The following is a 126183-nucleotide window of genomic DNA, read 5'->3' as shown; positions in this document are numbered from 1 at the left end:
ATATCTTTTGCTTCTCCTACTAACTAAATTTCTTAATTGCTGGTATATTGTCCATAGGATTTGGGTGATATTGAACACTGTTTTGTTCTAAAATAAGGAACTTGGTCAGCAGAGTAGACTTATCATCTATGCTTTTCCTTAGTGAAAGAGATGAAATAAAGGTCAAATTGTTCAGAGTCTCACTTCAGGCATCATTACTTTCAATAAGTGTTCCTGTGTTAATCTGATAAATCATTGGTTTGCCTCTTCTGGAGCTCCCTTCCAAAAGCTATTTTCCCGCCCTATTATATTTCAATAGCAGGGGAACTACTGCAGTGCAGACTAAGATTGTGTTTTAGTGTTACTGTTCATCCTGAATATCAGCTTTCAAAGCCATCCAGAGAGCTCTGTCTACCGTTACATGCTGTGCTACCTAAATCTTGTGACCTGAAGAACACGGAAAGAAAAGACAGTTCAAATACCCAATCCTAAATTTGCTGTTTACCTCCGTGTAAGGCACTTTAACCCCCAATACCTGTGTGTCAATCTCTATAATCATAACAAAGAGACTTATGTTATGATGATTGTGAGGTTCTGTATGGTCTGTATGAGTGACAAATAATTCCCTCTTAATTTTCTACTATGAGTTTACCTATCATAATTAAGGCACAAGTTTTTTGAGAGGGAGCCACTTATAAAATAAAGGGGAGCCGTTTATAGAATAAAGTTGAGCCACACTCCCCTTGAACTTTTAAGAGATCCAAAGATTGACAGACCCCTTAATTTTTGTTCCACAGAATCATCCTGATGTCGCAAACAAATTGGCTACTTGTCCCTTCAATGCTCGCCACCAGGTTCCTCGGGCCGAAATCAGTCATCATATCTCAAGTTGTGATGACAAAAGTTGTATAGAGCAAGACGTTGGTAAGACTGACTAGCTGAAATATTTCAGTGCTAGAAGTTAGGCCCTTTAAATTCGTATTATGTTACATTGTCACCTTGATTTTTGTCTTTCATCATTTAAGAAGAGCAGCACTTTTCAGCAGCGAAAGGTTGTCAGGTTGTGTTTGTCAGACTGCTTTCTCTTCTGAATAACCTGATTCATTTTACTAATAATTCATCGAAATATAAAAATCCTTTTATTACTATAAATATGGGAAACATCTTTGTTTCTGCTTCTCTTTCTTGTCCTCTGTCAGCAAGGGGATAAGACCATTCTGTTTATCTTTCATACCATCCATTGTTCAGAAATAAAGACCCCGTTAGGCTACCCTGCAACCTCTTTAGCCACTAACCCCTTTAAATATTCTAACTTGGCAATGTCCCGTTTTGATGTTGGAATCTCTGTTGTCTTGCAGTCAACCAAACCAAGAACCTTGGACAAGAGACTCTGGCTGAGAGCACGTGGCAGTGCCCTCCTTGCGATGAAGACTGGGATAAAGGTGAAGTGCCTCTACATCTTTTTCTTCACAATGTCAAAATCTCAAGTCGTTTGCTTTAGATAGAAGGAAGATTTTCCTTTTTTATGAACATACCATGTTGTTTGGAATGCTTTATTATTTTTATTGGGCCCCAAAACGAGCACATTTGTATCACTGTGCAGACACGTGGAACAGCCTATCCCTCTTGATTGGAAAAAGCACTTCTTTACATCTGTTTTTTTCCATAAATTGTGTTGCACCATCTGTGTTTGGCTGTTACTAGGCACGTTTATTATTATTTATGTCGCTCGTGTTTATATTCTTCAATTAAATTCCTGCTACTGTGTCACTTAGGCAAGGTACTTGCTCAATTTTCACTCGCTTCTCTAAACTTAGGTGTATTATTTCCCATCTTACAAATTCAACTAGCATGAACTTGTACCACAAAACTGTATTTTGCTTCCTTTGGCAGATTTGTGGGAACAGACCAGCACCCCATTTGTCTGGGGCACAGCCAACTACTGTGGCAAAAACAGGTAAGTGCAATGGTCTCATTCCCAGCACTGCCTACCAAAATCAATATGGTTTGTTACCAAAAGAAGCCACCAAAGCATTTTTCTTTGATGATATAACTTGCTGGTAACTTGTCTAGATATTGTTTTGGTCGATCTTATTTCTCATTTTTCCCTTGATTCATATATGAGGTCGCATGCTTTGTGTTAATCACTGTAAGAACACAAAAATACTAGCTTCTAAAAGTACAGAATAGGGTATGTGGTCAATGGCATTGTAATGGCTATGTATGATGTCAGAGGGGTAGTAGACTTGGGGGTGGTTATCACCTTGTGAGGGGTGTAATTGTCTAATCATGTTGTTTTGTACACCTGAAACTAATTTTTAAAAACCTACTAGCTTATAGTTTAGCAAGGGAGACAGTGGTGCCAGACATTCTTGTGTCTTAGTTGGGTTTTTTACTAGGTTCACATTATTTTGATGCTTTGAAAAAAATTCTCCTGCTATACTACGTGGATCATTTTCACTCTCAGTAAATAGTGTCTAAGGAAAAAGTAACCTTAGAAGTTTTTGATTTGAGGTTGGGGAATCCAGAATACCTATCTGGTAGGGAAGAAAATGTATCTCTTCTCCCCACTGATTTTGTATCTAATTTTTAAATCTATAAGATTTCTCATTGTTAATTGATCTTCAGACCTTATAAGATCAAGTTTCAAACCTAAATTAGAAAATGAAAGACTGAGATGCTGGACTTCATTTTTTTCCCCCAAATAGAATGCTTATCAATTTTTGTTTCTTAGCTCCTGAGGTCCGTTAGTAATTGGGAATGTACCTTATTGTGTGTGTGCACTAGGATAGAAAAACTTAAAGATGAATTCCATTTGGTACAATTTAAATTTTGCCTCAACTCTGTGCAATTTGTTGCCTTTGGTTTGATTGTCTTGGCATTTTATTTTATCTCTCATGTTCATTGCGTGAGTTGATGAGCCTGTCATACAACTGAACAGTAGATGGCATTGGTGTTTATCTCAATTTCTGGAAAATGAAAATGCTTAGACCCATCTTAATGCCTGCACAGAACAGTGAGCTTTCCAGAGAAATGGTAATCATTCTAATTGCAAGAATGTTTTGATGGAAATGTGTTTACATTTCAGAATGTAGGTTTTTGTTTTCCTCCAAATTACAAAAACAATACATTTGATTGTCTTGTGTGCGCCTGCCTGAAGAATACAGATATGCTGGCATAGTCAAATTCGTCTTCCTTTTTGCAGCCCTGCAAGCAATATAGTCATGGAACATAAGAGTAACCTGGCTTCAGGCATGCGCGTTCCCAAGTCTCTGCCGTATGTTCTGCCGTGGAAAAACAGTAAGTGAAATGAAGCAAAATGTTTTTATTCTTTTCTTTGTGCTAATAAACAGTCTTCATTATTCAAAGACGTGTAGTCTAATACCTTGCACTCCCATAACCCTGAGAGAGTACCTCAATTTTTATACTCTAAGAACCTCACTCACTTTACTCTAGTCCTGGCCTTGGTTAGTAACAGGGACGTACAAGATCATAGAAACCAAAAGAACATTTTCAAGATGGTGTGACCACTGACATCAAATACGATGAGTAAATTTGAGGACCAATAAAAAGGCTATTGGTTTTGGCTAGGAGGAAGTCATCCCTGACTTCCAAGGCATGATGTCAATAGGGGATTGGGATTAGAAATTGGATTGCAGTGGACTAAAAGGAAATGTGTAGAGAGAAAATGAAAGTTATAAGTCATAAGAACCACCATAAAAAAAAGTATTTAGATGTCTTCCATAGATGTCAGAGACCATGCTGAGCAAACAGATACTAAATTTGTATCATACCACCCTAGTAAAGAAATTCCAACATATGGCGTACCCAAGATATTGTCATTTTTATTTCATATAAACTTTATTTTGCTAATATTGCCTCAAATTCAAATTCCCTTGGTTTCAGCCTTTGCTACTGTTTGAGTTAATTTTCAGGTGGCTAGAGGATTCCCTTTAAAAATATTCCCTTTGGATATTTGCATTTCCCAAAAAATTAGATCACCAAGTCATAGCCAAAAGGTTTTGATAGATAAAGAACTATTTTCTTTTGCCATGCTCTTGAGTAGAATCCAATCACTAATTTTTAATTCTTATACTTTTATATTGCAATTCATTTTGCCCCAGAATAAGTCGTTTGTGTTTAGTAAAAGTAGGGGATGCAGTGAATTTCAATTGACATGATATATTTATTTTGAAATATTTCTTCTCTGTAGATGGAAATGCACAGTAACTGAATATCTGTCTCACCAAGTAAGTGTTTCAGTTTTATTTTACTGTCTCTTCAGATGGTAGCAAGATTTAACTGGACATGAAGCAATTTGGGTCCAATTTTCTTTCAGATTATGGTAACAAATTAAAGCTTCGTGTGTGCCTATGTTTTTTAAGTATATAGCTTCTATTATGGCTTTACACGCTAATGAATAGGCATTTACTGGTTAAATTAGAATTCAGTTAACATGCCAAGTTGCTTTCCCTAATGTTAGTACACATTGCCTTTTTACTTTTTCTTTCTTTTTTATCAAAGTTGCATTCTAGGTCTATCATGCCTCTTTAATGGACTGAGATTAATCAGACCGCTGTGCTTAACTGCTCTGCGATTCTTTCCCTGTGCAGTATAGTTTAACACTCATCAGAAAATTCATACTCTTTTTAATGAGCACTTAAAAGCTTGAGGTCTCTAAGAGTCATGCACTGTTGATCTCATCTGAACAGAACCTCACAAAAATCTATATGAAGAGACCAAAATCTTTTACTTTTCACAGACAAAACCTTTCCTTGAGGTTACTCTATGCACCCATAGCAGAGACAAGTCTGATGCTTCAAATGCTATCTTGGCTGAGGTTGCCCAGCCGCCTTGCTCCTGGCAAAAGGAATATTATAAAAGGCCAAGAATAGGATTATGGCCCCACTGCCTTGAAGATAGTAGGCCTTCAGTGAATAGTTATTGACTGAATGCATAATTGGCCTGTTGCCTTCCATTTCACTCACTTACTCCGGACAGTGAAGCAGATGGATCTTCTGTGAGTTAAGGTTCATTTTGTACCAAAACTAATGTTTCTTCTGGTGAGAAGTAGAAATATCTGTCTCACTTTAGAAATATCTTCTAAAAGCAGATTCCCCTTAGCTATGGACAGTAATATCTATCAGCTGCCAGCCATGGCTAGGTACGAGAAATGGCTGGGTACCAGCCTTTTTTTTTTTTTGGTAGGTTCTGACGTCAAATTGTTAAATAGATCTGGAAGCCAGAAAATTGCATTTGACCCCAAAAGGGAAAGAGACACGATAGCCCTGGGGTGTGTCAGGAAACCACACACAGATTTGGACAAATGGTGAACTTTGAATCCTTCTCTGACACACTGTACAAAATACTTGGTGCTCATAGTGTGGATAGCTACCTAGAGTAAAAATGGCTACTCTAAGGTGAAAGCCTAGGAGAACTTCTATCTCTATCACTTAAAACAAGATACTCCTCTCCTTTGAAACTTAACTCTTTGCTGTTAAACTCCTTATATGCTGAAAATTTGTTTTTCTGTGTAACCCCTAAGGAATCAGGAAAAAAAGAATTATCCTAGGTTAGGTAAGAATCTTTAAATAGCCACAGACCTTCTTTTCCTCTGAATAAAAATAAACATCATTTTTTGAACGCCTATTGTTGCAGAATTCTCTATCTTCTTTGGAAGGATACAAAAGAAGTAGAAGACATGATTTATTCCCTTAAGGAACTTAAGTGTGGTTGGAGAGTTTTGAATGCACATACGTGAAAAGGGTTTGTTCACTTTGCACTCAATGCTTTGTCCCTTTTGTGTTTTTATCAACAATTCCACTTTTTACTAGATTAACGGTCTCAAAAGCAGGTAATATCATATTAATTTTTGTTCTCCTAATACACATTGTAACAGTTAAAAAAATATTGTTGAATTAATGAGTAGTAGAGTAAATGAGAAGAGAAAAAGATCAATATAAGTTCATTGGAATTAATCCAGAATTGTCTGCAGGAGTCAATTGCTTGGATAGTCCGTTCTAATTTTCTCCTCACTCATGAAACTGTTGACACAAGGAGTGTACATTGATCTCTATACAGAAAGCTTTTAATTCAGTTAACAAATGTCTGTGTGCTTAGTGGTACCTAAGAGCTAAGGGTCAGAAAGTACTTGGTGTTTTGCCATTAACTAACTACAGCAGCTTCCTCCAGCAGGCCAAGAGATTTTAATTGGGTTGTTGTTGTGTGGCCCATTGTCATATGTAGTTGGTGCTTTCGTCATTGAAAGGAACTAAAAACTCTTTTTTTTTTTTCTCATTTCCTTACAGATGCCTGACCCTAGAAGACTCTTGTTTCTTCCTGCTACCAGTGGGTTCTTCATTTTTCTTCTAATTATAGAAAGATAAACTGTCTGTGACTTTCAAACTGACAAGTACTTTCTTTTTCTCCCCCATTTTGAGTCTTCACTTATTTGATGCAAGAACGAACCCTTGTATTTAGAAGAACTGTTTCAAATAAACCATTGATGTACATAGCTTGATAGTTTGGTTAAGTACCTGCCTCCCCAAGATAAGAAATCACATGCCATTCCACAATAATGGCACATAATTATTTAAAGTAATCTTAAAGAGTCCAGCTAAAGCAAGCAAGAAATTTGGGTTGGAAAAAGTAACTGTGTATTTGTGACCTCTGACACACATGGACCAAATTATTTTAAGCATTAGTAGGAATGGGCCTTTTCTGATCAGTGCATCTGTTTATCCAGGGTCTCCAAGGTATTGATAGCATTTATATAGCAAAATACCCCATTCTTGTTTAGAATCTTAAGGATATCTTGCTCCCTGAATATTTCCAACCTACAGTAGATTTCTTTTATTTATTTTATCTTTTCCACACTCCAGCTAGAAATTGTACTAGCTGTCAAACTAGGTGTGGATTATGTATGAGTGAAGATTGGCAAGGAGGTGAGGAACCAGTGTACATGTGGAAAAGAGACAGGCTTTCCACCTGTGTGTGCAATTTGATTAAGCTTCAACGCTTGAGGGCCCTGCTGACTACCCTGGGATATGTGTATAATAAGTTACATTTTTAAACATCTAAAGCTCGGGCTATCCTAGCATCTTGTTGGCCCTTACAAGGAGACTTCATGATCTCCCCAGACCAGTTTTTTGTTTGTTTGGATTGTTTTTTGTGTGTGGTTGTTTTCAAGTGTGGTTTAGTTTGATTTTAAAACTGTCTGACGTGAGGAACGGTTTGGAATCTGGTGTAGATAGAAACTTGGATGAAGCATGCTGACAAATAATTCCAAAAATGATCTCTCTAACATTGTTTGTGGGTAACAGATAAGGAGGAGTGGGCTTTTGTGAAATACCTCCTTCCATGAGTTTTACACAAAACAGGACTCCCCCAGCCCCCCATGAAGCAGAGCTATGTGTTTATTTAGTTCCACTCTCTTAAATAGGTTCAAGATAAGCCCCAGTACAATAGTATTTCTGCTTCGTAGCTGTGTGATCTTAAGTGAATAACTAGACCATTTCTTCTGGAGAGGGTGGTCATTATTGAGGAGGGGGGAAAATACCCTTTATGCCCCTAATTCTGGTCACTTATGTTTGTGTATCAATCAACACCTCACAAAAACTTTATTTATATAGTCTTATTACTGGAAAATACAAAACCCTTTTGATTTCATTTGTTTGGGTGATGACAGAACAAAACTATCATCTGGTACGTAAGCCAGAACTCCTACCTAGTTTAGGAAAAACAAGCAGGGCCATGAGTCTTGTTGCAAAGAATACAACTTACCAAAGGAATTAAATAATTTTTTTTTAATGTGTTGTTTAAATATCTAAAGAGGTGAGATAGGCTAACATCTATCGTTTATCAAAAACAAAGGAAGACTCTTATGTTGTCACCTTAGGAAGACACCTCTTTGCTCATGACTACTAGAACTTAATCACAAAACATCTGACTTTTCGGAGTATGAGTAGCACTCACATACGGAGAATGCCTGCCTGTGTTAACTCACAAAATGGACAGTCCTGTTGTTTTGTTAGTAAATAAATGATTAAAGCAGACAATTTGTCTGATCCAAGAGCTTTCAGAGATTACTTGGGATTTTTATTGGGCCTAGGATTCACTACTCTGGACTTTGTTTACTAAAGATTTTTAGAGATTCCCAAAAACTAGAACAAAGAACTGACTATTTAACTCTACTGCTTCTATCAGAAGTTGGAAGGAGAAGCTTATTACCTTTGAGACCCTCTTTTTCAGAGGATGCCCTCCCTTTGGAATGTGGACAATGGAAGGTAAACAGTTGAATATTCGACCTTAATTTCAGTTCAAGTCAAATGTTAAAGGTTAAATGCAGAGATGTTTTTCGGAAAGCTTAGCCCAGAGAGCCTTTGAGTCCTGCACTTTGATCTTCTGCAGGACTTCCAGATTCTACCCAAAGGAGAGGATTTGCTTTTTGGACGATTGCCTTTCTCCTTAGGGGTTCTAGAAGTGCGGTTGTGATTTGCAAATGTTCCTACCAGGAATAAACAAATGGGGGTAATAAATGATGTGTAGCTGTCCTGGTAGCTAGCTGTACCTGAGCTAAACAAGGAGCGTATTTAGATTTAATTTCAGATAACACGCTGCAGTACCCGTTCATTGGTGACAGAACAGTGGCTGCTTGTGTTAGTCTCTTAGACAAAATCCTGGCGTTGGTGGAGTCCTCTGGTTCTGTTTTTCACAATTCACATTAAGCTCTAAAGTAGGGAGAAACCAAAGAGATAATATTATACTTGTTACCATTTTTAAAAGAGGCAGGTTATAAAAATCAAGGTGATAGGTATCCTCTATTTTAAATGATCAGTGCAAATCTGGCCTTAGGAAGAAGAGACCTTTAAGAAAATACCCCCTTTTTTTGTGCCTGTCAAATGAGTAGAATAAGGAAAACTATCTAAATTCCATGAGAAAAATGCTGTAGTGACTGCTCATTCTTTTGATCACTGTCTTCCTGGTACTGTTAAGCTTCAGAACATGCTCAGGTCATACTCTACAGTCCTGGCCTCTTCAGAAACCACTGAAAACACATGAACCTGTGACCTCAGACCAGCAGTCTCAGCTAACTCCGTTCCAACCACGCTGAGGTCTGAAAACTGCAGACCTGTGTGTGAATAGGGCATCGCTCTTTACTCAGCTATTCCACGGCCTGGTCCAACTCACTTGACTCATGGTCAGCAGATTTGCATTTGTGTTTACTTTGTTTGAAGACTTTTATATGAAATTAAAATAGTATAAGAGCCTTTGAGGAAATATGAAGATAAGTTTAGTTGTTTTATATTATTTAGACACACACACACACACACAGAGAAAATAAGTCCAAGTTGTACGAAAAACTGCATATGAACTCAACCATGCCTCTTAATTTTTATTAAAACATTTGTTACTAAAATAAAGTATGCTTTCCCAGTTCATCTGTTTCAGTTCTATTTCCTCAGGCTTTGGTTTCTGGTTTTCGTTGGACGGGGTCAGGATTATTTAGCTCCTTGTGTTGGTTTTCTCCAGGGTAGAACTTTATAGCAGAGGTGCAAATTGAAAGTGATGGGAAGTCTTGGTCTTGAGATTAGAAGCTTCGTTGGGATATCCTTTTGTTGAATTGGAAATGTTGACAAAAGAGTCAGTGTTTTAGCTTTACAAAACCCTTGAAAAATAAGCATTGATATGGCTCCACTAGGTATGTAACTTTGATACCCACCTATCATATCTCATATACTCTTAGAGCTGGAACGGAGCTTAGAGAGCACCTAATCCAAACCTTCATTTTACATGTGAAGAAACAGGCCCTGCACAAGTGTGCAACAAAACTTTTTTTAGAAAAGGAAACAGAATGGTAAACACAAAATTCAATTCAAGATAGTGGTTATCTCTAGGGGATCGGATCAGGAAAAAATACAGTGTATTAGTAGTACTCTGTATAATAAGTCTGGTGGTGGGTTTCCCAGTGTTTATCTTGTAATATGTGTATTAAGTACTGTATAATTTTAAAACATTAAAGAATAATTGCTAAAATTGTTGCACAATATTTACTGTAGGCAAGCCACTTTTCTTGTTTCTTTTTTTTTTTTTTTTAACTTTTTATTTATTTAAGTCTGTTTTTCTAGGACCCATTAGCTCCAAGTCGAGTAGTTGTTTCAGTCTAGTTCTGGAGGGCGCAGCTCACAGTGGCCCATGTGGGGATCAAACCGGCAGCCTTGTTAAGAGCACCACGCTCTAACCAGCTGAGCTAACCGGCTGCCCCTACTTATTTCTTCTTTTACATATTTCAAACCACAGTGGGGGGAAAACGGGTCCTGAAAATTTTATCTTTGCCGAGGATACACAGCTTCTGAGTGAGCTGTGACCACAACCTGGGACTTCTGATTTCTAATTTACTGCTTTTGGCTTCTGTAACCATGCTACTTCCCTGAATGTTGATTTTGCACTCAACCTCATGCTTTCAGGCTATGAGTTTCCTTCTGAACTCATTTCCATGTCTACCAGCTTGGACTCCAAGGTCAGTCCCTTCAGTGGCCTAAATTACCACCCTGAGTTCCCTTGACCCCACTGTTGTTCTGTCTCCGCTTCATCAAACCCAAGTCAAGTGAAACCCACCCTCTCTTACTCTGTTTCTTCAAGGCTGTCGAGCATAGTGATAGAAAATCACATAAATACTCCAACTGACTCCACTGCAAATGTATGATTTCTTAACTCAGGCACTCATTCCTGTTTGGCTTTTTCAGATTTACCTGGTTACCATTGCACGCCTCAATTCAATTCAAATTCAATTCAAGATAGTGGTTATCTTTTTTGATTTTTCTCCTCAACTTTATAATCCCTACTTCCCACCCCTACTTTCAGCCAATCGCTTTGCCTATTACTCTTTAGAGAAAAAAACTGATCATCAAACTTAACGTCCTCTTTTTCCAATTTCTAGACTTAGCTCTTACAGCAGCCACCTTGTCCTTTATCTCGGAGGTATACTTCCTCTCCGAGACTAACTCATCCTTGTGTATTCGTTACCTATCGATGCATAACAAATTTCCCCCAAAGCACAGTGGACTAAAACAATAAGCATTTATTACCCGCACAGTTTCTATGAGTAAGGAATTCAGGAGTGGCTTAGCTGTGTAATCCTGGCTTGGGGCCTTTCATGTGGTTACAGTCAAGATGTCAGACAGGGCTGCCGTGTTCTGAAGACTGAGACTAGAGGATTTGCTTCTAAAGTGGCTCACAGGTTTGCCAAGTAGCGTGGGTTGTTGGCAGAAGACCTCAGTTCCCCACCAGGTGGGATTCTGCATGGCCTATTTGAGTGTCCTCACAACATGTCAACTGCCTTCCCCCAGAGTGAGTAAGTTAAGAGCAAGGTGGGAGCTGTAAATTCTTTTATGACCTAACTTCAGAAGTCGCACTCCGTCATTTCCACAAAATGCTTTTGGTTACACCGGTGAGCCTTTTCCACGTGGGAAGGGACTTCACAGGAGCATGAATATCAGGAGGCAAGGGCCATGGTGCAGGCGGGTTATCACTCCCAACTTCTACCCAGTATCGTCCATAAGTTATTCCCTCTTCTCTTTAATTACATTTCTCTTTAATTCTTTTTTCTTTATATGTGTTATATTTTTCATTTATAAATAGGTTGTCTTTAATGTTTAACTCTTTAAGCTATAAAAATTCTAAGGTTACATTGATTCTTTGAAAAGACACATACCCTGTCCCATGTATCAGTGAGGATTCAGTTGGAGAAAACAAGATCCATTTGAGCTTATCTAAGCAGGAAGGGATGTGTTCGAGGGAATTAAATGGATCACAGAATTGTTGGGAAGGCTGAAGAAACAAATTCTGACTGAACTTCCAAAAATAACTAACAAATACTGCTCAGGGAGCTGTTACTTCTAGTTAGGGAGCTGCCACTGCAGTTGCCAGTTCTAGAAGCACACCGCTCACTACCTCTGCTGCTGTCAGCCGCCGCACGTGCGTGCCCTGCACCCTGTCTTAACCCTTGCTGGCTTCAGAATCCAAGCGATGCACTGGTGCATCTGATTGGCAAAATTTAAATCACATCTGAAGCCTAGCTCTAAGGGAATGTGGGAAATGTAGTCTTTAGCTTTCCACCTTCTGTACACACTAGAAGAGGGTACATGTTCAGTAAACCAGTATATAGAACCCTCCACACTCGCTCTTGACCTGTTGCTTGCCTCTTCCCTTCAGTGCCAGATTTCTTGAAAGAATTGTCTATAATTGGTCTCCAGTTCCTGCTTACTCCTTAATCCATTGCAATCTGCCTACTCTGTTCTCACAGTCTCCGTTAAACCTCCTAATTTGCAAGACCAGAGGTCTATTTTAGTCCCACTCCCTCGGGCATTCAAAAAGCAGCAGGTTTCTTGTGATGTTTAGGGAAGGAGCCATGTCAATGTTATGCGCAAAAGAATTAAGACCAGCTCCTCCTCGAACAGGCCTTGGACTTGGAGGCGCTTAGAGCCTTTTGAGCTTCAGGTACCACCTAGAATTGTTTTTCATACATGAAATTAATGATGTCACTATTGTCCCAATCTTTTCAGAATTCCCTCACATTTATTTAGTCACCATATCCTGGCACTTCAATGCCAGAGGTGACTTCTCAAACCAAGCATTTCTTTTTATCTTCACTGCCGTTGCCTTATTTTAGATCATCATTCCTGCCAGACTGGTGAGCAATCTCCTCAATTGTCTTTTAGCCACTAGGTTTTCCACATTTCAGTTTATCTTCCACCTGCCTTAGCATAGCATTCAAGATAGTTAGTAATCTGTTCTCAGTTTACCTAATAATAATAGCAAAGGCTTTTTGAGCACTTGGTATATGCCAAACCCTATACAAAGTATATGCATTGGCAGTTGAATTCCACATAACCCTGGGAAGTAGACTTGATTAGGTCTCCATTTGGTAGATAAGGAAACAGGATCATAGATTACACAAGGTTTGACCACAGTTACTTAGTTCCTACGTATATGTAGGAACCAGAATTGCAGTCAGGTCTGCTACCCCTCCAGGCAGTAGCCGGAATCCCCTGCATTTCATAATTGCTCCAACCTCCTCTCTCCCTGCCCTGTTCATAGTCTAGCCATGAACTCACCGTCTCTAACACACTGCTCTTTAATGACCATACTTTGGCACATCTTGTTTCCTAAAATGTACAAGTTGCCTCCCCTTCCCAACACTTTTCTGCTTAGCATATTCCACCTTCAGGCTCCAACTCAAATGTTACCTCCATGGGTAACTTTTCCAAGCTTTCCAGTCTAGGCTCCTGCTATCCTCTGTTCGTACTATTTTTACTAGCACTTATTAGTTGTGTTGTAATTATCTTAGAACAGGAAAACAGAAACCACTCTCAATATCAATACTTTTTAAGCAGAAAGGAAATTTAAGACAGATTTATTAAGTGCTTACGAAATCATATGAAGAACTGGAGGAGCGGGCTATATTGGGCCCCCTAGCAGTTTACTCCTAGAACACTACAGAACTAAGCCATCAAGGGAGCGCTAGCGTCTGGAATACTGAGTTTGAGAACATAGCAGTGTAGCTGCAATCCAGGGATCAGGCAGCTGCCACAAACAATCCCACAACATACATAGGATCAGACTTTTTGCAGAGCTGCTGACCAATGTAAACAGCCAAATGCATGGTCAGCAGAGGAAGGAAAAAGGAAACTGGGATAATCAGTACCTGGAGCATTGAGAGTTTGCTGTATAGGGTATGTTGGGGTTTTTTAATGTCTGTTTTTGTAATAAGATTGAGGTCAATTTTTTTTTTTTAAGGAAATCAGTTACTTTCAAAATTCCCAGAAAAAAAGTACCATATGCCAACCTCCCCATCCTCCCCCAAAAAAAGTCAAAAATGTGTTGCTACAGGACTTGAGTACTAGGTGGTCAGTGGCAGGCAAAAACTACTTGAGAAATGGGGTAATGAAAGCAGTTAAGGGGTAACATTGAGCTAGGAGTCAGTATAGACTTGAGTCTAAGAACAGCCCTTTGACCTTGGAAACGTCAGTTAAATTTTCGGTGTCTCATTCCTCTATTCTATAAAGGAAGGAGATTAAACTAGATGACCTCCAAGGTTCAGTCCAATCCTAAAATTTTGTTTTTCTAGTTATTCAGTTGAAAAAAGCATTTTTCAAGTAAAGAGGAGGAAGATTATGCAACCATTTCTAGAGCTTGTTTGCTTTTGATCATTCTGTAAAATTTTCTGTCAACCTGAAAATACTCTGAGGCCATCCAGATGAGGTGAGAGAAGCGGTGGGGGGAGAAAGTAACCTAGAAAAGTGAAGTGTTTTTTTACCTTCATCATGTTGAATTAAATATAGTCTTTTAAAACACACAGAGCAACTTCGGAGTTCCCTAATTTCCCAATTTGGGGTTTTGGTTAATCTGTCCCCAGGAGTTAAGGGAGAAAGAAATTCTTCAAAGAACCGTCACTGATTCTAGGAGCTAGAGGGCTCATCACAACCTCAAAAGCCAAGCTTGTTATAGAAAGTGCATTAAAAGCATCCTCTAGGCTATGTTAGGTAGGCCAGAGATTAAATAGACTTTTCCACCAGGTCCCTGCAGCCTCCTTGGGGCTATTTGAGGTGCTTGCTGTATTTTTTGGCCTGATTTTTTTTTTCCTTCAACACTTGTTCTTCATTTTCTTGCTTCTCTGATGTAAACTGCTTTTCAGAACACCATTTCCAGACAACCCTTCAGATGTTAGCCAAGGGTCAGTTTGCCAAACTGTTTTTTGTTGTTATTTCCTTCAAAATAAGAGACTGGTGCTGTCTTCAGAGAATGCGCTGTTACAGGAGCCGCGCTGCCCTTCATTTCTCGCCCGCTAATACGCTTTCCTAGTTTGCTTCAAAGCTTGTTTACCACCTCTAGCTTAGCCCCTGACTCTCCTCCCGTTACCCCGCCCCCTGCATTGTGCATTTCAAAAGGTAGAGAAAAATAACAAATTCTTCTCAGCCCTCTACAGTGAAGACTGCAGAATCACCAGGGCAGATATGTCAAAACTGTACAGCCTTTGTCAAACCTTTGCACAGAGGTATTTCAGGTTAGCAAACGAAAAGGCCACTTAACATGTAACACAACCTCTTTTCTAAGAGCCTCTAACAGATAGGCAGGCTGCAGGGCTGCCCCTCCTTGGTACAGAAAAATATGAGATCAGAGTGAATGAGCAGGGTTTAGTTCTTAGCCAAGGATGATACAAACTCCAGTGTTCCATCTATTGCTACATGCAGCCAAATTAAATGGGATGTACACAGGAAGATTTGTTATAGTTACAGCCCGACCCTCAGGCCATTTATAGTCAAAGGCAGTGTTTCTCAAAGCATAATCCAAATATCACCTACATCATAATTACTTGGGTGCTTATTTTAAAATGCAGATTCCTAGGCTTTGGTTCAGATTTCCTGAATCAGAATATCTAGAATTAGCACACAGGAATCTATTTTTCACAATACACCGTATACTTGTATAATTATGATGCACAAAGTTTCTGAAACTACATATCACTTTGAATAAATAAAGGCTTTTTAGGAATTTACAAGGAAGATAATTATATTATTTGAGCTTTTAAGGACTCAAGCAGGTCCTTAAAAAGTTGACACACTGATCACAAAGAGTATAGCATAGTGGTGGTTATGAACATGAGGATAATAAAGGTTCAGTGCCTAAATCATAAGACGATTTAAAGGGATAAATGGGGGGAATGCATTCAAGGTTTTGAGAGTGTTAACAATAAGCACCCTTACGTTTTAGCTGTAATGAATAAACTGAAGCCACCTAACACCGGTGCCGTGGAGTGCATGCAGCATGGAGCATCCCCATGCACTGTTTTCGCTCTTGACTTCTTCCTTTTAAAACAAAAATTTGAAAGACACTTAAAGGGTATCCTTTCAGTCAAGTCAGGCATCCAAACATTTTTTTTTTAAATGACTGCTTTTTACTCAACCTGGGTAGATCACAGTGTCACCTGGGAAAGAAGCGTAAACTTCTGGATCGGATTTGTTTTCCTAGCCCTGTAACCTCCATGGATTGATATTGTCATATGTTCTGATCAATTTTGAGGGTATGTATTGACATTGTCCCACTTCACCAATAAAGGATTCATTTGAGAGCTGTTACTACTTATAAAGGACCTTCAGTTCTGAAGCTGTAGCCCAGGGACTCTCCGAATTCCCTAGCCCTTGGTTTCAAAATGGACTGAAGGATTGCTCAGGGGTTCTAATGGACTTGTCTTTGCTAACGGGATGGGAAGAGGAGAATGAAGAGAATGAAGAGAATGATGAATACCATGAGAACAGTAGAGGACACCCGCAGGCTCTCCCATATCTGAATCACATAGGGGACAGCGAAACAAATAAGGGCAATTCTTTCTCTAAGATTTCCTTCCTCCTTCCCTAAGGCTAGCAAGGACCCTGTGATCTATGTCCAACTATAACCCCACCTACCTGCCACTTCTGTCCGTGGACACAGTTAACCAGTGTGAGGAGGGGCATAGATTTCAACCACCCTATACCCAAGGCAACTGACGCAAGGCGGTGAGCCTCTGAGAGAGGTTTTGATAGGGAAAGGACTGCACATGGAGGACATTGTACCCAGGTCTCCCTACCATCCAGTCTCCTGAAAAGGCAGTCTCCCAAAAGAGAAAACTGTAACCTCAACAGATTCTGAGAAGGAAAAATTTAACCTTGAAAGAAAGGTGGAATATTGGTGAAGTTTTAGTCTATATTCTAAAGAAAGAGCTGAGAGAGGGTTGTTGATCTCCGTGGTGACCAGCAGATGGAGATAGAGTCTAAGTCTGCCTGGGACTGCAGGGGAATTTATTGGGCAGCTTCCATGGTCTTCTGCAGCCTGTGAGGAACAGTAAGCAGGGTGCCTTTCCTGCTGCCTAGTCCCCACTTATTCTAACCCATATAAAAACCAATTCTCCTCCTACCCACTCTTAAACCTTTGGCCTGAGACCGTGGCCTGCCAGCTTGTGGTATCAGACTAGGAAGGGGTAATACAAAGGACTGTACGGTGGGGGAAAGATGAGAAGGGGGATCACAGAGACATTTGAAGCACTTACCTGAAGTCTGGGTCCTGTGCTGTTTAGCACAGATTCTAGGCTGGCAGTGAACTGTTCTTCCTGCCAATCTGGAAATGCCAGTGTCTGAAATCATGGAGGGACCACCCTCCTAAAACTCCCATACATACACGAATCTAAAAGTAACACAGACCAGGACCAGCAGACCAGGCAAGATGCAGGATAGGTAACCAGCCAGCAAGCCATCTGGCATCCATGGATGCCAGGCATCAAGTTAATGCATGGATAGGCACCCGCCCTGCCAATGGGCACTAGGCCATGACTACCAGTTGGGTACAATCAGTCTGCCAACATGAAGGGCATCCCAAGGCAATGTGCCCATCAGCTTCCACTGAATGAAGGAAGCTGAATGAAGCTGGATGAAACTGAATGAAGCCCAGAGCTTCTGAGAACCCTCCTGCGCATGGAGAAATAGACTCCGTTCCTCATTGACAGCAACAAGAGAAAGGGAGGAAGGAAAAGGGAATAATGCTCTCTACCTAAAAACAAAAGCAGAGGCTCTCCACCCTTCCAATGGAAAAGTCTGCAAATGGACCTTTCTGAATATGACCCAGAATGACCCTGGGAGTTAGTGGGATAAAAACTGGAATATATGACAAAGTAGAGTGAAGGCAAATGTGGCATGGTAGAAGGAGCTAATTTGGAATAAAGACACTACATTCTATCCCACATCAGCTGTATGACCTTGGGCAAGTCATTTCTTTTCTCTGGGACTCAGGTTCCTTGTCTATAAAACCAAGACATTGGGCTAGATGGTATCTAGAATATCTTCCTCTTCCAACATCTGCTATCAATTTTGAAAAGTGATTGATTTTCCCTTGTTGAGGGTGACCAGTCTAGCACATGCAAAACCTTATGTGACCCCAGGCATAAACTATGTCTAAGCTAAAGGGGGTAACCATGTACTGGAAGAGTGGGAGAAGTGACAGTACTGAGTTGCCAATGTCCCCACTCCCACTATCTCTGTTCCCACACTAGGCAGCCACCACCACAGGGATTTGAAAGTCAGAGGCCCACGCCTCCCAGTCCTCTATACACTGAAAGGCTGGAGGCTCTAGTCAACTTTGTAACTAAGAGAATCTAGAGCTACGATGTCAAAAAGAAAATGACACTCATCTGGAAAACATCCATATGTTGAGTTTGGGTTTAATGCGGTTCTGTCTCTGGTCTCTGCTCTATTCCCCCAAAACTGCCCTTCATCACTCAGGTCCCTTCCGACACACTCACATTCACAGTGGGCTGACTCTTGGTTCTGGCTGCTTGTGCAGTGTTCACCTGGCCCCTGGGAAAGGCCTTGTGCCTGAATTTATTCTGTGAAGAGAGTCATCTCTTTACTTCCCCCCCAGGCATTGTCTCACTTCCTTTGCCCAGGTGAGTTTCCATAGGATATTGGAAACTCCTCATTTACCAAAGCTTCCCTATACACTCAGGCTTAAGAAAATATACCACTTAAGAATTGAGAACAGAGAGTTTGGGAACATTCCAGAATGACAGATAACAATACTCACCTGAGACCTGAGTTCTACTTCCTTGTTCTCACTTCTACCCTAGGGAATCTTAAATACTCTCAGGGAAGAAAAAATGGTCAGAATAGACTGATTACATCTTGTTTTTCTCATTTAGTTGCATTATGCTGAATTTCAAGGGCAATGTCATTTCACCTTTCACATTCCACCAGATGTTTTAGTATGTTCTAATCTCCAAGTCAGGGGGCAGGGAGGCGGTTGATGCAATAACTTGAAGTAAAATGAGTATAAGATGAATCCTACTTTCAAGGAATTTATATTGGGTATCTATTGATGCATAACAAATTACCCCTAAGATGTAGTGACTTCAAGCGACAATAAACACTTATTCTCGCACATAGTTGCTGTGGGTAGAAACTCAGAAGCAGTTAACTGGGTGGCTCTGGCTTGATATGTCTCAGGAGGTTGCAATCAAAATGTCACCTAGGGCTGCAGTTATCTGAAAATGTCATCTGGGTCTGCAGTTAGCTGAACACTTGGCCGCCTTGTGCAGCAAGATGACTCACATAAGTGACCTCAAATTCTGACAAGTTGTTTCTGGCTTTTGGTGGAAGGCCTCAGTTCCTCTCCACATGGGCCTCTCCAGAGGGCTGCTTGAGGGTCCCCATGACCTGGCAGCTACCTTCCTGCAGAGCAAAAGATCCAAGAGAAAGACCAAGGTGGAAACTGCAATATCTTTTATGCCTTAGCCTGGCAAGTTACACATGTCACTTCCATGGTGTTGTGTTGAGCACACAGGCCAGCCATGATTCAGTGTAGGAAGAGACCACAGAAAGGGCACGACTATCAGATGGGACTCCTTGGGCCACCTTGGAGACTGGCTACCACATAATCCATCTGGAATTTCAAAGTGATCATACATAATATATTATGCTAAATAGAAGATGTGTGATGTTTATAAACCTGCAAGAAATTTGAATATGCACATGGTAGAACAAATCTCATAGTTTTTCACAAAATGCCCTTAAATAAACCAGACTTCAGCAGATTCTATTCTCATTGAAACTTGGTTCAATTTTATTTTTGAGCTCCTTGAAAACATTCTTCAGAGGAGGCTAAGAGATTTCATGAATTGCATGGTGATTTTCTTTTTTTTTAAAGTGTGGTTTTCCAGGACCTATCAGCTCCAAGTCAAGTAGTTATTTCAGTCTAGTTGTGGAACGTGCACCTCACAGTGGCCCATGTGGGGATCGAACCCGCGACCTTGGTGTTATGAGCACTGTGCTCTAACCAACTGAGCTAACCGGCCTCCTCTGCATGGTGATCTTTATTCAAAGAATGTCGTCTATGCTGCTATAACAAAGAGACCCACAAATAAAGTGGTTCAAATAAAGTAACAGTGCAGAAGTAGATGGGGTAGACAGTCGGCAACTGATAGAGAGGACTTGCTTAGTTTGTCCCCATGTCCCAGCAAGCAGAAGGAAGAAAGAGGAAGTAGTGGGGGTCAATCAGCTTTCCTTTTTAGTAACATGACCCAGAAGTTACACACACTGCTTCACTCACATCCCGAAAACCGGAACTTAGTTATGTGGCCACCCACTACTGCAAGAGAGGCTAGGCAGAGTAGTAGTCAGCTGGCAGCCATGGACCCTGCTGCAACTCAGTGAGTGGGTGGCAGGGTGGAGGGGGTCATATTATTAAATGGAAGAAGAGGAGACTGGATGCTGGGAGACAGTGATCTCTGCCACACCTACAAAATATAGTTCTGTGGGGACAGGTTAGGTGACAAAGGTTAACAAGTAATTGGATCACATTTCCAGATACATTTCAAGAATTGAAAGAAGTGCTATCTTGCTAGAGGACTATCCTATTTTTAAAAAAAAACACCATTATTTGTTACCCAGTTCAGAAATCACTATGTTATGTTTACCATTGCTTTTTTTAAAAAGGCTCCATTTATTCAAATAATATTTACTGATCTAGGCAATGCGCTAGTCAATGGAAAAACAGAAGCAAACGAAATCCTTACCTCACAGAACTGAATCTGGTGGGGAAGGCCATTAAACAAGGAGATGCAATGCAGCGGGGTCAATGCTATGAGTAGTGAGATCTGGGGTACTGGGTGGGGATCCAAGGAAGGCTTCTTGGGTCAAATATATGGTGATGGAAGGAGAACTGACTCTGGATGGTAAACACATAATGCAATATATAGATGATATATTACAGAATTGTACACCTGAAACTTACGTAGTTTTGTTGGCCATTGTCACCCCAGTACATTTTAATTAAAAAAAAGGAAGGCTTCTTGGAGGAAGTAATGTCTGTGCTGAAAATTGACCTATAAAATACATTCCATTCCATTCAGAGAACACATCAGACTTCGAATACATTTCAGATTCATCAGACTGAATGAGGCTTTAATATTCGCAGTCAAGCACTGTGGTAGGTAACTGTACATATGTTAGTTTAATTCTCCCAACAAATCTACGAGGAGGGTATTATCTCCATTTTACAGATGAAAATACAGGAAGGTTAAGTAACTTGCCAAGGTCACGTATCTATTAAGTGAAGGAGGCAGCATTCAAACAAAGCCATGTCTTCTTTCCAGTATAACATACACCTTTCCTCTGCAAATTAAAAGCACATTAACAAAAAGCAAACGTTCGCATTAAAAATTCTATGGAATATGCTTTCATACAATATTTATAGTTGCTTCTATCATGTGTACATCCAAATGTATTCAATCTCTAAGTTGCACAAGGACTTTATAAATACCCTGTATAATTAAGTGTTAGACTGTAGAGTCCAGACTGTGAGGGCAGGAATTTAGAAGAGTGGGACATTACTGAGAGTTAGAATGAACTGGGGAACCTTCTGCAGGGCTTGGGTGGGCCTTGATGAATGATACAGAGGACAGTGCATTCCGCCAGATGCTGGAATCACAGGAGCCAAGCTACACTGAGCACGTCAGGGAGACAACACTGAAACATTGAGACTCGACTGCAATAGAGGGTGTGTTAAAAAGACGCTTTTTCTGGTTTTCAGAGGTGGGAGAGCAGGGAAGACCTGATGCCAGTTTACCCTCAGTTAAGTGGCCCTACCTCCTCCCATTTTCTTGGGGGAAAAAAGATATTTCAGCTTTCTCAAGCTCTCCCCTCCTTCAGTATTATTATACTGTCACTTTGTATATCAAAAAACATATATTATTTTCCTAATGCTGGCCTGGGGGCTGGATGTATCAACTGACACACAATTCTTGTTCCATTAAAGCTTCCAGATTAATGGGGATGCAAATAGACAATTCAGAGAACAGAATGAGACAAATTTAGCCCCAAATAGAAGCATCATGGTTCCTGTTAGATGTCTAAGTGCTTATAGTTATACCATGATGGGACCATGACAAACTCCTTTACATAGAAGAGAACACTAGGCCTGGGTGGGATGTGCCAGTCTGGATGAGGTTATTTATGCCCCCAGGTCCCTGCAATAAACCCAGAACAGTTACCTGGAAAAGGGCTGATGGAAGGAGTACCTTTCCTCCAGAGGAACCCTGCCTCTCCTGTCTTTCCCCTCAAATGAGCATTGAGTGGAAAACTGACCAAAGGAGGATGTAGGAGGTGCTCTTAGGGTCAGACAGGACCCAGCAGCCTGGACCCACGCCAGCGGAAAACACCATTGTCTGAGTTGATTTCTCAGCTTCCTGCCCTCAAACACCTACCCCACCCATCATGCACAATCCATCTCATGCCTCCTGCTTCACCTCCTCCATCACTGTGGTACTGCACACCAGAAAGACAACAGACCCCAAGCTTCTCGTAAAGTGACAGGGAAGATCATCCAGACCTCTCCCCAGTGGGGAAGGGCAAGAGATGACAGAGTGCAGGCCTATGAGATCACTAGCGGAGGGTGTTTCTTAATGAAGATCCAGGATACTCTTACCTCTCTCAACCCCCCACCCCACCCCCTTCTTCTACTTAGCGCTGCTTGCTTGCTGCCCTGGAATATCTGGGATTAGATGAGGGAAGAGTGGGGAGTGTGTCTCTGTAGGTGTCTGTGCCTCTAGGCAAGTCCCAGCTATTTTATTTGTGGGAGAAGAGAATTCAGCAGACTGGGTGTGGCTGTGGGTGTGTCCGAGTGGGATGAGGAGTCTACAACACAGTTCTGTTAAGATCTCCGGGCTCCCTGCCCTACCAGCCCTGACCCTGAGCCCATTTCATGACGCTAATGAGACCAGATTTGTATTCCCAACTAATTCCTATTAATTCCAGTTCCCAACCACCCAGTTCCAACTCCTTGGTCTCTCCCCCATCCCCACACGCACTCCTCTGGCAGAATCACTGGGCTTTTGGCAGGGAACTGAGCTCAAAACGGAAATGGGCAGTTAGGAGGTGTGATTTATGTCTCTGACTTCACCCCAGGCTGGAGCCCAAACTCATGGACCCTCCCCCGAAGTGCCCATGTGGCAAATTTCCTCCTCAAAAATCTCAGGCTCTTCTAGCTGGTCAGAGGTCAAGCAGGTGAACCACCCTACCTCCACTACCATCCCCTCCTCCACCATCGCTACCACTCACCTCCACCTCCTGTGAACTGGTGATGGAAGAATGCATTAACTTTACAGTTACCGACAGGAGGCAGGCGTCCTATCAGTACCAAACAATAGGGAAGTCCCACTACATATCTAATTTCCTTATCGCCGCTGTTGGGCCAGTAGTTAGTGGAAACAAATGGCAGCTTGTTCACTCAGAATTCTGCCTCTGGCCTCTCAAGATCCTTTTGCAGATTTAAAGTAACCCCCAACCCTATGATTGTTTCTATCTCAAAGACTTCTCAGAAACATTCTCAAAGATAACAGAGTGCCATTTTCTCCTGATTTTGTAACATGTCTGGTGATGTTTGTATATATCTTCATCTCCCATCTGTCAAGGGCTGGAACACGCACCTACCCTCCCTTCAGCTAAGCCAATCCTGAACCCAGAGCCAGAAAAGATTTTCCTGGGAAGTGAGAATCCCCTAACTCCTTCCAGGGCCTCCCACCTTTAGCAATCAAAAAGTCCTATTAAAAATCTAATTTCCCCTTTTCCTCCTTTTTCAGGTTCCTCATCAATCAAATGGCCTTATTAATTGTAGAGGGTTGTTGGGAAGATTAAATAGGGAAATTGACATAAAAGATATACAAAATGCTGCCTCAGAATTATTTTGACGTTAAATGAGGTAAAATTTGTAAAATGCTCAGATCTGTACCTGGTACTTGTCAGGTACCTTGGCACATATCTTTAAATGTTAATTTTTCCCATAATACCTCAAAAATTAAGGAGGGACCTGAGAGTTTGCCCTTCCTAGACATCTAGAACTCACACTCTCATTAGAGCCTTTTCCTGAATGAGAAGCTCAGATTCCTAAGATTTAATTTCTTCCCCCCCCCCAGGATTTAGTTTCTAAAGATACACAGTTGAATGAATGAATGAATGAATGAATGAATGGGTCCATCCATTCATTTTTTTGGGTCAGGCCTTGCCTGACCTGGCTTCCTTCCCATCACCCCCTGCAAAGCCTTTCCCCCAGAGTCCTGAGCTCATCCTAGTTACCAAGTGTTTGTTTAGTCCTGGCCCCACACATGGGCTCCAACCCCCACGGTGCTTTTCCCCACTGAGTTCCTATATAGGAATCTGAATGTGTTGGAGATGGAATCTCAGGGATTTTCTAGTTCAATTCCTTTGGTTTAGGAAAGACAAAATTGAAAGCCAGAAAGGAGCAGTCTTGCTCAAGCCGGAACTTCCAAGTCAAGTACCTGGATTCAGCCCCGGGGATCCCTGTCTGTCGTCAGGGATAGAAGAATTCTCAACCCCTTCTTCCTTTCTCTCCCTCACTGGGTAGAATAAATCACTATTTTTAACTCCCTAGGACATAAGAAAAGGCTGGAAAGGGGCTCAAGGAAGTCCTTCCACACACTCCCTGTGGTTTCTTCTTCATTCTCCCAGTTCTTCCCTAACTTATTTTGGCCTCTTCTTGCACCAGCCCACCCTTTTCCCCCGCCAGTCACACTTCTTTGGCTTCTGTGATAACCTGCATATCATTTGCATGTCACTCAACAATAGATTTGTGATAACCTGCATATCATTTGCATGTCACTCAACAATAGATTTGTTTTCATTTTTTTTGTTTTTAATTGGGTCAGTGGCTGTCTAGGAGTGTTTAGTCTGAATCCATGCAAACACCCAAGGGTCACATTTGATTGGCAGCTTCTGTGAGCATCACCATCCCATAAGCCACTTGGGCATTCCTTAGGCCTCTGACAATGAGGCTCAAGTATTCCATAGATAAAGTGAGGGAGTTGGTTTTTCCTAGAGCAAAGCCACATAGCCTGGGTTTGAACCCCAGCTCTTCCATTTACCCTGGGCAAGTTACTTAACCTCTCAGTTTCCTCCTCTTACCAGATAGGTGAACAGTACCTCCCTCGTAGAGTGGCAGTTCCGGTTAAATGAGTTAGTACATGTAAAGCTCTTAGAAGTCACAGTATGTATTGTAATATGTATAATAGTATATTTATATTACATAGTGTGTATAACAGCATAAGCTATTATTATTATTAGAAAGACAATAGCTCCAGGAAGCTGTGCCTCCATTCCCCCCCCCCACCCCAATATATACCTGGGTCATGTGGCCGTATTCCCCTCTCCTCCTGAGATCCCATTACCCTTCTCCAAACCAGCCCATCTGGCCCATGTGCAGTCTTACCCTTACCCAGCCCCCTTGTCTCTCCTGGGGCCCAAACCTAGGTGTGGGGGAGGGAAGGAGGAAGGGAAGGAAAATGTGGCCATTTTAGGGCAGAAGAGCTGTTAGAGGGGAGAGGGAGTGGGGGCAGCAGGGGACCGGACCCAGAGTTGGGAGGCTCCTTATTGGGAAAGGCCCCTGTCTGATTCTGTAGACAGAGGCCAGACCTGGGCACTCAGCCAAGTCCAAAGAGCGGGCCCCAGGCCCTCATCCTGGCCCCAGAGCCAGCACCGGTGAAGGGACTAGATGCTCAGTTGTTTCGGGCCCTTCTCTCTACAGTCACAGCACACAGTCCTCTACCCCAGCCCCACCCCTTCTGCCTAAACTTCTGCGGCCATTAAAGTGGCTACAACCAGGCATATAACCTCCTCGCGTATGTGTGTGTTGAAGAGAAGAAGGGGTTCCAGCTTTGGCTGTCTGTCTCTAAGATACTGCCTGCCATCTACAATCCCCACACCCTCCCCACCCATGTCCAACACTGTGATCTCCTCCTACAGGAATTCAGCCAGTTCTGGGGAGACGACTGTCCCGGGGGGAGGGGAGCATGGGTGAGTAACGGTTCCCTGGGGATTGGGGTGCCCATGACTAATCAATGAGCGAGTGAGAGAGGAAACTTACATTCCTTGACTTGTAGGGCAGTGGATAGAGGTGGGAGGTGGGGCAGGGGCAGAACTGAGGCAAGGACAGCCAAGTAGGGACAGCCAAGAAGTGAGGCCTGGGGGGGGGGGGGGGTGTCTGCAGCCCTGCTCTCCCTACATCCAGGCTGAAGGAGAAGCAGGCCCCAGGTAACCAAACACCTGGGTCCCTGCTTTGTTCTGTGCTTCCCATCCTCTGAGCCCCTCCCATAGCTTATTCAAGCCTGGGCTACTGCCATTGAATGGGTTGAGGAGGGGCACACTGGCATCTCATTGGTTTCCTCAGCCCCTATTCCCACTCATCTAGGGGTCCCCATTCCCCCAAAACCAGCTTGGAAAATATTCCTCTGTGCCAGACTAGGAGCTGTGCTAAGGGCATTAGAGCGGAAATGAGCTGGGAGCCAAGGTGCTGTAGGGAGGAAGGAAGCCAGTCTGCTGCCACAAAGGAGTCAGGAAAGAGAAGGAATAAACAGCCAAGTGCTTCCTGCCCACCCCCACCCTGCCTCCCCACCTAATACTCCCCACCAGCCTCCTCTAGTCTGTCCCAACATCGCAGGGCCTGGGGGAGAGAGAGGAAAGGAGTGCAGGCATCCACTCAAAAGCTCAGCAGCCTTTGTGACAGGGGGCCACGGGCTACTCTCACAGCAACCCCTGCATCCACTGCTGGGGGCGGGGGTCACTCCTATCTCAGCGAGTCTCGGAAGCCCCTTGCCCCAGTTTCTTCTGCTGGGGAGGATAGTGACCTGTTTCTCTCTCTGTTCCGTGACTTGCTTTCTCTGGCCCTCCAGTTATCTGTGGTTTAAAGAAGCCATGGGTTAAAGAAGGGATAGAGTGGTGGGGAGAGTGGGAAGCCCTCATCCCCCAGGCAGCTGTCTCACCTTCCTCTGCACTGGGAAGAGAGGAAGGCAATCACACTCTCACACACACACCCAAATTTGGCCTATTGACCACTCTAGGCACAGTAGACACAGATGCCTCCACCCATACATACATTCACACTCACACAAGTATGTTCAGGTGTTCAGACCACACACACACACACACACACACACACACACACACACACACAGAGGTTTCCGCCTCACGTAAATATTCACGTCACACAGGATCTTTTCCCAGCCTGGCCAGCACAAATGGTGAACATTCATGTGCAGGGATAGAGAAACCCAGGCCAACTTGGGCCCAAAATCTGTTCCAACTTTGGCTCTTCTCCAGGCCTGTGTCTCTTCTGCCCTTGCTTCTATCCCAGGGCTTTCCTGACAGAGCACAGCAGAGGTAGGATGGCGGCACCTAAGGGTGCTCCATCCCCAAGCCTGCTTGTTGTGAAACTCAGCTCTGTCTGGGTTTCTGGAACCCAGACCCCACCCCACACACACACCCCCATCCCTCCCATCCCCCGCCCGAGGTGATCACATGGAAAATGTCCAGCTGTGGTTGCTTGGAGAGATGAGCTCAGCCAGTCTGAGTGGGGCTGGGGGGCCTGGACTCAGCGTCAGACTTTCCACCTCGGACCTTACCCCTCCTCCTACCCCCAAATACCACCCCAGGGATTCAGGAGCAGGAAAGAGGCCAAAGAGACTTCTGACGCAAATATCTCAGCCCTGGACCAGTTTGGTGGAGGAGGGGGGACACTGAGTGGAGTGCAAACCAGAGTTGGAAACTCCTCTGGTCTGTTTCATCCCTGTCCCCCCACTACAGGAAAAGAAACCTAGAAAAGAGCAACAAGGAAGACGGGCCTGCAGTGTGATGAGTGAGGAGGACGTTGACTTCAGAAATCCGTACCCAGAGGTGAGCATAGGGAGGGCAGAGAACCAGAGAAGGAAGAGAGTCGATTCAAGGACCCAAAAATGGCAAAAGACATAGAAAGCTGGGTCCTAAATGGGAAGGGGGTGGGGAGCAGACCAGATGGCCTACAGGCTTCCTGGCCACTCCAAACAGCCTCTCATTGGCCAGCAGCGAGTTCCTGACCCAGCAGGAAGAAAGGATTGTCCTCCCATTTCTGTCTCCCACTCTTCACACTCCACACCCCTGCCTCCCTCTCTCCACATTCCTCTCCCTCTATCCCTCCCCCTTTTATTTCCTTCTCCTTTCCTCTCCTACCATCTTTCCTGGGTCCTCCTTCCTGCTTCCTCCACCCCCTTCTCTTTCATTCTCCACTCATCACTCCTGGCTCTCCCAGCCTAGTCACTCTGCCTTTTCTCTCTTTCTGAGGCATCTCTCTGTCCACCTCTTTGATCTTACTCGTGTCTCCATGCCCAATTCCCTCTCCTTCTTCTCCCTTTTTATTCCCCCCAGCAGAGCCCACTGAGCTTTAAACATAGTTAGCACTCAAAAATGTATGCTGAATTGGGTCAATGGCCCTGACTATGTGCCTTTGCCATTCTTGGCACTTTAGCGTAGGCAGATCTCTATTGGTTAAAAGATTGGAGCCATGGAAGGTTTTGAGCTGAGAAGTAACATCATCTGAGACTTGGTTTAAGAAGATGAATTTGTCTGCAGTGAGTAGGATGAATTGCAGAGGGAGTGAGACCCTCTTTTTCATTTCCCTTCTCCCTTTCCAACTGTTTCCAATTCTTCCTCATCTTCACAGGCTTCCCCACCGGATCACAACTTCTCTCTCCCTTCCATGAATCTCCCCCTCCTTCCTTCAGTTTTCCTTCACTGCACCCCTTATCTTCCCTTTCTCCTTTCAACCTCCACCCCATTTCCTAGACCATCTGTAAGCAATCGGTTTGTGGATGGGGAGTAGGGATGAGATCTCTTCCCAGCCAGCTGTGGAGGTGTGGCCAGCCACTGAAAGCTGGGTGTGAGGGTGTGGCCTGAAGGAAGAGCTGAGCTCACGGAAGTGAAAGCTTAGCGCTCCATCCCACCTTTCCCTCCCCCAGCCTCTTAGCTTTCCACCCAAACCCCAAACTTCCCTTCTTCCCAGGTCAATCTCTATCACACATCCCTCCTCTATCTTAGAGACCTGAGAGCCCTAGCCCTACTACCCAGCCCCACAATTCTGTCATCTGGGGCCTCTAGCCAAGCCTATAGCAGAGACTGCCACAAGGTGGTCTCTGGCCTTTGAGCTATTGGACAGCTATTGAAAGGGCTCTAAGCCAAAAGGCCAGGAAGCTCCTCCCCTTGGCTTCTTCCCTCGGGCTTTGAAGTCCAAGTAAGTGTTGTGGCCAGAGGTGAAAAGATGTGGAGACTCACCTTTTGCTGCAGGTAAGGAGGGAAACCCAATATATTTTTGTAAATTAGACCCAGAAATAAACCACTTGTAAATTATATACAACACTACCTTCTATTATATTATTATCTCAACTCAGTAAGTCACAATGTTGGAGTCCAGGAGTTCTTTAAGAACCTTTTACGGCTCAATTCTCCACTCAAGCTATAGCTGTTGGAAGAAAGAGAGAGAGCTCTGCGTCCCAGAAGTTCTCCATATCACTGAGCCTGGTTCTCAGCCCCAAGGACTTTCCATTTTACCTTAGAGACTGGCTGCTGGGGACACCTGGATCCCTTGCGGGGATCACTGTATACCCATGTACCCCCCAACAGGTTAGATCTCCCTGAGGGATAAGGCAAGGGGATGGACCTATTCTTAGCCTTGTACGTGACCCCTGGAAAACAAATGTGCTCATTACAAGGTGATGATAGATAGGGAGGAATTTCCAGCCAAGGAAGGCGTGTGTGTGTGTGTGTGTGTGTGTGTGTGTGTGTGTGTGTAGGGGTGAGAAGTGCCAACTGTCCAGAGAACTCATGGGGAGGACTGATGCCTTTTCATGAAAAGCAAGGAAAAGGACATGCTGGCCCCTATTCCCAACATTATGCCACAGCAAATATATTATTGTGTTAAGGACAACTGGCATATCTATGCTGTGTACACACACACACACACACACACACACACACACACACTGATTCATACCTTATCAGAGATGCTGTCACCTCTATAGAGCCAAAAAGAGATGAAGCTAGGGAAAAAGTATGTCTGGGTTTGGGTGCAATCCCTGGCCCTCTTGCCCTCCTCCAAACCCCTTCAATGCCCTAACTTCCTGTCTGGGACTGGTAATCTTTCCCAGGAGAGGGCTAGAAATGGCAGACAAACTAGTGGGGGTGGGAGGGAACGTCTGGCTCATCCTTAGAGCTTCACAGCCCCAATCTGATGTGTATTGAGAATCCTGGTGCTCCAGGTCCCTCCCTGATGGGCTCCAGATGTGCTTACATCTGGGAAGGCCATCCCAGGAAACTGATGCTCCCGCCCTCAGCTCCCACCCCGGATGCATCTCTTCTCTAGCTTCCAGGTCCTTGATCCCAGAAGTTTCAGGCACTCCTTTCCTCAACAAGTGTAGGTGCATGGCAGCAAAGGGGAGAAAAAGAACAGAAAGTAATGGGGGTGGGATGGATGAGCAAATTAAATGAGGTCAATGTTTAGGACACCCCAGAGAATCTTATTTCCCTTTTAACTTCCTATATGGATTGTTACATTTTGCTATAGAATTCTGTTACAAAAAAAAAAAAAAAAAGAATAGAAAAATTGAAGAGGGTTTGGAAGAGAAGGCCCTACCTGGGGTAGGGGAAATTCTTTCTCATGGATCTGCTTGTTTTAGACCTTATATTTTGGGTCTTGTATTTTTTAGCCCCACCTCTCTCCCATTAGTGCCCTTCCCCTAATCTGTTCCTCTGTTCCTCCTGAGCCTAGCCTAGACTGAAAAAATTCCCTGTTTGGTCCCTACAGAAATATCTGGTCACAGTCTCAATCCCTAGGTTCAGAGTCCCAGAGCACCAAGGGAACCCAAGCATCTTATCTACCAGGCCTGGGCTTGTCATCCTAGCAAACATCCTTCATCCACCCCTCCTGGACTCTGAGCAAAGTGGGGGTGGAAAGGGGAGGAGAGCCTGGGTTTATTTTAGGTCTGGGACATGGGGGAGGGGTTTCTCCTGGGTCAGACAGGGAGTGGGGGTGGCGTGGTGGGTGCTGACTCACAGATGATGGAGCCATCAGTTCCCCTTGGCTGAGACCTTGAGTCAGGGCAGTGACAGAGCCTGAGGGTTCAGATGGTCTGCTCCTGTACTTTCCAATTTCTCTCTTGGACACACACACCCAGACCAATGCCCCAACTTTAGGAGGCTCTGGACCCAGACTCCTGGAATAACTGGGCCCCTATTCACCTTCCAGAGATCCACTTGCATCTCCATTGTCTTCATTAGTATCCCTCCTACCTTCCCCTTTCCATTCATCACCCACCACAGGGCAGGAGTGGGGTCTCAGGGCCAAAGCCAGGAGCCGCAAGCCAACAAGCTCCTCTGGCCCCATTGTCCAGCGAACTCTTCCCAATCTTTTTTACATCACATCACATTAACAGCGTTATATTTGAACAATCCCCCAGAGTGAGCAAGCAGGGTCGCTGTGGCCAAAAGCCACCTACTTGGGGTCTCTCGCAATCCCAGATTGCTCCAGGTTACGAGGGTTGAGGAGATTGATATGGTCTCAGCTGGGAAGTTTTTTATTTCATGAAGATTTCACTCAGCCCAAGCCACCCAACCAGGCTTTTTACGGGCCTCATATAGCTCAAGTCTATTCCTTGAAATCAAGACATCCAGCCTCAGTGCTCTCAGAATTTCCAGACATTTAAGAATCTAAAAGAATCAAGTCTCGCCTCAGAGAAATCACATATATACACAAAAAAACTTCCACCCAGTTTCAGAGGGTTAGTGGACTGTGCATCCACTCTTCCCTCCACCCCACCCTGGGGACAATGGACCTGGGTGAAAGATCCCTGTTCCAGAATCTCCCCCTGTAGAAAGCAAACCCAGTTTAGAGGGCTAAACTAACAGTGCAGTGGGAAAAGCAACAGGCTTTGGAATCCGTTGGGATTGAATTTGGATTCCACCTCTGCCCCTTTGTTTCTGTTGATCTTGGCTGAGTCACTTCACTCTCTGGGCCTCAGTTTCCTGACAGTAAAGTGAGGATTATAATACCTTCAGTTCTGGATAGTTGGGAAGATTAAATGGGATAAAGACAGGTTAAATGTCAAGCCTAGGGCCAAGAATATAGCATATGCTAAATAAGCCAGTATTAATTCTCCCCCAGCCCTCCCCCACCATGTTGAAACTCAGCATGGCTCCTGGCTTTAGAACTTGCACCTCTATCCTGTCCATCTCTATAGAAATTCACTCTTCTGGTTTTAAAGCGCCAGTCTTCTGGACAAGCAGGCTGGTACAGCAGGAGCCTGGTGAATGTCCTGCCCTTGCCCTTCACCCCTTCCTCCTCTCTGTCAAGCAGACCGTGATTAATAATAGTCCGTCATCAAAGCAAATCATTCCTACTGAGCGATGAAGGGACAGAAGGTACCAGTGAGGTCAGATCTGAGAGAGAAAACAGAGAGACACTTGGAAACACACAGGCTGAGCCAGAGACAAGCTGAGAGGTACACAAGACAGAGAAAAAGCTAAGAGGGAACAGCATTTCAAGCTCAATGGGCTGAGAGAAGGCATTGGGTTTAGTCAAAACTCTTACTAGGTTCTAGACTCACCACTAACTGGCTAGCTACATGACCTTGGACAAAACTCTCTACACCCATTTCCTCTTCTGAAGAAGACAGTTGGACTGATGACCTCTAGGGACTCCTACTGGCTGACCTTTCTAAGACAGCTTCCAGACCTGGAGGGCTATGCTGAAGCAGTTCCAAATAGGAGGGAACCCCAAGTTCAGGCCTGACCTGGAGCAGAGGAAGTGAGGGCCAGACACAGGCAGACATGGTGAGAGGAAGACGGGAGGTGTTGGGGCCAGTGGCAGAGGACTTATAAGGGCAGAGAAAACCAAGAGAGGAGGGATATTGGGGAGAGTAGAAAAGCCAGCCAGAGAATGACTAAGGGGCTCCCGGTATAAACAGGAGCAGGGAATGGACAGGGAGGGGGCCTGTTTGAGTTGGCCAAGGCTGGGGTGGGGGGGTAGAGTGAGGAGGAGGACTGGGACAGGACGTTTTGTCCCCTGTCCCCCACCAAGGCTCCTGGGAGGAGCTGAGTCACACACCTCCCTCTCTGTACCCCTCCCCACCCCACCCCAAACTCCCAAATCCTGGGAAAATCTGAAGAGCTTGTGCCTGGGCTGAAAAAGGAGAGAGCTGGGTTTATACACATGTGTTTTGCTGGGTTATACAGCAGGCAGGCCTCAGCCCCTCTCTTCCCAAAGAGGGTTCTCAGCCCTTGGCTTGAGTAATTTTCACCTAGAGGTCACCTCTGCAGCAGTGTTGTGCTTAGGATCCTGACCCAGAGAGTCCTCGGGGTCCTCACCTAGGAAAGGGTCAGGACCTACAGATGTGAGGACCTACAGATGCTGTGGATGGAGGCCAGCATCACCCCACAGTCTGACCAGCTGGCTTTTCCTTGGCCTGCAGCTGGCTCTGGAGAGGGGCTTTGAGAAAAACAGCTGGGTGATTTGGGACAGGAAGTAGAGTAACAGAATGAGTAGGAAACTCATGGTGAAGGAAAAAGCATTGTCTGGGCACTTTTATTCTAAGTCCCTGAGGCCAGAATGGGGCAGGGGACTGGGGAAGAGAGGGGGCAGGGTTTAATTTGGGGAATTATTATTCTGGAAGGAAAGGAGTCCTGGAGGGAAAAGGCAGAAAGAGGGCTGGAAAGGAGAGAAGGTTAGGAGAGAATCTAGGCCCCTAGTTCCCCCTCCCCCAGACTAAGATAAAGACTAGAATCCTGAAAGGTGATCTCATTACACAGAGCCAGGGCTGGAGGAAGGGGTGGGCAGGGGGTCACCGCCTTCCCTGGCTACAGAGCCCCTTCTTCTGCATCCACAGGGGATCTGATGAGAATGGGGTGGCCTCTATGCAAGACACCACCACCACCCCACCCCACACGACAATTCTCCAGGTTTGTAGGAATCACACCGGCTTAGTTTTGATCAAGAAGGCACTGAGGGGCCAAAGCACCCCTCTTCCAGGCTCTTGGTCAACTGCCAAATTCTAGGAAGGGGCTCAACAGAGGTTCCCATAACCCACAACCAAGAAGCGGGTGACTGGAACAGAATCCTCCTGGTGAATGACCCCAAACTCCTGGGTTTTCAATTCTAGTAGCTTGGGGTGGGGAGCAGCGGAGGGAACTCCGGGAGCCATGGAGGTCCCCCATCAGATCAGGCTGACTAGGAGCACTCTGTACGTCAAGTCCTGAGTCCCATATCCAGCTGGCAGGAACCCAGGCACCCAGTGGCACCGGAAGGCAAGGGGGAATCCCAGTTGGCCAGATGCCAGAGGTGTCTCCTGTCTCTTTCTACCCAAAAGTCTCCTCCCTGAAGAAGTGAGGGAGCCCCCACACACATATACTGACTCCCTCGCCTTCCAGAGGTGATTCCTTTCCTCATTAGGAAATTCTCCGCTCCCTTTTTCCTACTCCTTTTCCGAGCGTTTACGTTGTACATCTGGAAAGGAGGGGGGAGGAAGGTGGGGGAAGCAGAGAGAAGGAGGGGGAAGAGCTCAAACCCGCCCAGTCTTACCCAGTACAAACTACCGGTCTCCAGCTGGGGCTGGAGAGAGGGGAGTGGAGAGGTGCGGCCCCCCCATGCCCCTTCGGGGTGGGGGGCGCGGGCTCAGCGTTCCAAGGACCCAGGAATGCCCCCCCGCCCACCCCCCCGGCAGGCGGGGGGAGGGCTCAGCCGGGAGTTTGGCAAACTCCTCCCCGCGTTGAGTCATTCGCCTCTGGGAGGTTTAGGAAGCGGCTCCGGGTCGGTGGCCCCAGGACAGGGAGGAGCGGGCGCTATGGGGAGCCGGACTCCAGGGTCCCCTCTCCACGCCGTGCAGCCGCTCTGGGGCCTCCGGCCCCGACCCCCGCTGCTGCCGCTGCCGCTGCTGCTCGCGTTGCTGTTGCTGCTGCTACTGCTGCCGCCGCCACCCAGGGTCGGGGGCTTCAACTTAGACGCGGAGGCCCCAGCAGTGCTCTCTGGGCCCCCGGGCTCCTTCTTCGGCTTCTCGGTGGAGTTTTACCGGCCGAGGCCAGACCGGTGAGTGAGGAGAGTTAGCGGCGGGATGGAGGGGGGTGGGGACGCCTGGAAAGTGGGGGCGCGGCTGGAGTCTGGAGGGGACCAAGGCTTGAGTTTGAGAGGCGGAGTTTGGAAGGACTAAGGCTGGAGTTGGGGGCCCACGCTAGAGTTGGGGGCCCGCGCTGGAGTAAGGAGGAGGCTGGCCGGCGTGGAGGGGGGCCTTGAGTTTGAGAGAGATCAGTGGGGAGGCTTGTGTGGGGTGGAGAGAGGACACGACGCTGGAACCTGAAGTCTGGGCATGGGTCTTGGGGCCAAGGGAGAGGAGGGCGCGCGAATGGAGAGAGCAGAGGGTCTCCGGCTGAGATCTGTGAGCTGCCGGGACCCAGACGGATGGGGGCGGAGAGGGGGCGCGGAGGCCGGGAAGGGCTTTTTGGAGCACTGGGAGACCTCAGGACCCCGGAGGGCCATTGTGCAGACTAAGAACTGGTCGAAGCAGAATGAATTGTGTGTGTGTAGTAAGAGCGGAGTCGGAGACTGAGGGGGCCCAGAGGTTAAACGGGGGCCAGCTTCATTTTCCCCTCCCCCCTCAACTCTGGGAAAGACCCGGGAGGGGGACGGCGACTCCCTCCCCTTTCTCCTCGGTCTGGTTTTCCGCCCTACACCCCTAATCTCTGTTCAGACGAGGGGAACCGGGAACCTGGGGAGAGTCCCGGGACCCTGACACTGAGGGCGCCGGGGCTGGGGGTGGGCTTCGCCGAGGGCGGGTGCTCGGATGTGTCGGGAGGGGTGTGTGTGCGCGCGTGAAGGGGGGTGGGCGGTTTCCCTCTTCCTTTAGCTCTGGGGAGGAAGGGAAAAGCTGATTTCCTGTAGCTTGTGGGCTGGAGCTGAGCTGAGACCGGGACTTCTAGGGCTGGGGTCGGAAGCTGGGGAGACGTGCGTTCACTGGGCTCAAGAGCGTCAGAACACAGGACATCACAGATGGGGGAAGGCTCCAAGGAGGACCCTCATTCCCAGCTCAGCAGGGTGACAAGCAGACCGGACCCTGAGTACCTGGAAAATGGGGAGTCCATAGGCGTGGGGAAACCGGAGTTAGAGCTGAGGCAACATTAGAACTGGGGTATTTATTTAAATGTGGGGGTGGGGTTGGAAAGTAAAAGGGGAAGGTAGCGACTCTAGTCTGGTATGGGGATTCCCAAATGCCAGATTCCTGATCCTTCACAATCACTGGAGTTATCATTTCTCCTACATCTTTGGGCTCTGAGCTTCCCACTGCTCCCCATCACCACCAGCACCCCGACCCCTAGTATCTCAGGGTTTGATAGGACCTCTCAGAGGTGAGCTGCTTTTACACCTGATACAGTTAACTGATCTCTCCTCATGTCCTTTAATTTTTGGAGAAAAGGGGTTAATTTACCTAATTCACCCCTAATCTGGTGTGGGGGGGCAAATTTCTCCATTGTCTGGAGGACTAGGGAATGGGAAAAAGAAAGATGGTTAGGCTCCAGCTGTTGATTCTGGGCTATTCAAGGTCCCCACCCAACCCCCACCCCACCCCCCTGGCCTCTTGCCCAAACCCCATTGCATCACCCTGGCCTGGAGCCTCTGCCAGGTCTGGCCTCCCCAAGGCCCCCTCAAACTGCTTACCACAACCCTAATGGAGTAGAGAAGAGGGAGGGAGGGAGGTGATGGAATCCTCCCCCATATCTGGGTAACCTTCCTTGTACCCCACCCCCCACCTAACAAGGGTGTCATCTCCTTTTTAAAACACTCCCCTAAAACATCTGGCTTTCACACAATTCCGGTTCCCTAGGTGTCTGTCTGGCTCCTGGCCTGATCCTAAAGTCCTCTTCTAAAATAGGACCCTGCATTCTCATCCCTCCCCTCTCCCCTTCTGCTCATCTCTCCTCCCGAGAGAACCCAGGTGTCCAGCTTGCACTCCTCCCCCTCTCATTTTCTCTTTACAATACACTCTTAGAGTAGGACCGAACATTCCACCTCCTCAGTGACCTTCCTCCCATCACAGCTGGGCCTTCAACCACGTCCTGCCCTGAGGGGACAAACATAGCCCCTCACTTGGGCCATCGCTGAAGAGGGCCTCAGTGTTCTTGGTCCCTCTGCATCACCTCTCACTGTGGACAGCAAAACAGCATCAAAGGACAGGGTTAGCACAAGAGAGTGCATGGTAGGAAAGGGCCAAGCTCTTAAGTCAGGCAAAGCTGGGTGTGTGCCCTGTCCTCCCCACTTACTTGTTCTTTGTGTGACCTGAGGCCAGTCACTTAAGCTCATGGAGCTTGGTCTTCTCATGAAAATCAGACACCTAATTTATGAGGCTGTTTTGAGGGCTAAATGAGACAATACATATAAAAGGCATCTGGTCCGTAAAGGCGATCAGTACATGGTAGGCATGATTTTTATGAGGTAGCTGTTTTCTGTCTCTGCTTCTCTCCTCTCTAGATACCACCTAGTTCTTTGTCTGAGTTTTCCCCCATTTCTTATTTGCTTTTATCATTTGCTTATAGTAATGATAGTAGTAATAGTCCCTCACATTACTTAGCACTTTCATATCAATTTTTCCATTGAATCATTACCAAAGTCCTTGCGTTAGGCACAGGAAGCATTATTGCCTCATATGGGGCACACACACACACACACACACACACTCTGAAGCTTCAAGAATCATAGAAGTTTAGAACTAGAAGTTAGTTTAGTGACAATTCAAGGGCAACCCATCATTTTGTGGGTTGAGAGTCCAAGGCTTGGAGAGGGGAAGTGACTTGGCGTAGGACACCAGCTTCAAAGGTGCATCAGCCTTAGCCCAGCACCTTAGTTCCTTCTGGTACGGCCACAAGTGGAGGCAACTCTTCCTCCCCAGCCAGCCAGGCACTTCCTTTGGGAATAAAGTAGGGGAGCCAGAACCAAGTGTCTGCCTCTGGCCTGGTCAGGATCTGTAGGACCCGGAGGAACTGGGCCCTGGTCCACTTGCTACTCTCCACTCCCGACCTTATCAGGCCAACAGAGTCAAACAGTAACCATGTATTGAACAGGATCTTGGTTAATCAGAAGCCTAGCTGGGGAGATAGTGGACAGGAGAGGAGGGGATACATTGGCAACAGAGTAGACCAGAACACTGGCCTAGGAATCAGCATTCCCGGCTTCCGGTTCTTATATTAGGAAGGATTCTGAGTGACCTTGGACATGTTACTTAACTTCTCTGGGACTTAGTTTTCCCATCTGTAAAATATGGACATGGGACTCAGTCAGCAGGGTTTTTTTTAACTAAAGGTTTTTTCTTTATTTCCTTTTTCTAAAATTCAAATGGTATCTCATCAGGACATTGCATATAAAGCAGGAAAAAGAGGTTGCTCTAAAAGAAGATGAGGAGGAGTGTCAGGACCAAACTAGCCTCTCCTTACTCCACGTGGCAGCCCTGAGGCATCTACAAGAAAGTCTTCAAACCAGTGGGTGCTCTCTACGGTGCCTTCCTGATGTGGCATCTGGTGTCTCCGAAAACCAACTCTAGTAATTTCAAGGTTCTGAGGCTTCAGTATAAATTCTGGCAATTATTTCTTCCCCTGGACTGTATATTTTGGAAGAGTTTATCTGCCAAACCGCATTTAATAAGGAATAATTAATTCCTTTTTCCCATTTGTTATCAACTAGAAGTCAGAACAAGAAGACATCTATAGCTGCCAATCAGAGCTTTTGATGAATGTGAGATAGCCAGTTTCCCTACATGAGTTGATATAATTCCAACCAAAAGCAAATATACTTGAGGTTTTAATTAGCCCAGGCTGCCTTATCAGGTAAATGCATGTTTTCCGTTAGGTTTTCTGCAATATTGAAAATAGCCCAAGGACTATCCATTGTTACTTTCTTGGACCCCTAAGAGGACCAAACTGCTGCAGGATTTATGAAGCAGGAACTAAGAGTGGAAGAATAAGGACAAGCGATGTGACGTGCCATCCCTGACACCAGGGGCCTCACCTGGCACATGGGGGAGGGCACTATTTATTGGACTAACTTGAGCGCTGGGCTGGAAGGGCCACTGAACCCTCGGGTAGAAGCCACAAGTGATGGGTCTGTGTCCCTTGCCGGCATGTCAGATCTGCTGAAACTTCACACAGCCACAATGCATATGCCCCTGGCCGATGGGCTTGTGGGCTTTTATAAGCTTTGTAAGGCTTCTCTTTCACCTTCCAACCCCGTCAAACTCCAGGCTTCTTCTGGCCATCCCAGAAACACTCAGATTCAGCTTCTCCCCAAGAGAAGGCAGTGTTGGAAACATTGGGAGTATACCTTGGCCACAGCCCTGTGTTCTCCTGGAAATAGAATATCACAGCTCCCAGAGACTTTGAGATAACTTGTTCAACCTCTTCTTCCAAAGAAAGAGGGAAAGAGTATGGCCCAAGTCCACACTGAGCTAGTGCATAACTTGTCCAGTGCTGACTCCTGGTCCAGTGCTCTTTTCACTGCCTCCTGGACTACAGCTGTTTTCTGGGGCTGCCCCTGCTCAGGGAGGGTTGCACCACTGTCTCCTCACCCAGCCCTGGGTCAATGCAACCTCTCCCCACCACCAACCTCAACTACTGGGCCTGGCAACTGACCAGGTCACTATGTCGGCTCCTACCCCCAACTAGATGTATTGAGTGACGGGGTGGGGCCCTGTTTGGGGAGACAAACGGAGAAGTGAGAGGTTGGAAACAGACAGGAAGTCACAGGCAGTAAACATTTCCTTTCCCCGGGGTAACTGAGGCTGGCACCACACCCCCATCACTCTAGAAACTCTCACTCTCAGGCTGCCCCCTCCTATTCCTGGGGACCTTGCCTTCTCCCTCCTTCATTCTCATCCTCTGGCCCTCCTAGCCCACTTCTCACACCCCATTTCAGTCCCTGGAAGCTGCTAACTCGTGTTCCCATCCCCTGTTCCTCTGGGCCCCCCCCAGCTTTTGTGACCTCTGCCATAATCCCCAATTTAGGCACTCTTTCCTGGTAAGAAAGGCTGAAGAAGGTATCGTAATATCAGGGGAAGGGGTGGGTATTGGGAATGCTGAAAACTGAAAGGGGACAGAAATCAATAAAGATGTAGAAGCCCAAGATCTGAGAGAGAGAGAGAGAGTTCAAAAACTGAAACCAGGAGAGCAAGCAGTCATAGGGACAGAGGAACAGAGAGATTTGAGAAGCGGTACCATAGGCAGGTATGGAAGGAGCGCAAAGGCCACGGCTGGCAGGGACACTAGCCCAGGAGCCAGGTTGAGTCGCCCCAGCTGCCAGATGCTGTCTTCTTGGGCGATCTGGAGGAGAAGGCTAAAGGGCTAACAGCTGTGCAGAGGCCTCAGCGGCAAGGGATCCAGGAATGGCAGAGGCAGAGCCACAGACAGGAAGATGGTCCAGGATCTTAACTATGACCACCCTCATGACACAGAACCCCCAGCAAAGGCAACGCTCTCCTGGTCGTCTCAGGAGGAACTGTGGCACCGTGTCCAGAATTAAGACCCCAATAGAGCAGGATCTGAATTTAGACTCCTAGAGATGGTATGTGGAAAAGGGGTTCAGGGGCTGAGACAGAGACTCAGCCCCGATGGGGAAGGCCACACCAGAGCCCAGGGCGAATGATCTGTTTTCACCATCCTCCAGCTCCTCTCGCCACTTCTACTGCCTGATTTCCAAGACTCACATTTTCCTCCTACACGCCCCTGGGCTGGGCAGCTGGACTCCTGGGTCTTAGCCCAGAGAAGGCCTTTGGCTTGGGACGAGGGTACAGGCTAGGTGAGAGGACCCTGGGTTCCAGGGGCTGTACATCCGATTTTGGCAGGTCCATAGGGGAGATGGAGAAGCTGGGGCCAGAACCTCTGGCCTCTCTTCCCCTTCCCAGAACTGCCTCTGGCTCCTTCTCTCTTTAATAACAGGGGAAGGTAGGAGAGGAGAGAGAGTGGTGGGAGGAGGGGAGGGGTGGTGTTAGTGACAGCGGCACATGGGGACCGCCTGACTCCAGCCTGTGCCTCTGGCATCTGTGGCATCTTCTGAGATATAAATACAACCCAGGGGGCATCTACCCCACCCCCAGCCAGACCCTGGCCCAGAGGCCTGGGTCCTTCCTGCCTTGGAGGACTGGAGAAGAGCTAGAAGCCACCCTGAACTTCCTCTCCTTTCCCCTTCACAGGGTCAGCGTGCTGGTGGGAGCACCCAAGGCTAACACCAGCCAGCCAGGAGTGCTGCAGGGCGGTGCTGTTTACCTCTGTCCCTGGGGCACCAGCCTGGCACAGTGCAGCCCTATTGAGTTTGACAGCAAAGGTAACCAGCCCTCTTGGTAGGCCTGGGAAGTTCAGGGAGGGACTGGGGGGTGGGGCTGTGGCTTTGAGGCGGGCCCGGTGGGGCTTGGAGCGATGGGGAGAGCCTGCCCAGCTCCTTGGCCACGCGCCCTCCCAGCACTGATGCGCTGGTTGAGCTTCGGCTCCGTGCAGCCGTGCAGCGCTCCCCGTGGCACTCACACCACGTTACCAGTCCAGCCCAGCCCAAGGAGGGCGGGCATGATTCAGAAACATGTGGCTCTCATTTCCCCTGAATCACCCACAACTCAGGGAGGCCAGGGCAGTAACAGAGACAAAGACAGGGAGAGTCACACAGACTATTTGATTTATTTAACTAAGCACTGACTAAGTGATAGTACACGCCAGGCATGGTGATGGGACGGCAGGGGATGGAAACATGATTTAACCACTGCCCTCAAGGAGCTCCAAGTTCAGAATAGATGCAGAGATGAGAAGGAGACAAGAGATAAACAACAATAACAGTTAACACTTGAAGAGCACTTGCTCTGCGCCCAGCACTGTTGTAAGCCCTTTGTACGTATTAGCTCACTTAATCCTTTCAAAAACTGCATGAGGTATAATTATCCCCATTTTATAGGAGAGGAAATAGAGGTTTAAGTAACTTGTCCACGGCCACACAGCTAATAAATGGTGGAGCAAGGACATGAACTTGAGCAGTCTGCTCCAGAGGTAAAGACTAGGGTGAGGGAACAGAAAGAGGAGTGCGTAAAAAGATGGAGACAATGGGGGTGGCGGAGACGATCATGAAACAGATTGATTTTTTTTTTTTTTTTAACCTGAAAGAGGAGAATCAGAGGAATTAAAAAGGGTGTCATATAGAGGGCAGAGCTAAGACTTGGAAAAAGAGAGACAGACAGATACAGAGAGAGAGAGAGAGAGAGAGAGAGAGAAGGGGACCCCGATCGAGAAATGTGAGAAAGGTCAAGAAAGGACCTTGGAAAGGTGCTTAGAGACACAGGCCCAGGCTCAAACAGAGAAGTGCAGCCAAAGTGTTACCCACTCAGGAGATAGCCGTTCTTACCCTCCTGCCCCAACTCACCGCAAGCATCCTTGGCCCAGCTAGACCAGGGGAAGTCAACTCTAGGAGCGCCAGGTTCTGTGTGCGCATGTGTGCACGTGCTTGCGTGTGTGTGCATATGCGTGTGTGTGTGTGTGTGTACAGGAGGGGTGGGTCAGGCCACACAAAGCAGAATCTGAAGACCCCATTCCCACCAGTGAGTCATGGTGTTCAGGGCTTGCAAGTGCTTGGGTACCCCCAGACTGAAAATGGGGGCTGTGCTAGGTCTCAGTTGCCCACTGCCTGCATGACGCCCCTTTCTCACTTCCCAAGGCTCTCGGATCCTGGAGTCCTCACTCTCCATCCCTGAGGGAGAGGAGCCTGTGGAGTACAAGTCCTTGCAGTGGTTTGGAGCGACGGTTCGAGCCCATGGCTCCTCCATCTTGGTGAGGGGCCAGCAGGCTCAGGGGGCTGGGGGCTAGGAGATGAGCAGTGGAGCGTCGGCCTGGAGGGAGGGAGGAGGGTTCCTGTTAGACTAAACCTGAAGCCCCCTCCTCCCGGGCCTTCCCAGGCCTGTGCCCCGCTGTACAGCTGGCGCACAGAGAAGGAACCGCTGAACGATCCCGTGGGCACCTGCTACCTCTCCACAGACAACTTCACCCGAATTCTAGAATATGCACCTTGCCGCTCAGGTAGGGCAAGAGGGGGCATGTGCCTGTGTCTGCCTTCTCTGTGTGAGTCCCCACAGCCCCCACCCCCGTTAGTCTTAGGCTCACCGTGTGGTCCAGGGAGGTCCTCTGGTTCCCTCTCCCACCTCCTTTCCCAATCTCTCTCTCCTTTCCTACATGACCCATCTGTGCGGGCGTCCTGCCCACCACCTTCTCCCCTCACAGACTTCAGCTGGGCGGCAGGACAAGGTTACTGCCAAGGGGGCTTCAGTGCTGAGTTTACCAAGGTGAGAGGGTGATCTGGGAGGGAAGTGGCTGTGGGCGGTGGACACGGGCGTCAGGACCAGATGTAGACTCAGTGCCTTCCCCCCACAGACTGGGCGTGTGGTCCTGGGTGGACCAGGGAGCTATTTCTGGCAAGGTAAGTCTTTCCTCCGCTGCCCCTTCATCCCCTGGCACAAGGCCTCGTCCCCGTTCCCAGCCCGAGGTCATCATGCTTCCCTCCTCTGCCGCAGGCCCGTTTCTCCTCTCCCTTCTTGAGCCTTACATGTCCTCTTCTACCACCCTCCACAAGCTTCCCTGCCTTGAAACAGACTTCTGAAGTCCTACCCAGTCAGCCCCCAGTGTCCCCCTCCCTGCCACCTCCTCCTCCGTCCATCCTTTCCTCATCCCCTTCCCCAGGCCAGATCCTGTCGGCCACCCAGGAGCAGATTGCAGAATCCTATTACCCTGAGTACTTCATCAACCTGGTCCAGGGGCAGCTGCAGACCCGTCAGGCCAGTTCCATCTACGATGACAGCTACCTGGGTGAGTGCACAAGGGGGAGGACACTGCAGGGGCGACCCTCAGGTGCTCCTGTCCTCGCTCACCCCCTTGCCTCCCTTCTCTCACTCTGCCATACTTCTGTGCAAGCTGACTGTGAAGTGGTGGGGAAGGGACTGGAAGATGGGCCAGGGCAGATTGGTCCCCAAAGGAGGAATAATAACACCTACCCACCCTCTCCCCCAGGTTACTCTGTGGCTGTGGGTGAATTCAGTGGCGATGACACAGAAGGTAAGTGTGACCCCAGGCTGGGGCCAAGGGAGGGGGTGGGTGGAGACCCAGGGCCTGGGGTACGTACCATTCTTGTCTGACTCACCTTTCACCACTGTTAGCCCACAATTTTCTCTTTTCTTTGCAGATTTTGTTGCTGGTGTGCCCAAAGGGAACCTCACCTATGGTTATGTAAGACTCTGGCTGACCCTCCTCTCCTCCCTCCCCATCCCCTCCCCTGACTAATCACACAAAAAACGTGCAGGCAATTTGTGAGAATTCAAAAAGTGGATCAGAACATGGGCTCCGGAGTCAGACCTGGGTTCAAGTTCTAGCACTTACTCTGGATGAATCATTCTGTTATTTATTCGTATCCCACTTCATTCCATAAAAACCTTGAGCCTGCTTTACCTCTCTGAGCCTCATTCTTCTCTGTATAATGGGATAATAATAGTTCTGACCTCACAAGACTCTTGTAAGGATAAAACGAGATAATGCATGTGAAAGTACTTAGTGAACTGTTAGGCAGTGTACAGCTGGTAGCTGTTATTATTAGACCATGACAAGTGCTTTAAAAAGAATACAGATAAGAATGCCATAGGAGTTCATTCAATTAACATTTATTAAGGCAAGGTAAGAGATAAGATGAATAAGACATCATACCCATCTCATAAGGTGTTTCTAATCAAGTGTGTAAGATAAGACACATACAACCTCAGTGCATCGGGCACTGTCCTCTCATGGTTTCTGGTCTTCACAACGAGCTGACGGGGGTAGATATTACCATGCACGTTTGACACATGAGAAAGCTGAGGATCTAAGAGACCCAGTAAGTTGTTTAAGATCACCCCATTAGTAAGTGGCTGCATAGAGATTTAAAACCAGATCTGTCTTACTCCAAAGTCAGCGTTCTTTCTGTACTATAATAATTTCAGAAAAGTGATTAAGATGGTATAGCAGTTTAGGGGGAGGAATAACCTCCTTTCCAGGGCAGGGATGGATCAGAGAAGGTTCTATGAAGGATCAATGGAAATGAGCTAGAGGGCATCCTAGGCAGAAGCATGAAAAAAGGCATGGAAGGAAAGAAAAAAAAAATTCAGCCAGTTTAGCAGACTCATGGGCTGATTGAGGGCGAGGAGAATAAAGGACAGGTTGAGCAAAAGCAGATAGGTTGGGGCAAGTTATCCGGGGACTCAGAGGACCAGCCAAGAAAGGGAGACTTTGGCAGTGGCTCAGGGAACCACCATGGGTTTCCAAGCGAGGTGTCTCTCCTGCATCTGCTTGAGGGCTGCAGTGGAGGAAGGGACAGCCTGAGGCAGGGAGGTGGCCAGGGGGCTCTCCAGCAGTCGTGTGACAGGGATCCCACTAGAGTAACAGCAGTGAGAGTGGGGAAGAGAGCCAGGAGTCAAAAGACTTGGGGACTGACGGGGCCAGCCACTAATGGTGGACTTAGGGGAGACGTGAGTGTTTGTGGTCTGGGAGGGCTGGAGAATCAGGAATGACTGAGGCCTCAGTGGGCAGTCAGTCATTCAGCTAATAATTACTGAATGTCTACTGCTCACGAAGCACTACTTTAGGCTCTAGGGAGAAAGCAAAGAACAAAACCAAGTTCTGCCCCCATTGATTTTCCATTCTGTTGGGTAGAGATGGACAACAGACAGATAAATATGAAATCTGACAGTAATGGATAAGTGATACGGAAAACATAATGAAGTAGCTGTGGGACCAAGCTATTGGCATAGACACGGGAATGTAAGGGCAAAGCGTGGGAGGGAATTAGGGGACAAGTGATCTGTGTCTCTAAGGAATGCCTACCCCTGGGTAGTCTGTACCCATCTGCCCTCCATCCATGGGATGGTCTGGGAGTCCAAGGCCAATGGGCATATCTCCTCATCCCCAGGTCACCATCCTTAATGGCTCAGACATTCGATCCCTCTACAACTTCTCAGGGGAACAGGTGAGGACATCCATACCCCCAACCCAGCTTGGCCCTCTGCCAACCAAACCCCAGTCCTGACCCAATAAGCTCAGCCTGATTTCTCAGGCCCTCTGGAGTCTCTGACCTCTCCCCAGATCCCCTACTGATCCTGTTGTTTGACCCACCCATCTGACTCAGAGCTGCCCCTCTGTCCTTCGCAGATGGCCTCCTACTTTGGCTATGCAGTGGCTGTTTCAGACATCAATGGGGACGGGTGAGTAGTGAGAAAAGGCACACTGTGATACCCTTCCCGGGTGGGAAGAGTGGGGAGGGACAGAAAAACGCAAGGAGAGTTTTTCTTCAGGCTTTTCCCCAATGCTGTTCACTTGTGCCTGCATTCCCCTTGCTCAGGGGCAAAGAGAGAGCGGACAGCTGAGACCAGAAGACCTCAGGTCTTCTCACTTGGGTGGGAGGGAGGGAGCCCGAGATCCAGGACGCCTGAGATTTCCTGGACCAGGTTGGGGAGGGGAGGTAGCAAGGCAGAGTGTCAGGATGTTTGGTTTTTTGCCCTGCCCCCAGGCTGGATGACCTGCTGGTGGGGGCACCCCTGCTCATGGAGCGGACAGCCGATGGGCGGCCTCAGGAGGTCGGCAGGGTCTACATCTACCTGCAGCAGCCCGCGGGCATGGAGCCCACCCCCACCCTTACCCTCACTGGCCAGGATGAGTTTGGCCGATTTGGAAGCTCCTTGACCCCCCTGGGGGATCTGGACCAGGATGGCTACAATGGTAAGTACCATGGACTCAAGGAGCTGAAGAGGAGTCAGGGGCCTGAGTCAGAAGGGATTGGGGATTTGGTGACTAAGATACCCAGACCCCCAGTGACTTCCCAAGGAGGTGTATAGGCCTCAATTCCAATGTCTAGGTCTTGGGGCTTTGAAGAGATTAGAATAGAAGGGAATGACAGATGGGAAAAATAGGATCCTGTGTCCTGGGGTCTGGTGGTAAAGATTTGGAGTCCTGGATTCCTGACCCACTGACTGGTGTGTCTTGTGTATCTTGCAGATATGGCCATTGGGGCTCCCTTTGGTGGGGAGACCCAGCAGGGAGTGGTGTTTGTATTCCCTGGGGGCCCAAGGGGGCTGGGCTCTAAGCCTTCCCAGGTTCTGCTACCCCTGTGGGCAGCTGGTCACACACCAGACTTCTTTGGCTCTGCCCTTCGAGGAGGCCGAGACCTGGATGGCAACGGATACCCTGGTGAGTTGTGCCGGAGGCCCCTGTCACCTTAGAATTTCCTGGTCACAGACCCCCAATCCCTCTTCTGCACTTTCCTAAAGTTATGGTTGCAGTTCTAGATACTGCCACCAGACGGTGCTATCCCCCCACTTTCCGTCTCCTTGAGCAATGAAACTACAGGGAGGCTAGGAAGGAAGACTCCTAATTTGGGGTTTGCTGAAAGGGGTACTTCCTTGGCTTCTTGCAGATCTGATTGTGGGGTCCTTTGGTGTGGACAAGGCTGTGGTGTACAGGTATGAAGTCCAGGGCGGGCAGCCTGGGAGAAGTGGGATCTGCGGAATTCCTCAACAGGGCTGAGGTTGGGAAAGTGTACAATGCACACTGGGATCCTGGGGCTTGGACACCAGCTTCCTGTGCCCAGGTTCCCGAGGAGTCTTAGTTCTATTGACCCCCACATCCACTCTTGGCAGGGGTCGCCCCATCGTGTCTGCCAGTGCCTCCCTCACCATCTTCCCTGCCATGTTCAACCCAGAGGAACGCAGCTGCAGCTTGGAGGGGAACCCTGTGGCTTGGTGAGCTGGGGCCCAGGAGATTGCAGGACCAAGTCTGGGAGACCTCAGTCTGTGCCTGGGCGTGGGCAGGGAGACCAGGTCTGCAGAAGGGGACAAATGGGGGTGTCCTAGTGAGGGTCTGTCCGAGAGATAGGTGGAGGGTAGGATGCCTGTTCCAGTTGGATACACCAGCTTTCCTCTTGGTCTTCCTCCAGCATCAACCTTAGCTTCTGCCTCAATGCTTCTGGAAAACACGTTCCTGACTCCATCGGTAAAGGAGATTGCCTGAATCTATCAGGCACTGGGACGGGATGGAGGGGCTGGGGACCTGGGCACCGCCCTTCTCTTTGAGTAGATGAGGAGGGAGAGACAGATCCTCCTTAACCTACACCCCTGGCTGCAGGCTTCACGGTGGAGCTGCAGCTGGACTGGCAGAAACAGAAGGGAGGAGTACGGAGAGCACTGTTCCTCGCCTCCAGACAAGCGACCCTGACACAGACACTGCTCATCCTGAATGGGGCTCGGGAGGATTGCAGAGACATGAAGGTGTACCTCAGGGTATGGTCCCTCAGGCAGGGCGTGCAGTGGCCTGCAGAGGGTGGCAGCTGGGGTCCTCCTGGAAGGAAAGACATGGGCAGATTCCAGTGAAGGGCTTGGGACTTTGGGGGACTGAGGAAGGGGGCCCTTCTGTCAGAGGAGCTGGGAACCAGGCTCCCAGGGCCTCTCAAGTAGGGAGCATGGTCAAGTTTAGACACCTGGATTCTTGAAGGCCTTGAGTGACCAAAAGGAGATTTGAGAGGCTGAGGATCAGGACTACCAAATCTCCAGTGTCCCCTGAGTCTGTGAACCCTCTCTTTTGCCCCAGAATGAGTCAGAGTTCCGAGACAAACTCTCCCCAATTCACATCGCCCTCAACTTCTCCTTGGACCCCCAAGCCCCTGTGGACAGCCATGGCCTCCGGCCAGTCTTACATTACCAGAGCAAGAACCGCATAGAAGACAAGGTGAGGACAGGGGCGTTGAAGGGACCCAGGAGGAGAGGGGTCTGGGCACCTGGGGGCAGAGCCCTGGAGGAGGGAGCCTATAGACCAGGAGGGGGGCTAAACTCCCCTCTCAAGGCTGCCCTGCTCCTCAGGCTCAGATCTTGCTGGACTGTGGAGAAGACAACATCTGTGTGCCGGACCTACAGCTGGAAGTGTCTGGGTAAGTGAAGGCTAACATCAGGCTGGGGGGTTCCAGATGCCAAGGTCTGTATCAGGACACATGGAACTTGGAAGTACCTGGCACCTGAAAAAGTATGACAGGGACATTCTAGCTAGCTGTGTGACCTTAGGAAGTTACTCAGCTTCTCTGAGCTTCAGCTTTTCCACCTGGATAGTGGGAATAGCGGCATCTATTTCTCTGGCTTTTTTGAAGAATTGAATGAAATAATTTACATAAAGCATCAAGCCTAGTTGCTGCCATGGAGTTGGAATTCAGTAAATGGTATTTATTATTATTGTTGTTGTTGTTGTTGTTGTTATGACCCATTGTCCTGGTTTAGGGATTAATTCCAGTGTCCCTTACCTTGTGTGCCACCTCCAGGGAGCCAGACCACGTGTACCTGGGCGACAAGAACTCTCTGAACCTAACTTTCCATGCCCAGAATGTGGGTGAGGGTGGCGCCTATGAGGCTGAGCTTTGGGTCACGGCTCCTCCGGAAGCTGAGTACTCAGGACTCGTCAGACACCCAGGAGTAAGAGGGGACTCTCCGTTGGGGCTTGGGAGGAAGCTCTGCCAGAGGGGCACCAAAACCTTACCTGCACCACCCTCACTTCCAGAACTTCTCCAGCCTGAGCTGTGACTACTTTTCCGTGAACCAGAGCCGCCTACTGGTGTGTGACCTGGGCAACCCCATGAAGGCAGGAGCCAGTGTAAGTCTGGGACCGGAGAAAAGACCCGAGAGGACAGTGACCAGCCGGTCCAGAGCAGAGCTGTGGGAAAGGGAAGGAGGGCTGGAGATGGGGTAAAGCAAATATGCCAATATAACAGCCCCCTTGTCCTCCCTCCACGTCCCACAGATCAGGGGTGGCCTTCGGTTCACAGTCCCTCACCTCCGAGACGCGAAGAAAACGATCCAGTTTGACTTCCAGATTCTCAGGTAGGGAGTAGGAGGGGCCAGGCTGCTGCTGAGTTGGGGGCGGGGCAGAGGAGGGCCGGACAGGGGGCGGGGTCTGTGCCATCGGAATCCTCTGACTGGGCTCCGGCACCATCTCATTCTCTCCTCCATTCCACAGCAAGAATCTCAACAATTCTCAAAGCGAAGTGGTTTCCTTCCGTCTCTCAGTGGAGGCTCAGGCCCAGGTCTCCCTTAATGGGTTAGTGCCCAGGCGAAATGGGGCCTTGCTGGGAGGGGAGACAGACTTCTAAGAAAGGATGCATATGGGGTCCCTTCCACTGTCCTCTAAGCCACCCTCTTTCTTAGTGTCTCCAAGCCTGAAGCAGTGCTGTTCCCAGTGAGCGACTGGCATCCCCGAGACGAGCCTCAGAAGGAAGGAGATGTAGGCCCTTCTGTCCACCACGTCTATGAGGTGAGGAGGGCTAGGTCCAGGGCAGATGACTGGAAGTGGAGGGGCGGTGCCAGAATGAAAGACAGAGAGGGAGGAACTAGCATGAGCGACAGAGGGCTGGGACCAGAATGAGGAACTGGGAGGAAGAGAGGAGGGAGGGGCAGTGATATGTAAAGGATTGGTCAGGGTCAGTATGAGAGACAGCCAGAGGAGAGACAGGCCAGTTGAGTAACTTGGAAGGGAAGATGGAGTCCCCTCCAAGAGTGTTGGCTGGAGAGAATTGTGTCTCTGCCCATTGATTTCCTCTTTAACCCCTGAGATAGGAGACGCAGCAGGGTAGAGTGGGCCATGGTGACCCAGGGTCTCAAAAGGGCAGAATCATTCCCTTCCTTCTCCCGATGATGGTGCTCTTTTCTCCTCAGCTCATCAACCTGGGCCCCAGCTCCATTAGCCATGGCGTGCTGGAGCTCAGCTGCCCCCAGACTCTGGAAGGTCAGCAGCTCCTCTACATAACCAAGTTTACAGGACTCAGCAACTGTACCACCAGTCACCTCCCCAACTCAGAGCACCTGGAGGTGAGGGGCTTGGAGACTGGCATGCGGTGGGACCAAGGCTGAGGAGTTTGGGGCAGGATGCTGGCAGCCTGAAAGAGCCAATGAGGATGTGCCTGAAGCTAGTACTTAGGCCACTGGAAGGGGGTCAGAAGGCCTACAGACATCTCGAGGCCCTAAGAAGGAAAAAGAGTTTTATGCACTGTGCTTCTATCTTTCTGCCTAAAATATCCTTCCCTTACTTCTTGCCCTGGCATACTCCAAGAACCCAGCTTTGCACCACCTCCTCTTGGAAGCCTTCTTCAGCCCTGTTCCCCTGGACGCCAGTGCCTGTTTACTCATTAACAACATTTAATTAAGTGAATGTCTGCACTGAACGCTGTTAGAGGCTCAGGAAATATCTCACTGAACAAAGCTAACAAGGTCCCCACTCTCATTGAGCTTATACTTTAGTGGAGGGTAGTAGACAATAAAAGTTTAAAAAGAGAGATGAACAGGTACTTCAAAGTGATAAAAGTGCAGTGATAAGATGTTGGGGTGTGGGGGGGCTGGAGACTGTTTGGGTCATCAGGAAAAACCTCTTGAGGTCAACCGTTGAGCTGAGTCCTGAAAGAGCAGGATGAACTTGCCTGTGGAGACTTGGGCATTCCAAGAAGAGGGAACAGCCAATGCAAAGGCCCTAAGGCAGGGGCAGGGGCAGAGGCAGGGACCTAATTATTTATTTACACATCTCTTCCTTGTAAACTCCAAGGACCCCGTCTAATTTGTTTCTATATTTCAACACTGAGCTTGTTGCTTTGCCATTGGAGGTGGTCAGTTGCACGGATAAAAGAACAGGTTGAAGCTGCTCTGGACCCCAGGTGCAGGCTGGCTTCCACACTGTAATGAGTTGGAAGAGGCGGCTAACTGTCTTTTTCTACTTCCAGTTGGATCCCGAGAGTTCCCAGAACCACAGACTGCAAAGACGGCAAGCTCCAGGCCAGAGCCCAACCTCCTCATGGCCTCAGATTCTGGTAAGTCATCCTGGGAATGAGGTCTGGGCCCAAGCGTTGAGTACCTGTTTGGGTTCCAGAAACAACCACCAGAAGGGCAGATCTCTAGGTTCACGCTTCCTCTTTCTTCCCAGAAATGCCCGGAGGTGGAGTGTTTCAAGCTGCGCTGTGAGCTTGGGCCACTCCACCGGCAAGAGAGCCGGAGTCTGCAACTGCATTTCCGAGTTGGTGCCAAGACCTTCCTGCAGGTAAGGGAGCTTTACCTCAGTCCTGACCCCCGACCTTTGGGCGTCCATTTTCCCACCTCCTTTGGGGAGTGGGACCCAGGCACTCCAGCTCCCCTCCTGCCCTTGTTTAGACGGGGCTGTGTGTCCTTGACGCCACCTAGTGGGCACACTGAGAGTGACAGCTTCCCTTTCCTGGTCCATTCAGAGAAGGTAGGAGGGCTGGAGGGAGACAGGTGTGCAGACAATGATAGAAACACAGAGATGGAAGATGAATTCATAGTGGAGAGGCAAGCAGATGTAAGAACAGTGAAGAACAGTCATTTCTTAAGTGTACATTATGGGCCAGGCGTTGTCCTAGGTACTTAACCCACCTTAATGATTTTTTTAAAAAAATTTTTGAACATGCAGTCATCTAATTATGCATTGTTTAGTTATAACTACTCAATTACATTTATTATCTCATAGAAGGGGCATAGAGATTCAGGAACATAGGGAAAGATCACAACCTGAGCCATGTCCTCTAGATCCCAAGGGGGGCTGCCCTAAACACTTTTCCTCCACCCCCAGCGGGAGCACCAGCCGTTTAGCCTGCAGTGTGAAGCTGTGTACGAAGCCCTGAGGATGCCTTACCGAATCCTGCCTCGGCAACTTCCCCGGAAGGAACTTCAGGTACGGCCAGGGCCAGAGGTCTGGGCCAGGGAAGATAGGTCTCAGAATGCTGGGCCTGGCACGGCTGGGATGAGGTGGAGGCTGGCCTTGTTATGGTACCAAATATTTACTGAGCATCCACTGTGTACCAGGTGCTGTGCTAGGTCCTGGGGATATAATGGTAAGCAAGATAGACAGGGCATTTTCACTTCTAGAGTTCGTGGTCTACTGGGCAATGAGAACACAGTGTGACACATGCCAGGATATTTATGGGAACACATCATAGGGACACTTGAACATAGTCTTGCAGGGTGAGGGAAGGCTTCCTGGAAGAAGTGATGTTTAAGCTGAGACCTGAACTACCAGGCTAACCAGTCAGTAAAGAATATTCTCTGGGGAGAGGGAATTAGAAGATGTGAAGACCCAAAACTGAGAGACAATAATGCACCTTTTAAGAATTTAAATAATGAAGTCCAGATTTCTCTCAGCCCAAGATGGGAGGTGAGAAATGGGTCTAGGTCCAATGACAAGTGTAGATGGGAAGAACTAATGGTTTTTCAGTGACCTGTCCTGACTTGCTCCCTAGGTGGCCACAGCTGTGCAGTGGACCAAGGCAGAAGGCAGCCATGGTGTCCCACTGTGGATTATTATCCTGGCCATCCTGATCGGCCTCCTGCTCCTAGGGCTCCTCATCTACATCCTCTATAAGGTCAGCAACATCCTTCCCGTGACTCGGCCACCCTCTCAGCAGGTTCTGCCCTTTGACCCAGCACAATCCCAAGCATCTACCTCCAGACCAATTCTCCAGCCATGTGCCCCCACCTGTGCCCTGGCCACATGCGACTCATTACTCTGCCTATAGGATCCTTCCCTTCATTCCACAGCCCAGATCTTAGAGTCTCTTGACTCAAGCTCACAAGTTTGCCTGTACTTGCAAAATCAGTGTTACTCACAGGTGGCAAATATATGGCCAAAAACCCATGGCAGCCATCACTAATTGATCATACCCTAGAAGTGGCCTCAGAATCCTCCTTAAGAGGCAGCCAATTGGCTTGGAACTTGAGTTCAAACCTGTTTGCTATTCCTGGCTTAACTGGGGACATCTTTATGGCACTGATGAAAGACCCCCTTATACCAAAGTACCCCCAGCTTTAGCCCTCCTGGCCCATTAGACCTCTTGTAGAGGTGGACTTAACAGCCTGAATTTAGGCCACTTTTGCAAGATGGGAAGATAGGAAGCACTAGAGGCTTCTTCATTCCCTCTTGGGATAAGACTTGGGGAGAAATGGGAGCAAGAGTTTCTAAACTCTCCTTCCTTCCCTTCTCATTAGCTCGGATTCTTCAAACGCTCCCTCCCATATGGCACCGCCATGGAAAAAGCTCAGCTCAAGCCTCCAGCCACCTCTGATGCCTGACTCCTCCAGATCCCAGACTCCCAATCCTGAAGGCCCAGTTCCCCTACCCTCAGTCTACTGACAGGGAGGGGGCTGGGTGCTTCCTGAAGGTGCTGAGGGCCAGGGAGAAGTTTCTCTCCCCAGCCCAGAGACATACTTGAAGGGCCAGAGCCGGGAGGTGAGGGGCTGGGGACCCCCACCCCCCATGCACTGTGAAGGACCCTCGTTTACACATGCCCTCCTCATGGATGGGGGAACTCAGATCCAGGGACAGGAGCCCCAGCCTCCCTGCAGCCTTTGCATTTCCTGAAAACAACTTGGAACCAGACCTGAGGGATCCAATCCCAGTTCCCTGGGCCAGACTTGCCACCAGGACTTCCTGTCCAGTTCCAGCCTGCAAAGATGTGTCCTCAGCTTTGCCAGAGATCCACAGGAAGCCCCCAATTAAGAACCTGGAACCTGGAGAGCGAGGCCTGGCAGCTCTGGACAGCCCCCACCCTGGTGGGCCAACAAGGAACACTAACCGTGGATGGTGCCCCAGGACCAGCTCAGGACAGATCCCAAACAAGGATCCATGCTGGCCCAGAACCAGCTCCAAGGTTAAATCAGAACTCTAATGGGGCCAGATCGAACCTGGGGCCTGGGGTTGATCTGGGACCCAGACTCAGACGTTGGTAATGTAACCAGTCATATCCAGGACTACATTTGAGCCTGCTCCAGACCTGGGCCTGGAGGTCCAATCCACCTGACTTGGGAGAAGTCAGGAATTGCCCAGGACCCTGAAGGGGCCGTGATGGCAACAGATCTGGAACCTCAGCCTGGCCAAACGCAGGCCCTCCTAGTCCCCCAGAGAAAGGGGAGCCCACTGTCCTTGGCCTGCAGGATTTGGGTTCTGCCCACCAGCTGCACTGACGCTGCCCCTCCTCTCCCTGCCCAACCCTCCCTTCCCCTCGGCTCCGGACACCCGGGACTTATTTAAACTCTGTTGCAAGTGCAATAAACCCGGCCCGGTGCTCCCACTGACCAGAGCTGGAATCTGTGCTACCCCACTCTTTCCAAACCCATCCTGGAACCAGACGGCTTGGTGGATAGGAAAAGCCTGTGTTTCTTGTAGCTTCTTCCCACTGGGAGCCAGGATTATGAACCCCAGGAACTGGGGAACTCATTTTGGGTTCCCTTATCTTAGGTGAAAGAGATGATCAAAGGAGAGAAAACAGGGCTTGACTCCTTTGTCCGACACCCAGCCCCACCAGATCTGGTCCCCAACACCTCCAAGAGAGAAGGAAAAGAAATCCCTTCTCTTTGAGGATTAGGGAAGAATGCAAAGGGGGAAGACCAGGTTGAAAGTGGGGGAAGAAGACTCACCTGCGCTTCCCTAAATCAGAATAATGAAATGGGTTGAGACAAAAAGCCACAGAATGAAATCAGAAGAAATCAGGGTTTGGTTTGGTTTTTATTGCTTTTTGTGTGCTGGTGGGTAGAGGGGACGTTAAATAGTATGCATACATTATCTCATTTACTTTCTATCAATAATCCTATGAAGTAGGTACAATTAGCCCTATTTACACAAAGGGAAATTGAGGTCCAAGGGTTATGTAACTTGCCCAAGGTCACACAGTGAGTGCCCCAGCAGAGTCAGATTCAGCCTTGTCTGACTGAAAGCCCTCCTTAACCAACATGCCATGCCGTAAGATTCAGGTCTTTGAAGAGAAATCAAAGTGAGGGAGCCCCTCGGGGTCCTTTGTCTCCTCAAGGCCTGTCCTAGGGTACTGTGAGAGGAAGGAGAGAGGTGCTAAAATTCTAACGAGATTGTTGAAGGTAAAGATGTCCGTCTACGCTAGACCAGAATTCAGCCACCAGAGGGTAGCATAGCCACAAATTTATGGGAATTTGGGGAAAGGAGATGTGAGGTGCACTTCACCCTCTTCTCCCGTCACAAGGACTATTCTTACTAACTTAGGCTCCTGCCTGGCAGTGCCTGCATCCCCTCAAAATATCTCTGCTCCACACACCAATCTGATTCTTGACAATTCTGTACCTCAGGGACTTCTTCCCAGAATATATCAATGAAGACTGGACTGATGGGGAGGGAGGGAGACCTGATGGGCAAAGAACCACCTGGTATTTCCAAGGATGACAGCTGTAGCATAAGGAGGCACTGGGAATTCTTAAGGAAGGAAATCCTGTACTCCCCCTCTTAGGGGAGGGATGGGAATGACATCAGCCAAACTGCAGGGACCAGATCTGAGATTTCTTACAGTATAGTGAGGAGGAAATGAGGAGGGGAAGTGGGCTGAGTATCGGCCTGGTGTCATGGGTGTGTCTATGTAGTACCTGTACCTTTGAGTCTCAGCGTGGCAAGGTCTCCTGAGGATGCATAATATAAGAAAGGAATTCTTTGCTCTCAGAAATGCCAAAGATGTAATCTAGCACCAGCCTCTCTGTCCCTGAACTGTAATCCTCAGGCTCTGGTCTGTTTCCCCTTCCAAATCCCCCAGCCCCTCCAAAGCATGTCTGCCTCCCATCTTCGAGATTTGAGTGACCCAGAGGGACATGAGAGTGGGAGTCTAGGAGGCTTGAGCCCTATCCTTATCTGTGTTGCTGGAGATGGAAAAGAGGCCCTGGAAAGGGAACAGAGCAGCTGGGGGTGCAGGGCGGGGGAGGGGGCTCAGGAGAGGCAGCTGGCAGGCGGCAAGCTGATCTGGGGGTCTCAAGTTTCTTGACATCAATTAGAGCAGCCGGCCTGGGCTCATTAGTAGCCTGGGGTGCAGGGCTCATCAATAATGAATTCACCCCCCATACTAACCACCCCCCCAGCTGTCTGCAAGGTCACCCCGCCCTCCAGCCAGCTGCCTCCCCTTAGTAAGCTAAGCAACCCCTCTTCTGAGACCTCCCTAACTCAGAGTCCCTGGGGCAAGTGTGAGAGGGGAGATAAGGCTGAAGGCAAAGGCATCGCTAGCTATCACCGATCAGCCACGCCTGATGCGGACTCTTGTTTGTTTGGAGTCCACCCAGGAAGAGAAAGAATAGGAAGAGGCAAGGAGTATATGTGGGGGTGGGTAACAAGATTTGGGGAGAAGCAGGCTTTGTGATGCTAGGGTTGGATGGCACGGTGATAGATCAATTTGGGAGCAAGAGGTCCTCCTGTGATGGGCTCGGAGACCCCATAGTCTCCACCAAGGCCAGACTTGGGCAACAAGGCCACTGTCCCCTGAGATCACTGGTCTCTAGACCAGAACAAGACCAAGGCATTGGCACCTCAGCATTCTTTTGCCCTTGAGCTGGAGCATCTTTGCAGCTGCAGAAACAGATCTTTTCTTCAAACGATCAATGGGTGAAGTCAAGAGACTGCTAAGGCCCAGAAACAGGAACTTGAACTTCCTGTACCTTCATCAGCCAGCTTGTCCCAACTTCCACGCAGAACCCAGGAATCCCAGTCCCCAGTCCCTTCCGCTTCCTAGACTATTCCAAAATTCCACTCCTGCCACGCTTCCACTGACCTCTTCCTTCCCGCTGCCACCCTCCCTAAATCCTAAGTGTTCTAGTTCCCAGTCACACCTCCTTTCCCTCTGATTGGGGTTGGCCTGAAGCTGGCTGCTTGGCATTCTGGGAAGTCTTCCTGCCACCCTCCCTCTTGGGGCAGGTACAGACAGGTCCAGGCTATAGCAGCTGCATCTTCCCCAGATACCTCACAGACTCACAGACTCCAGCCTTGCGCTTGCGTCCCAGTTGCCTGTCTCCAGCCAAGTCCTTTTGTTGGTCCTTAGAATACATCCAGTGTCCTGTACTCTTCCTCCCCACCCCCCCCAACCCCCAACATTCTCCCCAGCTCATACATTCTGTCCTATCCTCCATCCTCCCCTCCATCTCACCAAATACCTCCCACCAGCCCTCTTCAATCCCATTTCACCTTAGTGGGGAGCGCACTGGGTTCAGGCCCTGGACAGATACTCCTGTCCCCACCCCAATCCTGCTTATCTCTACAAGGTTGGGCCTCAGTTCTGAATTTTCTGTTATCTTCTGGCTGCCCTAATGATCTCAGTTGCAAGGTTCCATTTCCACATCTTTGGGTCCATTGATTGCAATGTCTTCACTCAGATCTTCCCTACGGACCTAGGCATTCGGACCTCAGCCATAGATCAACCTGGCATCCATTTTCAACCCTACATTTCACCTGAGACCCAGCCCCGAGGCATCCCGCTTCAAAACGAGAGAAACAAACTAGAACCCAAACGTTCTCTGCGTGCACCACCCCCACCCTGGCTCTCACTCAGCCCATCACTTTGGAGAGCACCCAGGTGACCCACCCAACCCAGGCCCCGTTCCTCCCCAGAGTACTTAGGCGTCCCCCAGCCCACATCAGCCCGTGACCAGACTTCCCGCCCTCAGACTCAGCCCTTCCCAGGAACCCAAGCATCTCAGTTTCCAGCTTCCTCCATCACCTCGCACCGTTTTCTAGATGTCTTGTTTCCAGCCCTGGCAGGAAGGAGAGCGTAAATCCAGGAGATCCAGGGACATCAAGCAGAAGAGAAAGCTGGAGGTGACGAGGAGTCGCCAGGACGCCCCCTTATGGAACCTGCCCCGGGTTCCCGGGTCCCCCCTCCTCCCGCCTTCACCTGCTGCGGGCTCCGCCCCCGCTCCGCCTAGGCCGGCCTCTGCTCCTCCCCCGACTCCTCCCCCCGCACCCCCAGCCCGACCAGAACGGCCCCCGGGACAGAGCGACGCGGAACCCTGGGCTCCTGGGTCCCCAACATGATCCTCGGTGAGTGGGTTCTACGACTCCAGGCTCCAGGGTCCCTCAGTAGGTAACCACCCCCAACCTCCTGGCACCGCGGTGACTGCTGCCGCCCGTCAGCGACCGGTTTCCCCTCCCCCTTCATCTGGCTCCACATTTGGGGTCCCCTCTTCCCCAAGCTGCAGCTCCTCCCGATAATCTAGGGAGTGGTAAAGGGGCAGGCAGAGCCAAGTGAGACCCCCGCCCCATAATGAGAACATTGCGTATTCATGAGACTCATGAATATTATATGACAGTCTACGAGAGGCTGGGGGAGGGGTCTGGTCCTGGCCTGGTGGAGTTGAGGGAAAGGTTCTGACCCGTCTCCCCCTACCCCCAGCTCCTTCCCCCACCCTTAGCTCTGACTCTGACATCCTTCTGGGCCCAGGATAAGAGGGAAAGGAGGAAGTGGGGGGCGGGCCGGGGGAGAAGACGGTGGGTGTAGCTTCGAGGTGTGTGGTGGGAGGTGGGAACCTGAATGCTGGAGATAAGGGGGCTGGGGAGAAGAAAGGGTGGGAAACTGTCCATCCCAGGGCCCCTGCGGTTCGGATCCTGTCTCCGCAGCCATCCTGCCCAAACACGCCGGGACCTGCCCCTCTCTCTCCCTGCTCTGGCTGCCTGGGCCCTTCCCGGCTTCCTTCTTCTTCCTTCTTTCCCCACCCCCATCCCCACCCTCATCCCCACCCCTACCTTGGGTGGGGGGCACCAGAGGAGGAAGGGGGAAGGGAACGCCCGCAGGGCTCTGACAGCCCTTCAGTCACAGCCACCCCATCCTCATGACCTACATCGCATGGGAGCCCCAGGGTGGGGGAGGAGAGGGACAGATGAGCTGTGTGCTGGACTCCTCATCAGCTGGGCTCCAGGCTCCTACTTCCAAATAGTCCGCAGGCCTATTCTGTCCTCTGACCTCTGAACTCTGCCCTGGCTAGGTTGGTTCCTGGGCCCTGTTTATGTTGGGAGCCCCCCCTCAACCAGGCTCAGACACCTGTGGTCTCCGGCCCCCCACTGGGGACACCTGGCTCCATGCTGGTGCCCCAGGGCTTGCCTGGATCTTTCCTGCCTCAGCCCTCTGCTGTTTGCCTCTTTGGCTGTTTTGCTTTTCTTCTTTCATTTGACCCCTGCCGACTTCCCACTAACTGTCTTTCTCCCCATCTTCGGGCCTTCCTTCATCTCTTTCTCATCCCCCCCTGTATTTCCTCATTCTCATCACTTTACATCTGACCTGCCCCCCCCGCCCCCCCCCCCCGCCCCGGCACCCCATCATATCTACTAAATGAATGAGGGAAGGGAGGCATGACTGACTGGTTGCCTGCCTCCTTCTCAAGGGTTTCTCTAGCAGGGAAGAGACTCTCACCCATCTACAAAGTCTACCCTAGAGTGACCCTCACCAACACACCTTGGACTCAGGTCCCTGGAGCACAGGCTCCACATTCCTCCAACCTGTGCAATCCCTATTTGCTGGCCCCACCCTGGGCGCAGGCCCCATCCTGGCTCTGGGCCCCAGAGGCAGCCTCATGCTTGTCCAGAATAGGCCAGTGTGAGCCTCATGTCCCCTGCTCAGCAGGCCATAAAGAGGAGCCCAGGGACCTGCTCCAGCCCGACAAACATCCCACGGCAGGAAGAATGCCTGGATCCACCAACTGGACCCTCACCGTATCTCCCTGGAGGACACTGTAATTAACTCCCTCCTGTACCCAGCCCACAGAGGACAAAGACGGGAAGCCTGTTGACCCACCTACCTTAGCCCTCTTTGAGGAATGGAGAGACTGAGGAAACTGCCAGCCTGGGCTTAGACCCCACCCTCAGGGCCCATACTAAGGTTTTCAGATTATTAAAGCTGAGGTCTATTGAGTCCCTTGTGCATAATGGCCCTGCCCAGCAGGTGAAGCCCTGCCCAACCTGTCTGCTCAAGATCTAGACTGTGGGCCCAGGTTTAAGGGTGGTGGTTCTGGGCTCAGGTTCCCCGGTCCAGGTCTTTCTTACTGTCCTCGCCGACTGGGCCCCTAGTGTGGTAAAGGGGGAGAGCCCTTTCCTGTCAGGTTGTGAAAATGTCCCAGGCGTTTTTTCCTCCCTTCCCTTCCTGGCCACCTCCTCCCTTTGGCCCTGTCCCCACCCACATCTACCCCCAGGGGTTGTTAGGAATGATGTTTTGAGTAGTTGTTCATAATCACCCCCTGCTTGCTTTCATCTTTGACTTCAAAGCCTTTCCAGCTCTCAGCCTGTCTCTTGCCAAGATGGGGGAAATTGAGGCAGAAGGGGACATTTACATGGAATTTGGTCAAGAAGGCAAGACCCAAGGGTTGATTCAAGGCTCTCTCTCTCAACCCCCAATATCGGTCATTTCTCGAGAGGGAGAAGAGGCCAAAAGGCCTGAAGGTAAAAAGAGATGGATTAGAGATGAGATTCCAGTCCCGACTCCAATCCAATTTCTCCCTTGGCCCCAGAGTCTAATTCCCATTTTAACCCGGGTCTGACCTCCGTGCTTTTCACCACCTTGGGCTCTAACACAACTTGTAACCCTAATCCTGATGCCTCTCTCTCTAATCTGAATTTCATCCTGGCCCATTCTCCAGACCAACACTAACTCACAGCCCTACCCTAACACCTTTCGTGGCTCCTGTTCCTACCCAGACTGGGCCACTCCCTGAGCCAGCTCACAGCAGACACTCCCATTCTTTATCACAAGGGCTTGAAGCCCCAGACCCAACCTAAGATAGCCAAGAGGCTGGGACTCTGACCAGGCCAGAATTTCTGGGGAAGAGAGAGGAAGGAAAAGTGGGATGAAAGGAGTCAGCTGTGGCTTAGTGCTGGAGGGGAAACCTGAGCAGGATCAAAGTGCCTAGGGCTCGGTGAGGCACAGAAATGGACAGACGGACATCCATCCAAGGGTCTGAGTTCACCCCTCTAAAGTTCATTGGGAACTGTCTTTAATAAAAGATTTGGCAGTTCCCCACAGAGCTGGGTGGGGCTCTATCTGTTGAAGGTAATTACTCTAATGAGCTACCTACCCTCTGGAGTGGCCTGCCCCAGCCAGGCCTCAGCTCCTCCCTGCCCTGCCTGACATACATGTGACGCACTTGCACACACGCACTCCAGTTTGCTCTCCACCCCCTCCTCCAAACACACCTGAAACCCTCCCCTAGCCAAATGTCAGAAGCTCTGAATTTCCTACCTCATTTCCTGCTTTCCCAGACCTTACTACAGTCCTCCTTTTCCCCCTCTCGTTGTTAGTCTACCCAGAAACGTGTAGTGCTTGAAAGCCCTGTCTCTGGAGCCAGACAGGTTCAAATCCCTCACTAGCTGTGTGATCTTAGTCAAGTAACTCTCCCTCTCTGAGTTGATCGTCATCACCTATAAGATGAAGATTAATTTATTTAGCAAACATTTATTGAGCTCCCTTTGGCATGCCAGCACTGTACATGGATTCGTTCAATCCTCTCAACAACTCCATGAGGCAGGTACTGTTCTCATTTGACAAATGACAGATGAGACTGAGAGTCCGAGGAACTAAGTAGTAGTCACCCAGCTAGTGAGCAGTGGTGCCGTCCACACTGAGACGATGTAAAGTGCCTGGCATATAGTAAGTCCTCAAAAAGTGGCAACTGTTACTATTCTCAGAAAGGGGTAGGGAGGTAAGTGAGGCTTGGGCTACCTGAAACCAAGAGCTCTGCTTCTGCCCACTCGTCCTATAAGCTGCTATCTGCCCCTCTCCCCACCTTAGATCTCAAAGTGGAATGGACCCAAGAATCTGAGGAGACAAGTGAATCTCCAGTTGCCCACCTTGCTTGCTTCCCTTACTTCATCCTCATTTCACCCCTTCCTCCTACTTCCCCTTCCCTCCCTCTGCCCTCCCCCCATCCTTCCAGGGCTCACGTCAGTGGAAAAGATGAGTTGCTGCCAGTCGAAACTAAGTGACTGCTCCATGTTTTCCTCCAGTCCCAGGAAATGCATGGAACTTGCTCTTCTTTCTTATCCTTGAACAAGATGGAAGCCTGCGCTCAGATCTCTGCTTCACAGTTAGACTAGAGCCCTTTGGGTTTATGCAGCGGGGAAAGAATTTGCTACAGAGTGTAACAGATCTTGATTTAAATCCCAGCTCTGATACTTATAAGCTGTGTGACATCAGTCAAGTTATTCAACTTCTCTGAACCTCAGTCTCCTCTCATGTCAAATAGAAAAAATAGTGTTCGCTACCCCATAGAATCATCACTACCTCAGAGGTTAAATGTGATAATACTCAGAATTCATTACCTGGAACATAACAGCTCCTCAATACATTGCCTTTTCTGGAACTTAGTTCTCTCCTCTGAGGTGGGTGTTTGAGAAACGGGGGCCTAGATAATCTACAGCCCCAGAAAGGGTCAAGGAACTGAGTTCTCTGGCGCTCTGGGGCGGAGCAAGTGCCAGCCCCAAACCAGCTGCTAAAGGTGGCTGCTGGGTGCCGGGGACTCTGGGAGCGCTCAGGTTTCTCTCACCATTCCTGATGCCACCCGGGGCTCATTAAGGCTGCCCTGGTCTTGTGTGCCAGGCAGGAGGGGGGTGGGGCACAGACAGGAGAAGCCATGAGGGGGCAGACCAGGAAGGGGTGATGGTCGAACTGCCCCATCTGTCTGTCGGTCCCTCTCTGCTCTCTCACTGCCTTGCTCTCTCTCTTCTGTCATTTGGTCTTTCTACCCTAGTCTCCTGTTCTGTGTCCAGCTTTTCAGCAGTGTATGTTTTTTTCCTCTCATTTTCCTCTCTTCCATCTCTCCATTGTTCTCTATCCTTTTTTCTATGTGTCTATGTCCCCTTTTCAGTCACTTATTCCTGCTTCTGTCAGTCTTTCCCATTCTCTCTCATTCACACTTGTCTGTCTGTTTTTTTCTCTCTCTCTCTCTTTCTCTCTCTCTCTCTCTCTCTCTCCCTCCCTCCCTCCCTCCCTTTCTCCCAGCTCTCCCCCTACCCCATCCCAGCTCTGAGGGAATGGACACAGGGTATACAGACCCCCAGAGGCCCAAGGGCCAAGCCAAGCATCCTGCCTTTCCTTCAACCCTTAGATATCTGGAGCCCAATTTCCCCGCACCCTTGACCCTCCCTTCCCCCCCTCCGCCTCAGGCACGCTGACCACCCAGTCCTAGCAGTGAGTGGAAGAGAGATACCCCTCCAGACCTTTCTGGACCAGCTCCCCGCCCCCAGCTGTGCCTGAGCCCTCCCCACCCCCTCCCTCTAGCCTCTGATTCCCCTAATCCCTGTTCCCCCGCCCTCCCCTCTGCCCCACTTTTGAAGGATTCTGATTGGCTGATTCTACTGACTGGACTGGGGGGGTGCTAGCAAGGGAGGGGGCAGGGGGCAGAACCAAGGGAAGGGGACGCTGTCAGGCCCAGGCCCCTGGGGGGCCAGGGCCAGGCCACTGCCTGGGGGCAGCAGGCACCAGAAACTAAAGGTATGAAAAGGGGCAGTCTCTATGGAGGGAGCAGGAAAGGATCTGGGGGGCCCTCTGCCCCAGTAAGGTCAAAGGAGGACAGGGCCAAGCTTGCAGGCTCCTGGGTTTGCCTTTGTTCCTGGGAACCCCTGTTGCTGGCAGGAGCTTGGAGCAGTGGAGGGCAGCCAGAGTTCCCCCGAGTGGTGGACAGGGAGGTCACAGAAGGGACCTGGGCCAACCGAAGCCCAGAGGGGTCCTGAGAGCCTTTGGGCCACCTTTGGAGCCTGGTGGGGTTCCTCCTGTGACTTGCGGGGAGGAGAAGAAGGTTGGGAGGGGATAGTGGGGCGGCTGGCCTGGACTTTCATTTCCCCTTTGGGTCAGACCCAGGCATTCCCCTCCCAGAGGCTGGGTCCTGGTTCCTCCTGCTGAGCTGGAGCTGAACACTCCCTGTTATAGAGAGGAGCATGGGGGAGACAGGAAGGTTGGGAGAAGGGGCCTTGATAAAGGCTGCAGGCAGTCCACCTCCCAGAGCGAACACCGCTCACCCACTACGCACACCCAGAGATGTGGACAGTTGATTAAGAATTATGATTGGGACAAAATCAAAACTCTTTGGGGAGCCTGAAAGATTCAGTAGCCCTCCTCCAAATCTAGGCCTCAGTATTCCCCTCTGGGCAGTGGGATTAATCACCCACCTGACTCTGTTCTCCCTGGGGTGAAACCTAGCTATTGGGATTCCCTGGGGGAAAAGCAAAACCAAAAGAAGGGAGTGGCCAGGGACTCAGCGTTCCCAAGTCCTGCTGTTGGCCTGCAGAGGTCTGTGCTCTTCCTGGGTCTGTAAAATGCCTAAAGGTCTTACAGAAGGGAGGCTGGAGAAAGGGGAAGTGAAAACCACCCAGAAGGGAAGGACTGGCGTGCACCCTCCCCCAGACCCACAGGGCGCCTTGCTCCATTGCTCCGGAGCCGACAAGCAGGGGAAGTGTGTGTGCTTGGGGTGGTGGGGAGGGAAGGAGGTGTCACGCTGCTGAGTGTGGGGGCCCCAGCTGGGGAGTGGGACTGATGGGCTTGGGTGGTGCTCCTGAACTTCAATCTTCCTGCCCCACATCATGTTTTCTCTGCCTTTCAGGCAGCCTGAGCCGGGCAGGGCCCCTCCCTCTGCTACGGCAGCCCCCAATCATGCAGCCCCCACTGGACCTCAAGCAAATCCTGCCTTTCCCACTGGAGCCGGCCCCCACCCTGGGCCTCTTCAGCAACTACAGCACTGTGAGTAGCAGCCTGCGTCTTCCCCACCCTTCTGTGACCCCAGCTCTTTCTCGGGCCCATCCTTGCCCTCTTCTCCTTGTATCTAATTCCTTATCTCAACTTAGAAACCCACCTCCCTTACTTCTAGTCAATTACAAGTATTGTTGGCGATCTGGTGTACCATGGAGAACAATAACACTAATAGCTAATATTTGCTGAGGTCTTGCTGTGGGCTAGACACTGCTAGGTGTTTTCTATGAATCATCTCATCTAGTCTACCATCTAAAGAAGTAACCAGACCTAAATTGGTGATAGTGAGTACAGGGAGGGGGGAGGGATGATAGGATATCCAGAAATATAGTGATAGCAAGAAAGAGGGCATAAGCAGGGGCGTAAGCATGCCTGTTTGTAAGTTCCAGCTCTCTGCAGTTCACAGTTGGGTGAGTTAGATCAGTGGGGTAGGGCTTGGAGGGCTGGTAAAGTTGTCTAGACTTAATACAATATGAAATAGAGAGCCATTATCCATGCTTGAGCAGAGGAGCGACTTGGTAAAAGCAGTGTTCGATGAAGGTGAGTGGGGCAGCTGGATGGAAGGGAGCAGAGGCTGGAGGAGCGTAGCCAGTTAAGAGGCTATTCCAATCATGTGGGCCTACAGGGAAGCCTGGGTGCCAGACTGGGCCAGTGGTGGTGACAGTGGCAGTGTGAATGGAGAGGAAGGAAGATGGGTGAGGTGTTTCCAAGGAAATATTGACAGACCCTGGAGACCAGCTCATGTTTGGGGGTTGGGGAGAGGAGAGAGGATGAGTCAAGAACGACTTCAGGCTTCAGGCCTCTGTGATTGGGAGGAAGAAGTCACCTTGACAGGGGCAGAGGGCTGGGGAGGAAGCTGACCTGGGTTGAAGCTGCTGAACTCCCTGTAGGACGCGGTGAGTTGGTGTACCACTGGGATATTGAGCCAAGTATGTCTAACAGAAGTTGGAATTTGGGGCCTGGAGACTGGGCTAGAGCTAAAGGCTTGGAGGAAGTCAGTCTTATTCAACTCAAATAACCCACCATCAAACCATATTCAGCTACAAACATGTACTGAGCATCAACTATGCACCAGGCACTGCAGTAGATGTTTCTATGCGTGATCTCATGTAATCTTTACCACAACCCAAAAAGGTAGACATTACTGTTCCTGATTGATAAATGGGAAGACAGGAGCTAAGGCTCAGAAAGGTTTAGTAATTTATCTAAGTTGACACAGTATGTGCCTAAGCTATGATTTGAACCCATAGCCTCTGACTCCAAATAGGGTTCTCTTGATACTACAGCTGCTTCCTCCAAATCCCTCCCAAAGAATCCAAACCAACATTTGCATTTCACTTTGAAGTTTACAAATTGATTTTCATACTTCAATCTTTATAGCAACCCTATGAGGTAGCTGTGATTTTGTCCTTGTTTTACAGGTGAGAAAATTGAGTACTGACTATAAGCAAGGCACCGTTCTAGATCCGATGGAGACATGAGGGTGAATATGATATAGTCCAATCTTGAAGGAGCTTATATTCAAGGGAGAAATATAGATACGTATGCCGTGATCTGCAAAGCAAAATAGAGGAAGAGTTAATAAAATTGTGACAGAGACACTAACAATGATTCGAGCGAACGAAAAATATATATATTTTGAGCACCTACTGTGTGCCATGCATTGTACCTGGTGTCAAGGACACAAGACTCAGTCCATGCCTTTGGGGAATTCACGGTTTAGTAGGAAATATAACAAGTTCACAATTACCCTATAGTGTGAGCAGAGATGTGTCAGAGGCATTTAGCTTGTATGGGAGTCCAAGAGGGTGTCAAGAAAGGCATGCTGAATGTGGTGGTCCCTACAGCAAGAGAGAGAGGAGAGGAAAAAGGGGTTGAACCTGCAACAGATGACGTGATTTGGGCTTTGAAGAATTAGTGGCAGCATTCTAAAAGAAGCCTTAGAGAACATTCCAGACTGAAGCAAATAGTATGAACAAGAGGTAGGAAAGAGCACTTGAGAAAGTACAATTGATTGAGTGTGACTGGAACAGAGGGTGCTGGGACTACTTTGCTCCCATGTAAATAACTGATTTACACTTACCCTTTGGTCTCCCATCATTTCCCCCATTTTATAGATCAGGAAACCATGACCCAGAGAAGTTAACTGATTTGCCCAAGGTCGCAAAGCTACTTTGTCCTCACGGGGATAATCCAGGGTTCCTGACTCCCCCAAGGTTCTTGGTTCCACTGCTTCCAATGAAGAGGAGCTATCTAAAGCCATGAGTGTGGATAAGCTTGGAGAGTGCAGCAGCGTGTTGAGCAGCACCAACTTTGGCATCTGTCAGGATATGAACTGACGTCCTAAAAGTACTGGCTGTGTGACCTTAGGCGAATTACTTAATCACTCTGAACCTCAATTTTACCAGTTGTTAAATAAGATAGTAATAGTACCAACTCACAAAGTTGTGAGAATCATATTGCAAAATCATACTGCCTAGCACAAAGTAAAATGTTCAATCAGTATTAGCTGTTATGGTTATTATGTTATTGCTATTATGTTAACTTAAGGGTGGATCAGAGAGAGAAAGGTAGTATGGCCAAGGCCTCAGCCTTGGGGAATAAGCAGAATTAGATAGTGGGAACCGGGAGGAAGCTGCAGCAAAGGAGATGGAGGGGGAGGGGACAGAACCAGGTTCCTGTAGAGTTGGAGAAGCCAAGCGAGAGAGTGTGGCGGGCTGCATCAATAGTGTCAAATTCTGCAGGGGAATGAGGACTGCAGAAAAGCTGCAGACAGGCCTTTGGCAGTACTGTGCAGCAGTTAAGAACATGGCTTTGGAGTCAGGCTGCCCAGGTTTAAATTCAAATCCCAGTTCAGCCACTTCCTAGCTTATGACCTTGGGCAAATTATTTAACCTCAGTTCTCTCATCTATAAAATGAAGATAATAATAGTACTTCGAATAGTGGTTTGAAGATTAAATTAGATAATCCATGCAAAGAGTTCAGTACAGAGGCTGGCACATTCCAAGGGCTCAACCAACATTAGGTGGTGGTGGTGGTATTATTTATGGCACAGTCTCTCCCTCCCTGGACTAACGCCTCCAGATCTCTCTCCTAATTGGGCAGTTCCTACCCCTTACACCCCCTCCCTGCATTATGTGTCCCTCTGCCCTTGGACATCCCTCACTGTCTCCCGAAGACAGCCTCTGTCTATATCCAAGACCCTGCTTCACTTATCTCTCTGCCCTAGATGGAATGGGAGGGGATGAGATCCAGAGATGAGACAGGGAATCTTAGGACCTGTCTAGAGAGGATGAGAGGGCTCCTCTGCCCTCCTGCCTCTCGTGCCCCAGTGCGGCCCCCATTGGACCGCCAGAGGGCAGCAAGTGCACGAAGCATAAATTCTTAGGGAGCCTGGTTCTCCAGCAGGTGGCGGGCGAGAGGAGGAGGTGAGGGATGGTTGGGAATGATGCCCCCAGTCTGAGGTCGGTTCTACCCTAGGCTCCAAACGTTCAGAGGAGTCACTGAGAGAGCAGTGCCTGACTCCTGCGTACCTGGGCTCGGTTTCCCGTCCCTAGTAGAGGAAGTGACATGTCAAAGGGCCCGTGTCCAGAAGAAGCAGGGGAATGATGGTCTGGTGACTAGGAAGAGAGGCTGTCAGTAGAGCACAGAAGGTCGGGGAGGAAGGGATGAAAGAAAGGAGAAATGTCCAATGTAGAGAAACAGGGTCGTCCCTGAAATGTAGAGAAACAGGGTCGTCCATAGTATAGGTGGGGACACTAGACCCAGCAAGGGTCCCTAGTGAAGGAGAACTGAAGTCATCTGTTCAATGCCCCATCGCCAGGCCGAGGTGGCCCCTCGCCAGGACTAGGTCTTCCCTGGAATGAGTGTCTGGACATGGACATCCCCTCCTCTCCTCTTTTCTCCCTAGCCCCCTTCATCCCCTCTTAGACTCTCTATCCCCGCCCCCTCCCTCTGCCCGCCCTCGGCCCCGCCTCCGGGGCGGGTCCGGTCCCGGCCGGTGCCGCCTCCCCTTCTCCGGGCTGGCCCGGCCGCACAGCCCCAAGCCACCCGGGCAACAAGAGCCGCGTCCCTGGCCTGCCCGGCCCGGCCAGGCTCGGGTCCCCCGCCCGGGACCGCCACCCCGGGCCATGGAGCCGCGGCCCCCCGGGTCCCGCAGGGTAAGCCACCCGGCCCCTCCTCTCTCCCTGGCTCCCGCCGCTGCCGCAGCGCCCCCCACCCCCACTCCATCTCCGCCCGCCCCTGCTGGGCTAGCTACCTCTCCCTTCGTCTTGTCTTCGGGTTACCCGGCCCATCCCCCACAACCGGCACGGCCCCAACCAATCTCTGGATCCCAGCTGGCGCCCCCAGACTGCTGCCACTATACTGGGTACCCCGGTCTCTGCTTCTCAGAACCTTGGAGTCCCCCAAGTCTTCAGGCTACACCTACCCTCAAATTACCGAGCCGCTCAGATCCCTCTTAACCAGCCCTGACCCCCAGCCCAGCCTCTCTCCTTCCCAGCGTCCCTCCCCCACCAGCTTCCACCTGCTCTTTGGACACCCCTCGCTCCCTCTCTTTCCTATTTCTATCCATCCTGTCTCTCAGGTCTTCCCATCCCTAAGATTCCACCCCCTTCCCATTTCACCTTTATTTGGGGGGGATGGGGAAATGGGGTGGTCAAACAAGGGGCAGCAGGTGCCATCAGATAAAGGGCAATGGAAGGAAATATAATCATAGCCCCCCCTCCTGTTCCTGATCTGGTTTCCTCCCTCCCCTCCCCCTTGCCCTTCCTAATTCATTTTGCCCCAGCTTCAGGGAGCAATTCCCCTTCCTGTCTGCTGTTGGAGGGCAGGTGGGAGGGGATCGTTTTGTGGACTTTTCCAGGCAGTGTCTAGGCCAAACTCCTAGGGAAGGGGCTCTGGAGTGGAATGGGCTCTGGGAGATGCTGGCCTCCTCCCCTCCCCAGAGAGCCCTCATCTAGGTCACCAGGGCCTCTTGACCTTGGCCTGAAGCAGCACTTCAGTGGCTCACATTCCACCTGCGCAGGGATTGGGCCCAGGAACCCTCATCTTCGGCCTGGTGTTTCCTCAGTTCCTGGAGCAGAGGGTGGCAAGGACCAACCTGCCTGGGTTGCTTCCCTCTTCCCTGCCCACTCCCACCCCCGGTTGGTATTTATGGACTTAAACCTGAGGAGGGGGTTGGTTGTACAAGAGAAAAGGTTGTAACTCTGGAGAAAGGACTCAAGTGGAATAAGGACCATTCTCAGGGGTCAGATGTTGGGATGGTCAGCCCACAGGTCGTCCTCGGGGCACTGGGTCCTCAGCCACTCAGGGGAGCAGATGGGGTGATGGGGTGGGACACAGACAGAACCAAGGCCCTCTGTCTCCCCCCTTCATCCCACTCTTCTCTCCCTACTGTCTGAATCTACTTAGGTTTCCTGGCCCAGATTGGGTTTCTGTTTGGGCTGAATTCCATTCCCCACCCAGCATGTGAGGAAGCACAGGGGCTGAGGAGAACCCTGGGACAGAGTTGGGGGGTCTCTGGATAGGAAGGGCTGATACCTGGAGACTGGGAGCTGAGAACAGTCATCTACCTCCTTTTCCTGATTAAAGCCTGTCTCCAACTTGGTCTGTTTTTCTTTCTGCCAAACACATTCACACAGAAAAACACACAGCTGAAGATTACACAACCTGACCGTTCATTGCGTCGGCAGAACCCCCGACACAGAAATGTGGATACATAAGTGATAGACACACAGCCCATGACACTCCTTCCCACTCCACCCATGCACAGATTGATCACAGCCTGCCCAGACACACACACGGACACACCCATTTCTTCCCCTGTTTGGCTTTTCTTTGAATAGTCCTAGACTTCCAGAAGATGAAAAGTGAGCCCCTGCAAGGGGCTGCTTCCAGACAAGGACAGGCCAAGACATTGACACTTGTCAGTCAGACCAATTATCTGAGCCTGGTCATGGTTCCTGCCTCTGCCACTACCAAATGGGGCAGCCCATTTCACAGGGACGCTAAAGCTTCTTTCCTGACATTACCCGTGACCAGCCAGGGAGACTACTGGGGAGAGCAGAGGGGAACCAGGATGTGTGGGTTTTCCAGACTTGAGGAGGTCCCTCCTCCCCCTGCTTCATGTTCCTGTCTCTCACCAGTGTCTCATTGGGAACCATGAAGTCCTGGGCACAGGGGGGGGACTCAGCTAAGGAGCTAAGGACCCCCACGTTCCCGACAACTATGTTTTTACTTGATCCTTCTACTGGAAGATAAGATTTCAGCTCTAATTTGGTTCCATTTTTATGAGAGGTCCAAGAGGCGCACGCAACCCCACTCAGCCTTAGCTGCACTCCAGCCTTGCCTCTCCCTGACTGCCTTCCGGGCCAGAAGGGAGGAGGACCGCACAGTGAGCAGTGCTTGTGCTTCTAGGCCCCTGGCTTCAGCCCCTGATAGCAGAAGGCCTCCGACAAAAACTCCCATCCTCTCCCCTCCTTGTGTGAACTCTTGGCAGGAGAATGCAAAGCTATCTGCTGACCCAGGGTGGGGGCAGAGACTGTTCCTAATCCCACCAAGCCCCATAGCCCTGCCCCTGGGCGCTCTGGGTCAGAAGCCCTGTGATCTGGGAGATAGAGTTCAGAAGATCTCTAGGCTGCCTCGGGCCAGCCCAGCTTCTTAGGGTCCCCCACTTACGCCCCATCATTCGCTAGAGCCACCTACTCTCTCCTGAGTGCTTTTACTTCCTCTAGAAGCTGTTGCATTACAGAGGCCCAGGGAATGAGTATGTGAAGGTAACCTGGGGCCCAAAGATGGGAAAGTGGGAAACATGTCTCCTGGGACCAGAAGTTTGGCTTAGTGGACAGTCTTGCTCGAGAGGGGAGGATAAAAAAGGTCTTAGCTGAAGGCCCTAGGATGTGGGGTGCTTTGAGACTTCCTGTCAGTGGGCCTTGGGAAGATCAGCCTGGCTGTAGGAGACAGGTCAAGGTGACAGTTGGATCTTCGTGGTATGATAGACCGAGAGGAGTCTCGTGGTGTGACCTTAGGCAAACCACTTCTACTTCCTGTCACATGGGAGCACTGGGCCAGCCAATCCCTCAGGTCCATTGTCGTGCTATGAAGATTGGGCTGCGGGGGGATGAGGGATGACAGGCTCCAAGTTTGGGACAGGGAGGAGGCTCTGGGGACTTTCGTTCAACCCAGCTGCTGCCACTGGGGGGATGATGGACATGAGTTTATGCTGGGGCTCCTGGCTCACCCCAGCCTGCCTCCACAGATGGACCCTGTGCAGAAGGCTGTGCTCTCTCACACTTTTGGGGGACCCTTGCTCAAGACCAAGCGGCCCATCATTTCCTGTAATGTCTGTCAGATCCGCTTCAATTCTCAGGTAAGAAGCCCAGCCACTCTCCCACCCAGTGAGTGGAGCAGGGCCACCCAGGGGTGTCTTGGGAGAGGACAGAGGCTGGGAACTCTGGGGGAGAGGCGGGGATTCAGGGGATGCCAGGGGGAGAGCAGGGAATAGGGTACCACAGAGGGGCAGGGGATACTAGAAGGCACTTGAGAAGGATAAGAGATGGCTGTGTGTTTCCACATGAAGTGTCAAGTCCACTAAGGATGGTCCCTCCCTCCCTTGGGGGCTGAGCAGCCCTGGCTCAGAACTTCTTGGAACATAGGTGGCCGTAAGTGTCTGGGCGGGAGTGTGGCCTCTGGCCTACTGGTCCTTGGGTGCAGGGCTGAGTTAGGTCATGGGTCCCCTCCAGAGCCTGTGCCTTCCTTGGCCTCTGCTAAGCTCCTTCCCTGGCCCACCCACTTCCCTCTAACCCCCTGGCTTCCTCCTCTCTCCACCCTCCCTCCAAATCACACACAAGGCCTGGCCCCCACTTCCTCCTGTGGGACTTTCCCATGGGGAGAAGACACCCAAAACTCAGAACCTAGGTGTCTGGCCTCCCAGATTTCCTCCCTCCAAGGCTCCCTTGGGATTTCTGTTTGGGTCGAGAGGGGCCTTTGTGAGGTGCAGTTTCCAAGAGCGTCCGGAGAAAAACAGCAGAGCCTCATTCTGCTGAGTAGGGGAAAATAAAGAATGTTCTGTTTTTCTACCCAGTCCACGCATGTACACACCATGCTGCCAGGCTTTGCACACCACCGCGCCATCCTTGGACTGTCAGTCTTCTTTTTCTGCCTAGCCACACCTTTTATTTCTATTCTATTCCTGTCTTGGTGACTTTGTGGTTCTAGGATTGTATGGTCTTAGCAGGAGGTGCACATGGTGGAGGGTGGAGCTAGGAGCAACCCAGCTTTAGGCCTCCCCCTCACCTCAGCCATAGGCATCCCATTTGCCAACCCTGGCTCCACTCACTGGTGGAGGGTAGAAGAGGGAAGGGTGGGGCAGGGGGACCCAATAGCAGGCAGCCCTCCCCTCTTTTTTCCCTTCCCTTCCCTCCCCAACCAAGCAGTTCTGTTTTGACAGCTGTCTCTGCTGCTGTCTCTGTCTCCAGAGCTGGGCTTGAGGCCAGGGTCCTCCAGGGTGTCTGCAGAAGTTTCAGGAAAAATGAAACCCAGCGGGGAGTAGTCAGTGTAGATCCCAGGCCTCAGAGCTCCTGGGAGTCCCAGACTGAGGGTGCAAGCAGCAAAGCCTGGATCCCGGGGCCAGCGGACACAGGACCAGAGTCTAAGAGGATGCTAACGTGCTGGATTGCTAGGCCCCTCCCATTGCGGATTCTGTAGGTGTGGGATCCTTCTCCCTCACCTCAGGATTAGGTGGGAAGCCTGACACAGCAACCAGGCCCTCCCTGGGGGTGGTAGTGGGGTGGAGCCTGGGCTAGGTAGGGATCCAGGTTCCCAGTGACTCAAACTTGAGAGGCTATTCCGAGCCTCAGGAATAAGCAGTGCTCCTCGGAGTGGGGCTTTACATCTCACTGGTGTAGGGAGAGATTCACTGCGGCCTGCTGAGACCGCCTCAGGGCCTAAAGGAGTTCTGTGGGGAGAAGGGTCAGATGAAAAGTGATCTCAGTTTCCATTTTCTTCTCCATCCCTGAAGAGCCAGGCTGAGGCGCACTACAAGGGGAATCGCCATGCCCGAAGAGTCAAAGGCATTGAGGCTGCCAAGACCCGAGGCAGGGAGCCTAGCAGCCGGGAACCAGGAGACCCAGCTCCCCCGGGCAGCACCCCTCCAAATGGGGATGGTGTAGCCCCCCATCCAGGTGTGTCTGACTCCTCCACATTGTTCAACTGATCTGGTCTCCTCTGTTCTTCCCCACTTCCCAGAATTCTCCTCTGCTTTCATTTTTCTCTTCCTCAGCCCCCACCGCACCCCCACCTCCAGCCAAGGTGAGTCCTGGAGCCAGGCACAGAGATGAAAAATTTCCATCCTGTCACACACACCTCCCCACCCCAGCTCCTCTCAACAGAGTCCCTCCTGTCTGTCCTCCCCACCGCCCAGTGACTCAGTAAGGGGCTAGGGTGAGGCCACCTGGCAAACTTCCTCAAGAAAAAGAAAACCATCAAATCCAGAGAGAGGCTCCTTCATCTTGGGAAGAGGGACAGAGGAGAGTCAGGATGCCTGAGGCCTGCCCACTGGGGCTCCCCTCAGGGAAGACTGAGAGTCCAGGAAACCCAGGCAACTCTCTGGATGATCTTGGGTAGATCTTTTGACCTCTCTGGGCCAGAGTTTTCTTTCCTGGGAAATAGAGGAATGAGACTTTAAAATCTTAGCGGTCTCTTCCAGGTTTACAAAAGGCAACTCTGAAATTCTTTTTCTCTCATGGCTAGTGGCCATTTTCAACCATACTCCCAGCCCAGAAACTGGAAAGAAGGAATATCAAGACAGTAAGATATGAGCCACCCCCACTGTGGAATTACCACATCATATGTCAGTCATGGCCAACTCCGAAGAGACCCAACACCCATTTCCTCTTTATCCTTGTCTGTCCTTCCTGTGCCACCCTAAGCAGAATGCGAACCAAACATCTGCACCCCCAGCTTGGGAACCAGGCTCTACTGTCACACCACACACACACACGCACACACCCTGCATCCCTCCAGGATGCACAGACCGCGTGGGCAGGTGAGCTGAGTTCTAACTGTGCTCTGGCTGCTTCTCAGCCTCATGATCTTGGGTTCATTTGATAACCTCTCTTGTCAAATGGGGATGATGGTGATGATGATGGTGGTGGTAGGTAGATAACATTTCTTGAATAGCACCATTCTAGATGTTTTATGCATATTAACCTCATTTAGTTCCTAGATCTCTCTAAGGAGATAATGATACCTGCCCTGCTTTTGTAAGCTATGAAGTCCTGTCCAGACTGACATGTGAGTATGCTGTCTGGATTGGAATGGACATAAAGGATGTCAGAAATGAATAAATAAAATAAAGGGAAAGATCACACTATAGACAAGCAGGGGTCAGGAGGGCCCCTTCCACCAGCTCCCTACCCCCACCACCAGCCTCCTCATGACCCGGATACTGGATCGGCTGCTGGAGCAAGAATGGGAGTACTAGAGTTTCCCCTGTACAGAGGCCAGAACCCAGCGCTGAGGCCTAGGGCCTGTGCATCTTTAATCGAGCCATGAATTATAGAGCAGCCCGCATCCCTGTCTCTTCCCTCTCCGGTTCTGCTGTTTCTGTTTCCCTTTTACCATGTCTGTGTCTGTCTATTGCGACCTCTCTTCACTCGCCCTGCCTCTGTCGCTTCCTAGAATTCTTTGGCATGTCTCCCTGAGGACTGGGCAGGACTCTGGGAAGGGGCTGACTGGGCAGGAAGCCCAGGCCAGCTGGCAGGCCATTGAGGGGTGAATCCTTGTTCCATGCCTCTCCCCCAGCTAGGTTGGCTGCCAGCTTCACCCTGAAGGGGAGGCCGGTGGGGCTGGACCACTCAGCCATTCCCAGCTTATACAGAATGAGCAATCTCACACCCAGCCTGCAGCAGCTGGACCACATCTGGCTCTGGCCCAGGGCATGAGAGCATGCATGTTGTCACAGGGTGGGGACTCCTGGGCTCTTGCCCTCCAGGAAGTGGGGGTGGGTCTCCTCCACATAAAGAATCTTCTCCAAAAGTCATCTGGGGTGACCCCTATGTTTCTCCCCCAACAACAGTTTCCGTGGAGAATGGACTGGGTCCAGCCCCAGGATCCCCAGAGAAACAGCCTGGCTCCCCATCCTCTCCCAGCATTCTGGAGACTGGTCAGGGTGCCACCAAGGTTGAAGGGGGCACTCCAGCCCCAGCTTCCCTGCCTGGGGGTAGCAAGGAAGAGGAGGAAAAGGCCAAGCGGCTGCTCTACTGTGCTCTGTGCAAGGTGGCAGTGAACTCCCTGTCCCAGCTTGAGGCACATAACAAAGGTATGACTCCCCTCCTGGTCCCACCCTCCTCCCCTGTCCTTAGCCCACTCCTGTCCCTACATCCTAACTCCCCTGGCTTCTCATATCCCTGTGCTCTCTAAGACCTACCAGCCTATCTCCCTCCCTAATCATCTCCCTCATTCCTTAGCCCTTACTTCCTCGGTCCCCCTCCCATCTTACTTCTTTTACCTATGATTGTCCCCTGACCCACCCTGTGTTTGGCTGGGAGGGTCCCAAGCGGCCTGTGGGAAAACCCCACACTTGATGCCCTCCCATATTGTAACTGGGAATGTGGGTGTTTGAAGCCTAGTAGGCTTGAAGAATTTTTCCTCCACTCCTTACCTCCTGACCTCTGTGGGTTCCAGGTACTAAGCACAAGACAATTCTGGAGGCCCGAAGTGGGCTGGGCCCCATCAAAGCTTACCCTAGGCTGGGGCCTCCCACTCCGGGGGAACCAGAGGCCCCTGCCCAGGACCGAACCTTCCACTGTGAGATATGCAACGTCAAAGTCAACTCCGAGGTCCAACTGAAACAGGTGGGTCAAAGCCCTTCCCAGGAATTCTAGGGAGTTCCACCTGCTAAGTGGGGAGGGAGAACAGGGAGTTTGGATGAGGGCTCTTTTTCAGGATCAGCCCTTGGTGCCACAGAAGGGGTGGGACCAATTGCTTGGGGTCTGATTACCGGCCACATAGCCCTACCTCCTCCTGGCAATTGCTCTTTTCCTGGTGGCTCATAGCCTCCTACCTATTGGCTCCCGCAGCACATTTCCAGCCGGCGGCACCGAGATGGAGTGGCTGGGAAGCCCAACCCACTACTGAGCCGTCACAAGAAGCCTAGGGGCGCTGCGGAGCTGGCGGTGAGGCCTGGGCGCTGGAGAATTCGGCGCTGGGGTGACCGGAGCGGGGAGGAGAAGGGGACGTGGGCCGGCACGGGGAGAGGTGAGGTTTGCAAGGCCAAAGAATGACTTCTCCTTCTTTCTTCCCGCGCCTCTCCCTGCTGCAGGGCACGCTGACTTTCTCCAAGGAGCTGCCCAAGTCCCTGGCCGGCGGCCTGCTCCCTAGCCCCCTGGCGGTGGCTGCGGTGATGGCAGCGGCAGCTGGCTCACCGCTGTCCCTGCGCCCGGCTCCAGCCGCACCTCTTCTCCAGGGGCCGCCGATCACCCACCCCCTGCTCCACCCGGCCCCCGGGCCCATCCGAACGGCGCACGGACCCATCCTTTTTTCCCCCTACTGACCTGAACCCTGAACCCCCTCCATTCAACGCCCCCACCTCCAGCCGGGACCCAGGCCTCCGGGCTCCCAGCCCGCCCCTCCTCCCGGCACTCCCTGAATGATCTCTCTCCTTCCCCCCCACCCCGAGGTACGGGGTTCCAGGAAAGGGGAGGGGTAGTGGGGGAGGGGGGCTTCAGAAGGGGGGGAATACCCCAGATCTCAGGGAACCCCGCCCCCTGCCCTTCTCTCTCCCCTAGAAAAGGGGGGGCCGTCTCACCCCGAGCCCCCTTGGAGACACCCCCCCAAAAGCCATGTACATCCAGCCCTTCCCCCCCAACCCTAGCACAAAACGGGGTTCACAAGCCATGGTCGGGGTCCGGGGGGACAGAAATGGATTTTCTTGGCAATAAGCGGACTCTGGGACTCCGGCCCCCTACCCCCAAACTGAAGCGCTTCCGTGAACACCCCCATCCTCCACAGGGGGAGGGGAGCAGGCGGGATCCTTGGTCCCTCATAAGCACTTTGGTTTTACCGCCTGCAACCTCACTGTGCCCGCCCCGCTCCATGCCCCCGCCCCTGGTCTAGCCGGGCCCTTCGCAGGGGCAGCACTTGGGGGCATCTCTGGCACTTGGGTGGGACCAAGTAGATGCCCCTACAGACCCTTCCCTCGCCTTCATCCTCCCCAGTCTGAATTCCATTCTTTTCACCAGCACCCATCGCCCAAGGGGTACCGAGGGGGGCAAGGGGTGTCCAGTCCAAGCCCACCCCCTCCTCGCCTTCCGCAAAACTGTGAGCAAAAAGCAATAGAAGCCTCGCCCCCGCCCCTCCCCTTTCCGCAGGATTCGCAGAGTCTGTAGCCTCCCCTATCCCAGCTCCTAGACCTCATGGCTGTCCCCTCCTACCAGACACCACTGTACAACTCGGGCGGGGGTGTGACCTCTCCCTCCCCCGTGGTTTCCGTATCGTCAGTCCTTCCAGCCACCTTCCCGGGATGGGGACCGGCCCCCACTGGCCTTCCCCTCCCCATCAACTCTTTCTGCTTGACAATGTAGCAACCCTGGCCCCCACCCACGTCTTACCCTTTTCCCGCTCCCTGACAATAAAGTCTGGATTCGTTGCCCTCCGTCTCCCAGACTCAGACTCTCATTTTTTATACGCTTTTTTTGGGAGCAATTCCATCAGGATATGTATCTGTATGGTGAGGGGGACCGGCACACAGGAAAGGGGTCCAGAAGAAGGAGGGGGTTAGGAAGGGGCAAGATCCGAAGCTTGAGCAAAGCGAGCAGAGGCTCCTCATCCCACTCACCCCCACTCGTCCAGCGCCAGTGTAAACTTGGCCTTGGTGAATCATTCTGAGTCCAGGTCTCGGATTGCAGCCACGGATGTTGAGAATTCTCCGCAACTCCACCAGGCGGCGCCAAGGACATGGAAAAGGAGACGCTAAGACTCCTGCGGTTTGTCTCTGATTCTAGGGAGACAGGTCTAGACCCAGTCTCAGACAAAGGAAAGAATCAAGGCTTTAGTGGGTTTCCCAGCCTTTGGTGGGAAACCCACGCCAGCGACACGCAAGTCATGGGAAGAAGTGGGGACAGGGGCTGGGAATCTGAGCTCTAGGCTCTGCTCCACCCTATATAGTGTCCTTGCATTAGTCCTTCCCCTCTCCACCTGTTTCCCCACCTGCAAAATAAGCAGGTTTGGGTCTCTTAAAAGTTCGTTGAGATTTCATGTATCCAAGACCAAAAAACTGGGACCGTGCTACTTACAGACATGCTAGAATAATTTCTCATCTGGTCCCCTTAATCGTCTGTCGGAGAGGAGAGCACACTCCTCTCTCAAATAAGGGGGGTGGGGGGCAAGGGGAGGGCGGTATCCTCTTTATCTCCAGAATTCAGTTCATCCATACACTCCCAAGAGAGCCAGTGACTCTGTGACCCCTCCCCCTAGCCCTGCTGGGTGGCAAGAAAAACAAAAAAGGCCAGCCCAGAATCCAGAATCTCTATGGGATCCTCCTGAGGTGCATCTTTGCTCACTTTCCCCTTTCTACCCACTTCCCAGTTTTGCAGAAGAAAGGAGGAGGGAAGATGATAGCTGTTAAAGAAGAAAGAGACGGGAATAGGGCCCTCCTATGACAACTTCATAGTGTGTCACCTATGAAGTTGGTGGTAGGAGTTCACTGTGGGTTCAGAAATGGAACCCAACAAGGAGTTTTGAGTTTTCCCACCCTTCTACCCCATCCATCTAGCTAAAAAAAAAAAAAAAATGCAGAGAACGGAAATCCAGAAATCTGAGGGGCAAGACTGGCCCTATTGGAGAATAGGTGGGAAAAAAGCAGGGGCTGGCCCACATGTAGGGAGAGAGACAGGGGCTCAAAAGAATTAAGATTAGAGGGGCTGGGATACTAGCATGCCCCTACAAGTACCTCAAATCTAGTCTAAAACTGAATTCATGATTTACCTCTTCCCTAAACTTGCTGTGCTCCCCACATTCCCTATCTTAATACCACCATCCACCTGGAAAACTGGGATTCATCCTAGTCTTCCCTCTTTCTAACTCCTCATCCAATGAGTCATTAAATAAATCCTGTTTGACCTCTTAACAACCTATTATAGATCCTTATCACTGTTCTTTATTCCCACAACCAGTGCCCTAACCAGGACTGGCTATATAATTTGTGGAGCCCAGTGCAAAATGAAAAAGCAGGGCCCCTTGTTCAAAAAGGATCTCAAGACAGTGACTACAGAGCATTAAACCAAGCTTCTGTGTGAGTACACAGGTGGCATGTCCATGAAACTGGCCCTGGCCCTAACTCTGGCCCTCCCTGTCTCTTATCTGAACTGGTGCCTCTTTACTGCTCTCTCTCTCTTTTTTTTTTTTAAGGGGGCACAAGTGGCCCATGTGGGGATCAAACCGGCAACCTTGGTATTTTTAGCACCATGTTCTAACCAACTGAGCCAAATGGCCACCCTTGTTCTCTCAGTGCCAATCTCCCCATCACCTTCAGGCTAAAACCCCAGCTCCTCAGCATGATACACAAGACCTTCCTTGTTCTCAGCCTTGCTCACCTCTCTAGGATCTTTGTTGCTCCCTACCTCATGCTCTTTGTTCACCTCTACCTAAACTTCTGTGACTCTATGCATCCTGTTCCCTTTGTCTACAATGTCCTACTTATCTCCCCCAAAACCCCTGCTCATCATTCAAAATCCAGCACAGATATCTCTCTGTGGACCCTTTCCTGACCTCCTCAACAGCTAGCTCCTTTTCTCTAAGTCCCGATACACTTTAAAGCAAGAGTTACCACTTTTTCTTAAAGGGCCAGAGAGTAAATATTTAAGGTTGTGCTGGCCAAGAGGCAAAATTGAGGATATAGTGTAGGTATTTATATAACTATTCAAAAATGTAACCATTTTAAAATGGAAAAAACATTGCTGGCTCATGGCCCACTCAAAAACAGATGGCAGGCTAGATTTGGCCAATAGGCCAAAGTTGGCCCACCCTTGCTTTAGAGAACCAATTAAGCATTTATGTATTTATGTGTCTGTCTTCTCTACTAGACTAGTCACAAGCCCATGTACTTTTTGTATGCCCAGTGTCTAGGTCAGGTCCAGTGAATAGTAGGCATTAAATACACATTTGTTGAGTGAATGGATGAGCCCTGTGGGGAGTGAAGCCAGAATCCTGGCTGCTCCATTTCCCACCTTTCTTCATCTTGACTCCTTTTTTCAGATGTGCTAGGATATGACATGGGACCCTCTAACTTGAACCATCTCCGCGTTCTGGAGAGAGGAAAGACAGCACTCCCCCAAAACAAAGCCAAGGCTTCTGGAGTGCCTAGAGTTGTTCCTGGAACTTGGTCTTGTCCTTTGGCCCCTTGAGAAGTGGCCCAGATATTCTGTCTCCATGTCTCAACAATTCTTGGCAACAATCTTATAGGTGTTCTGCCATGCAAAGAGAGGAAGGAAACAGAGCTTGGGTCTCAGGAAGGAATGAGACAGCTTTGGGGTAAGTAGCAGGACAATTTCAACAGAGAAGACCAGTTTTCACCAGCCAAAGCAGAATGCGTAGGAACAGAGGCGGGAAGGATGTGGCTAAGATTGAGTAACTGGGGAGTTTCTTATTCTTTCAGGTTAGTATAATAGGAGATCTGAAAGCAGGGTATGTCCTGTTCGAAGCCTGACTGCCTACCAGAAAGGACTGCGCTTTGAGTGAATTCGATTTCTTCTTCCACTGGAGAGAGAATTGAAGGCTGGGAGATTCAAGTGAGTAATTCTGTTGTGGATGTTCTTTTACTTTCTCTGTCTCCTCATCTCCCAGGTGGTAAAAACAGAAAACTGAGGCCTGTATGCATGTATAGTGACGAGGGGCAGAAGGGACGATATACCAGTATCCTAAATATAGAGAGGGGACTCCTGGGTGGTCTTAGGGGACAGGAAAGGAATTAGAAATGTTGGAGGGTGCTGGGATTACTGAGAGTATATGGATGGATACTGAATGAGGCTTGGAATTTGGAATGGACAGAGACTAAGAGATACTTAGATAAGAATTTGGGGAAATCTTTGAGAATGGGAAAGAACTAAGGGAGCCTAAGAAGAGGGTTGGGGATCTTGGGATGAAGGGGACTGGGAGTGGCTCAGGAGGCTGGTGAGCTCCCAGACCAGTTCAGTTGTCCAGGAGCCCAGAGTTGTTCACGAGAGCTAAGTTCAGAGTCAGGTTCTGACTCCTCTTCTCCTTCTACCCCTCGCCTTCAGCCTCCATCATGTGGAACACCTCTGATGCCAACTTCTCCTGCTACCATGAGTCTGTGCTGGACTATCGTTACATTGCAGTTACTTGGGGGATTGTGGTGGTTGTGACAGGCACCGTGGGCAATGTGCTCACCCTGCTGGCCTTGGCCATCCAGCCCAAGCTCCGTACCCGCTTCAACCTGCTCATCGCCAACCTCACAGTGGCTGACCTGCTTTACTGCACCGTTCTTCAGCCCTTCTCTGTGGACACCTACCTCCACCTACACTGGAGAACTGGCGCCACTTTCTGCAGGGTTTTTGGGCTCCTCCTCTTTGCATCCAACGCTGTCTCCATCCTCACCCTCTGCCTCATCGCCCTGGGACGCTACCTCCTCATTGCCTACCCTAAGCTCTTTCCCCAAGTGTTCAGTGCCAAGGGGGTAGTGCTGGCACTGGTGGGCACTTGGGTGGTGGCTTTGGCCAGCTTTGCCCCCCTCTGGCCTGTCTACATCTTGGTGCCCGTAGTCTGTACCTGCAGCTTTGACCGAATCCGAGGCCGGCCCTATACCACCATCCTCATGGGCATCTTCTTTGTGCTGGGGCTCAGCAGTGTTGGCATCTTCTATTGCCTCATCCACCGCCAGGTGAAGCGAGCAGCACAGGCTATGGACCAGTACAAGCTGCATCGTGCAAGTGTCCCCTCCAACCACGTGGCTGGGACAGATGAGTCCATGCCTGGTGGTTTACAGGAGCTGGACAGCGGGATGGCATCAGGAGGGCCCAGTGAGGGGATTTCGTCTGAACCAGTCAGTGCTGCCACCACCCAGACCCTGGAAGGAGACTCATCAGACGTGGGGGACAGCAAGGTAGCTAAGCAGACGGCAGAGAAAAGCCCTCCAGAAGCACCTGCCAAGGCCAGGCCAACTAAAGGAACCCCCAAAGCTCAGAATTCTCCATCAGATTTTGGGAAGGTGACTCGGATGTGCTTTGCTGTGTTCCTCTGCTTTGCCCTGAGCTACATCCCTTTCTTGCTGCTCAACATCCTGGATGCCAAGCTCCAGGCTCCACGCGTCGTCCACATGCTTGCTGCCAACTTCACCTGGCTCAACAGTTGCATCAACCCTGTGCTCTATGCAGCCATGAACCGCCAGTTCCGCCAAGCTTATGGCTCCCTCCTAAAACGAGGGCCCCAGAGTTTCCGTAGGCTCCAGAGTTTCCGAAGATTCCGTTAGAACTGTCTCCCCACTCATCAGAGACTGGGACTGTTTCTTCCAGAACTAGAGTGGCCAGCTGGTATGACAGTAGATGAAAGTAAGACTTGTGGGCATTTTCACAGACAACTTCTCCCCAACCCCGAAACGATGCCTTTTCATCCCTTGCTTAATGTTTCAGCCCTAGGCAGCCCAAGGTGCATTGTTAATTATTAATAAATGAATTCCATCCTTTTACTGCTCAGGTATGGTCTTTGGGGAAGAAGGAAATAGGTCAGTGTCGGTTTGCAGCTGAAACTTAATATCGGAGGATTTGGGGGGATACAGGTCAGAACAGGGGCAAGAAAAAGTGGGTGTGGGACATAGTCTTCATCTATAAAACATGTGAATTTAAGAGGATTAGTCTGTCTTTTTGTTTAACTTCCCAGAAATGGTCCTCAACCCCTAACTACTGCTGCCAGGATCACCCCATCCCTGCAAACAGGTGTTTTTCCGCTCAAAAAATTTTTTAGACCAGCTTTGAGAGCCACTTTGGTGAGGCTAGCCCCCCGGCCCTTGCCTTATCCAAAGAGAATGGTCGTGGGCGAGGACTCTTGCTCTGTGGAAATGAAACTGAGCTTAGCCGAGGTAAGGGCAGGCAGGTATTGTAGCTGCCCTAGCACAGTCATGCTGGTTGGAGCTAATTCATGTGGCCCCTCACTTCCCCCAGACTTGCTCTTGTCATCCTGGGTTATGAAAGCAGAACCGAGACTCTAGTTAAGAGGGCTCAGGGGCCAGGCTGAGGGGAGATCACACTATTCCCTTCCTCTAGCCTGACAAACATCCTGTCACCCTGTGCATGCGCAAGCCTGAAGTTAAAGCACCTGTGGCCACCAGGTGACGCTGGTTCTCTGTGTTTCCTTTCTGACTTCCCTGTTGAGGACAGAAGGTGTCAGAGGGACTGGGAGCAGAGACACCCTCCCCTCCTGTCCAGCAGGGGTGGAGACCCAGGGATCTGTACCGTTCCCTTTACATCAAACTTAGGAAGAAAAGTGAAGCATTAGGCATTTATTATTCAGAAGGTATTTATTGTCTACTTGGTTAGGGTAGTGGAGCAGGGTGGGCACTGTGCTGGCACTGGGATGCAATGCGAGAATCATGCTGACATCGATGCTGCTCTGGCTGCATGCTGTCCCCTCCCTGCCCCGAAGTCCACGGTTTGAGAGAACAAAGTGAAGTCCAGAGAGATTCAGACAAGGACACAAAACTACAGTGGGGATGGACAGATCTATACCCTCACATTCAACACACTCCAGGGCCCAGGAATCCTGCCTCCTAATCTGGAACATGTCCTTCTACAAAAATCACAGCAGGCTAAACTGAATCAAATTCAGGCTACCAAGGCAGGGCCCAGACAAGTAGGGTGAACAATAAAGGACCAATAAAGAGGATCAACCTGGAAGTACAGAGATCAGGGTTCCAGTCAAGGTTCTCTGATAATTAGCTCTGTGAATCAAAGCAGGACTGGACAATTCTGGGCTTCAGATTTTATTATCTGTACAAAGATAGGGGCAGAGTGAACTCATGTGCCCCAGTGCTGTCGAAATCCTGTAAATGTATTATTTTGTGTAATCCCCACAAAATTTACATGACGTATCTATTATTATCTCTTCTCTTGCTTACAAATAAAAAAAAATTGAAGTACAGTTTGAGTTCAGAAATTTATCTAAAGTCGAAGGGCTAGTAAGTGGTATGACCATGATTTGAGGGCAGAGTCTGACTTCCATACCAGCCCACATGGCTAATTACTGTAGGACAGCAGCCTTTCTAAAACTAGAATCAAGTGACCAGATGATCCCTAAAAGTCTTTCCTGTTCATACCTTCTAAAATTCTGAAAGTTGACAATTCTCTGAAGGGTTGTAAAAGGGCTTACTTTACATGTTCCTTGAAGGCAATTCAAAAGCTTTAGCAAGTAGAAATGAACAACAATAGGGATTGAGGTTAGACCTCAGGAGGGACTTCCCAATTATCAATCACTGGAAAAAAATGACTCAGGGGACACAGGAGGAAACCCTGGAGTCTGAGACCTGAGAGGGCAGATCTTAGCAAGAAAGTAACCTCCTCCTCTCTCACCCTCTACAGCCCACACATCCACCCGGGCCCCTAATTTCGATAAGGGCTGAGTTAGGGAAAAGAGGCATTTAAGATTCTCTCAGGCTTTCTCTCTTGTGAGTGTGCATGGCGCGCGTGTCCACGCATGAAGTCCCTCATGATGCGAAGCCCACGCGTGTCTCGAGGGAGTATGTGCATTTGGAAGCCCTCCTGAGTGTGAATCACTGTCTGTCTCCTTGTCTCTTTAATCTCTGTCAGTCTCGCGCGGGAGCCCAAGCTCTATCGCTGACTTTCTGACGCTATCTCGCAAGGCTTCTCTTTGTCTCACTCCATCTGTCCGTCTCTCCTGTAGGCTGTCTTCATCTCTTGTACCTCTGTTATTGCCTTTTTTCTCCCAAGCTCCTTCTCTCCCTCCTCCCCTGCTCCGCTCTCCCCGCGCCCCCACTCTAGTCCCCCGCCCCCGCCGCTCTTGCTCGCTCGCACACTCTCTCTCTTTCGCTGTCTCTTACAGGCAGATTTATGGTCAGCCCAGGGCCTTTCATTGGCCAAGCGCTGACAGGACTTGATTTAACGCCGCTTCTCATTGGCTGAGCTTGACAGGCCGATTTACGAGTCATTCTACCATTGGCCAAACCGCTTTGGCCCTGATTTATTGCTCAGTGGCTGCGGGGAAGGGGGGCGCAGCTGGGGAGTGAGGAAGCCCCTCCCCTCGCCTCCGCTTCCGTCTCCCTCTCCCCGGCTTTTTCACCCTTTCCCTCCCCTCAAGGAACCGCACTCCCTCTACCTGTTCCTCAAGCCCCCTCCTCCTTTCTCTTTCATCTAGCGGGAGGGGAAAATGGGGTGTGGTGGTGGTGGGAACTGAAGCAGAGGATGGGGTCTGCGGGGGTAAATATGGGCGGAGGAATCTGAGGGGTGGCGGTAGAGAAGATTGGAGAGGGAGAGAGAATACTGAATTGAAGAGCAAAGGGGAAACTGAGGAGGCGAAAAGGGTGACAGGAAAAAAAAGGAAGGCTGAGGAGAAAAGACTGAGGGAGCCAAAAAGGTGTTCTGAGGAGAAGGAAAGATTGAAAAGAAAGGGTGCATTGGAGGAGGCAAGTGGGCTAAAGCGGGGAGATCCGGGTACTGAGAGACTTCAAAAATCACTATTCAGAGTAAATAAGAGATGGGAAATTTCCTCTTCAGACAATGGCTCTGAAAAGGGAGCGACTTAGAGGAGCAAAGACACAGAGAAAGGCGCAGTGGAGAAGTGAGAGAGTAGGAGGAAAGGAGAACTGGAAGGTAATAGCGAAGAAAAGAGGGAGGGAGACGAGACGGATGGAGAACTAGCGAAGACACAACTAAAGTTGGGTTTTGTGTGTGTGTTGGGTGTGTGTGTGTGGGGGGGGTAATGAGAAAAGACTAACCCCCGGAGGAACTATTGAGAGAAACCACTCCTCCTCCTCTCAATGAAGACCCTTAGGCCTCTAGAAGAGGACACGTCAGGCACCTCCCCCAGGAGATGTTCTGCTTCCTCAAGGCTGCAGTAGGCTCCTCATTCCCTACACCTCACTCCTCCCCCTTACCCACCTCCCCAGTGAAATTTATGAGTTCATGGCTGGCCTTCAGGAATTAGGAATATTTATGCTTCTTTGAGAGTGAGCTTTGGAGGGTGATAAATAAGGGGCCATGAGAGGGTGCAGTTGGGGGCTCCTATTTTTAGCATGGTCACTTTCCCGAGGCCCCCACTCACCGATTCCCTCTCATCCTGAGCCAGAGAAGGGAGCACTAGGAAGGTGGGGAATGAGTTTCAGGTATCAGGAAGGGGGTTTGACGATCCTGGAGAGCCCCTTAGAGAACTACAGATCTTTGCAGCAGAAAGGATTGAAGGCAGATGGGAGAGGAACTTTCCAAGCATCCTAGCATTTGTATGGCCCCTGGAGTGCAGTTACAGCATTTCTGCAGAAGATGGAGAGAAATGGGGAGTAGCCAGTTTCCCCTCTGCCCCCCTAAGCTCAGTTGCTGAGAAACAGAGTAGAGGAGCCAGGAAATTCAGAAGAAGGTTTCTCTGGCATGTCATCTCCCAAATCACAGCAAAGGGAAGATTTGAAATCTTCCACCATTACCCCCACACCACAGCCTGGGTCCTGGGAAAGGAGGCTAGGGATGTGGAGCTCAGGGCATCTCCTAGGAGCCTCAGCCCCCAACCTGCCCAGCCTCACTGCTGGCTGAGAATTAAAAACAGCCGGTAGTTCTTGAAATCCCTTGCCCTGGGCCTCCAGGAAATGAGGGAGGGAGAGGATCTGTCCAGGGATCCAATGCCTTCTCTAGCCCTCATTTCCAGGATCCATGTGTTTGTGACCCTCAGCCCAGTCGGAGGGCTTGCTCTTTCCTGAACAAAGATGGGTCCATGATATAAGGGGGGTGTAAAGAGAACAGAGAGAGCTGGGGAAGAGCTGCCCCCTCCCCTCACACACACACTACTGTGTTTCCCAAAAAATAAGACCTAGCCAGATAATCAGCTCTAATGCGTCTTTTGGAGCAAAAATTAATATAAGACCCGGTATTATGTTACTATACTATATTATATTATATTGACCGGGTCTTATAGTAAAATAAGGGCAGGTCTTATATTAATTTTTGCTCTGAAAGACTCATTAGAGCTGATTATCCAGCTAGGTCTTATTTTCGGGAGAAATGGTATGCCCTCCATCCACTTTGGCCTTAGCAAGAATGGCCACAGCACCCAGTATACAAACACCCCCCAGACTGTGCTGCCTGGAGCGGGAGAAGGGAGGGAGAGAAAGGTCTAGACTGGCCCTTTAAGAGCCACTTAGGGTCAGAAAGCCTGGGCTACAGAAAGGGGAAGGAGCTGATGTCAGAAGACGGATGGGCAGCAAGATGGGGATTGATGCTAATGGGGGAGTTAAAGCTAAGTACCCAGACACTCAGAGGGCAGAACTGCAGATCTGTCTTCCTTATGCTCACCCCCCCTCCCCAAACCAAGGCTGTAAATCTGCCTTCTCAATTGGGGAAAGGGGGAGTTAGGAAAAAATGAGATGTTCTCTTCTCCTTTTTCCTGTTTTTTCCTTACCCTGTGCCACCCTCTCTTCCCCAGTCTTTTGTCCTCTCGCAATCTCTTCGCCCAATCCATAACCCCTTCCCACTAAAATTTCCACTTTTTGGCTTCCCATCAGGAACTGAAGGAAGAGTTTCAGCTTGTAGAAGAGTTTAAAAGGAAAGCACAAAGAGGTCTCCCTCAGCAGACCTGGATGGGATGGTGGGGTTGTGGTGAAAGACTGGAAGGTCCCAGTTGCCTCAGTTTCTCTTCCCTCTAACCCTCTGCTCACTTGCAGGTAACTCTAGCAGCCTTCTCCCAGGACAGTAGGGTGAAGGCAGGAAGCAGGATATTGGGTGCCAGGAGCTGAAAGGGGTCCGAGAGCTTCAGAGTTGGGTTTGTGGAGGCCTCTGACACACTGTGTTGGAGGGGCTGGTGGGCTTCCAAGGACAGCGAGGGAAGCTGCAGGAGCTGTCCACTAAAAGATATATGGTCTGGTTTCTCGGAAACTCCTGGATCAAACCGTTCCCTCTGAACACACACCCTGCCTGCTGAGTAGAGACAATTTCAGGCCAATAGTCTATTTACTGTAAAGGCAGGGTCCAGCTGCTCCTCATACCTCTCAGGAGACAGCTGGGGGTCTCAGGGAGGAAGGCGGCTCAGAGGGGCTGGAGCTAGTAACCCTTGGGGAATTCCATTTCTTCCCTGACTTCCAGATGAGACCAAATCTCCCATCCTTCAGGACCAATAATCACGTTTATCTCCCTCTCTACTGGCAATCAGGGTCGGTTCTTGAGCCGTTCCTCTGTAGGAGGAAGTGCCTCTCCATCTCATCTGTTGCATGCTAAACCTGACCTCCTTCTTAGTCCTGAAACAACTGATGCCTGATTGCTCCTGGCTTCCAAATCTTCCTCAGTATCCATAAGAGATTGACCCTAAAACATTAATCTCATCTCTTCCCTCTTCCCAGGTTTTCCTTCAGAGGCCTAACATCAGCTCGAGGCCATCCTCTCTGTTTCCTAAGTTTTCAGGAACAAGGGAGAGAGCAAGGTTGGAGTGGGAAAAGGTGGGGGTTGTGGGCAGGAGCCATTGGAACCCTGGCTTCCAGCCTCCCAGTATCTGGCCAAGCGCTCCCTCCCATCCCAGGGAGGTCAGCCACTGCCCTCAGCACTGATCTCTGGCTGCTTCTCCATCCTGGTGATAAATTCTGTCTTTGTCTCCCCTCCAACCTGGGCCCCAGGGGCTAGAGGTCAGAGGCTGGGGGAGGGGTCATTGTGGAGGAGGGAAGAGCTACAAGGAGAGTGGGAGGAGAAGACGGTCAGGAGCAGCTGGTGAGCAGGCCTGGGGGGTGGGCAGTAAGGGGATGAGGCCTCTTGATTCTACCGATCCTGACTGCACATTCCAGCAGGTCTGCATTCCAAGTGAGAATGCCAGGATTCCTGAGATGTGGAAATACCATGGGAATGGGCCCTGGAGCATCAGAATACTGGGAGATGAGGAGTCGGTGTGGGGTGCCTCAAACCAGGAGGCTCCTGAAAGAAATTTGGGAATGAGAATATTGTGGGAATCATCCATATTCCCACCAGACTCCTACACACGTGTGCAGTGTGCGCATGCCCATAGATGGACAGACACACACACATGCACACACACGATTTATAGCCCATCAGCATAAGGGCGCCCAGGAGAGCCAGCTTGCCCCTTGGCCGGCCCCTCCCCAGCTGCCTTCTCTTACTGTGACTTTCTTTCCAGTCTTCATCTCTCCATTCTTTTTCTCTGCTCCCAGCCTTGCTGCTCTCGTTGTGTGGGTTTCTCTCACTCTCCCAGTTTGTTATGCTGGCTTTTTGCTCTTAGCTTCTCTCTGCCTTTTTGATTCTCACTTTCTCTCTCATAGTGCTTCTGTTTCCATCTTCCTGTCCCACTCCTCCCCCCTTTCCTACTTCCTTGGACTCTCCATCTGTCCTGTCTCTGCTCTTTTAGGCTCAGCCATCTCCCTACCTCACTGCCACCTCAGCCAGAGATCTCTGTCTGGCCCAGGGGACAGGAGGGATGGCAAGGAGAAAAGAGGTTTTGAATGAGTCCCTTGCTTTGGTGGGAGGTCTGGGATCATATTGTATGATATAGGATGAAAGTGAGCGGCGGAGGCCAGGCGACTAGGAGAGCTCAACTAAGGAAGGAGGGGAGAAACGGGAGGGAAGAGAGCTTGATACAGAACAGATACTAAAGAGAAAAGGCTAAGGACTAAAAGTTCCCTTTAAGTGTGTGTTTTGGGTCAGTCTGAAGAGGGGGAGCTGAGGGACATCTACTGAGTCATATTGAGACACAGATCCATAGACACGATCTACAAACCCAGCCAGAGAAACAAAGGTAGGATGTCCGCCAGGCAGCCACAGTTCTGAACTGTCTCCTACCTGGGAAGATCTCACAGACCTCTTTCTCCTCTACAGTCTTGGAGTGCTGGTTCCCTCCCCACTTCCCTCTTCCTCCCTGACCACTTCCCCTCCCCACCAGTGAGAATGACCTCAGCTCGGGCTGCCACTGTCCTCAGCCCAGCTGATGTACTCTCCCATGGGTGAAACAGAGGCCAGTCACCTCTGCCCCACCCATTCATTCTCTAGTCCAGAAGCTGGGGCTTACACAAACCTGCTCCCCAAGTGGGAGTGGGAGGAGGCAGGACAAGGAAGGCCTCTGCAGGACATGGTGAAAAAGGGGGGGGCATGGGCACCAGGCGGAAGGAGAGGAACTGGAGGGGGGCACTTGAGAAAGAGGGGCTACAGCACTAAATCACCCTGTGGGGGGCTCTCTCTGCCTGAGCTCAGTGGGGTGGGGAAAGGATAGACATTTGGGGTGGGGTGGGTGGGGGGAGAGAAGAATGGGGAATCGCCACATCTGGCAGGCAGGTGTCTGGCACTGTTCAGGCTGCAAGTCACTTTCCCAGCCAAAGAGGAGGAAGAGGGAGAGGAGGGGCTTCCCAGGGTCCCCTGGGAAGAGGGAAGGGCTCACAAACAGAGACAGAGGCCCAGAATCAGACAAAAAGAGACCAAGAGAAATAACCAGACCCTGCTCCTCAGTCTCTGCTTCAGTCAGTGCTGAGGATGGGATTGTTCATAGTTCTGAAAGAAAATTTTTGGCCAGCAGACTGGGTAGGCCAGGCACCCGAGTTCCATTCCTAGTGGGAAACAGAGAGGGCAGGAAAAGTTCAAAGCAGGCCAGGCTGGGGAAACAAGCTCGGAAGAATTCCAAATGTGAGAAATGGACAGAACTCCCGTCTCCCCACCCAATTCTCAGTGACATGCCTCCTGCCCAGGGTCAATGCTGAGTAAGAAGGTTAGGATGGTAAGGCTTCACACTGCTTTTCCCCAATGCAGACAGTTAAAGACAAAGATACCTAGCCCTCCTCGGGTCCTCCTTTACCCCAGCTTTCAGTGCAGGACTGCAGGGATGGTATACCCAAGCATCTTTGTTTTCATCTGCTGAGGGATCCAGGGCACAGGTGCCCCCATAGTTGCTCAGCTTATTTGCCAGGTTCTCGCAGGCAAGACTAGACAACTCTAGGTTTCATGTCTTGATGCTGGAGACGCTCTTCCCACTCGTGTTATTTCCCTCATCCTTTCCTATCTGAAGTCCTAAATGCAGTCTCTCTTGCTGGAATTACAGGCCCATCTTATGAGCAGTAGAGGTGACTGAGAAGGAGACCCTTCAAATTGCAGTACAGAAGAGGGCTCCCCACACTTCCCCCTCCTTAAAATCCTGCAGAGGAAGGGGGAAAGAAAACCAAAGCATTCTCCTGTCGCCGCGGCAACCATAAAACCCCCAGCTAAATCCATCTTGTGAGCTCACCGCCCCATTAAGATGCAGGGCCAGGCTCCGCGCCAGCCCAGCCACATTCATTTGTGCGAATAAAGGTGGAGGAGGGGGAGGGGAGCAGGCTCTGGAGGGACGGGGAAATGGCGAGAAGAGGTTATTTACACCACCGTCCTGACCTTCTGGAGCAGCGCTGGCTCCGATAAATAACACGCTCAGCGCCATTTCAGAGCAGGAGTGGGAGATGCAGGAAGGGAGCAGGGTCTGGAGGAGAGCCCCCACGCAGGTGCGCGTCTCCGGGTTACTAATGGCTGAGGCGGGAGCAGGCAGCTGGCTTTGGGGGTGGTGGAGGTAGAACTCAGTTCCCTGGGACTCCCACTGAGAAAATACCATCCCTACCCCACCCCTGGCGCCAATTTCCAAGCAAGGGGACTGAGAGATGCCAAGGAGGCAAACAGCCCCGTAAATTAGGGACGGGGGGCGGTAGGGGAGAATGCTGGGGAGTCTCTGAGGTAAGAGGGAAGAAATATTGTAAGATGGGGAGTGAGGGGGATGCTAGAGGAATAGGAGCAGCTGCCAAAAAGAGAGGAGAGGAACACAAACATCACACAAAGGCAGTTTGGAAAAAGAAATCGGTTTTATTCGTTGCACAGAGCAGTGTGAAGGTGGCTATCTCCAGACCCCACACATCTTACACAAAAATGCCCCCTCAAATGTGCCGTTATGTGCCCCACTTCAGTCTTGGAGAATTGGTAGTTAATGAGTTGGGCAGAACATTAAGTCTCAGGAAGGTTTTTTGAGACATTTTTGTGGGAAGTTTTGGGTCAAATAAGGGGGGTAGGATCCAAGAGTGGGTGTTCCATCCTCCATCTTCCTGGGGAAATCCAATTCCTGAAGGTTTTCTGAAGAAAGGCAACTCTTTTAGCGACCTAGGGAGGGGAAGAGCCCAAACCCACCGCCTGGATGGAAGGCTGAGGCAGAGAGAGGATGGGGTTAAGCAGCAGCGATTGCAGACCCAAAGCAGAGGAGTGAAAAGCATGTGGGGAGCAAAGGGGACTAAGAGAGCCCAGAGGCCCAAGTCATAAATTCCACCCCCTCCCTAGTTCTGAGCAGAAACTCTTCTTCCCAAGACTAGAATGGAGTTTTAGTTCAAGGACTGGCTTTCCTCCAGGCCAAGCCAGACAAAGATCCCAGGGACAGTGAAGGTGCAGAGTTAAGGTAGCAGACCAAGAGATGGACATTCCCACAACGAACACTCACAGACCACAGCAGTTTTGAAGCTAGAAACCAGAATCAGAGTAAAGAATGCAGCAGTGACTCAAATACAGAATTTTATAAGCCCTATCCAATAAAATTTAAATCACTGCTTCTTCTACTCTGTCCCCTGCCTGTGAGCTGTTCCAATCTTTTTTCCAAGGCCGGAGGACGAGACATTAAGAAGGACTGGGAGAAAATGCTGAGGCCAGTAAGTGGGGCTGCGTTGAGGCTGGAGATACCTCTCCCCGCCCCCCTCATTCTATAGAATTCTCTTTCCCTCCCCTTGCTGGACATATGGGCTGTTGGGATGAATGCCTGGTAAAGGTAAAGGGAGAAAAACACTCAGCACATTCTTTCTCCTGCTTTAATCTGAAGTGTAGCTATAGCAAAGGGCATAGAAGTTGAGAAGAAAATAAGGGGGGTAGGAGAGCATAAGGAAGAGATGTTTCCCTGCCCTGCGTCCAGATCTGCTGGGAGCTTCACTCCCAGAACTGCCAAAAAGTCAGAAGGAATGGGAAGCCCCTAGGGATTTGGAAGGGGGGCCAACCACAGACGCGAAGGAGAGATTTAAGGATCCCTTGTGATCCCCAAGATGAGCCTGAGAGCATCAGTTGGGGGACTGGATGAGAAGTCACAGCAGACATGAGGATTTTTTGAGGGGGTGAGGAGCCAGGAACAGTGGGGTCTTCAGCGAAGGAGTGACCACTTGATCTGCTCTTTGGCTGATTGCAGCACCTGCAGGGACAAGGGCGGCACTGAGGGGCTGGCTGTGGGGACAGGGGCGCAGGCACAGGGCTGGCGCTCTCCTTCCCTTCATGTGCCTTCCCTGTCCTCAGCAAAATGACAAACAGAAAATCCCCAAGGGTAGAGGAATGGGAAGAAGCTCTCTAAGGCCCTAGAGCATTGTCAGTTTGGAAAATTGCAAAAAAGTTCAAATCCACTGGGAGGATGAAGAGAGAAGAGGTATACCTGAGAGGAAAGAAAAAGACTAGGGGTTACTGGACACATGTTAAAAGGAGGGGTGTGTGTTACCACATCCAGATGGACTTCTTAGTGAGAATTCCCAATGGGCAGAAAACAGAATCTCCCCCTTCCCAATCAAATAGTCAGATCTATTTGCAAAGTAGCAGGATGGACCTGCAAAACCTGCATAGGCTCCAATGTGCATTTCCAGTTTAGCCGTCATTTGAATAATAAGAGAGAGGGAGGGAGGGAGGGAGGGAGGGAGGGAGGGAGGGAGGAATAGTAGGGGGAAAGGGAGGGGGGGAGAGAGAGAGAAACAGACACATACTGTGTGTGTGTGTGCGCGCGCGCGCGCGCGTGTGAGTGTGTGTGTGTGTGTGTTGCACACAGACCATCTGCTTAAGGCACGCCTCTGCTGGGGAATAAATCATTGAATGAGGCATCAGGCACGGAGGGTTTGAAGGGTACACACCAAGGCTGACAGCCACTGCACGCTGGAGATTGGGATGAGAGTTGGGGGGGGGGGGGTAGAGGGCATTTGGTTGTATGAGTCCCAGTTCTCTGGAATAAGAGGAAGCCAAGGAAGATGTGACTTCAGTCTCCAGTCTCATCCAGACTTGGTGGGTTGGGGTGGAATGCTAATCTAGCCTCTTTAGTGGCCCACTCCACTTGGAGAGGAAGAAGGGAGAAATTCATACCTGAGACACGGTCTGTTCCGTAAGGGGGACATCTTCACCCTACGGCACAGAGAGACAAGTGTTCAGTATGGGAGAAAGCTGGAGTAAGACCTGACTGAAGCTTGGCAGGGAAGGAAGATGTGGTCCTGAAACTGAAACAAAGGGCAGATGCCTTAAACTTCCAGTCCCTTGTAGGGACTAGTACAGCCACAATTTCACTCGGCCAGAGGGACTGCGAGCAAAAAAAACAGTCATTTCATCCATCCTCTATTTTAAGACAGGAGGACTTCTTAAAAGATTTATTCCATTTCAAGTAGTCAGCAGGTTATCTGATCCACAACTTAGGGTTGGAAGACCTGATTCCCTAGTCAGAGAAGACCTTCCCTGAATATCAATATCACTAGGGAAAGGATGAGGGGGAGCCAGGGGTAGTTTAATGGATCCTGCAAGGCCTGCTGGGTAACGACAGCATGTTAATTTGAAGAAATAAACTGCTGCAACAGCAGCCTGAGAAGAGGAAGGAGGGAGTTGGTGGCGGTGGTGGGGGGAACCCTCTCTCTTGCCACACAGAGACATATGTTAGAGGAGAAGATTAAACTATGCAAATGGAGCCCACGGCAGTTAAGGGAGAAGATTTCCCATTACCCGCCACTGTCAGCCTTCACTCTGTGGAGGTCAGAGCTGGGACATTCTGGGAATGGGGAGATTTGCCTTTCTCAGACATCTCTGCACCCCCATTGCTGGTGGGCTCTCTCTGCACCCACCATTATCTCCCCAGTGGACTTGGGGACGTGTATGGTTGATCCAGAGGCCCTTTCTGACATAACTAGCACTAAAGAGGGCTGAGGTTCCTCTCCTGATGGAGAGGTGTGGTCCTCAGTTTTACACGACCTTAAAAGACAAGGACGACACTCATCTGCCTCAAATGACTGCATCTATCCCCGAGGGAATAAGCCAACTTCAAATTCTTTTACAGTTTCAGAACCATCAATATTATAGCTTCTTTTATTTCATCATTGATTCAGTAAGAATATATTAAATGTCCACTCTACGCAAAGACTAGGTGAGATGCTAGGTACCTGGTCAGGAGTGGAAATACCGTTCCTTCTGCTTCCCTTCCTTGGACACTGAGAATTTGAAAGGGAAGGAGAAGGCTGTATGTATTCTACAAGCTCAGACCCGTAGACCCTCAGACCCTTCAGCAGGTCTGGCCCTGGAGAGTGAGTAGATGGAGGGACAGAAGGGAACACACTTCTGCTTACCCTTAATGCCACCCGGTGTACCACTTGCTGGGGGTCGCTCTCTAGGATCACCCTACAAAGACAAAGAAGAGATGACCATCGTTCCAACTTACTGTGGGGATCCCCAGACCACTCAGCCCACTTGCCTTAGCATAGGGGTCATTACTCCACCCCCTCACCCCAGGTCCAGGGAGGTCCAGGCAAGTCAGAGAACTCACCCTCCATCTACTATTTCATCCACAGCCAAGAAGAGCCCCTCCATGTTCTCCAGCAGAGCTCGCTTTTCTACATTTTTCCTGAGTCCCCCAAAAAAGAAAAAAAAAAAAGAAAAACAGCCTTTGTGTGAAAGGAATCCTAGAACATTATCTGCATTGGGATCCTAAACTAGACCAATAAATGTCTCCACCAACTACACAAAGAAGTAAATAAGGCAAATAAGAACTTTTTGGCTAATCTACTCTAAACCCCTTCGTACTCTTGTTTGCTGAGAAAGGATCAGGAACGTCAGGAAAGATTCAAAAAATACACTTAATTTCTGACTATTCAAGGGTTGATTATCCAGAGATATTGTTTCTTTCCTATCTGCCATGCTGCTGCTTGTGACATTGCTCATAAATGTTGACATCAGTGGGTAGAAAAAAGGAAATCAACAGAGCTAAAACTCAATCTGGAGGTGGTGAGAGATGGGGAGGGGTTGAGTGCAAACTCTATTTGCACTCAAGTTCTGACAAACCTTCTAAGCCTCTCTCTGCTCTCCCTCCTTCCCCTCCGTCACCAACTCTACTCAGACCTTGAAAAGAAGCCCAGCTACAGGGCTGGGAACAGTCAGGGCCAACATCCAACAGCCTCAGATCCGGTGGTTGGTGCATGTGGCTAGTCACATCTGTCAATTTGACTCTTTCACTACATCACCCGAAATGAAGTCTATTCATTCACCTGGCTAAGAAATAAATCATCCCCTTCCTGAGGAAATCTGAGTCATTCGCCCTGCTGATTCTGTGGGGCTGAGAATGCCTGCTGTTTTGCTCTGGATGGCTGTCCGTGCTGGGTTCACTTGGGAGCTGCTGCGGGAATGAAGTTCAGAGCCCTGTATGTTTTCAGGAAAAGTATCTTATATCTTTTCTGTTGCCCATCTACATGGGGAATGGAGGGCTAGTGGAGAGGTGGGAGGGGAGGAGAGAGCGTAAATGGCACATTCTTCTTGTTCTACAGAAGGGAAGAACTAAGGGCTAGAAGAGAACAATTGGGAGCGTTGCCTCCACTCCCAAGGTACGGATGTTGCGTCTGGGACATTTCTCTACGCTTGCCCTTTCCCTACCTCTGATGTAAAGAATCAAGCCCAGGAAAGCACTTTGAGGGTGCTTAGAATTCTGACAGAGCCACAGGGAATAGAGTAGACACAGAGGTGAAGATTCTGCTCCCTCCCAATCTCCTTTCACAGGAGAATTATTCCACAGAGGGACGTCTCTCCTCTCCAGTCAGTCCTCCCTATCCGTGCAAATTGCTCTGAAATAATAAGCCCAACTTCTCTGGAGCCTCTGCTGATTCCCCACAAATCCCTGGGCCTGAAGAATATGAGTTTCTCTCCCAAACAGATGTCAAGAATGGACCGCTCACCTTAGCATCTGGCTCAATGAGTCAAAGAGGCAATTCAGAACAGCCATGAGCATCAGCTGTTGGGAGACAGAAGCAGCAGAAGTATAAGGTTCAAGGACCTGAAAGCTGCTACCTGAAAACAAAACCCTCTAATTCATTAAGCATCAAAAGACAAAGGCTTTCACAAAGGACCAAAAGCATAAGGCAAAACAGAAAGAGGACCTGTGGTTTCTCACAGAAATAAATTCTGCCACACAATCCCACAATCTGATATTTCTCTTTGACCAGCCTGCTCAAACAGAACTTTCCTGTAAGACTCCACTACGTGTCTTTACCAACTGTACGTGTTACCTGATGTCTTAGGTCGAGAAGTCACTAACCAAACAATAGCTGAGGTCAGAGAGCATGGGCTTTGTAGCCAGACAGCTCTGGGCTTAAATCCCAGCTGAGCCATTTTCTAGATGTGTAAGTCTGGGAAAATTAGGTCGAATCATATGAAACTGCCACTTTTGTAGTTCAACAGTGGTCAGATACTAGTAATTTCTTATGGTTCTTCATGGTTTGGTTTCCTCACCTACAAAACAAAGGCACCAATGCCTAGAACTCACAGAAGTGCTGTAAGGTTTAAATAACAGTGTACTTTACAAAGCACTTATAGCAATAAGAGCTCAGTAAGCGTTGGTTCTCTCAAGCTTTCACTTTTGTCTCAAATTATATGGGGGCTTATTTTTACTTATCTACTCTCCTAGCATTTGTTACCTTAGGTAAATAGCTTTTCCTATGATAGGAAGCAGCTTAGGACTACACTCCGTCTTCTCAAGTCTGAAGGAATATACCCATTTTGAATGAACGTATGGCTTCAACGTGACCCAGAATGTTGGCTAGTTGACCCAAACTCAGTCAGGTGTGGACCCTTTATAGCAGGAGCAAGCATCCCCCCAACCTTGCCTATACCTCAAAAATCTATCTTAAAACACACTATCCAGGAAAGGCCATTGATATTGTATGTTAGTATGTATTTAAACATATATGGTGTCTCCTACACGGAGATAAAAAAGGGATCTAGGGAAATCTTCTATTCTAGGTTAATGTGCTAGGCCATTTCTGTGAGGCCGGCAGGCATCTCTGATAACTTCACTAGCCCACTCAGAAGCCAGATGAACATGGTACTCCCTGGGCCCAGAACCGTAACACTGTCCTGCCTGAGGTCTAAGAAGTGGGATCAGAGATAGCAAAGACGGATGGCGAGTCTCACCTCGTTTTCATAGGAGCTGCCAATCACATAGAAATAGAGATCGATACTGCTTTTGTATACTACTGTCAGGCCTTCCAAGAGGGCGATTTCACCTGGAGTGGGGGCGAAAAGGTAGAAACAGTGGATAGCCTGAGACAAGAAAGTAGGACAGAAGAAGTTACCATGACTTACGGGGATCCAGCTGTTTTGGGCTGAGACACTGTAGGTCATAATCACCCCCAAAGATCGAAGTTAACCTGCTTTTTCTTTTCAGGTGGTGGCAGAAGAGAAGTATAAACTTGGTGAAGTCTAAATGTGTCTTCTCTAACCCCCCTCCCCCAACTACCCTGACTTCCCTCCTTGTATAAGAGACAGGATACTAGTCGATCCTTCGGAGGTGAAAATGCAGAGCGGTCACCTTTACAGACTTCCATTTACCTGCCCTAATGGATGCGGTACAATAAGCAGAGCTGCAGTTAAATTTGTCAAGTGAGGCTCATAAATCCAAGGACTAGACAGGTAGCTAACAGCCAACCTTCCAGCACGGTATTCCCGCGTGAGGTACACTCACCTCCCCATTACATTTCTGAAGAGTTTATTATATGAGGGGAGGAGGAAAAAAAGAGAAAAAGGAGGCAGAGTCATTTTATCCTTTCTCCGCGGTCCTGCTGCCACCCCCTTCCCACCATGGTTCCTCCAACACAGGGAGTAGTGAAAGGAAAGTGACCTACTGTCAGTGCGATGAGTCTTGTTGAAAATGTTCTTCTCAAAGGCCTTTTGCTCCTTGACACTGGGGTAGGTGTCGTCATAGTACTGGTCAGAGGGAAAGGAGACGGGTTGGGTCAGTAGAGCTGAGAGCCCAGAATGATTAGTAACTGTGTTTTGCCCTGGATCTTGCATTTCTTTCTTTCAAGGGATGGAGTACGGGAGAAATACTGACAGGAAAAAGGAAGCACTACAGAGGCAGGGAATGAGCAGGAAGTCACCAAATACAAGAATAATTTTTTAAGGACTCTGCTCTAGGCAACCCCACCTCACATTTGTAAGACTGCAAGGGCAGAGTCCTGTGATGAGGTTCTGCCCGTCTGTATTCTAGGAGAGAATCCTGGAGACGACTCGCACTGAGTGCTTCCCAGAAGCTACCCCATGTCAGGGAGCAGAACTAGAGGACACAAAAGGCACTAAAAGCACAGAAAACTTGGAGACCCTCACTGTATGAAGCTGAAGAATAGGGAAAGGCTGCAAAAACCTCCTCTAAAGAAAGGCAAACCATACCCTGTGCTCTCTCATATCTTAGCTTTCTTTTCTGCAAACTAAAAGAAGCAGGAGGCAATCTAGTAGGCTACTGAGCCCCCACTCCCAAGCTCTCCCTGGCAAGGGGGAGGAGATGCGGGCTGCTAAATCGCTCTGCTCTTTAGGGGCTAATCCGTCGCAGTCAGCTGAAGACCTATGACAGGTCTGGCATTTAGTAACTGGATAACTGTTTCAAAAGGTGTCCTGCATAGTTACATCCAATTACAGGGAGGAACAGCTGGTGAATTCTAAACTAATCTCTACCTGCTGATTGATTTATGCTATGCTTGCCAGAGTTAATACACCAGGGACAAAAAAAAATTTCTACAGGAGGGGGAGGATATAGAGGGAGAGCGGAGAGGGGTGTCCTTTCTCTTCTCTTTTAATGGCTCCAAAGTTAGAAACATCACGCCGGGGAAATCAGGAGGTAACAACTTAGTGGTAACTGCACACTAGGATGGGAACCCTGAACTATTAGGTTGGTGCAAAAGTAATTGCGGTTTGAAAGGTTAAAAATAACTGCAAAAACCGCAGTTACTTTTGCACCAACCTAATACAAGGAAACTCCCTGGAAAAACCCAGGCGAGAGGCAAGGTAAAAGGTTCGGAAGGTACAGGAGTGATGGGCACGGGCAAGCTGCTTCTCACATCTAGACAATGCTTTGTTCAGAAACCAAGGTTCCCAAGTTTTTCTCTGATGCTAAAAACAAAGGAGGTCAAAGTCTGAGGATGGCAAGTAGAGAAGCCGGGCAACTAAGACAGAAGCAGTTTAGGTTTTAGCTGGAGTAGAAACGGGAAAGATGGAAGAATTCTCAAAATTATAGTACCAAGGAATACGAGTTAATAGGGCCAGTCCCAAGACTCAAAGCTCAGAGTAAGTCTTTGTCTTGCTCCTAAACTAATTTGAAAGGGAATCTCACCTTGGCAAAAAGTCGATCTCCATCATTGTCCAGAATCAGGATGGCTTTGACAGTATACAGGGAGGGTTCCTGAAGAGATACGAACATACCTTGAGTCCTGAAGGCTCCTGCCACCACTGGCAAACCAGCACCTTCTCCTAATCCCACTGGGGCTGCAAGGGGATACAGAGGTGCCTCCGTATGCCCTCCATCCCAACCTGGTTACATTTTGACATTTCCCACTGAGAATGACCAAGTGGTAAATGAACTGACTTGAGGGAGGGGGCACTTTAACAAAAGACTCCAAAGCAGCATCAGACAAACAGGTTCTTTGAACCAGACTCACAGAGTGCTTAATCAAGGTAGGTCATGCTGTTATTTCCAAATATTATGCTACCATTATTTTCTAAATTACACTCCCTCCCTGGTTTCCCATGCACAGGTGGGTATGGAATGTGACCAGATTAATTAATAGGCACTGCACAAGGCTCTCTGAAAGCAGGGCCGAATGCCCCAGTGTACTGGGAAGTTTCTGCAGTCCCAATGCAGTAGCACTGCAGAGGCATAAAGCAAGCCTCCCCTAAACCACCCACAGCTGAGCAGAGCGTGTGCGCAGGCCCCCGCCCACACACCAGTGCTGAATGCAGCCCAGTGAGACACCCATCTCCCAAGACTGCCCTGTGATCCCACTTTCTCTATTACACCACGACCACGGCCTCTTAACTTGCCAGGACAAACCAATGTGAACTTGGGGGAAGTTAAAGGCAAGAGGATCCGTCTGAGAAACACTGGCGCCTGGAGATAAAAAGCAGCGTTCCTTCACTACCAAGAATCAAACTTCGACAACACTGGCTCTCATAGAGGAATCACAGCCTCAGTCTGAATGGTTATACTCAAACTCAAATAACTGCAAAGCACATCACTTTGCAAAAAGCTCCTCTACTCCTGTAACTTGTAGAGAACGAGGTAACCAGAAGGGAAAGGAGAAGGGCGGGGAGGCAGTGGTATGTGTCTAGGTGCTTGTAGGCTCACATTCCTTGACTTTCTAATCAACATTACTTACCATGATATCCCTCCCCTGTGCTATAAGACAAGGCTCTTGCTTTGTTACCTCCCTTTCCTGGCTTACTTGGGAAACCCACAGTCCTCACAGGGAACAAATATATTCTCCAAGCATGTGTTTAACAAAGACCCAAGAGTGAGGAGGAAAGAATCATTGCCAAGGATCCAGAAAATTGCAGCCTCTATAAAGGTAAACTGTCCCATGAGGCTCCAGCGGATTTATGGTTCCATGAAAAGCACCAATCCTAGCTCAGGGGGTTAAGAATAAGAGTAAAGAGAACCCAGTCTTTTGACAAGGTGATGAAGACTGTAAGCTTTCCCCACTTGAATTCTTGAGGACAGCAATTTTTGTGTTTTGTTTACTGATTTATCCCAAGTGTCCAAAGCAATACCTGACACACACCTAACCCTCAATATTTGTTGAATGACTATGAGAATAAAGTTTGAGAATAAACTAAAAACTTTTTGATGTGGTAAGCGTCTCTGGGACCTTTTATAATTAGACTTCCAGGTATAGGAAGATTATCTGGTGTGGCTATTTTGGGTGACATTACTACCAACTTCTCTCTCCTCTGATAAACGCTCCTTACAGATGCCCCCCCATATCCATTACTTTTTGGGATAAACAAGGCATGAGGAACTCCTCCCTCAAACAAAGGAACCCTGTGTCTAGCAGAGGCAAGTCGTCTATAGAGTCTCATCTAGTAAACAGGCCACAAATAGAAGCAGCTCTCCTAACTCCTAATTCCCCACGAAAGGTCTCATAAAGCAGGCTCAGTTCTACAGCAACTTGGGTCCTCAATTCACCAAAGAGAAGGACACCAATGGGAATGAGTTTCCCTAATAGAGGAAAAGAAGTCCACACGGAAGGAAATTTAGAAGAAATAATTTTCCCCACTATCTTTTCCCTGGAAATCTTGGGCTCTGTTTTTCTATCCACATTCACCACAACCTTCCTAATGATTTAAACTGGTCATTGAGCTGGCACAGGTAACTACCTGGTTCTTGCAGCCATAGGGTCTGGCATCCTAGAAAGAATGGGATCCCAAAGAAAAGAAAACCCTTATGGCTACTAGCCAACTAGGAGAGTTAGACAACGTCCTTTGTGGCCAACAAGGTGTGAGTACATAAAACAGCTGGTAAAAGAGAAACAGATTCCTACATTCTGTTCCTGGCTAGTTTACTAACTTAGAAGATGTTATCAAGGAAACCCTCAAAATAAAAATACTGGATCTTCCTGGGAAGAATAAAAGATAGGCAAAGGAAGGCAAGAAGACCAGATCTGACTTATTCTAGCTCTGCAAGGAGTAAGAAGGCACTAGAGAAAAGGCTGGTCATTTCAAACTTCCAAAGGGATAATACATGAAATAAAGCTGAGAATTTAGGCAAGACTTAAATGCTGCTTTAATTCTCCCTTCTGCTACAGCTGGAGACAGCAGCTTCTCCTTTACTTCTCCTGCCACCTCCTGACTGCAGCTGGTTCCACTTCAGCCTGGGGCCTTTACCTCTCAGTAGTGGGGAGGGCCAGGAGTTCCTCTCACAACATAAAACCAGCCAGTTTAAAGGGCCCAGAAGCCATTACTGATAATGTAATTTCATTTTTAAGTTTTTGCAAAGGGCAAGTTTATAAATAACTCCCAGCTACTGAGAAATGGGCTTCCTGGACAATGGACTAGATTTGACCTTGTAACACATTAAATGCTGATTACTGAGAAAGACCCTACAAGCTTAGGGCCACGCTCAAAGGATTTCAAAGGTCTGTTCTTTCCTCCCACTTCCAAATGGGTAGCTGCTAGAAAGCTTTCGAGACAAAGTTCTGTGATGCACTGACTTTCAGAGAGCCACAGCCTGAGTGTATAACAGAACTTCACCTCAAATGCTAATGATGCCTGGAAATGATGTTTAGGCAGATTGGTTTGTGGGAGGGTGGGTGGCTCTGATAGATTTTCATGTACATTTCTATTATCAAGGAAACAAGACTGGACTCCTTAGGAGCTGAAACAACACTGAACAAGCATCTAGTGTGCTGCAAAGGAGTCTTTGATCTCAACCAGGGGCTTCTGAAGCCTGGGGAAAAACACCCACATCTTCCAGTACCCCTCCCCCAGCACACAGAGGACTACGGGGGACGAGCCATTCCTAGTGCTGCCCCCTGTGGGCCTTCGGATGACCTGCAGCTTCCCACGGATTCGTCACGGGCAAAACTATTTAAAAGGCAGCTCTGGATAAAAGCTCTCTATTTGTGTGTCTTGTTAGCCAAACTAGGAGAGATGAGCTATGAGAAAGCACTGAATTAAGTCTGTTCACAATGTATATAGTAAGAGAACACTCTGAGGTAAGACCGTGATATGCTACCAGAAGAGGACTGGTAGTTTTAGGGCAGGTAGACAGGGTATTTGGAGCCTATGACTAATTTGATTCATTTGGGGCAGGGAGACCAAGAATCCTTTGTGGAGTTAGAGGATGCTATCCACAGAGCTGAAAGGGCACAAGTAAGAATCTGGGTGAGATTCCTAGAAAGTTCTTTATTCCCCACTTACAAAAAAATCTTTATGGCCATGCCAAAAAGTAGTACCCTGGCTTGGCAATAGATCTTGATCAACTGGAAACAAGATGCTCTTCCTTCAACTCTATTTATAAAGTAAAATCAAGACAGTAAAAACTACAAGGAGAAATTCCTAGGTACTACTCGCAGCTCCACATGGCTAAGCAGGTATTTTGCTCCCCAACTCTGTGCCAACTTCTTTAAAATGAAAAGCTCCTCTGGGGGTGAGGGCTCCAATTGCTAGCCACAAGCCTAGGGATTTCAGATGAAAAGAAAAGAATTAGCTACAGGCTTTGACAGGAAAGAGCAGTTTTCACACATTACCCAAGGGTTAGCTTAGATTCAAGAAGCATAGCTCAGGAAAGAACAGGCGCCACAGGTACCACAGAATTGGCTGACGTGAGACCAAATATTGGTTATACAGAGGAAACTGAACACATCTTAGGAAGGGAGAACTGACGGGCAGGAAGAGATACCTAGAAAGAATCTTCCTATCTGACACAGATACAAAACGTGACAGCACAGTCACTAAGAATTCTGATACTACTGGAGAAAATGTCTCTAAACTCCTAAAATCCTTGTATTATAGTCTGGATCAGCCACCAACTCCAGTTCTACTTTTCTCTGGGACTCAGTTTCTTTAGTGGAGAAATGAGAGGCCTGAGCTAGATCAGTTAATGTTACCACCATTTTTTGAAGTACAGCAGACCCCTTTGATAAGCTTATGAAATTTATGGACCTTGTTACCAGAAAAATAAATATTCACAAATTTTTATGATTTCACGGAGTTCATAGACCTAGGTTTAGAATTAAACGAAATTCTCTCTGAATGGTGTGGGGAGGGAATGAAAAAAAGGGGAAATAAGTGATACTTTTATAAATCACCCCCTCTCCTCTGCCTGGCACCAAGTAATGACCTCAAAAATATGTGTAGCCTTCATAAATTAATAAATATGATTGAGAAAACTAACATAGCCAGCAGGGGGAGCAGAGGTCAGCATCATACCCCTCCAGCTTTCAATGACTGAATTTGGTGGCTGTGAGACAGGCAGGACAACGATAACGAAGCCCCAAGCTCTTCAGCAATGCAAAGTCTCAGGTTCTTTCTTAAAATTCAGAAAGCTAGTCTGCCAGAGAATTTTATGCCCAAAGGTCACACAGTCCCTAATTCTTCAACTATTATGGAAGTGATAGAATTACAGAAATGTGGGACAAAGCAAGCAGCACTGCTGCAAAGAGAAGTGAATTGAACATGAAGTCAGCGTACTCTCCACCTGAAGCCTGGGAGCAACATTAGAACTTTCTGCCTTCCCAGTTTGGTAATTCGGGAGCCTTCATTTAAATATCACTCAGCAAATGGAAAAACCAAATGGGGATGGATCCACTTCTGATGAGTCCTTGGTCACGATTTGTATCCCAATTTATTCCCCACTACACCCCCCATGTGCTCTGGAAAACAAAAGGCTAGTCTTTAAAAGACTGAATTGACAGCCTGTGTTCATCTTTCAATCTGTTTGCTCCCCAAAATCAACCCCTGAGGCAGAATTGCTATCCTCTCCCCTAGTTTCCGTCTCCCTCTAAAAACTACAAGTAATAGAAAAGGAGGGAGAAAATTGGCAAACAGAGCTATCCAGGCCAACTGGCTGTGGGTGGGGATATCTGCCTTGGTAATGGGAAAATTAAAAGCCAAATAAGGAGACCTCAGCTTCATCTGCAGCAGGTAAAGACTCAGGTTACACACCAGGAAAGATTACTGAAGAGATGGGGTGGTCCAACACCAGAAGAGGTGACACAGGCTAGGGAATCTAAGGACAGGAGAACTCTAAGAATAATCTGACCTGAGAGAAAGCCTATTCTGTGCAGAATCAGGGGAGGCCAAATGTGTGACGGTCCTCGCCAGTCCAGGCATCTTAAAGTGTGCATGGACTTAATCTCCCAATCTATCTTCATCAGCTGCCCATGGGCACTCTGCCTTCGTCTTCCTGATTACTCTAGCATAAATGGGTAGGTAGGCACTGGTTCTTAATTCCTTTTCTATCCTTTATTTGCTCTTCCAGTTCTCCTTTCCATAACCAGTTGGCTTGTCAATATCCTGTCTAACCAAGTCATGTTGTTGGAGTAAAAACAGTAGCAAATGTCCGGATGAAAAAGACCCTAAATCTGTCAATAGGCTCCTTCAAATATTTGGATAATTGCATTCATCCTCTGCCTCCCAGGGGAGACCTGGCTTCTCAAGGGTCTGGCTTTCTTCATATGAAGGACCCCTCCTCCTCTTCTGACCGTGTGACAGCTCCCCTAGACCTTTGGTATAATTTATACTTTGCCGGGGACCAACTCTTTCCCACCACTGTGAAGGAGAGGGAAAAAATATATATAAATACGTCGGAAATCTATAACGAGGTCTTCTTGGAGGGCAAGACATGGGGAGAGTTAGAAGCAGCGTCAATTGCTCTTTGGGGGTTTTAGTTCAAGCCGAGGTCTGCTTCCAGCAATCAACCATTAAAACAAGCCGGCCAGAGTAACAGCACAGTTTATTCTGATCATTTAATTTGAAGTGTCAATAAATTAAACTTCAATCAATTAAACTAGGTGTGCAATAACCCAGATGGACACCCCGACACCAACATAATCACAATAAAAATTTTTATGGCTGCCAGGGACCTCACCGGGGGCAGTGCTGGCACTGCTCGCGCCCTAGCTGAGAAATATATCTCCACAGTGCAGGAATGAGGAGATTGCTTCTCCTAACGAAATGCAGGGGGCCAGGCACCAGCAAGGACGCAGCTGGGAAAGGGGCACAGGGGACTGCCAGGAACGAGATGGGAGTGCTTTGGGGGCTTAATGTAATTGATACCTTTGCCCAGAGCAGGAGGAGGGGGCATTTAGGCCAAGTACCTCTACTGTTAGTGCCAAAGGAATTTAACAAAAGCCCCATTAAAATGATTCAGGAAGCGAAGGCCACAGAGCAATATCAACCTTTAAGAGTCACTGATGTATTCTGCATAGTTTCCTCCTCCATATATACGCATACTCTTGTGCACTTTGGATGCCCTGATTTTTGAATGAGGCTTAGAATTCAGGATTTGGTCATTGTTTTAGGGTAACAATGTTGTTAAGGGAAGGGACAGGATACAAACAAGAAGTCTGGTCCATTAGAGTACTGGAAAAGCACTCTGGAAGTGAACCCAGAGAGGATTAGGAAAAATGAAATCTATGAGGAAAGATTTAAGGATCTAGACTGCTAGAGTAATTAAGCTTTGAGGAAAAAAAGGTAAAGGGGGAAGGGAGGAAGGGAATAAGTCATTATCTTTAAGATTCCATAGGTTATTAATGGAGAATGGTGACCTGCAGAGATCCCTCTCCATTCACAAGGAAGGGAAAACAGCAGAAAACAGCAGGAGAGAGGAAGCTGAGTCCAAAGATGCAGGCTGGGAGCATCATTATTAAGCATTTCTAAAAGGAGATGAAAGAGTCTCTTTCCTTAGAGACTACAAAAAGACCTGAGAAGATTAGACAGATGTGCTTGAAAGCTAGGGCTGAATTACTTAATTCAAGAAAGAAATGTGACCCATTATAAAGTACCGAAATAAAGAGAACCTATTGGTATTTAGAAATACCCAGTCAGATCAAATTTTGATCAATGGTTCTTCTTGACCGCCTCTAGCTTACCCTTCCCTTCTCAATATTCTATGGCTGTGTGCCGTGTAGAGGTGAGGACAGAAGAATATGCTCTGTTCAGATTTCCCCAGAGGTCCAGCCAAACCAGGAAATAAAAATGTGAAAGGAGGAAGCCTAAAAGAACTTTAGAAGGTGTCTCCCTTTCTAAGGAATGGCTTGTTAAATACTATCCAGGTACACTAAACTCTTTAGTTCAGTACAGAGCTAAGGTAAGATCCAGGGATTCTTTATATTTTTCATAATGAAGATGGCAACCTCAGAATCAGGCAATACTCCCAAGTAGACAGAAGAGGGGAAGAGATTAAAAGGAACAGTGAGGAAGAGTAATTCTGAATCAGAGGGAGCTAAATTTTGTGGGCTAGTATGTGAGGGTAGTGAGCAGAGAAAGAAAAACTTAGAAAATATCACCTGATTCTCAACTAGGATTCTACATCTGAACCACTGAATACTGATAATTATTTAAGTGACTATCTTCTCACTTCTCCCAAAGATGGAACAAAACTAGTGCCATTGTGGTTACAGAGGACAGAAATTGGTTCATTACATACAATGAATACCTTAAGTCATTAGGGTTTAATTCTTTCCTGGAACTCCAGTTGAGAAGAGCTGGAATGATGAGAAAGGTATATAAATTCGTAGTTGGGAGCCCAAAATATTGAAATTGTAAAGAAAATAAAATGTGGGAAAGAGCTGACACGGAGGAAGGAAAATACTAGTTTAATATTCTAAGAATGCTGGAGACACCAGCATAAGAATTGATACCTGTTGGTACTTTGTCCCCAACAAAAGCTTTATATAACTGATGGTCAAAAGTACAGTTTTGTATATTAAAGAAGTGGAAGCCGACGATGAGATAACAGAGATAATTGGTCTGGGATTAGGAATCAAAATCTAATCTAGTTTTGACATTGTACTTCCTTGAGCAAGCCCTTTTCCCTATACCTTGGTTTGCCCCCACTATATAAGTTTGTCATGACAAAGAATCAGTATGGTTTTTAAAGCAAAGTTCAGGGGTACCTGACCAGGTTAGCATGGCTCTGTGAATGCTGCATCTTAGGTACAGATTAAAATGGATATAAAAAAGAAGCAGGTTGAAATACACTTCACTGAGGAAGCAGAGACAGAGAACCTGGGTTTAACAGAAAATGTGAAAGACTTTCACATATAACTGCCTCAATTCACCACTACACATAGATCTCCGGTTAAAACAGCTCCCTAAGTATCATCTCCCTCACTCCTTTCTTTACCTGTAAGCAGACTCCCTTCTAAAGGAGATTGCTTCTCTTAACGAAATGCAGGGGGCCAGGCACCAGCAAGGATGCAGTCTAAAAATTTCCAAAAACTTCAAAAGAAACCAATTCCCTTGAACTTATCTCAGTCTGTTAACTGGTTAAGAATACTGTTTAAGTGCATGGTACAGAAAATATCTTATTAAAAAGTACTCCGTTTTAAGTTTTCTATAATACTTAGGCTTGACCAACCCATATGATGAGAAGGAATTATCTCCATCTTTGCCATTTTGAAAGAGGGGAACTGAAACCCATTATTCTCTTTTACCTGATTAGGATCTGAATGTGTACATGTATTAGAATTGAAGGAAAGAAAAAGACAAGAAAGAGGCTGTGGGGACAGAGCCAGAAGAGCAGTTTCCAGGCTCTCGGCCTCCCGGGGAAAGGTGCTGGCTCGGGTAGTAGATGGTCATCAGCTGTGACTGGGTGGCCATCAGCTGATACCGGTTAGCCATTAGCCACTGATATAACTGCCGTGGCTGAGCTAGCAAGCGTGGATTGCAGGTAGCAAGTGAGGCTGGCTGGCAGAGAAGCGGCCGGCGGGTTGCAAATTGTGTGGCTCCTGTTTCCTGTGTCTCCAACCCAGCCGCCATCGAGAATATAGTGGTCTGACTCCCCTGTCTATGGCTCCGTGGGTGTTCCTTTTTGGCCTCACCATATCCTGCGTTCTTGTGTGGGGAGTGGGACTAGAGACCCCGCAGGCCGCCCTGCATGACAGTGGCCTTTAGTTCAACTCAAATAAAGAAGGAAGTGGGAGCTAAAGTCCTACCCGCAGATCTGTGTTAACATCTCCCCTCGTTGCAATACAGGCACTTCTGAGAGAAATGCTCTGGTCCAGGTCTAAAGAAGAAATGCTAGTGCTTTATTTGTTTGAACAAGCTAAAAGGGTCATATGGACAAGGGAGCTAATACACCCCTTTAACCACCAAAATTCTCCTCTCTTTCACCAGAGAGCGTTAGCATCCCAGATCCTACAATAAGAATTCCTAAAGTTTAAATGGGTAGGGAAAAGGAGACCAGAATAAGGAGTCTGAAAAAATATTCCACAATCCATGCTAACTCCATCAAGCATTCCAGAACTTTGATGGAATACTGATTCTTTATCATGACACATTTATATAAAAGGGATTAACAGGAAACCAAGTAAAAAGAATAGTTTTTTTGAAAGAATGTGACAGGGAATTATCAATGGAGTGTCAAACTGTGACAACCAACAGGAGAAGCCTGTGATGACAAACACCTGCACTCTATTCTTACAATTTGGGGCGAGTTTGGAGAAACTCAAATCAGAATATCACCACAATGCTCAGAATCGGGGGAACCTGAAGGACCTCAATGCAGTACGCTTATGATCCTATGCGTCCCAAGGACCCCGTGTGCTCCCTTCAACTTTCCACCGACTCTGCCCTCTACTCCGACTCTGCCCTACTCTGAACCGAGGTTTTAGCTCTGCACTAGGCCACACCCTTATTCCAGGGGCCGGCAGAACCTTCGGTCCCGGAGGATTACCCGGAACTCCCCTATCTACTCCCTTCCAGTCAGGTTGAACCCCGACTCCCGACCCCTCTAACACCGTAGCATCTCGGTTGCCCCGGCTCCTACCAAAATCAGCGCCTCCATCTTGCCCCGCAGCTGGTGCCGACGTGGAGTCGCAAAAAGAACGCGGCCGCTGATTGGCCCTACGTCCTCATTCGACCCCGCCCAGGATGGGGATTATTGGACTACGGGGTGCCAGCTTTGCTCTATTGACCAATCAGTGTGCTAGTTTGCTTAGCGGAAGCAAGGTCTCCAGCCAGAAGGCGCAGGTATTTGATTGTCAGTTTAAACACTCAATAAAACGCCAAAACCTCACGACTGAATGGGGCGGGAGAGTCAATGGGGCGGGGTTGTTTCCATGGGGAACAGAGGAAGCGAATATTAATTTTCAATTGGCAGGGCGTAGAGCACGTGATATCGTAAACCTGAGTTAGCAACTTTAATCCGCACTCCCTTTAGGGGGCGCTATGTCTCCTTAGCGTTTAACACTGGCAGCTCTTAGCTGAATCCTACCCTAATCCGCATTCCAAGAACTCCGATTAGGTCCCTGATGTTCACGGTTGCTTTGGCAAACACTGTTAGCTCTTCCTCAGACTCGCTCAGATCACTTGAGCATCCTCGCAGAAAGTCTGCACAACCATAGAATAAAGCCAAGGGATGCCCAAGGTGTTAACTAGATAAACCAAAGTCGCCAGAAAGTTAATTGCTACAGTAACAATCTTCCCAAATTGGAGTCCCAGGGAAAGACCCAGTGAGTTTCTAAAAGCAGATTTCTTTGGCCGCACGTAAACTGGGATGTTAAGAGTTTTGGAAACCAGAGAGGAGAGAGTAGGAGGGACAGAGGGGTAAAGGGTCCAGGATAAGGAAGGGTATGGGGAGCAGGGTCTGCGGTCGTTCAGTAAGGACGAGCTGTTGCAAAATGAGAAAAGAGAAGTTTACTGAATGCAGGGATTTCACAATAGGGAAGGGTTCTGATGAAGTTTGGCTTTCCCCTACCCCTCTGTTCCTTGGTCCCTTACCTCCCCTTGGGTCAAGGACACCTTCTATTGCCTTGTATTATCCCCAGAGGGATTTTGTTTTTTCTACCTCTGACATTATTTCTTTAGAAGCTCTCCCAAGATGCGCATTCAAACCTAATCATGATTTTTTCTAATAATTTCAGAGTAGAGTCAGAGGGCCTAAGAGAAAAGTATAACAATACAAAACAAACTACAGAGCTGACATTTGCTCTGAAGGAAGGTATATGATTTTCTGGTAAAATCTGAGGTGACAAGGCTCATATCTTGAAGAAGCCTTTATCTATTCCAAATGGGGACTATTCAAACATTTAGCATTATGCCTGGCATCACAAGATTGTCCTTGGCTTGGCAACTTAATGATAATACTAACATTTATTGACAATTTACTATGGGCCAGACACATGCTAAATCTTTGGATTTATTATTTAATATTTTTAAAAACCCTTATGATGGGACTGGTGGAAATGGGAGCAATTACATAATTTACTTAAGGCCATACAAGTATTCACTGGCAACCATACATTTGAGCATAGGAGGTCTGGTTCTAAAACCATGTGCTTACCCACAATCTTATGCATTCTAAGGATTCCCGTGTTCTTACCCACAATCCACTCCTCTGACTTATGGTATAGACTCTCTTGTATCCTGCCTAGTTCTACCTGAAGTACCCTACACCAGATGTTCTATAGGGACCATGAGGAGAAAAATATGTGGTGTGGCTGATTTGGGGGAGGGGGTTAGCTCCTCTTTCTTTGTGTACTGACAAATCTTAACATTCAGACATTGTTCCAGAAGAGGGCTGATTCTTAGCTGTCCAACCTATTGTCTAACTGCAGTGGGGGGAAAACAAGTAATGGGAGACATTAGTTCTTGTCGTGACTTTGGCTTAACAAGTGAGAGAATTTTGACAAGTACTTATACCCTCTCCAGACTACAGTTGCCACTTCTCAAAAATGGGGAGTCTCAGACCAGAGCTTTCTAGGGCCCTACCTCCTTACCTAGCATTAAAGTTCTATGATCATTCTTGTTTCATTTGCTTCCATCGCAGCTTCAGCTGGAAAGCCTTTAAGAACCAATCAAATGAAAAATGCATATGTTCCCTCAACCATATGTATACACATACACTCACACGTAGTTAACCCTTTAATAGCATTGGGTTTGAACTGAATGGGTCCACTGATATGTTTTTTAAATAAATACTGTAAATGTATTTTCTCTTATGATTTTCTTAATAACATATTCTTTCTCTAGCTTATTTATTGTAAGAATACAGTATATAATACATATAACATACAAAATATTTGTTAATCAACTGTTTATGTTATCTGTAAGGCTTCCGATCAACAGTTGGCTGTTAGTAATTTAAGTTTTAGGGGAGTCAAAAGTTATACACAGATTTTCAACCACATGAGGTGTTGGTCAGGCCCTAATCCCAGTGTAGTTCGAGGATCAACTGTGTGTGTGTGTGTGTGTGTGTGTGTGTGTTATATTGTGTGGAGGAAAAGACTGGAAGGACATACCCAAAAATGTAACCAGTGGCTATTTTAAAGTGCTAGGACTTTTTTCAATGTTTTCATATTTTCTAGGTGTTCTAAAATGCATGGGTGCTATTTTAAAAGGAGAAAAACAGCTATTTTTTTAAAGGACAAAATCAACATCTTCTCCCGTGAATACTTCCCTGATATGTCCAGGTAGGTTTGGACACTTCCTCCTTTCTGCCATCCTCGACTCTGGTTATAGTCATGTTTTAACACATCAATCTAACTCATCAGACTTGTCATCTGAGGCAGTGCTTTGTCCCTTTCATTTTATTTACTTAGCATCTAGCCCTCAAATAGTAAATACTCAAATAGTGTTTGCTGAATAGAATGAATATTTGTGAAAATGCAAGATACAAAGATAAATGAGCAGTGTCGAAGTGCAGTTTAGGATTAAATGCCAAATAAAGGGTACAGATATTGAGAAAAAGTGATCCCTGGGGATTTGGGTGGGGGAGTCAAGATCCAGGAGAAGAGGGCGTGTTGAGTTAGGCCTTGACTTATTCATGCATTGATTAAATGACTGGTAGGCTTTGGTATGAATAAAGGAATGGAGTCTGGGATGTGTAAGAAATAGTTTTCTTTAATTGTAAACTATTTTTACTTACTTTTATACATAACATAAAGTTTATACCTTTTCAACCAATTCTAAGTGTACAGTTCAGTGACATTCAGCATATTCACATTGTTATACAGCCATCACCACTATCAATCTCCAGAACTTTTCATCATCCCAAACTGAAGTTGTATACCCATTAAACAAACAATAACTCTCCATTCTCCCCTGCCCCCTAGCCTTTGGTAACCACTATTCTACTTCCTGTCTCTTAATTTGACTATTCTAGTACCTTATATAAGTGGAATCATATATTTGTCTTTTTGTGTTTGGCTTATTTCACTTAACATAATGTCTTCAGTGTTGTGTAATGTAAGAAATCTTTGAGGGATTGGTTTCATGGGAAAGAGGATAAATAAATAGTATGGATGGGGATGGAGATAAAACTGGAAAGGTACTTTGTGGCCAGATGGTGAAATGCCTTGAATACAAATGTAGGTAACTGCTGTAGTGGGACCAGATGATTGTGGGAGTTGGAACTGTTACTCTTTTGGAAAGTATTATGGCAGTATCCTGTAATATTAAACATGGGTTCATCCTTTCCTAGAGAATTATAAACACAATCCGATACATAATGATATATATATAAGAATGCTTATTGCAACATTGTTTATAATGGCATAAGTTGTCTATCAAAGAGAGAATAGTTGAATAAAATATTGTATATCCAGACTGTGGAATAATATGCAATTAATCTAAAAAGTACGCTAGAGGTATATTCATTAACTTGGAGAAATGGTAACGAAATGTTAAATGACAAGAGTAAGTTAAAGAGGAATTTATGTGGTATGATTCCATTTTTTTTCATTAAAAATATAAGGCTAATTATGAATAACTATGTTTGAAATGTTTCTATTCTGTTCATTCATTCATTCATTCTATAAATATTTATTAAATGCCAGCCATGGGCTAGCCACTTCCTCTAAGCAGTGGGTATATAAAAACAGTGAACAATACAGATACGTATCCTTGCCCTCATAGAATCCTTGCATTCTGGTTGAGGAGCAGGAGCAGATAATAATCAAAGAAATAAGTAAATTACATAGGAGGTTAGGGGGTGATAAATGTCATGGAGAAAATTACAACTGAAAAGGAAGCCGAGGGCAATCCCACTATGTTTCACAATTTGGAGTGGTATTATTCACGTTGTGGAGAAGTGAAGGACAAGGAGAAAGTTCAATAGGGTGGTCAAGACCTTACTAAGAAGGGGACATTTGATAAAAGAGCTGAAAAGAACAAGGGAATGAACCATAAGAATATCTGGGGGAAGAGCATTCCATGCAAAGGGAACATAAAGGAAAGTGTGGAAGAAAAATATCAATATATGTTATCTTAGAGGGTGAGATGGAAAGACTGGATTATTAAATAGTTTTTCTTTATATATATTGGTATTGTTTGACTTTGTTACAACAAGCATATATTTATAATTTAAACTAATAAAAAAGTGAATATCAAAATGGGGATAAAGTAGTGAGGATTAAATGAGATAATACGTATAAAATATATGTAAACTGTTCAATGCTCTACTATTGTTATTTATTATTTTATAACATGGACACTATGGAACACTTCCACGCACAGGCATGAGATTATGGAAGCATTTTGTTTGCTTTTTTGGGGGGTAGGATAATACTGGGGAACAGTGTGTTTCTCCGGGGCCCATCCACTCCAAGTCGTTGTCCCTCGATCTGGTTGTGGAGGGCACAGCTCAGCTCCAAGTCCAGTCACCGTTTTCAATCTTTAGTTGCAGGGGACGCAGCCCACCATCCCATGTGGGAATTGAACCGGCAACCCTATTGTTCAGAGCTCGCGCTCTCACCAACTGAGCTATCCAACAGCCAGGAAGCATTTTTTAATTGAAGGAAAATTCATATAACAAAAAATTAACCATTTTAAAGTGTGCAATTAACAATGTTGTATTAAGTACATTCACAATGTTGTGCAACCACCACCTCTATCTAGTTCCAAAACTTTTTCATCATCCCCAAAGAAAACCTGGTACCCATAAAATAGTGACTCCCAATTTTGCCCTCCCCTCAGCCCCTGACAACCACCAGTTTGCTTCCTATCTCAATGGATATTTCAAATGGATGGAATCATACCATATGTGGCCTTTTGCATCTGGTTTCTTTCACTTAGCATAATGCTTTGTAGGGTTTTTAAATTTTTTTATTGGGAAATATGGGGAACTGTGTTTTTCCAGGACCCATCAGCTCCATGTCAAGTCGTCGGTTTTTCAAGTCGTTTTTTTCAATCTAGTTGTGGAAGGTGCAGCCCACTGGCCCATGTGGGAATCAAACTGGCGACCTTAGTGTTATGAGCACTGCGCCCTAACCACTGAGCCAAACGGCTGCCCAGCATAATGTTTTTAAAGTGCATCCATTTTTAAGTGTGTATCATTATTTCATTCCTTTTTATGACCGTGTTTTGTTTATCCATTCAATTGATTGTCATTTGCGTTGTTTCCACCTTCTGGCTATGTGAATAGTGCTACTATGAACATTCATGTAACAAATATTTGTTTGAGCACCAATTTTCATTCTTTTTTTTTCTTTTTGTTTTTTGTTTTTGTTGTTGTTGTTTTTTTCTCTCTCTCTCTCTCTATTGAATTCTGATTTTCAATAAATTATTTTGGTTATATAAGTTGGAGTGAAATTGCTAGGTCGTATGGTAATTCTAGGTTTAACTTTTTGAGGAACCACCAAACTATTGTTCACAGCAACTGTGCTATTTTACATTCCAAGATATGAAGGTTCTAATTGCTCCACATCCTAACATTTTTTTTTCTTTTTTTTTCTTTTTTCTTTTCAGGCCATCTTAGTTGGTGTGAAGTGGTGTTTCATTGTGGTTTTGATTTGCATTTCCCTAATGACTAATGATTTAAGCATCTTCTCATGTGTTTGTTAGCCATTTGTATATCTTCTTTGGAGAAATGTCTACTCACGTCATATACCCTTTTTTTAAAATGGGTTGTTTGTCTTTTTGTTGTTGAGCTCTAAGAGTTCTCTACATATTCTGGGTACTAGACACATATCTGAGTTGCAAGTATTTTCTCCTATTTTGTAAGTTGTATGGAAGAAAATTTAAGATGATTAATTCAACAACTGTGTGTGCAGAAAGTGTTGCAGGGAGATGAAAGGCAGAGAGACCAACTCAGAAGCCATTGCAGTTCAGGTTGCAGTGAACACAAAATAGTAACAGTAGAAAAATGCCCCCAAAAGATTGTGTACAAGTGAAATTAGGAAAAGTCAAAGTGTAATGGATGAGACCAGCCAATGTGGAAGCAGCAAATGACCTGGTGTAGATTCAGGAAAGCATAATTCTATCAGTATATCTAAAGCTCTAGTAGCCTAATCACTTAAAGTAAAATGGCTGGAGCCCTAACACAATCAAACTCTAACCCAATCAATTATAATAAAATGGCTGGAGTGAACATAAACAGAATCAATTATATTAACTTGGCTTGAGCTGAAACCCAATCAATTGAATTGTACCTTGTCTTCATAGAAGGGGGAGATAGTCTGCATAGAATTCCCCCTCTGCAACCAAAAAAAAAGTCAATATTTCTCCAGTGACATTCAAGAAAGAAGATTCCCTGTTTCTTAAAGAAAGAAGACAAAGCCAACACAACACTTTGTGTATTTATAAAGGAGATGGATGCAATTCTATTAGCCATTAAAATTATCAAACTAATTCAACTAAGAAACCTTCTAATCATAATATTTGACTTCCAAAAGTGTCAAAATATTTGGATCAGTCAATAGGATTGTATCGGCCACTGTAAGTTTTATGTAGAACAATGTAAATCAACCACATGGCTTATATATCATCTTTTAAGTTTACCTTTTAAGTTATATATCATCTCCCAAGATGAATTAATTGACCAAAACCAACTTCTGAGCATTCAAGCTGAGGTTTGGGCCCTCTTAAAGAAGAAAAATCCACAATATTTCTATCTCTAGTCACTCTAACAACAACCCAAGTGTAAAAGGAGACTTATTTCGTGTATACTCAAAGTGATAGTGAGAGGAGGTTTTTGTTTTCCAGTTTAGGGTGGAACCAGAGATTCAGAAAAATGATTCAAGTTGCTAGGGCCACACACACTTTACGCAGATTAGGTGCTAAGCACTCTACCTCCAGCCCTGAGCTTGCTCTGCCTTTTGCTAAAGCCATCATATTGCTTCTACTCCAGCCACTGCCAAATGGGAAACAGCCCAAACAGTGGTAATCACAGACAGCAGTGCGTTGGCCTGGAAATGTGAGCACATGCCCTCCACAAGATGACAGGTAAGGACACCTCAAGTCTTGAGTGCTCAGTGGGGGCACTCGCTAGCAGTGAAGCAGGTATTGGGGAGAAAATAGAAGAAGGTAGCATCTTTCCGACATAGCAACAGTCTGGCTTTGTCTCTGAGGTATAGGAAGTGTCTCCCCAACATACGACTATGATAAAACCTAACACCACAAAAAGGAAGCATCTTAGGGCTTTATAGCTGCAGCTTTCATCCAAGGGAGTGGGTTAGGAGTTCTACCTGGATGAACTCTTAAGACCTTGCCATTCAGCCCTACCTCTGAATTATCACTCTTCCTCAGGACTGCATCCACATAAGCAGCTGTACAGAGGGCAACCTTGCTATGATGAGGAATTGAATGCTAGCTATACACTCAGAGGAATCTAATTTTCTCATCTCTTCACAGAACTGAGAGGGGATGGCCTTACTTGGGAACGGGGATAGTTCTTTCATCTTGATAAGGTAGAAGGCCAAGCAAGTGGGATGCAAGTAAACTGGTAGATTTGATATTGGAAAAATAAGACAGTCTCATCTAATTGCATCTATTTTATCAATGAAATATGAGGCAAGGTCATCTGCTGAGAGGCAAGTAGAGGGAGTACTGGAAATTTCAGAAGAGAGAAGGTGTAAAATAGTTATTGAGTAGAATAGAAAAGAGAATTTACTGGGAAATGTAGAATTATTTGGCAATGTTGAGTTGGAGGAGAGGAGCATAAATTTAAAAGTGATACTAGTCAGCGAGATTCTGAGATTTTTCTCCATCAATATTTGGCTGCCCAGGTATAGATGTGGAGAAGCTGAATTGTTGGATTTAACCAGAACTGGTTTTTTCCCAAGAAAATTCAATTGGCAAGGCGGTGGGGGGGCGGGCAAGGAAGTTAATAGTGTCTGCAAATTTACAGTTCTGGATATGAGGGGGAGTGGATGGATTATTTAAAAAATAAAGTTAAAAGATAGTACCAATGGTCCAGAGGTCCTTGAGAAAGGAGGGTGTTAGGGTGAGAAGAGAGGTGTCAGGGTACGAGAAGGAAAGGCAGAAAATGGGAAACCAAGAGATATTTGGACATTTCAGAGGATTTTATCTGGACTGAATTGTTACAGCTTTCTTCTCTTTTCCAACCCTTGGTTTTCCTTTATTTCTTCTTTCCACCTCTCCTTGCACTGGAGAAAAAGAAGCAATAAAGTTGCTTTTCATCTCCTGTCTGGGTGACTAAGCTGCTGGCTTTCCACCAATCTTCAATATAGATCTCTGCCTCTTTTTTTCTGTCTTTTCATTCTGGAAAAAGAAAGCTGGGAGTTGGAGGAAGATGAGATCGGAAGCCCCATACCTTCTTCCTTGGGGATGTCTCATGCTCTGACAAGAGATCTCTTTAGGGGAAACATGGCCAGAGGCAGCAGCAACCGGGTGATGAGCGTGGTTTCAGCTGCAACCAGAGAGAACACAGACAAGAACTGCCAACTGGGCAAGACGGAGGCCCTGGTGAAGGAACAGCCTTAGTGAGCTTTAAATACAAGAGAGGATTTGGGAAGGGATCCAGAGGCACTGAGAAGATTAGATAATCTTCATCCATGTGCTATTCATGAAACCAGGGGAATTAAAGAGGCTCAGACTCACCAGAGCGAAGAGAATCCGAGGATGCCCCCTCCTTGTCAGTTTCAGCCAAGATAGTCACTCCCAGAGACTGGGAGCACCTCAATAAAGCCCTCTGAGTTTTCCCAACATGCCCTGGGGTCCTTGGAGAGAAAGCGCTATTTGAGAACTTTGATAGGCAGCTGAACCCCTGGCAGTGGGTCCTGTGCCTGGTCACCATGACCTCCCCTGCTGTCTCAGGAAACTCCTTCCCCATCCAAACCTCCTTTTACAACCCTGGGGTTCCAATGCACTGTACCTGATGAAACTTTATAAACTTTCCCCGCACAACTGTGTATTTATATATATTGTTTCTTTTGCCCAGAATGCTGTCCCTCATTTTTCTCCCTAGAAAATTCAGATTCTTCCATCTTTCAAGACTAGTTGAAAGGTTACATCCTCTCTGAGGCCTTCCCTGAGACAGTTAGCTGCTCCTTTTTCTCTGTTCCCTCAAAACTGAATTTATCCGTTCTCACATCACTGGCCACCTCCATTTACCTATTTACACATGTGTCTGCACCATTAGACTGTGAGTGCCCAAAGGCAAGGATCACTCCTTAATTATCGTGGTATCCTCCAAATTTAGCAATTGGCTAAATGCTCTATAAATATTTGTTGAGTGGCAGTATAATGTCCTGAGAACTAGACACCTTGAGGAATAAATAAAAAGACAAAACATAAAATGCAATTTCTCCCAAACATTTATCTATTAGTTAACACTTTAATTTAATATTTATCTAATTATTTAATAATATTAGATGTACCATATACGTGCCATTTAATGGGGCTTACAAGATCCCAGGCCCTAAACATATATACCCAGTTTTTAGCTCATTTACTTCTCACAATAACCGGTAAGATAAATATTATTATTACCCCCAAATTACAGATGGGTAAAAATAGGCTCTGACATTTTAAAGGATTTGCTTGCAATCTCAAAGTGACTGTCAGAACCAAGGTATGAGTGCAGGCATGTCTGACTCTAAAACTCATGCTCTTACCCATTGTACTGTGGTATCTGAGACAAGTTTTGTACAATACAGTTTATACCATCACTACTATATGTGATATAAGACGACACAAAAAATCATATTGTTCAATTAGAAAACAAAATATTTAAATGAGGTTATTAAGTCTCTGGTACATATAATAATTGCAAAAGGAGTTAGACAAGAGAAATATGTGTATGGGTGGAGGTAGCCAGCACAAGTGTTGCAGAGCTAGAACTTGAACTGACCTGGGCCAGCTATCCTTCCTATATAAGCCCTGTTTGTACATTGTCTCATCTGATCTCTCATAGCAACCTGTTATGGAAGCTCTGTTCTCCTCATTCACCAACGGGAAACTGAGGCTCAAGAAGGTTAAATAATTTGCCCAAATCCACACCATAATCCACACCAGTATTGAGCTGAGACCCAAACCCAGATCTCTCTTCCTCTCCATAGAGCCTCAGGTTGGTAGATAGGGCCAAGGAGAGCCTTCTGGTGGAGGGCAGCAGCAGGAGAAAAGACAGGAGGCTGGAACAAGCAGGATGCCTCTGAAAAAGAGGAAATAAATAGGCATCAAGCTACTATCCTCTAAGGAGCAGAGGGTGGGACTTCCTAGGCAGCTCCGCCCATTGCACAGGATTGCAACAGGATAGGGTGGGGGCAGGTGTTTTGGGGTTCCTGGAAGGTGACTGAAGCCCATAAAGGCTGGCACTGTGCCCATTGTGTGGTTAAAACTGGCCCCGCCTAATATTGCTGGGGTGGGAGAGCCATGGCCTGAGGGCTGGTTCCTGGAAGTCTAGCCACTGCCCCTCCCTACAGCCCCCCAATACTGCTGCATCTTAGTGCTGGCTCTCCCACAGAATCAGGCTGCCCACTGCCTTTAGTTCTGTCCCAAGCATCTCTCTATCAGAATCTAGCTTCCAAATTACTCTTCTCAGTTCCTCAAGCCCCTGAGGCACTCTGGCCTCCGGGTTTCCATCTCCTAAAAATAATTGAATCACTTTCTTATTGATCTCATTTTATCTTCCCAATAAGTCCACTCAATAGGTATTATCACCATTATCTCCATTTTTCAGGTGAGAAAGTTCAGAAAGTTTGGGTTGCCTAAAGCCTCATAGCCAGTAAATGCAGGGACCCAAATCCAGGTCTTAAAAGTCAAGATCTGGTCCTCCCTCATTCTACTATACTCCATGCAACGAACTTAGTTCTCTCTCTAGATATAGAATTAAGCTCCAGGGGTTATTTCTTCTGGGCTCATCTATGAGCCTTCATCTATTTTGGGTTCAGTGCCAGGCTCTGCTAGCAGGGCATAACCCTTAGATGCTAGGGTCTGGGAACCTCAGTCCTACCAACTCCCTGGACGCTTGAAAGCAGCAAGCTCTTTTGGCCTGAGAGTGGGGCTCAGTGTCCCATCAACCCCTGAGTCAATCCTCTAAGAATTCTTAACTGTAAAAAGGAACCTCCTCAAAGATTTTTCTATCCTATTTTACCCAAACTAGAACACAAGGAAAAAACAGTGGATGGTTTAGAAGGTCTGGCTCCACCATCTGGGCCTCAGTTTATATCCCCCTCAAACCCCCCAACGCCCCCCCCCCCATTTACTTTAGTAAGAGGAGCCTCACTATTCCCTGCTCCTAGACCCCCTCCACCACCTCCCCCAGCCATCCGGGGTAACTGCCAGACTCTGCTGCCTAGGATAACGCCCAGCCCTCCCCTTGCCCCCTGTGGCTGCCTCCCCTTTCCGTCTGTTGAGAGAGGAAGCCAGGGGGTGGCGGGTGCAACCCTGGAGGGCACTGATAAAGGGCCAGCCCTGCCCCCACCCCCTGGGGCCACTGCGGTCAGAGCAGCAGGCAAGCAGGCGAGGCAGGAGGCAGCCAGCTCCCTCTGGGACCCATGGCCCTCCCCTAGTTCCACCTCTACCCTCCCTGCCCTACTCGGGAAGCTGGTTGCATAACCCAGTGGGGTGTTTGGCAACATTACTTGTGGCTTGACCTGATGCTGGTGGTGGTGTGCACACGCGTTGGGGTGAGGGTGGGGTGAATTGAGCAGAGGTGACAACAAGTCAGTGTTTGGGGGTGAGCAGCATGGATGAGGAATGGTATAACAGTAAAGATATGTGGCCACATTTTTCTCCATATTTTACATAGCTCTGCTACCCTTGCTGAAGTGGGAAAATCTTAGGTATTCTACCTTAAAGCCGCAGGCCCTATCCTACCCATTCAGTCTAATCCCCTGCTAATGGTACATCAAGCAAAGGAGACTTAGAGTAGAAGGCTGTTGACTCTGGCAGGAGGAATCTGAGAGGAGGGGGCTAAAGGGACCATTCCCACCCCAAGGGCTATAAAGGGTGTTCTGGAAACAGGACACAGCCTGGGAACCACAGTAACGGCTCCTTTTACAGGAGGGGGGTGGGGGCGAGGTGGGAGAGACAGCTCCGTGGCTGGCTAATTGCCTAAGTGAAGGCTGCCAGTTCACTTAGCTCAGCCTGATCATGTCTGTCTCCCTTATATTCAGGAAACTGCTTCAAACACGTCTATGAATGCCTGTTGCTTACGGGATGAAATACAACCTTCCTAGCTTGACTTTCAAGACACTTAACAGTCCAGCCCCAGTCGAACTTCCCAGGCTTATCTTCTACTACTTCCTGCCCCTACACCCCACCCTAGTAAACTAAAAGTGCTGCTCTGTGTTTATGCCTCTGTGCCTCCACACCTCTGTTTGGAATCCCCTTCTCTGCCTGGTGAACCCCTAGTCATTCTCCATGGCTCAGCTCAATTGCCACCCCATCTGTCAAGCTTTCTTCCATCCACCGGTTAGAAATTTAGCCCCATCGCATGTTATATAGACCTTTATTAGTGTAATTCCCTGGCTAGACTCTGAACGAGGACATAGACTATGTCTTATTCATCTTTGTGTTTCTGGAGTGTAAACCATAGTAAACACTCAACAAATATTTGTTGAATGAATGATGAGGCGTGTGTTATCCATAGTTGTATCTGCAATGCCACAAACAGTGTCCTGAACTGGTAGTTCTCATTCAGTAAATGTTGGTTGACTGGCTGTAACCTGATATCATTATTTAATCAGCCATAAGTGTGACTATCACCACCCCTCATCCCCTCTGAAGTGCCCAAATAAATACGCAAGGGACAGCACTCTATTTGAAGGTACGTGTTTGTGACCCTGATTCACGCCCAGGTCATCAAGAGATTCTGAACCCACACGTAACGTGCAATGAAGCCATGGGCCACCTCCTGTCCTACATAGATCATACATGTAGAATCACGATCTCCTGGGACAGGGATGGAATTCAAAACATTTAACCATGGGTTTGGCATGGGCGTTGCTCAGTCCCACACATGCAGTCTGCAGGGAGGCTGTAAGAGGCCGTATTGCATTGCCTCGAGTGGCTTTGCTGTGCTGCTGGGCCGTGGGGAGTGTCTTTAGAGAGAACGGGATGGCGGAGGCGTTGGTGTAGTGGGGAGGAGCACTTGGAGGACTCCCAGCAGCTCTTCTTTATCAACTGGGATGAAACATTTTCATTATTTTAACAGTGAACACAGTTTGGTCAGAGAATGCTGGCTTAATGCCAGCCCTGCCTTGGGGTGGCACCTGTCTGCCTCCCCAGTCTTTAACTGTTTCCAATTTAACACACGAAGAAAAAATAGAGAAGGCTAAGCTGCAGCTATAAGGACTGAAGCTAGACATAGGAAGGACTTTCCTTAGAGCTGAAAGCCACTAAAAGCTAGGAGAAAGTAAGATTCTTTTCTCCTAGCCTCTGGAGGGAGAGCTGTGTGGCTTGGGACTTGGGCTGTGTGCTGGAGGCAAAGGGATGAATGAGTGACTTCTGGGGGTACTTACTGGCCTGACAACAGAGCTGCTGAGGGTACTGCGGGATAGACCTGATATCCTACACGTATGTCCTGGTCTGTCCAGGGTATGTGGCTGCCATGTGGCTGGGGTGCATTGCCTG

The 126183-nt window shown here is 48.3% G+C and overlaps 5 protein-coding genes, 1 long non-coding RNA gene and 1 other non-coding gene across 10 annotated transcripts in view; 4 read left to right on the top strand and 3 right to left on the bottom strand.

Annotated features, from left to right (window-relative positions):
* GTSF1 (gametocyte specific factor 1) overlaps positions 1-6493 on the top strand; it is a 12533-nt gene extending 6040 nt beyond the window's left edge. Inside the window, exons 4-9 of the mRNA XM_019724364.3 lie at positions 777-903; positions 1338-1421; positions 1873-1936; positions 3185-3279; positions 4193-4229; positions 6288-6493. Of these exons, the coding sequence (XP_019579923.1) occupies positions 777-903; positions 1338-1421; positions 1873-1936; positions 3185-3279; positions 4193-4209 (387 nt within the window). The 3' untranslated portion in view covers positions 4210-4229; positions 6288-6493. The remainder of the gene's footprint in view (positions 1-776; positions 904-1337; positions 1422-1872; positions 1937-3184; positions 3280-4192; positions 4230-6287) is intronic.
* Positions 6494-19781: 13288 nt separating this feature from the next.
* Positions 19782-19855, bottom strand: TRNAM-CAU (transfer RNA methionine (anticodon CAU)). Its single transcript has one exon. It is a non-coding gene; the product is annotated as a tRNA-Met (tRNA).
* A 14596-nt stretch (positions 19856-34451) lies between these two features.
* On the top strand, positions 34452-55042 carry ITGA5 (integrin subunit alpha 5). The gene is made up of 30 exons (XM_019724391.3): positions 34452-34950; positions 41090-41220; positions 42589-42701; positions 42827-42947; positions 43149-43210; positions 43299-43344; positions 43605-43730; positions 43932-43976; positions 44104-44147; positions 45856-45912; positions 46095-46147; positions 46453-46661; positions 46938-47129; positions 47356-47401; positions 47579-47680; positions 47875-47930; positions 48063-48217; positions 48525-48662; positions 48794-48861; positions 49243-49393; positions 49479-49571; positions 49719-49798; positions 49935-50015; positions 50123-50228; positions 50630-50782; positions 51685-51771; positions 51885-51998; positions 52545-52646; positions 53212-53334; positions 53957-55042. Exons 1-30 carry the CDS (start codon positions 34562-34564, stop codon positions 54038-54040), a joined length of 3327 nt encoding a protein of 1108 aa, XP_019579950.3. The 5' UTR covers positions 34452-34561; the 3' UTR covers positions 54041-55042.
* Positions 55043-58645: 3603 nt separating this feature from the next.
* Positions 58646-79125, top strand: ZNF385A (zinc finger protein 385A). Of its 3 annotated transcripts, none has more exons than XM_019724392.3 (8): positions 58646-58781; positions 65321-65457; positions 72726-72836; positions 74487-74649; positions 76545-76787; positions 77153-77322; positions 77548-77643; positions 77790-79125. In XM_019724392.3, exons 1-8 carry the CDS (start codon positions 58772-58774, stop codon positions 78018-78020), a joined length of 1161 nt encoding a protein of 386 aa, XP_019579951.1. In that variant the 5' UTR covers positions 58646-58771; the 3' UTR covers positions 78021-79125. The 3 variants fall into 3 exon arrangements, with proteins under 3 accessions (XP_019579951.1, XP_019579954.1, XP_019579955.1); XM_019724395.3 differs by having other exon boundaries at positions 58719-58781; positions 65325-65457; positions 77790-78157; XM_019724396.3 differs by lacking the exon at positions 58646-58781 and adding an exon at positions 64118-64215 and having other exon boundaries at positions 77790-78157.
* LOC141570086 (uncharacterized) lies at positions 66820-79440 on the bottom strand. The gene is made up of 2 exons (XR_012493951.2): positions 79305-79440; positions 66820-67020 (listed from the first exon to the last, which is right to left on the bottom strand). It is a non-coding gene; the product is annotated as an uncharacterized LOC141570086 (long non-coding RNA).
* Positions 79441-82139: 2699 nt separating this feature from the next.
* GPR84 (G protein-coupled receptor 84) lies at positions 82140-84167 on the top strand. The gene is made up of 2 exons (XM_019724365.3): positions 82140-82254; positions 82744-84167. Exon 2 carries the CDS (start codon positions 82752-82754, stop codon positions 83949-83951), a length of 1200 nt encoding a protein of 399 aa, XP_019579924.3. The 5' UTR covers positions 82140-82254; positions 82744-82751; the 3' UTR covers positions 83952-84167.
* A 9311-nt stretch (positions 84168-93478) lies between these two features.
* On the bottom strand, positions 93479-112282 carry COPZ1 (coat protein complex I subunit zeta 1). 2 transcript variants are annotated; one of them, XM_074325601.2, is made up of 9 exons: positions 112196-112282; positions 102041-102109; positions 100560-100641; positions 99850-99941; positions 98616-98671; positions 97217-97294; positions 97020-97071; positions 95779-95817; positions 93479-95086 (listed from the first exon to the last, which is right to left on the bottom strand). In XM_074325601.2, the coding sequence occupies exons 1-9, from the start codon at positions 112211-112213 to the stop codon at positions 95024-95026; spliced, it is 549 nt and encodes a 182-aa protein (XP_074181702.1). In that variant the 5' UTR covers positions 112214-112282; the 3' UTR covers positions 93479-95023. The 2 variants fall into 2 exon arrangements, with proteins under 2 accessions (XP_074181702.1, XP_019579957.1); XM_019724398.3 differs by having other exon boundaries at positions 93479-94852; positions 112196-112280.
* Positions 112283-126183: the final 13901 nt, after the last annotated feature.

This window comes from Rhinolophus sinicus, chromosome 1 (genome assembly GCF_057876585.1).
Source record: "Rhinolophus sinicus isolate RSI-liver-muscle chromosome 1, RSI-T2T, whole genome shotgun sequence".
NCBI classification, from domain to species: Eukaryota; Metazoa; Chordata; class Mammalia; order Chiroptera; family Rhinolophidae; genus Rhinolophus; species Rhinolophus sinicus.
Note: the sequence above shows the minus strand (reverse complement) of the source record. Positions and strands in the feature narration are given on the sequence as shown.

Excerpts from the sequence above, each read along its gene's own strand:
- ITGA5 (XM_019724391.3), top strand. The coding sequence starts at position 34,562 with ATGCCCCCCCGCCCACCCCCCCGGCAGGCGGGGGGAGGGCTCAGCCGG. Across the intron at positions 44,148-45,855 it reads GGAACCTCACCTATGGTTAT|GTCACCATCCTTAATGGCTC; the intron begins GTAAGACTCTGG and ends CCTCATCCCCAG. Across the intron at positions 49,572-49,718 it reads CCATGAAGGCAGGAGCCAGT|ATCAGGGGTGGCCTTCGGTT; the intron begins GTAAGTCTGGGA and ends CACGTCCCACAG.
- ZNF385A (XM_019724392.3), top strand. Across the intron at positions 72,837-74,486 it reads AGATCCGCTTCAATTCTCAG|AGCCAGGCTGAGGCGCACTA; the intron begins GTAAGAAGCCCA and ends CCATCCCTGAAG. Across the intron at positions 77,323-77,547 it reads CCGAGGTCCAACTGAAACAG|CACATTTCCAGCCGGCGGCA; the intron begins GTGGGTCAAAGC and ends TGGCTCCCGCAG.
- COPZ1 (XM_074325601.2), bottom strand. Across the intron at positions 99,942-100,559 it reads CAAGACTCATCGCACTGACA|GTGAAATCGCCCTCTTGGAA; the intron begins GTAGGTCACTTT and ends CCCCCACTCCAG. Across the intron at positions 97,072-97,216 it reads GATGAAATAGTAGATGGAGG|GGTGATCCTAGAGAGCGACC; the intron begins GTGAGTTCTCTG and ends TTGTCTTTGTAG.
- GPR84 (XM_019724365.3), top strand. The coding sequence starts at position 82,752 with ATGTGGAACACCTCTGATGCCAACTTCTCCTGCTACCATGAGTCTGTG.